At 40.1% G+C, this 143,291-nt stretch overlaps 8 protein-coding genes across 9 annotated transcripts; 5 read left to right on the top strand and 3 right to left on the bottom strand.

Moving 5' to 3' along the window:
* The first annotated feature begins 4,055 nt into the window (after positions 1-4,055).
* On the top strand, positions 4,056-9,602 carry LOC133442416 (dehydrogenase/reductase SDR family member 11-like). Its single transcript, XM_061720405.1, has 7 exons — positions 4,056-4,229; positions 6,371-6,580; positions 6,734-6,828; positions 8,728-8,857; positions 9,009-9,101; positions 9,186-9,251; positions 9,350-9,602. Exons 1-7 carry the CDS (start codon positions 4,098-4,100, stop codon positions 9,389-9,391), a joined length of 768 nt encoding a protein of 255 aa, XP_061576389.1. The 5' UTR covers positions 4,056-4,097; the 3' UTR covers positions 9,392-9,602.
* A 5,275-nt stretch (positions 9,603-14,877) lies between these two features.
* On the bottom strand, positions 14,878-19,381 carry proca1 (protein interacting with cyclin A1). Its single transcript, XM_061720404.1, has 4 exons — positions 18,840-19,381; positions 17,870-18,002; positions 16,807-16,941; positions 14,878-16,709 (listed from the first exon to the last, which is right to left on the bottom strand). Exons 1-4 carry the CDS (start codon positions 19,318-19,320, stop codon positions 15,044-15,046), a joined length of 2,415 nt encoding a protein of 804 aa, XP_061576388.1. The 5' UTR covers positions 19,321-19,381; the 3' UTR covers positions 14,878-15,043.
* Positions 19,382-23,707: 4,326 nt separating this feature from the next.
* LOC133442414 (P2X purinoceptor 7-like) lies at positions 23,708-25,265 on the top strand. The gene is made up of 3 exons (XM_061720403.1): positions 23,708-23,830; positions 24,473-24,516; positions 24,629-25,265. Exons 2-3 carry the CDS (start codon positions 24,511-24,513, stop codon positions 25,145-25,147), a joined length of 525 nt encoding a protein of 174 aa, XP_061576387.1. The 5' UTR covers positions 23,708-23,830; positions 24,473-24,510; the 3' UTR covers positions 25,148-25,265.
* A 6,579-nt stretch (positions 25,266-31,844) lies between these two features.
* Positions 31,845-34,979, top strand: zgc:174895 (uncharacterized protein LOC100126024 homolog). Its single transcript, XM_061719639.1, has 5 exons — positions 31,845-32,000; positions 32,129-32,222; positions 32,473-32,619; positions 34,268-34,363; positions 34,441-34,979. The coding sequence occupies exons 1-5, from the start codon at positions 31,878-31,880 to the stop codon at positions 34,581-34,583; spliced, it is 603 nt and encodes a 200-aa protein (XP_061575623.1). The 5' UTR covers positions 31,845-31,877; the 3' UTR covers positions 34,584-34,979.
* rab34a (RAB34, member RAS oncogene family a) lies at positions 34,628-43,366 on the bottom strand. Of its 2 annotated transcripts, none has more exons than XM_061719637.1 (11): positions 43,159-43,366; positions 40,325-40,422; positions 39,097-39,188; positions 38,945-39,013; positions 38,397-38,498; positions 37,735-37,799; positions 37,557-37,608; positions 37,382-37,463; positions 36,369-36,459; positions 35,607-35,714; positions 34,628-35,517 (listed from the first exon to the last, which is right to left on the bottom strand). In XM_061719637.1, the coding sequence occupies exons 2-11, from the start codon at positions 40,397-40,399 to the stop codon at positions 35,450-35,452; spliced, it is 804 nt and encodes a 267-aa protein (XP_061575621.1). In that variant the 5' UTR covers positions 40,400-40,422; positions 43,159-43,366; the 3' UTR covers positions 34,628-35,449. The 2 variants fall into 2 exon arrangements, with proteins under 2 accessions (XP_061575621.1, XP_061575622.1); XM_061719638.1 differs by having other exon boundaries at positions 38,945-39,010.
* Positions 43,367-47,834: 4,468 nt separating this feature from the next.
* Positions 47,835-61,528, bottom strand: tlcd1 (TLC domain containing 1). Its single transcript, XM_061719636.1, has 4 exons — positions 60,976-61,528; positions 57,694-57,776; positions 53,504-53,586; positions 47,835-52,008 (listed from the first exon to the last, which is right to left on the bottom strand). Exons 1-4 carry the CDS (start codon positions 61,179-61,181, stop codon positions 51,604-51,606), a joined length of 777 nt encoding a protein of 258 aa, XP_061575620.1. The 5' UTR covers positions 61,182-61,528; the 3' UTR covers positions 47,835-51,603.
* A 9,493-nt stretch (positions 61,529-71,021) lies between these two features.
* On the top strand, positions 71,022-83,728 carry nek8 (NIMA-related kinase 8). The gene is made up of 15 exons (XM_061720400.1): positions 71,022-71,087; positions 72,697-72,902; positions 73,320-73,552; positions 73,642-73,773; positions 74,209-74,417; positions 74,523-74,602; positions 74,690-74,874; positions 75,095-75,242; positions 75,720-75,796; positions 76,012-76,129; positions 76,240-76,390; positions 76,857-77,020; positions 77,228-77,380; positions 80,713-80,871; positions 82,073-83,728. The coding sequence occupies exons 1-15, from the start codon at positions 71,041-71,043 to the stop codon at positions 82,099-82,101; spliced, it is 2,091 nt and encodes a 696-aa protein (XP_061576384.1). The 5' UTR covers positions 71,022-71,040; the 3' UTR covers positions 82,102-83,728.
* A 684-nt stretch (positions 83,729-84,412) lies between these two features.
* traf4a (tnf receptor-associated factor 4a) lies at positions 84,413-131,944 on the top strand. Its single transcript, XM_061719635.1, has 7 exons — positions 84,413-84,903; positions 119,196-119,247; positions 123,971-124,075; positions 124,193-124,354; positions 125,969-126,130; positions 126,654-126,809; positions 129,099-131,944. Exons 1-7 carry the CDS (start codon positions 84,761-84,763, stop codon positions 129,729-129,731), a joined length of 1,413 nt encoding a protein of 470 aa, XP_061575619.1. The 5' UTR covers positions 84,413-84,760; the 3' UTR covers positions 129,732-131,944.
* Positions 131,945-143,291: the final 11,347 nt, after the last annotated feature.

The raw sequence follows: 143,291 nt of genomic DNA, 5'->3' as shown, positions 1-143,291 counted from the left end.
TTGGCACCTTTGTAGAGCCACAGGCAGATTGCGCAAATGCACAAACCACCAGGGGGCCCCACAGCTGAACGTTAAACCTCATATGAGGGGAACTGAAATGACCTGTTTGAAGGGATGTTGTTTAGGGTAACCACAATCATTTAGGCAACTCAACAACTGCTAAGTGCTCAGGTCATGTAAATGCAAACAAGCCCACATCATCACAACACCACTGCCATGCTTGACTGTATGAGATGTTCAATCTCCCAGGTACCTGGGTCATGTTTTCTTTACGAGGAATGAACATATCCAGGGAGATGTCATTCTTATTAACGCCAGGACATTAGTTTTTCGTTTTATATGGCAGCCTCGGACAGGTTTTAAGGATTAGCTCTGAAAATAGAATTGTTCTATTGCTGCTTATTAACTAATGATTTGTAAATTTAAATTCATGTTTTGTTTACATATTTTTCTATTGACCATTTTCTAGGGTGTACCCTAAGGCTCTATTTCCAAGCCACTTATTTGTATTTACAAGGTCTTGACCTGGGTGTCGTTGTTGATGGCATTTACAAATGCCTTGAGTCAAAAATAACACTAAAAGCAATTAACTTTACATTTTTGATTATCGCAAACTATTTCTCTTTCATCTCATGTAAAAGATGCAGGTTAGATTTTATTAACTTTTATTGCATTTCTAAAGGTAATTACTGAATCACATACTATGAAAATAAATTTAACACAGAACCCCATTTCATAAAAATTGTGATCCCATGCAAAAAAAGTATGTTAAAGATATAATGCAGCGCTCAATCGATTTAACTTTGACTACTTTTCACTTGTAGAACAGAATAAACCCAAAATACTTTTTTTTTTTTCGTGTCATCTTCATTTGATTTGTGAATGTACATCCATTTTTTTCACTTCAGGTCTGTGACCTACCCCAAAAAGGTTGATGGCAGTAAAACATTTGCCATTTTGAAATGTTACCATTTCTTCTTACAGGACTTGATATAAAGAAGTGTTTTAGTTGTTATTTTGTCTCATTTCTGGTAATTAAGGTATGCTACCGTATAGAGTTGTGTCTTTTGTTTGTTTTTTGTTTTCATGTTTCAGGGCAGTCCAGTACCCTCTTCTTCCTCAGAATTCCTGCCATCACAGAAGTGTAAATTACCTTTGGAGAGGGCACTGATGCAGCCCGATACCATCACAGATACGAGTCTGTGAACTTGGCTATAAACGTCTTTATTTAGGAGCACATGGCGGTCAGTTCTTCAAGAAAAGATCTGGAGTATTGACTGTCTGAATAGACTACATTCATTAGTTTACCATCATGCTTCTTTTTTGAACAGGCAGGTGGTAATATAGCCTTTAGAAGTTGATAAAAGGTTTCCCATCTCATGGTTGTATCAAGTAAGGATGATTGGCAGTTCGTGATGCAGTGCCATCCGTGGGATTGGAGATCACAAAATCACTGCACTTTTTATATTTCTGGACTATTTCTGGACTGAGATCTGCCACTGCAGTGTGGTGAGATCAATTCCCATTCATGGGCCTAGGAAAAGACAATAATATAAAAAAAAGAAAAAACTTTTTTTCTTTTATTCAAACTGTTCATTTAAAGGAGCCGTCTGTAAGAAATGTCCAAAACTGGTACTGCAGTCACTTTCAAAATATTGTTGAGCGGCTTGTACCCTCCCCCTCCTCCCCCCGACCAGAGGTTGCCAGGTTTTTCATCCAACACATTCGTAGCGGCTGCTGCGATAATTAGAGCCGAGCTGGCAACCCGGATGCCGAAACAATACGGACTTGGTGATTGGGAGATAGGTGGAGGGTGGAGCTTCAGGCCAAAACAAAAAATGACAACATAAACATCAGTTGAGGGCTGCAACTCCTCTTTTTAAACTGGAATATCCTGGCTTGAGTGCTGTTGTCAGTGACATAAGTATTTGAAATGAACATGATTTTTAAATGTCTGTTGACATATCGGGGTCATTTTATGATTCGTTTTATTATTGCTCTTACATACAGCTCCTTTAAGTGGATTATCTTCAGGCTTACCTGTGCAGTTGTTATTGTAAGTAACGTCTGACTGGTAACACCAGTCTACAATAAGAGTGAAATAAGTAATTGAAAAGAAACTGGAAATGAAAATGTCCAGTTAAATAATGATTTACCTTAAATATGATATTGTGAAGGTGTTTATAAACCCAAAAAGGTTTAATTTTATTTGAATTAAACTAATTAATAGATAAAATAAAACATGTGTGAGTAACATTGTGAAAGTTCTTTATATTTGTGCACGTCTGCCTACACTGAACGTCTGCGGAGCGTAATGTGGCGCAGGGTTTAAAGAGTGTGTTTTATAGCACATGTAGAGCCAGCTACCAGCCCCTCCCATGGTGCATGCTTTTCGCATAGTCCTGATTTGTGTGACCACTGATTTGCAGCAAACACTGATATCTCAGATGTGATGATTTTAAGAAAATGGTCCCTCTTTCCCTGGGGTTTTCTTCAAAACCACCAACTGGATTGATGCAGTTTTTACTTTTTGCTGGAGGAAAGATGAACAGATGAGCTACTGTCAAAGCATGCAGGGGTCATTCAGTTTAGGAGAGATTTTATCATTTCTGGAGCAGATTATCCACAAATATTCACCACTGGGGTTATTGAGTTCTTTATGGCTGTAACTGCTTATCACAACTTAATGACTGCATATTTACCTTCACACTGGGGTGAGGATGAAAGCCTAAGTAGTCACTAAAAACAACTGAAATATATATAATTTTTTTAAACAACATTTTTAAACATCATATGGGTATGAGTAAAAACATGGTCACTTGTGGAGGTAGTGTAAATGTGTAAAGACAGAATAATTTCTGTAGTAAATACCCTTCTAAAGGGGTGCTAAACTGACTTTATGACATGGCTAACCCAACTTGTGTGTTTAGAAGTTATCGCTTTTTAGTATAGTTTTGTAAACAGTTTATTTGAAATGAACTGAAGCTTTACCCAGGACAAGTTAAAGCTTCATACTTGGATTGTTTAGGAGCTATTTTGACTGGTATAATTACACAGATACTACATTTTCCTACATTATATTTCTAAGGTTTCCAAATGATTTTCATTTCATTTTTAAAATAAGCCTACATTTTAGATATCTTATATGATTATCAGTTATTGGAATTCAATTCATTCCCTTACACAATTAGTCCTGGACAAAATATTTGATTTAAGCAGTAGTTTATATTTATTAAATGACACATATAACTTACAACTAGATAACAAAAAATGCAGGATATTAATTGTGATCACTTACTTTGCAAAGAAATGTATACTCTTGTTTTGGAAAAATGATTCCCCTCCATCGTAGACTCACAGCATTTCTACCCTTACAAAAACTAACCTTGGAAAAATACAATCGTGGCCATCTTTTTCAAGAATTCTGGTTCCTATTCTCTGCTTTAGAGAACATCATTGTATGCTGAATGCTGTTTTATTGCTGTCATTTACTTTATGTATCTTATGTATCTGTAGGTCTTTGAGTTTTGATGCCCCTATTGTTATTTACTGTTGTTATTTTCCATATTTTTATTCACTTACTTATTTTTTTTCCCAGGTTATCTATTTTATTTATTTATTTTTTGTGTATGTTTTTGTGCTTTTTTTGGAGGGGAAAATATATATATATATATGATTATCAGTTTTAGGCATTTGAAAGCAGGAGTGTAACAAAGGGTAATTGAGTCTTTGAAAGGGGGTTTCTTGGGCTCATGTGGCAGATTATCAACTAAATAAGGAACCTTTTATTGTGGATGTCTGGAGTTAAAAGCCCAGAGCGCATCACTGATAAAGTCACGCAATTACCCCCGGGAAGTCTGATGATATTTTGATATCTTGCGATCACAGGGTAGTGGTCCTGCGCGTCAACAGCCTTCGTTTTTGATTTACGGAGCTTACGCCGTACCCTACGGCCTAGGCTGCGTCGATTTAACGCGGAACCATAATTCAGGCTATAGAAACGGGGTGGTCGCTCCTCCACCACGCCTCCATCAGCCTCCACACTCGTGAGGTTGCTGTCTCCGTGTGTCTCCGTGTGTCTCCGTGTGTGAGCAGTGATGGACCGCTGGAGGGGCAGAGTGGCTCTGGTGACCGGGGCATCGGTCGGCATCGGCGCGGCTGTGGCCGCAGAGCTGGTCCGCTGCGGGATGACGGTGGTCGGCTGCGCCCGAGACCTGGACAAATTACAGGTTTGACCCCAAGTTTACTCAACTTTCCTGAGAGTTTGTGCATAGGTAGAGAGGTTAAAGTAATGAGACAACATTGAAGGTGTAGTAACTCAACTTGGTCACAGAGTTTGTAGATGAGAAAGTAGGAAACGAGAAGTTTTACGAAGTTATTATTTCTAATGAATCTTAACCTAAGTTTATAGTTAATAAAGTTATAACTGGCGCTGTCCGGTTATTAATGGACTGATGAGAATCAGCTGCGTCAGTGTTATCTAACAAGTGTGTAAAACTTTTCGCCTGTAAACTTTACACTCACCACTCTTATGTTGTACAACATTTTTCTTTAAAAGTTAAAAAAAAATGCATTTCCAGTTCTTATTGTCTGCTTAAAATGTGATTTATAGGTCGTCAAAGAAAAATAAAAGCTTAGTGCCACAGTGACGGTAGTCTATGTCACTATTATTAATGTTCCGACTGTGATTTAATAAGTCAAACTCGTGTTTATGTTGTTGTAATAACTACTTTTACTTTTTGGACTTGTCTAAATGATATAAGTTGACAATCAAAGCATTTCTTTTCTTTAATGGGTGGTATTGGTTAAAGAAGAACACTGTAAAATCATAATTGCAGAGTAAAATGAAATATTAAATAGTGAAGAAGGTATTTAGTTAAAAACTTTTCAGAGATTAGATCTAGAACTAAACTACTAACATGTTAAACTGGAGTTATTTTGGTGCTAGAAATATAATTTTACCCTAATTTCTGCTCTCTGCTGTTATAAACTGACTTTCAAAGTTGTGCAGTCTATGTTGTAAAGCCTATTGGAAATACCTTTGAAATCTAACTCTTCGTTTTCGGCAGAGCTGTATCACATGACAGTCATCTGGAAAATTATTTTAATATTTCTTATAGCCACACAGTTTCTCTGTGATAAAGGGAATTATAAGTAGCCTTAGTTATACTGTAGCTTTGCACATGGATAGATAAATCATAGGTTGCTTCCAAAACAGAGGAATTGTGTAAGATGATGATGATGATGACATAACTGGGAATTTTGGGTTTCATAACACAGGAGGTTTGGCAACATATCTGGAGTCTGAAGCCATGATTTGCTTGGCCACAAGAGTGGCTCTCTTTCACTCTGGCTACATTACCATGGTAACCTATCCTGAATTTATAACCCACCAAAGAGAAGGCCGTGTTCAGAGTTTCAGATTAAAGCTACACAAATACGTTTTTTTTCTTTCTAATGTTAAATTGGCTCAATTTTATTGATTACTTTAAAAAAGTGTTATCTAGCCCTTGCGGCCTCCTGTTCCTGCTATTATTTTTTTCATTTATTTTTTGTTCATGCTATTAGAGAGAGAGAGAGAAAAAAATGTCGGTCATCTCTTGTGACAATACATACTGTACCACTGTACGATATGATGAAAAAACTTGCACAACTACACTGGACGTCATTGCAGAAGCAATTAAGAGACTCAAGAAAGTAATGATAGAAAAATGAACTAAAGCCTGACTAAACAAGTAAATATCAGACAAATTCATTTACATGCAAATATGATTTGCTAATACAATCACAGTCCAATCTTTGACCAGAAATGAATGTTGAAGTAAAACCTTTGGAGGGAAATGTCAAATATCCAGACTTACTGAGCTGCATGATGCATCTTTCCAATGTGTTTCTCTTCAGACAATGATGATGCATGGTTAAGGAATTATTATTAAAAATAATAGGCATAAAAAAAACACCCACTCTGATATAGAATATCATCTCCCAGGGAGTTTTTGATCCTTGTAGCTAGAGGTTAATCGGGGACATGGTCTCATAAATATTTAACACATTTAACAAACAAAGCAGCAATAAAGCCCACTGCAGTAAAATGGGCGTTGTTTGAAACTAATGGACTGAGAGACTAGATGAATGAACGAGGCTGATAGTCATTTACTTTTATTACTTTAAATGACTTTTGTGGGAAAAAAGAAAGAGAAAACTTCATTTGATAGTAGCTGATTCATTTTTGTTTTTGTCACTTGTGGATCTGTTTTAAACCATTCTTTAGAGTATATTGATAAATCTGCCAACACATTTTACATGAACTAGAACCTACTGTACATCAGCTTACCATATTTATAACGGCAGCATTGATCTTTTGTTCCAGAAACTGGCTGCAGAGTGTAAAAGTGCCGGCCACACCGGGGTCCTGGTACCCTTCAAGTGTGACCTGAGCAACGAGGAGGAGATCCAGTCCATGTTCTCAGCCATCAAAGCAGAGCACAAAGGTGTGGACGTGTGCATCAACAACGCTGGTCTGGCTCACCCAGACCCTCTGCTGAGTGGAAACACCAGCAGCTGGAAGAACATGCTGGACGTAAGAGCTCAGAGTTGTTGTAGCAAATCTGCCGTCTCATTGAGACCCAACTTCAGTTAGGAATAGTTATGTGTTGACTAACTATATAAGACAGTTTCTGTTAGTGTAAAGTTTGATTCTTCCAGATGTTTTCTTTACTGTTTACTCCTCTAGGTGAACGTTATCGCTTTGAGCATCTGCACGCGTGAGGCGTACCAGTCGATGAAGGAACGCAATGTCGACGACGGCCACATCATCAACATAAACAGGTGCAGTTTGATTTACTGCTCACAAGCAGTAGCAGTGAAGACTTAAAGAACGGCACTGTTAGGTTTATGATTTTTATTTTTTTTAATCTCTCATTGATTGGTCACATTCTAGATTTAAATAGCAATCATCATTTCTCACAACAGCGTGAGTCAACAGAGGTGGAGCTACTCACATCAGTGCTGGCTTTGTTCCAGTAAAAGTGAATCTAGACTTGTGTGGACTTGTGTGGCAGACTAATTATGTGAATGTGGGTTATAAAGTATAGTTCAGCGTTAAGATGCTGCAGAGAGTCAAGAGTCAAGTCTGTAGCTTTTTACTGAGTGTAGTGTTACTCTGATTACTGCAGTTACTCATAAGACATTAAACTCATATTATTGATTTGAGATGTTCGTCATCCACATAACTAAGAATGGAGCGGGCCACATCAACATGCACAACAATATGATATAAGCCTCCACAACAAACAATAGTTTCCTGTTTGCTCCAGTTGATCAAATGAATTAGGACTGATGTGATGAGAAAGCTTTCTTTGGTCCTTCTGTTATGAAGGAACCCTGTTAAGACTTCTTTTACTTCCCTTGCTGCACAAACTGCATTCATAAAGCATCAGTGAATTGATTTCTTTACTACTGGCCACTACCGGGGGTTGCAATGTTACTGAAATGGTGACTGCAGAGTGTATGATGTCATCAACAAAGAGTGCATTGTGCACATAAAGTACTAAGATAGATATAATCAGTTTATTTGCTGGGGAAATTTAGTTTGCAGCACAAGTCATCTGATATTTTGCACTTGCATAGCGTTTACCTTGTTCATAATCCGATCCATATAAATATTTGGGGATGTATAGATTCCATCAGTTTGATTGGTGTTGTTGTTGGTGTTGGTGTTGTCAGGACACTTTCAATGAAAGCATTTGGGGTTTTCGATAAAATGTAAAAGTTTCTTTAAAAACTATGTATTTTGAGGTGCCCAAGTGCTGTGATTATCAGTCCAGGAATCCCATTTCAGTTTATGGTCGAGCACCAAATCAAGATATTTGTAATGAGTCAGCGACTGGATCAGCTCTCCCTTGGTAAAATTGGATTGAAATGAGTTTTGTCTTCCTAAAATAAGCCAACATTTCCTTAGTCTGAGAGGTGTTGATGTTTAAATCTCTCTCTCTTCTTCTCCATCATGCAGGAGGCATCAAAACATGTGATGAAGTTTATCGGAAATAATTTTCTTTACATTTCCGCTTCTGTTGGACTTTGGGCTCCATGTAATCTTCCTTTATCAGAAATCTGAGTGTAGTTGGTCACAGATCTTTCAAGTTGGATCATTCAGTACAGTTGTTAAATCTGATGGGTTAAAAGCAGAAGACTAATTTCAGTGTGTTTCGTAAGATGTATACTGTCAAATAAAGATTAGTATTAATATTATTATGAATAATAATAATAATAATAATAATAATAATAATAATAATAATAATAATAATAATAATAATAATAATAATAATAATAATAATAATAATAATAATAATAATAATAATAATAATAATAATAATAAATGTAGCTTTTTCCAACAATGAGTGATTGCTAAGGTGAAACTTTATTTCCCCTTCAAAGACCTGGAAACAAGTTTTTCATGCTTTCATCCCCTCTTGATCAGACTGCTGCAGTGCACTGGTCAGTATGTAGGTTTAGACTGATCCACCCTGCAATGTTTGCAGAGTTCTGTTAAGCGGCACAAAAAAGCAAATTGATTTTGAGATTTTAATTGGTTGTAGAGCACTTTATTCAACTTTGTTGTTTTTCAATGTGCTGCATGATTAATTAATTGGTAAATCATGCAAATCAGTAAGTCATGTTGGTTCATGCGGACTTGGTTAGCACCCCGAACATCTGCTTGTGTTGCAGCATTTGTGGACATCGTGTGATTCCCAGCTCTGATATTCACTTCTACACGGCGACCAAGCATGCTGTGACGGCGCTGACCGAGGGCCTGAGGCAGGAGCTGCGGGAAGCCAAGACTCACATCCGAGCCACAGTGAGTCTCTGTCAGCGTGTGTCATTAAATTTAAAGCCAGGCTGATCAGTTTAATCACACCACATCACAAGCTCCATGTGCGCCGTCATTGATAAGCCAAGATCACATGCTGTTCATCCTCACGCTGACTCATGGTCCTCTCTGTCTGCAGTGTGTTTCCCCTGGTATAGTGGAAACAGAGTTTGCTCCCCGCCTTTACAGCAACAGTGCAGAAAAAGCCCATTTTCTATATTCTCAGTATAAGGTAAGATCTTACTTCTACTTTCCTTTAGTACTCTTTGTATTTACAAGGCTTTACAAGTATTTACGTGGTTCTCCTCTTTGACAGGTTCTGGAAGCAAAAGATGTCGCCGATGCTGTTACATACATCCTGAGTGCCCCTCCTCATGTGCAGGTATGTCATTTTCTTTTGTTTATTGTTGGATTTCACACATTTCTAAAGTTCGATTTTTTACTTTGAGTTAAATAATCTTTACATACCTTTTTTTCCAGATTGGAGACATTGTGATGCAATCTGTGGAGGATGTGTCGTAGTGCCGCGCCATGTGACGGCTGAATCAGTGCGCTGAAGGCTGTCCCGGCGGAGGGAATCCCGGACAGGTCACAAGTCTCAACTGAACTGACTTACAGTTGAATTAATTTACTGTCCTCGTTCCTCTTTATGTTGAGTTGTTCATCACATTTGTGGATTTTACAGACTGTAATCAATGATGCTGACAATAAAACGTTAGATTTCAAGATGAAATGTGTTTTGCTACGGCTATATTGTTAATATGGTGGGAATATGATCAGTAGCCACAAGGGACAACATTAAGTGATGTTAGGTAGAAAATGTAAAACTTATGAACCGTTGAAATACACACATTACTATATAAAAACTTATTTTTGAAAGGTCCCTTGGGTGCTCCTGTATGAGTCGTTGCATAAACTCTACCCCTGCCCTGTTGTGATTGGTGTGGTTCGTAGAAGGAAGGGTAGCAGACTTGTTTCATAAATTGTATACGGTTGACCAGGCTAATAAAGCCACCGTGATAAATAAATAAATTAAAGGGCTTCAACTGCAACACACACACACACACACACACCTCTCCAACTGCTTGTTAATGCACATTTCTAATCAGCCAATCACATGGCAGCAACTCTGCATTTAGGCATGTAGACATGGTCAAGACGATCTGCTGCAGTTCAAACCGAGCATCAGAACGGGGAAGAACGGTGATTTAAGTGACTTTGAACGTGGCATGGTTTTTGGTGCCAGACGGTCTGGTCTGTGTATTTCAGAAACTGCTGATCTACTGGGATTTTCACACACAACCATCTCTAGGGTTTGCAGAGAATGGTCTGAAATAGAGAAAATATCCAGTGAGCAGCAGTTCTGTGGGCGCAAATGCCTTGTTGATGCCAGAGGTCAGAGGAGAATGGCCGACAAATATGCAGCAACTGCGTGATACTATCATGTCAATATGGACCAAACTCTGTGAGGAATGTTTCCAGTACCTTGTTGAATCTCTGCCATGAAGGATTAAGGCAGTTCTGAAGGCAAAAGGGGGTCCAACCCGATACTAGCAAGGTGTACCTAATAAAGTGGCCAGTAAGTGTATGTGGGTGGGTGTTTTTCCTTGCATCAAGGAAACTGCACCCTGGCAACACTGCATTATGTTGGTGGCTTTTTTCAATATTAACATTTTTTTTAGTTCTTAAATCTGGTTTGATGTTGCCACTAAGACCACAAACTAAAATCACATTCATTTCCTTTAGTGTACAGCACTCGCAACATTTTAGTTAATGGATGTTGCAGGAGAGTTAGTAAACTTAACTGCAGTTTAATGATGCTATGCTGGGCTATCTGCCCAACATTTTTAACACCTTCTGTGAAATTTGCAGCCTTCCTGCTCCCTTAGGAAACTCATTAGGAATATTTCCAGATTCTTTCAACCTGGCATATTCCCCCGTCAATATCTTTCCTGTGGCTCCTTTGTTCATACATACATTATTCTGCACAGGACTAATACACAACTGTCAAAGAGATTCAGGAAACTTAAGTAGTTGCACTGTAAAGCTGCTGACATAATTACAGCCTGGAGAGTCATCCACATATTCTAATGAAATAAATTGGTTTGCCACAATGTTAGATGACATCTCTACACCTGATGATGAGCTGCTAAACCCACAAGAATCTGCAGTCCTGATGAAAGAGAAACCTATTTTAGTGTTTCTGTGTGCGTCTGCCTCTAGAGGACTGCCAGGAAAATTTCCAGTCCGCATGACGGCCAAAGTTAGCTGTAGATTGCCAACCACCTCCCACCACCTTTCTCATTTTGATGACCAGCCATTCATGCAGAACCTACGTTTGTATCCATGCCCAGCTTTAGACGATACACACCAGACTTTCTAAAGGACCGTATTGGCACCTGCTCGCACCCAAAGACAAAATCTGAGGCTAAAAAAATGTGGACAGTATTATTCCTGTTCCTCTGTTATGAATAAAACCTGATTATTGTGCTTGTGTGGAAGCAGAGAAACATGCTGCTGTTACATTTCCCGTCCTGGCCAGACGGGTGGTCCAGTCAGAAGCTGAGTGAAACCAACAACCTCCCTTTCAAGTGTTCCAGTTTACAAGAAGAAACACAAATCAAGGACTCACTGCATTAGCATCTGCTATTGCTATTGCTTGTAATGGCAACCCACTGCTGTCGTGACAGAGAAACTTACCCTCCAGTGTCTAAAGGCAAACACTTGCAGCCTAGAGAATTTCATTTTATAGTCTATGACCAGTGGCGTAACATCATGGTGGTGGACCCCGGTGTAAATATTATTTTTCTGCCCCCTCCACTGCCCTAAACAAAAGTGCACACCACATGTACTGGCCACACTCACCCTGCAAAGGCATGTAGGGGAAGTCTCCTCCTGGCCCCTGGCAGTCACGTAAATGTTGTTTCATTTATGGAGGTAGCGGGACGCTGGCTTTTTCCTCAGTTGCTCCAAAAAGCGTATCTAATTTAGTCATTTTTGCTTTATCATCATCCTGGCTCTTTTGTTCTTTTCTCTTCTGTGCGCCGCTTTTTTGTTTGGGCTTGCTAAACACAATGCTGTGCTATTTTTGTTGTTTCTTCTCTTTACCTTTTTTCTTGCTGAAAATTACCATCATGTCGTCACGTCATCAAGCACCTAACTTGACTGACAGGTAGCTAGTGAGGTGATTGGACTATTCCCTTCACAAAAACCTCCTTCATGGGCCCCTGCCGGCGTCTGGGCCTCGGTGCTGCACGAGTTGCACTGCCGGTATTTACGCCTGTGTCTATGACTATGACTCTAAAATGGAAATGGGGGATTTCAGTCTCTTGCCATCAACTACAGAGTTAAGTTCACTTTAAGAAGTTCTTCTGTCTGTGATTACCTCTGTAATGAAGTCCACTGTAGCTCAGCGAGCTAGCGTCATCCAATCACCAATGATGACCATCGCTGTTGCAGTGGGATATAGTGCCATAAAAAATATGCAGTTTGTTCAAGAGATGGTCAGGACAGGAGTCCAGAATGCTCTGGCTGGTTTTTGTCATTAACAGAATGGAGATGCAGATCCAAGAGATAGAAAATGTTTTCTAAAACATATCCCTTCAAATGAAATTGAAACTGATATTTTGACATAAAAATATCCCTGCTGTTACTTTAAGGATGCAACTTCAGTTATTCTACCCAAATTATGATGGGACCTTAAATAAAAATATCTGAAATTTTGACAATTAAATATTTCAAGGCAATTATATTAATCTTCATCAAAGTGTTTTAACGTAATATGAGCACATACATGAACCTAAAATTCACTTTTAAAAGTCATAGACAAAAATGAGAAATGGAAAATTCCTGCCATTTTCTCTTGCTGTGAGAAGCTACTTTATCATTATGTCTTACTGTGTTAGTCGTTCTGCCAGCTCAGCTTATGGTTGTGACCGAGTGCAAAGCTCCTTTAAAAATTTGGGAATCTTCCAAAAAGTATCTGGGAATTTAAGCTGTAGCATGAAAGTGTGCATTGTTGCTTTTCCCAAATTGTTTGCAGTGAGGAAATGCTGTGAATATGGCTAAGTTGGTTTTGTGAGGAGCGATGAAAGCCTAAAAAAGGAGGTATTAAATGCCTAAAACTCTAGCATATAAAATCATCTTATATGAGCATGTGAGAGTCAGCTGATCTCGAGGATTTCAGCCTTTGCACCAGCTATCCAAACCCCTTATATGTAAGAAGTGAAATAATGAGCCCTTAATAAGTGTTGAGAATGTGACCTTGTCTGAACCACTCGCATGGTAGGAAACCGGAGGATCAAAGTCTGCTGGAAACAAAAGAGCGCGGCAGGAACTCAGCATTTTCTTAACCTGTTTCTGCAACAGGAGCAAGTTGGAATCAAAACACTGATGTTCAGGCTCTACTTTCCCCTTTTGTAGAAGAGAGAGAGAGAGAGAGAGAGAGAGAGAGAGAGAGAGAGAGAGAGAGAGAGAGAGAGAGAGAGAGAGAGAGAGAGAGAGAGAGAGAGAGCTTTGATCCAAGTAAGCATGATGGTTGATTTATAATGTGCAAGCTAACTAAAAAAATGTATTTTATTATATATTATACATTTAAGGGTTGAATGGGAAGAGTACAGTGTTCATATTCAGTCTCTTATTGACAATTAGATCACAATTTCTACTACTCTCGTGCTATTGATGCTATGACTAGCAGATAACTAGCTTAGCCTTTATTAAAAACAAATGGCTGTGTCCAAAGTTTAAATAATGTAACAAAAAACAAACAAAAAAAGAATGAAAAAAAATTCTACAACCACAAACCCCACGTTTCATCAAAATTGTCTTTTTAAAGACAAAATGAGTGTCTAAACTAACAGCTACTGATTGTAGCTTTATAGTTAGCTCCTTTCATTCTGGAAGTTTCACGACAAAAAAAAACAAAACATTTTTTTAAATGGGCTAAATCTTTACCTTAAATAATCTGGATTTATTATGTCATTTGAAATGACATTTCTGATCTTATTAAATCAGTTAAAGTTTATTTTTGAATAACTTGAATTCAGGAGCCTTCAGTTCTTCTTTTTTCCTTTACTTTGTTCAGAGGAAACAGTTCACTTATCAAATAAGTGCTTGATGACTTTTTATAATTCATGGGGCACATTTTCTAGACTTTTTCTTTGCTGCCATAACATTTGATAGTGCAACATTTTTACCAGTGTTCCACCTAAGTGCAAAAGAAATAACATTTATATGTTGATATGATGCTTATGTGAGACCAGGCCAGGGTGTGACTAATCTACCCTGACCTCCCATGCACTTTAGGAGTTACAGTGAGATGTTCCCAAGCCTCTTGAGAAGTATCATCTTTCCAGCGAGTTCTGGGTCTGATCTGAGGCCTCTGGGAAGAATCGGATCAATGAAGTTGGTGAGGAGGCTGTTATGCACTTTGGTTTGATTTTCAAGTCTTACTTTTCTGAAATAATTGCTGTTTTCGATAAACCAGGGTGGATAGCTGGCTGTTGGGTAATTCTAAAGAGGTTTACTTATTTTTGTTATCTGGCTACTCAGTAGACTTCCTTACTCATATGTGCCATGCAATTCTAAACTATAAAAGCAGTAGTTTTCTTTAACCAAAGGAACCAATAAAGCGTATTTTGCTCTGATCCAATCTTAATTATTTGATCTCATCAGGTAATCAGGCTCATGGGAAGGGCTGTGCCTGTGTTGTTTATTGCATTTTTTCAGCAGCATCTTGTCTTCGCTAATTCTGGAAGTCACCCACAGAACTGGATACCCCCATTGGTGGATTTTATGACCTGCACCCGCACACAAATTCCCCCAGGGTAGTAAGTCAACCACCACGTGTATTTTCACTGTGCTATTATTGTTCAGTAATCTTTTACAACCCCCCACCCACTCAAAAACCCTCACCCTACCCCCAAAATGTCAAGCTGTTATTTACTACTAAACTACTAAAGCATGGAGAAATACATTCAAAATCAATCTGATATTTTATTACTGAGAGGCAAAACAAAGTATTTCAAATAATGATTCTCACATTACAATCAAATATAATTTAGTTTTAAAAAAAAGATTATTATTTTACTGTTCTGCATTTTCTTTGATCACGAGCCTTCAGCTATAGCTTGCTTGCTTTTCTACACTAGTCCTGCTACCTCTGCAGCACGTGGCTCATTTTTGCCTGTTAGAGTGCGCAGCTTTTCTCCTTTTCTTCCTGTTGTATTGTGCTTTTGCTTTCTCGATAGATAACTGAATACGACTGATGGTTGGTGCTGCATAGGTGGAAACCTGGGGCTCTTCAAGTCTAGCATCTTCAGTTGTGGCTGCATTGAAGAGCAAGGTTGCAGGTGTCTCTTTCTCTGTTTGTTTAGGGATGAATTCTGTGTTGTTAAGAGCTGCAGCTTTCTTACTCGTCTTCCTGTGCCGTCTGGTTGGCTGCCGGTGGAGTTTTGTCCTGACAGTAGGGGTGGCTGTCGTAAAAAGCCTCCATTCACTCTGAGTTTCCGGGTGGATCAGTGCCACTTGAGTGTCTGGAGTTGTGAGAATGGTGGACACATGTTCAGAGATGCTGGGAGAAAAACCTGCATTGTCACTTAAGGGAAAGAGAGCTGTTTTCCTCCTCCTGTTTCTCAGTCCTCTCTCTTTCAACCTTTGCCTTTTCAGGACACTGAAGGAGGAGCTTAGAGTCATATCTGGAATACTGTGTGAAAGCTGCCGCTCTGTGTTGGGTACCGGCGGTACGGTGGAAATCCCGGTGTGAGGGATCCCATTCAGGCCGTCCACAGAGGAATTTTGCCGCTGGTCAGCAGACACAGTGTGTGATGCACAATTAAGCTTCCTTCTTTTCTTCCTTCCCCCTCTGTCTGTTCTCTCTTTTGACCTATCCCTTTTGAGTTTTGGAATAATAGTGGGAGCAACTGGAGTGCTGACAACCAGTTGCTGTTCAGTGAAGCTATGCTGCTGAGACTGAGCCACTTGAGTTAAATATGCAGTGGTGGGAACAGAGACAACACTGAAGTTCTCTACTGCGTGCAGCTTTTCGGAAGAAGGGGAACGATTTTTCTCAATCTTCTTTCCTCTCCCCTTCCTTTGCCGTCTGGCACTTGTTTCTTGAGGAACAACAGTTGTTGTGGGGCTGGTTGACGGCGAAATCTTTCCTTTCAGCAGGTCAGTGTTCCACTCTTCTGGCTTCTTGTGAACGGTTGAAGGCGACTTTGTTGCAATCGTCTCCTTATCTATGGCTGGTTCATCTTTCATGACTTCATTGGAGGCCTCATCTTTTCCTCTGACCTCAAAGTCACGGTCTTCAACTCGGTTTGTGTTGATGATCGAGTGGTGGCGTCCTTTCGACTCACTGATAAAATTACTCAGCGCCAAGACTTCTTCTGCTTTGCTGCCAGCTGGTGAAACTGCAGCTCCATCTTCTGTTTTCACACCGCCTGCTGCTTTCTGCTTCCTCTTCCTCCCCTTTCCTTTTTCCTTATGCTTTTTGCTGGTTTTCTTCTTCTTCTTTCCTGCGTTTTTCCTTTTCTTCTTTTCTGAGGTTTCGGCTTCACCTTTATCAGAGTCTGCAGTGGAGCTTTGAGACGTGGAGACGGTAGCGAGCACCTTGATGAAGTCCTCGGCAGCAGTGACAACGTTTCTCAGCGAAGGCTCCTCGTGACCCAAAATCGTAGATTGAGTTGCACGCTCTTGGTTCTGCTCTTCATTGCTTTTCTTTGAGTCTTTGGAGTTAAGAGGAGCCACTGTGAGCTCATCAATGACATCAATACCTCCATAGTCATATGGCACAGAATCTCTGAGCACAGCAATGGGAAGCTTCTCATATTTTTTACACCTACAGGTGAGGGAACAAAGGGGAGGCAGTGTGAGTTGAATCCAAAAAGACACGCAAGTCAGCATGATGCATTCTTGAAATTTTAAGTGATACTCACAGGCCATACCAGTGCCGTTCAACACACTGCTCTTCATAGTCAAAATCAAAACAGGGAACACCCAGCACGTTGAAAAATGCCTGACCCATGACCCTGGAGGCTGTGTCGTTGACTTTCCTCAGACAACTTTTTAACCTGCAGAGGGAACCAAGGAGGCTTTCAAAAAGGGATACAGTTTGATTGAAGACAATTTGGAGAAGATCTGCAAAACATTACAGAAGCTGCAGGTGGATTTGAAATACAATATAATTTAAAGACATATACCATCCAGTATAGTGTTATTGTACTATTGTACTACTCTGTCTTTCCAAAACAAATCATCAAACTCAGTTCTTTTACATTTCAGGCTTCATCAAGTTTAAGATCTCTTTTATACAAAGTCGGATATAACCAATTGTTTCTGATGCAGTTCTCTATGTTGAAAGTGCCATTTCTGGACAACAAGATGCACAAATACACATCACTATATATATATATATATATATATATATATATATATATATATATATATATATATTCCTAATGTTTTCATATGGCTTCAATTCCAACAGAAGGTATAGCATATCAGAGATGTTTTTATTCTATGAACCGGGAAGGCCCCTCAGATCCTCTGGCTCTTCCTTTTTAGCTGTTCCACAGAGTAGAACTAAAACATTTGGTGATGCTGCTTTTAGCCACGATGCTCCAAAACTGTGGAACAGCCTGAGGATCTGAGAGGAGCTGGAAATGTGGACACTTTTAAACGTGGACTAAAAACTCATCTCTTTGGTCTGGCTTTTATGTAGCATCAAATTTTATAGTTTTATTCTGTTTAACAAGTATTTGTTTTATTTATGTATCTATTTCTTGTAATGTTTTTATTATCGTTATATTTTATTGTTGTGGACTGATTATATTTAGCCTTGTCAGTGTGCATTGGTCTCCCAGTTTTTTTTTATTTTTATTTTTTATTATGCTTATTTTTCAGTCAAAATGTATTTCGTGTACTTGGATGAAAGGTGCTATATAAATAGAATTTGATTGATTGATTGATATGTTTGTTTATCTTGCTGATAAAACTCACTCATTATCACAGTCACAGTGACAGAGGGCGTGCCACTTGAAGTTGGTGTATCCATAGTTGGAGGAGAAGGCGTGGATGACATGAGGACAGTGGTCATGAGTGCGGCAGCAGCTGTCAGTGTCCCCAAACTCTCCTAAAAAGAGCAGTCACTGTAAACCACACTGATACAAATATTGTGCTTGATATTAAAAAAAAAAATAAGTCAACTTTTTGCATGAGATTATTATGTAGATCAAGAAAAACTAGTCTTTGTATAAACTACTTAATTTTTTGTATGTAAATAATACATTTTGCAAGTACAGTCAACTTAATTGTGTTATGTTTACTTTATTTATTAAAATTAAGTTGACTTTACTTGCAAAGATTAAGTTGACTTTACTTGCAAATGAATTTTGTACATACTAAAAATTAAGTCGTTTATTCAAAGACTAGTCTTTCTTGATCTACATAAAAATCTCATGCGAAAAAGTTGCCTTACTTTTTTTAAAGTAGATCAAGAAAGATATTTTTACTGTGGTGTTCTACTTAAACAAATAAAGCATGTTTCATCTAAACGTTGGTCAATCTGCCCAATAGATTAAAATTGTTAAAGGAAAAGTCAATACAACAAGATCATTGTTTGTGTGTAAATGAAAAGATTGCCCCGGATTACATGCTTAGTACTGCTTGTTAAGGAAAACATGCACAATGTCTTGTTTTTTGAACAAATAAGGATTAAGTTCATGTAAAGCAACAAACTTCATTTTTAATTGTTAATATCACAGATTCAAATATGTTATATTTACTGTACATGCGCTTAGATTTATTTTTTCAGTGCAACCCTGTGGTCATTTGGCAAAGATTCATTTAAAACCTTAAGGCTGATTTATGGTTCCGCGATACACCAACGCAGAGCCTACGCCGTAGGCTACGCCGTCGCTTTAACGCGGAGCCATAATTCAGGCTTTACCTAATAAGCATTATTACTTACCTAGCTGGCTGTAGTCGTCTGCCATGTTCCCCGCCCCACACCACAGGGTTCCGGGGTAAGTAAAGCCTCTCTTGGATCGTTTTAGCCCCTTGTGCTCCTGCAGAAACTCCTGGCACACCAGCTTTGCCTCATCCATGCGCGTAAAGCGCGTCTCCAGCCGCCGGCGGCGCGCTGCGCGCTGCTCCCGCAGCCCCAGCCTGCACTCCTGCAGGAACGATCTCACCCGCTGCTGGTTCACTATGACCGAGCAGGTGACCAGTTTCCCGGCGGGGGTGACCACGGTGCGCACCACCTCGGCTCCATCGGACACCTGGTACAGGACATTCTCCCCGATGAGGGACATCTTGGCGCAGAAGGTGCCGTCGATCACGGAGAACATCTCCTGGCTCTCCTTCTCTGCGTCCAGAGCCTGGCTCAGGAAGTCTCCCCTGACCACATCCCTGTCCAGGTAGGACAGGAAGACAAAGAAGACCGACCACATGATTCAGCACCACGCGTAAAGGAGACAGCTCCCTCTCCTCGGGCTGGTCTGCTGCGCGCACGCAGCCCTGCCACTTTTAAGGACAATCTGGAGTGGTGCGATTCTTAATTCGATGAATGGCCACACTGGGAGGAGTCAGCAGGGTTAACCTCTTTCGCCTGGGCACCATCCGTCTCTCAATGACCCACTGTGAGCAGGTACAACAACCAATTCACTGTGGCACTAAGGTGAGGCAGCACAAGGAGAACCTTGGGTTAAAGGGGACCTATTATGGCACCTAATACCTATTTTAAACAGGCCTTGAATGTCTTAAAAACAAGCTTTTGATTGTTTTTGCTAAATAAATTAGAAATTCCGCCTCTGATCCATGTCTTTATCTTCCCATTCTCTAACCTCATTATCTATGCAGGATTCTGGGTGGGCGGGGCTTTGATAATGAGGCACTGTGCTGATTGGCTGCCTGAATGACGCGATACACCGCTACGAAAAAATGGCAGAAGCTCTGGCCGGTGGAGTTAGTTGTGGGCGTGGTTTCACGCATCGGAGGCCAACCTATGTAAATCGCATTTTGGTTACGTAATGAAAGGGAGCAGAATCTGAACGGCTCGTAGATCCACATCACACTGGACGGCTCATCCGGGCGGCTGTACAGACACTGCAGAATTTTGTTGCTTTCCTCCTTCTCTGAGTTGGCAGGCTGAGGGGAGACCACTTTATATATGTTAAAGCAAGAAAAAACATGTTTTTCATAAGAGGTCCCCTTTAATTTGTGGGCGATAAGAGATTGACCATCTAGTTTTCAAAGCAGAGATAGAAATGACCGATTGTTACCTCCCAACCCCCCCCAGCTCTCCCTCCCCACGAAGCGGAGATTTACTTTGGGAACATGGAGGAGGTTCGAGCTTGCGGTTTCCCATGGTAACAAGCATGGGGGGGACTGTGCCAACACAGGACTTTGGACATCTTTCAAACGCCACAAAACAGGCAGTGAATTGATGATGACCCAAATCCCGATGTTGGGACAAAACTCTTTCACTGAGGAATGTGGGAGAGGTTGGAGCTGTCTCACGCGAGCCTCAGTGAGGGCTGACTGACGAGTGTTTCATGTCCACACACCCATGCAGTTGGAATAAGCCACATATGTAGTCTAAACTGGTTCATCCATTAAGTCATGAATTCATTGTAAAAAATAAGGATTTTTTTAATAAAATAGAGAGCAAGTATTGAATATAATGTGAATATTAAACAAAAATCAATGTGTAGTTTCTTATATTTTACATATATCCTGTAAATGTATCGGTTTTTCGTTCAAAACTGTTGAAAAACCTTGAATATTCAAATTTGCACATAAGAAAAGATTGCTAAATTTGAGTTGTATTAATTTACTTGAAAAGAATTTATGATTATCAAGGATATTTTTTCCCTTATTCATCTGATTTCTATTAGTTCTTGTACGTATTTAATTTTATATTATAATATAATATATGCAATTGAAATTTTTCAGCACTTTTAATCATCAACTTTATCAGCACACATCAGACATTTTGTGGAGCTGTATCCCAAAGCGACTCATTTTGACAAGTTGATTCCAAAATACCATTTCTAGAATGATTCAGAGTGAAGGTTCCTATGTCCTTGAGAAAGTGACTTTTTCTTAGAAAGAAAGAAAATCCTGTTGTCAGGTTACATTTTTCTAATCAGCTCCTTGTTTTGTCACATGGCTGGTCTTACGCTGAGCTCAAGAGGAGGAGATCCAGCCTACTCAAGCCACTGAAATCGGATTGCTGGAAGGCGGAGAGAAATGATGTAAAATCACCAGAGGCAACATCCGACCACATCTAGGAGAAAAAAAGCTGTTTCCCATGAATTGAAGCGGTCACATCCAGAGGTATCTGGGGCAAGAAAACGGGGCTAGGGACAAACAATCCTGTTGTTGCTGTGGAGTTCAGTGATACTCTGCACATACAAAGAAAAAAAAGCCAGTTTCACTTATGTTTTCATCTATGAGGTGATTTTCCAGTCAACTGAGAAAAATTTAAAGTTTTTTGTTTTTTTCTCTCATTCTTTTTTTAACTCCGTGTAATCAATGAAATAATGTAAAATTTTATTAATTCACACATAATACAAAGATTTTATGACAAAACATTGCACTGACTCATGTAATGATGGAGTTTATTCATGGTGAGTTAGCATGTTTAAGAAGAAAAGCCTTAAAGATACACTATGTAGTTATACCTATCCAGATCAAATGTATATAATATGTGAAAAAGTAACCATAGTAACCACAAAGCAATGCCCCATATTGTATGTTTCAACCATAAACTGTATATTACAATAGATCAAGCAGGTCACATGACTACATGACCCATTGGCTTTTGAAGAGCGGTTATGAAGCCTGTTTTCTTCGTACCGGGTGCAGCGGAACTACCCTCACAAAAACATGCAACAGTCCTGGGCTATACATGCCCCCTCTGGCCAGTCAGGGCGCCAGATGGGGTGGGGAGGATCTGGCCGGAATAACGTGATCCTTCCACGCGCTACGTCCAGCCAGAGAAGCCCCACCCTGTCTGGTGAAAAGATGCGGCCTGCTCACTCCTCAGGTTAAGAAGGAGACCTGAGCTCAGTGCAGGAACTCCCGGGGTTGGTAGAGGGGAGCAATGCCCAGGACTGTCACTTCACAGTTCTCTACCTAAGTGACAGTAGAGCACTGGGTGATGAAAATGGTGAAAAAAATCAGGGCCAAAAATATTAAAAAAAAAAAAAAAAAAAGCTTTAGGCCTGGCCTGTGCGATAAACCGAAAACTTACCGTTACCAACATTCACTGCAATTGACCTATGTCAATTTTCCCATTTCAGTAAATTCTGTGTTTTGATAAAAAAAGAAAATGAACGTCTTATTGTCTGTTTTGTCTGTGTGCTGATTTTCATTCCCCTTCCAGACGGTGTACATTGTAATCGTGACTTCATCCATCCAGTCTGAACAAGAAGGGAACCACAAGAAAATGGCTGATGTTTCAAACGAAGAAGCAGCTGATAAAACCACAGACAAAATAACAGGGCTCTAAAGTAAGCATTGAGTGTGAGACTCACATTTCAACAAGTTCACACGCTCTCATGCCGCACACGGCATTTCTCATGCTGAGAAATTAACTTCAACGCACAGTAACTCCAATCAGAAAATAGAATCTTTAGTTGCTGGGTAAGGTCTGAGTTTCAGCTTCAAGCGTTCCATGAATGTGTAGCAGAGGCAACCTAAGTTACAACACACAACAAGTGCATTTATCATTATCGAGGTAAAACTGCCCAATTTATCATGATATTGATTTGAGCCTTTGTATAAACTACCAGTTATGAAATGATGATGGCTAGCCATTGGCTGAGCTGACTGTCAATCAAAAGGCTCATATTATAAATAAGTGTATTTCTTCATATACATCATATACATTCACCTAATGTGGGTCAGAAACATATTAGGTACTTAGGTGATTACAAACGGCTCAAATGGATGTTTAACTGGACAATTCTGTGTTAGAATTATTCAGATCAACATCAGTTGTTGCTTGTTGGACCAAAGTTTTCCTCTCTAGACTTTCAGGACATGTTTTTGACATGTAATAATAGGACAAAAACCATTTGTTTAAAGCAAGGACAATTGTCTGATCCTGTTTTGTTGTAATTAAAAATACATTTTTGAAAGTAAACATACAATTTTTTTAAATGATTGCAAATGATTATGATTAAAATGGCGATTAACATTTTTAATTGATTGTAGTTAAACATACAAGGGATTCTTTGCGAAAAATGAAAAATTAGAGTAAGAGTCCTTTGATTTGCACACAATCACAGATAGGTGAGCTGCTGAACAGCACCCTCTGGACAAGCTGAGGGGTCATTGTCAAACGGATGCTCTACAGACAGATGAAACAGATCATCTGCCATGCAGGGTTACAGTTTAATCATTATTTACGTAACACTTTCCTTGACAACATTTTTGACTTGGAGAGCTTACAAAAATCTAACTGAAATCTAGTGAAGATGAATATTCCTCCTTCTTAAATACTGTGTAATGGAAGAAGAGGCATCTAAATCTCTGAAAGGCGAGGTTTAGTTTTTAATCATGATCATAGGTTTCAGGCACATATAAAACCCTTCATTTTCTCCACAGTGTTCAGCTGTCAGTGGGAGGTGGGTTAATACCTGCAAAGATGTTACTTTTTTCCAAAATTCACAGTTTTGAAACAAAATGTCATTCTTGTGAATCGTGTAGATTTGAATAGTTTTAAAATATACATTTAATAAATGTTTCCAATGATTTTAGGTTTTGAATAATTTAAAGGAGCTTGCGGCTGCTTTTTAAAAATGAGACTCTCTATCGCCACCCTCACCACGGCGGCCGTTGGGGTACTGCAGCCAACAGTGAAGCCGGCACGGGAGCGCGCACAGACCCCTCACAGCACTGAGTTGTGATAGTGACGTGTGCAAAACCTCGTCAATCATGTCAAGCGACGAAGTAAGTAACTAACAATGTTCATTTTAGTCTAACTTTATTTCCTTGACAACATTAGGATATTTATTTAGCAAAATGACGGTTGTAATGTAAGTTTACCTTTCACTGGCCAAATGGTGAGTAAAACACTTCACGAGCCAATAAGCCTTATTGTTTTGTTACTGATGAGTGAAGCTTACTTTCCTCCTCTGGTTGTATTTTACGAGCATTTAGCTTTGTGTCTGCAGCCAAATTCAGACTTTGCTAATTGCCAACATAGTTAGTACAATGCTTGCTAAAAAGCTGATGAGTTATATAATGAGGTAAGTTTGCAGTAACCTGCAAACAAGTCACCTTTTGGGTACATTCATTTTTTTTGTCAACAGGCTAGGTAGTAGAAGTGAATGAAGAGGGTTTTAGTTTTGTCATCATGAAACAGCATCCAATGTGTGATGTCTCATTTATTGTGTCAAGTTACTGAGATAATTTGTGAAACCATTTCCATCATATGACAATATGAATGCTATCAATAGCACTGCACCATGACAACGTAAATACAAGAAAGAGAAAAATGTCAATGTTGAATCTGAATAAAAATTACATCAAATAAAGTCATAACATTCCTTTGCGGATAATACATATGTTCTTATTGTTCTTATGTTTCAGGATTTTGATTCAAGCTTCGAGCTGCCAGCTTAGCTGAGATGCAGGTTGGTTATAGCTATTATTTATAATAATCTTGTTATATGAATGAGTCTAGGAGCACACATACTTGAAATATTAATCTATCTCTGTAAATCTATTTCCTTGATCAATTTCTAGACGGCTTTACAGCATCTGAGCCAGGAGGAGAGGGATGTCCTCCTTCAGTCGGTGGTGACTCGTCTTCCAGGGGTGATGCTGGACATCCTCGAGTTCCGGCACCAGATACCAGGACCACATCATCCAGACACAGGGCAGCCTGCGTGGTGCACCTGCTTGAACTGCCGACGCATGCCAACACAGTTGGAAAACCTGTGCTGTCGGCAGGCTCCAGACCACTGTCTGAGCAGGAGTGCCCACCTGGAGCTGTACTGTCTGGATGAGGGTATGCTGCGTCTGGTGAGGATGACGTGGAACGACATCTTCGCTCTGGAGGACAGTCAAGAAGTGGGCAGTGACAATCGAGAGTTTCGGTTCGCTGCCTACCGGCAATTCACCATCTGGCAACATGGGCGCCTGGGAGGAGGCAACCGGAGACCAATACCAAGCTGTTGTGTCCTAAGAATCAGGGCTAAATTTCCCGACCCATTTGGGCAGTACACGGGATACAAGGAAGCCCCATTTAGGGTGGCTGACTAAAAGATAAAACAGTTATGTGCAATATATATTTTTTATTTTCATTATTTATTGGAAATGCACGTTGTTGAATTTTTTTTTTATTATTTATTTATATGTTCATAATAAAAAAATGTGTGGAAGATAATACTGTCTTGTCTTCTCCCTTTCTTGCTTCATGTAGCTGAGGCCTTTATGGAGAGAAGAGAACAGTAGCGTTAGAACATAACAAAAATGCCTCATAATCTAATCTGGTGATTGTTATTTTCAATAACCTTGGGATATCAGATATAAATAATTGCTTGGTGCAAATAATTTTACCATTAGAAATGGAAGTTCCTGACTTGAAAATGAATTAGCAGTGTATTACAAATGGTGATAGTGAGCAGAAGATTTCAAAGAGGTATTGTTTGACCTGAGCTCCACAACAACAACAATTATTTTCAGACAGGAACATGTGCATGGAGTGCTGCTTGGGTATTGCCAAAAAGTGTATCCCTCAGGTGCTCTTCATTTGGGGAGATCCATAAAATGTTGTAGACAGAAAACTGAGGCACTTCTGAGGGTAAGGTTAATTAAAATGCTTTTATTGGTGCATGGCTAATCTATTAAAAGCGTGTCTACGCGTTTCAGCCAAACTGGCCTTCGTCAGGACAGAAGTGAAAAAAGAAAGAAAGAAGAAGAAGTTTTCACTTCTGTCCTGACGAAGGCCAGTTTGGCTGAAACACGTAGACACGCTTTTAATAGATTAGCCATGCACCAATAAAAGCATTTTAATTAACCTTACCCTCAGAAGTGCCTCAGTTCTCTGTCTACAACAACAATTATTTGAAATGTGTGATGTAGGTGAACGACATACCTGTCCTCTGCGAACTTGGGTCTGGACCAGTTCTGCTGTTGGGGGGGGACAACTCCCGCAAGATTTCCAAGGCGCCTTGGGTCATCCTGTGACAGTTTGGCTCTCCTTGGGAGCCCCCCTCCATCCATACGTTTCCTCAGGATGCAACACTGCAGCTCAGGGATGTAGCTGTAGTCTTTTGCTACCTTTACCGCTTGGACACGGTAATTGCGTGACTTCTTGCTGTAGAGTCTCCTAAATCTAAAAGACAACAATATAAAGATTTACAACATGTCTCCCTCTCTCCCCTACCTTTGTTGGTAAATGGTTGTCAAACAATACTTCAACCAAATAATTTATGTACATTTTACAATTTATTACATTTTAATAAATCAGCACATTGGACAAGATATTCAGTATTATTCAGTTGTCCTGTACATCAATAAAATGTAAGACTTACGATAACTCATTATTCCGGTCAATGTAATCTGGTCGGTGATTGTGGTGGTTGTAATCTAAAGCAGCGAGAAGACACCTTGCTTCATAAACCGGAGGAGAGAAGGCAAACCTGTGTGTGCGTGGAGTGGGAGGAGACAACAGAAGTAATATAAGTCCAACCAAATAAATTCTTCCATCCTCTTGGGCATAAGGCTCGCTTGTCACATGTCTTTTCATTTGTATGGGACCAGGATAAATCAATAATTTCAAATCAGTAATTATAATAAAGACTGAATAAATCATCACAAAATCAAATTACCTTTTTCCAGCATACATCAAGATGCAGTTCTGGAAACTCTCCAGTTCTGAAGTTGACCTGTAATGTAAAACAAAGCTAAAACTTTAGAAGATTATTGTTAGAATTCCATCTTTTTATGATTTGTAATGTGTCAGGTTTCATACTGATACTATAGCTGTTCTGCTAATATAAAAAATCTTATTAATTTACTGTTGTATTGGAACCATTTACATCCAGTTCTATTCTGTAATCAAAAAAACAAAATATAAACATGAATGTGCAATAAAGTAGACATTGGAGATGAAAAGATGTGAAGATTTGTAGAATTTTTCAACTCACACACTGTTGAGCAAGTTGTTCGCTCGTTCCTCATCCAGTATAATAGCATCCACTGCAAGATCCATGGATTTGAAACTACAGACAACACATGTATGTTCATAAAGATTATTACTGGTATCGTTACTACAAAGCAAAAATGGAGCAAAATCCATCTCCCCTAAACTCACTCAACGAATACCACAAAGCTGCCCTGGATTATAAATAAAATAAATAAATAAATAAATAAATAAATAAATGTACTATAACATTTGTCATGAACACATTTACCTTTCTTCCAAAGGATCCAAAGCTTGGTCCTCACTCATTGCCTCCCTGTCAAGACAATGTCAAGAATGTAATCAGTGATGTTTGTGTAGTTGTCAAGTGTGGCTAAATACATGATTACTATGTGTAATGTAATATCAGCACTTTATGCTGTTTTAGTCATTTTTTTTCAATGTTTGTCTAACTAAAAACATACTCTCATACCCTCAGACACAGGTTCAATTGGAGATAACCGATGACAGAGTTTAGCAGCTTTTCCCTTGCTGGGTGTTGAGACTTTCCTCTCCATACTTCCCAGAGTAGCTGCTTCAGGGGGGTCCTTCTTCTTATATCTTAAAAAAAAACAACATTTTACACTCTTAGTCAGACCGCATATGTAAACAAGCTGGCTGTAACTAATGCTGCGTTCCATTTGTCCTCGGAAGTCAGAATTTCCCAGTTCCCAGTCGGAATTTTCAACTGGAACGCCCCTCGAAGTGGGATTTCCTACTGGGAAAGTGGGAGAGTCTTCACCACCCCCGAGTTACCATTCCAAGATGGCTGCCATTCCCAGTTCCCAGTTCCGATCTCCGAAGTAAATGGAACGCGGCATTAGCTACCTTTGTGTCTTTCATTTTCGGTCAGAACAAACATGGCTAAATACTTTTGCCTGCAAAAACAAAAACTATAATGATGATGATGATGATGAACCGAGTCTTGTGCAATACAAAATACGGAGAAAGACCGGAGAATGAATAGTGAATGAACGGAGCGATGAATAAATGAATGTATGGAAACTGAGCTTTTTGCCATTACGGTTGATATAGTGTGAGAGGCTTGGGGTTGATATGTGTAAGCGGCTAATGTTACTACAAAACAACAAACAAGTATGCTCCACAGCTGTGGACTAAGTTACTTCTTTGCGGCTAACGCTACTTAGCACGTTAGGCCACTCTGACTCCTTGGTAATCTCATGTGATTTTCAAATCAAGCTCTAAATATGACTTACAATGTTATCTTACCTGGTCAGTAGGAAATGAGCCATGTCAGCATCTGTTTTCAGTCCCAGTTCAAGTTGAAGCTGCCTCCATGACTCAAACGCATATCCAATGTTTACTCGTTTGCTTATCCGTGTTAACTCGTAATTTCTTTTCGACTCGCGACTTGTCTCTGATAAAGGCTTCGTTTTCTTCTTGGTAGCACTTTTTAGTGGGCTTTGAGTGGCGCTGGGTCGTTTGCCGGCTGTGGAAAAATCCATGTCTACCCAAACAGAAGTTTGGATCCACCGCGCTCGTCTTCTTCCTGAATCTAAGCCCAGCGCCGTCGAGAACGCGCATACAGCATCATGTTACGTCACATCCGCAGCCCAGCGCGGGAAAATCGGGACCGACTTGCAGCACATTTTGAAAAAAAAAAAAACAGCCCCAAGCTCCTTTAAAGAACCTTTTTCTACTCACAGAGACTCGTCATTATCGATCAGTTTATGATGACAAGAAGATAATTGCAAGATATGTAACATTGTTTAAAAGACAAAATAATTGTAATTTGGCAACTTTGACTTTCCCACTTTGAAATGAAGCTGCAGCGATCTCAACTAGCAGGTTAACATGATGATGAAGTTAGTTTCTGATTCACCCTGAAGGACCGTTCCTCTGCATTTTTGACCAGAGAAGCCTCAGACCAGGTCCAGGTCAAAAACCATAATACTTAAACAGCCCAAACTTTAAGTAACTTAACTTTAAGATGGTAAAGGACATTTAAAACACAGTTTCGGAATTATGAAACCTTTATTCTATTTGTAAAAATTTAAAATAGGTCCACTTCAATGACTATCTAGTTAGTCCAACACTGTCACCTCTTCCAGCCCTTCTGAGTTTGAAGGTCTCACCCTGACCGGTGGTCAGCCCACATGCAGACAAACAACACAAACACACTTGTCAACTTTAGATCACCTGCTGACCTGACGTGCATGTTCTTGCTCTGTGGAGAAAGCTTTGATTCCCTGATAAACCCACACAGGTGGAGGTAGCGCATGGAAACGCCACAAAGAAAAGACCCCGGCTGGAATTCAAACCTTCTCGCTGTGAGGCCGCAGTGTTCGCCACAGGACCTGCTGCCCCCACATGAACTACACTGTGGGAAAGTCGAAGTGCTGCTGGCAGAAAGTTCAAGCTCAGCTTGAACTCTGTTTCATAAAACTGGGATGAAATTTCAGATCTAGGTTTACTTAACAACACCGAGAACATCTCCATTCTGAGAACTGTGACTTATACTGTGAACACAGTGAGATCATAGGTCTGCTGCCGTGATCCAAACCTCTGATGAGCAATATCTCCAATAGTAACCTGAGGTATAAATGAAGGAGGGACAGACATCCCACTCAGTGTTTAGTGAACAGATGCAGGAAAGAATAAAGTCCCACATCTTTTGTACCACCTTTGAAATCCAGTTGCAGTCATTTTGGATTTTGAAAAGTGGGATAAAAAAAAAAGTTCAAATTCATGTTTCTACATGAATTACAAATAATTCCTGATGTGTCGTCCTGAAAGACTGAGTTTCCCAGGATGCTTCACTTTGTTCATAACGGCAACGTGACAAAGAGACTTGTGTTCAACAGCTCTGTAAAATATGTTCTTTATTCACTAATTATGAAATAAGCTTTTGTGGTAATACATCAAAGAGCTTCTCAGTGCTGGACTTGTGCAGGAGTGATGGTTTGTTCCAATGAAATAGGATATTGTTTCTTTAATATTTTCACATCAAATATTTTTTACAGATCTCAAAATAATGTCAATAATGTGCATTTACAAAGTATTGGATCTGACGATCCTGCGGTGGACTGGCAACCTTGGCTTCTGGTGGCCGGGTGACCCTTAATAGGAATGGATGGATGGATGGATGGATGAACCTGGAGGAACAGTTAACAGCATTAACAGACATCTTTGCTTGAGTGCTTAAAATACTGATTTAAAACAGAAATAATAATAGTAGTATAATATAGTATAGTACTTCAAATTATACTCCGTGGTGAGGGACCAAGCCCGTTAAGCACGAGGACACGAAGATTTTAAAGAAAAAGAGGGTTTTATTACGAAAATAACAAGATGGGCCCTTAAAAGAGGTAAAAAATAAAGCAACTAAACAATAACAGCCAACACACTGAAACAAAACCAAACTGACCTAACTTGAACAAACAAGCAAGGAACTTAAATACTGGCAGATCAGACCAATGACACACAGGGGTAAAACACTAAACATTGTTAACAAATAACCTACACAAAAAATCTAAACAAACAGTGAGGATGTAAGTTACTCTAACTTCATTCTTAAATACAAAATTGATTAATTTAACTAAAGTTATTGTGAATATTTACACAAATAACCCATTATTTCCCCCCATGATTTACCTACCCTTGGTACAGTCCCAATCGCCTTATTTTCTGGCAGCTGCATCCTGGAGTCTCCAACCATAGATATATATAAAGCCTTTATATATATATATACAGTATATATATATATATATATATATATATATATATATATATATATATATATATATATATATATATATATATATATATATATATATATATATATATATATATATATATATATATGTCTCCAACATCCCCTCAGCCATGGCCCACGCCATCAATAGCTGTGGGGCTGCAGGTGCGGCCATCACATCCGCACATAAGCTTTAATTGCATCTAAAACCCGTTCCAGCTGCATTTTTGCATCATCAATAAGAAATAATTATCTCACTGATTTGCTCCAGAAAGAGAAAAGATAAAGTGGAATAGATTGTTTTTATGCTTCAAAATCATGAAAGGCCTTTCATTTCCATCTCCTGATATTACATCAGAAACTATGTTAGCATTAAACTATCTATGCAGTTCACTTAGTCTTGTGTTTGGTAGTCCTCGAGGGCCGCTGTCTTGCATATTTCAGATGTTTCCCAGCACCAACGCAGCTGGATCAATTGAATTGATCACCATTATCTTGTCACCAAGGTCAGCATCAGTGACCCATTCATGTTCATCAAGTAAGTTAAAGCAGGAAAACATCTAAAACATGCAGGGCAGCGGCCCTCAAGGGTCGGAACCGAGAAACGGTGAGTTAGCCTGATCATCCACTTTTGTTCTCATACAAGAACAAAAGTACTATGCTTTGGTAAAATATGACGCAGGATTGGCTGCAAAACATTAAATAAAATTATCTCAACATGACTTTCAACTGATGGTGTACAGGGTTTAAATCAATTAAAATGAAAAAGGATCATTTCTGTAAAGGTTGTAGACCTTTGAACACAAATGGAAGACAACAACAAAGTGCTGGATGCCACAAATACTATGGAATTGCTGAGCATTTGGTTGACTATGCCGTGACATGTTGAGTAAATATCTATATGACTTGACGAGAAATCCCTCAGAATTGCAGAGAGAGTCCGTATCGGAGTCCAGATTTCTCAACAGCCCCCTCCCACTGAGCATTCACCCCTTCGTCTGCAACCTGATATAGGTGAGTCTCTCATTCACTGTCCAGTTGCTTCTCCAGCGTTTCTCTCTCTAACCTCACAGACCAGTGCTGCACTTCAAATGGACGCGTTGGCCGTTCCAGCCGACAGACCAAAGGGATGGTACCTTTCCCTCATGGCCCCCAACACAAAAGGACCAACGTTTGCCTGGCTGGACCCATCCAGACTCTACTGCAACTCCCAAGTATGATGAGGGAAATCAGTAGTTACGAGGAGGCTGTCGGTACTGTTTAATTAAAGCAGTTAAACCTAATCTGCAGCTGCACAATAACGTGCACACTTTGCATGCTGTTTGACCTCTTTGCTCTGCAGGCTCTTGCTGACTGCGTGAAAGATATTCTGAGTCCGTTCCACAGCGACACCATTGACCTGGTTGCTGGTATAGATGCAATGGGATTCATTCTTGGTGAGAAAACAAAGTAGTTTATGTGGAGACAGAACACAGGAATCACAGTTCAATCTAATTTTATTTAAAGAGGCCGTTGCTTGTGCACGGGTTAAGAAATGAAACCCCTGAAACTTGTATTCTAAATTTAGATATTACTCTCCTGAGCTCTCATACGTGGCATGACAGCCGGATTCATGGGAAGATGAACCACGTTATCCAGACAGTTTTGTGCAGGTGTGAATGAACGTGTGTATCTGTTTGTTTTCAGGGGCATCTGTTGCCACCACTCTTGGAAAAGGTTTCTTGGCCATCCGTAAAGCGGGTCATTTGTGTGTCATGACCGAAAGTGAGAACTACACGGACTACACAGGCAGACAAAAGAGTATGGAAGTCAGGCTGGATGTGCTAAAACCAGGTTAATCTTCCTTTTTCTCTTTTTTATCCAAATTACATAATAGCTTCTGAATGTTTGGGTAGCAGGATGGGGGGAAATCATATTGCTGGAAACAATATCATGTATTTTTTTCTGTGTAAAACAATCAGTCCAGTAGCTCATTGAAACAACATTCACAATGGACACCTGTTTTTAATTTAGTAAACTAAATAAAACATGAAGTTTATTCGAACATTTAAAATGAAGGTTTGAGGACTTTGGCTGACGATTTCACTGATTGCAGGGAAGAAGCGAGGTCAATTCTTCTCGTGGATCTTTTTTTTGTTTTGTTTTTCTCTCTATTGACAATTGAAACCCCATATCGTCCCTTTAAATCTTCCCAAAGAAATTCATTGACAAAATCAGCAGGACCCTGAGCGCGTCAGAAGCCAAATAAAGTTAAAGAGCACGTTCACGCGCTCTCGGGTCGATTTCCTGTGACACAGCACCCCCTGGTGGTGGTAAGGGGAAATACAGAAGCGAGGGGAGAAGAAAAAGCAGCATCAGTCTTTCTGTGGGAACATAAGCATTAGCAAGATTCTTATACAAATGATTGTGTGTACTGACAGAGTCAGTACAGACAAACACAATATAATTCTGTGATAGCTGCTTGTTTTCGTGCTTAAAGCCACTCTATGTATCATAGATCTATCCGTCCCCGTGTGGTCTGAAGTGGTGTTGGCACATGGAGTGGCTTTGAGTACTTTACATTTCACATCTGTTCACATTTAGGCTTTTTACTTTTCTTCAGGGGGTTTTTCATCCCCTTTTCTTTTAGCATGTAAACTTTTCTTGAAACTACTTGGAAATACCTGGTTTGTTATCCAGGTTTTTCTTTAACTGTAATGTACAACATACATTACTGCAATACTGCTTATTCACAACACTGAATCTTGTTCACACATTCTAGTAAAATCAAAAAGGAAATGAAAAAAAGTTTAAATGACCTAAATGTGGGCTCTTTAAAGATACAATCCAGCTCCTGCTTTCTTCAGCTCTTTATAAGAGTTGGAGTTAAAGTCAGCATGGTCCCACACTAATGAGAATTAGGTTAAAAACTCTTTCACAACTCCATTGCACTCCTCGTAAAATGTTGCACATGCAGGTTTAACAATGTGCCGACTATTGGCAGCATATGTGTTGTCAAAATTTCCAATCACTGAAGTTGAGGTGTGTTAGCTAATAGTGGCCGTATAGAGCTATTAAAACTGTACTTTCAGTTTCAACTTGTTTTTTGGGGTTTTGTTTTCCTTTTATAAAGGGTACAAAGTAGACTGTAATGGACATGCTTGCAGCTGTGGTGGATTCCTTGGACATAGGAGGTCACCAGATCCATCTCTAGCCCTGTCATGCAGGACACTGAAGCCCACAGACACCAGTGGGTCAGAAAGCAGGATTCTCATAGAGCAGGTCCAAAGTCAGGACAACAGAGGAGGCTGTATGAGGTGGGTGGCTGGGGATTAAAAAAACAAAACCCTCCAGCAACCACAATCAGGGTGGGGAGGGTAAGCACCTGCCTGGGCTGGTTGGGGGTTTCAGATGTCAGAAAGAGGGAGATGAGTCCAGAGATCTTCCAGCGGCTCTCTGAAAAGTGACCACGATTCAGTTTAACGCGTCTGTCCTGCTGCAGGTGTGAAGGTGCTGTTGGTGGACCAGTGGATAGAGACCGGCGGCACGATGAAGGCTGCCATCCAGCTGGTGGAGAGGCTGGGAGCCGCAGTCGTAGGTACGCGAGCGCCAGAAACGTCCTGACTGTGTAACTTAAAAGATGCAAGTGAGGCCCTTTTGCTGTGTTGGCTGCAGGCGTAGCAGCCGTCGCCATCGAGAACACAGAAGGAGGGAAGTGGATTAAAGAAAACTACAAGTTCTCTCACTGCATACCTGAAGAGCTGCAGCGCCAGATCGATGGGAAGCATCTGGACTCCTTCAAAAGTTTTAACCAGTAAACATGTTTCCCCTGGAGCTCAAGAAAAAGACGAGCAGAGACGTCTTATAAAATGGACATGAACACTTTAATTTGCAGATATGCTGTAAATCTTCAATGAAACAATTAATATAATGGCGATTTAATCGTACCTATTTTTAATATGTGAAATTGTTTTTCTGCTTTGTAATATATTACTAAAAAAATAAACCACAAGACCCTTCACTTACAATCCGTGGTAAATGTTCCCACACACAACCACAATGAAACAAATTGGGTCCCTGGTTTGATTGTAAACAGAGCGTACCATCAAGTATCGTTACAAAACTAGTTTCAGTCAGAGTGAAAATAAACCGTCACTGTTTTCTTGCCTTTGCAAGCCACTCGTGAAGAGAATAAGTCACAACTTGATAACATATGAGGGTTAAAATTACGTAGGGCTGCAATTTAACAGCCATAATACAGAGTAAAACAGTTATTCAACACAAATACATGAATGTGATGAAAAGTACTGGTTGTAAAAATCACTGCAGCAGCAAAACTAAGGTTTAAACCAAGATCTAAGCAAAGCAAGAAGCCAGTTATTCTTTGGTATCTTGGCAGTGCCATAATACTAATTTGGTGTGTAAGTCATGAGTCACTGAGTTACTTAGGGCAAGTTAAACCGAGCGACACCACAGGAATCCACACTTATCCCAAGGAGGAAAACTCCTGAGGACAGGAAAAACTGACTTTTAATGTGGTAGGGAAAGAGAAGTTATTAGACTCCTCCTCCTCCAACCACAGAAATCTTTGCAGCGCAGCTGGACAGCATCCACGGCAATCCTCCACTGAGAAAAGTCTCAGTTGCAGTCTGTGTGTTTGACTTTAAAACCTCTGCTTCCATCCTTACTGACAGCAGCTGGACTGTTTCTTCTTTGATGCAGCGGACAGGTTGTTTGAAGTGCTGCTGATTCCTGAAAAGGATGTACAGCCGTCTGTTAGACTGGTGACATCTGACATATAAGTTGGGTTTTTTGTGTCCAGAGAGGGTTTGGATACTCACTGACGACGTCTCCAATTTGTCTTGTTCCACTTTTCTCCAACTCAGCGAGAACGTTGATCTCAAATGCCAATGAGGCAACTCGAAAAAAAAACTCCTTCACGTTTTCCCCTGCAGGAGGAGTCGTAGGTCCGTTACTGACAGCTCAAAATAATAAATCCCACAGCTTTGCTAATACACAAAAGTATTTTAAATGCCTCAATTTTGCTCAGTTATACCCATAAAAACTGAGCATGCTTTGTATGTACATATCTGATCTAAAAAATGTTTCTCCATCTCTAAACTTGGTCAACAATCTGTCCCTGGAAGTCAGTTGTGGTTGCTGCTGAACAAAAATCTAACAGTCATTTGTTATTAACATGGCAACAGCGTTTAATTTTGTTTTAGTTCACAAATTTTAGAGCAGGCTGCAAAAGATTTTCCAACTCGTATACTCACATGCTGTAAGCCAAAAGACATACAGCACACTGCGAACTCTGCTATGGATAGTTTACATATTTGGTCCAAGTCATATGATGCTTTAATGTGCACTGAGCTACGGCTGGGCATGTGGCTCGCAACAGTAACAATTATTTAGCATTTGAAGACAGAAAAGGATGCATGTTGGAGAAAGATGTTTTGAATCCTCCGGATTCCTGTACTTTAACATGCTTCCTCAGCGGTCTGACAGAAGATCATTTCCTGTGACAATGATTGATCATCTTTGCAGGCCTTTCGGTCTTTACAGGATTTAAATGTTTACTGCATTTAAATCTTAAAACCCACCTGTCAGCGATGAAACGGCCCAATACTCAGCATGGATCTCATTTGCTAATCTGAGGGCGTCTTGTTCAATCCGGGAATACTGAGCAGGAGACTGTCAAGAGAAAATAAACAAATAAATAATTAGGATCAATAATTAAGAGAATAGTCATTCTTTTTGTGCAACTGACAGGTGATCTGTTCTTTAAAGTACTAGAATAAAAATGTTTCAACTGCTTGTTTTCTCCAAACAGTAGCCTCATAGTAAAAAGGAATATGAATTTGTAAAAACCCTTAATTTCTGGAACGGGACATTTTTCTTTGCTTGTTTTTCTTTTCTTCCATTTATGACTGTTTTATGGCATCTTTGGTGATGTCATATGCTTCAGTAAGTTGTGTTTTGTGCCTTTAAAGAATTCAAAATCACCACAGTAAAGTTTAGGAATGCAGCTTTTCATATGTGCAACCTTGTAATTTAATTATAAGAGGCTGTGAACTTGTGAACAGAAAAGTCTAACATCTATTGGTTCAATTTTAATGTGAGAAAAATTTGCAAATGCTGCAGTGTTTTTTTTTAATTTACTTTACATATATTTTTTTTTATTGCATTTTACTGAATTTCTTTAAAATCTTCTGGTCTCCTGACTGGACAAAACCCATTACAATGAGAAGAATTACATGCCGGGTTCAGGGAAAATACCATAATAAATATGACAGAAGTAGAAAAATCATTAACTTCTTACTTTAACCGGAAAGTAAAAGAAAAACTGAATAAAATCACTCCAAACTTCACAAAGTAGAAAAGTAGGTCAAATGGTGCCGAGTGGATCATGTAAGTAAAGTCCCCATCTTCATCATTTATTCAATCACAAATGCTTGGAGGGTTTGTGAAAGAGGGGGAACATTCCTGAGGTTTGACCCGGGACACAAACTCTCTGTGCTCCTGGAACAAGCCCAAAGAAAATTCACATCCAACTCCAGTAAAAACAGGATCACATATCTGCAGGCATGTCCACTTTCCACGGCAGAGGACCTACACTCAGGTCTTTCTTTGTTCCAACTAGAAACAGCTGAACAGCGGTGGGGTCGTTCTCCCTCAAGGCGTCCTCCAGCCACTGCCTGTAGTCATGGAAACGCAGCATTAAAACACTGGCGGCAAGAAACATTAAAAACCAGGAAACGAAAGAATATGTTACTGATCAACATGCTTACCTTACATGACCCAAAGAGGCAATGTCATTAACGTCAAACGCGATTATCACCACTGAAGAAAAAGAAAAGTGTTTTAGTGTGTCAGCAGCTGGAACACAGATTCCAGTCTCGGACTTTTCTCCTCCTCTGGCATTTTGCTCCTTTTCAAACAAAGCTGGTAATGGAAAACACAACTTACCCTGAGCTCCTCTGTAGTAGGTAGACGCGATGCACTTGAACCGCTCTTGACCAGCCGTGTCCCACCTGCAACAGAGAGGTCGAGGAGCAGCGTCACGTCACATGCCGTTACCTAGCCCTACATCCGCCTAAATGTCTGGAATCAAGAAGCCAATTTTTGTTTAGATTTAGAGGTGTCAAAGTCTGGAATAGTTGGTACCATATTGCAAACAATTGTAGGTCCCTATCCACTTTCAAAAGTCGCTCAAGAGAGCATTTAATTCAACAATGTAGTCAAGAAAGCTCTTAATGTTCTTTTGCACTTCATATTCTGTGTTGCCATTTGTTCAGCTTAATACTCATATTTTCATGATCATGTATACAGTAATTTTTTTATCTTTTTTTTATTTTATTTTTTATTATTTTATTTTCATTCATGTTCTACATGCAATTTTTATGATTTATTTTTATTTTTATGATTTTGTATCCTCATAAGTATTTTGTTAAATGTTATTAGGTGGGGGCTCCTCATAAGCCTACTGGCTTGCTCGCTCCTCCCTGCACAGTTTCTTTTAACTGAACTTACTTGTGTAATGTTATTTTTTTATGTTATGTGCTAAATAAAACTAAACTAAACATGCACTTCCTTTTACTCCGTGACACAGAAATCCAGGTCTGACTTACAGCTGGAGGCTGAAGGGAACGCCCAGAATCTCGAAGCGCTCCATCTCAAAGTCGACACCGATCGTTGCTTTGTAGTTCTTATCAAAGGCATCTTTGCAAAATCTGAAACAACAAAAGGATTGTAACTGCTGTGCAGTGGTTACATCGAAGAAACAGGTCATTTGTTACAAACTGAGGAAGTTTACTGTTCAGGTCGGCATCATTTTGGCTAAAAAGGCTACAGTTTAAAGTCATAACTTTTGAAAAAGCAACCAGCACACTGATCTGAAGGAGGAAATCTGTTAAACGGGATCATAAAAATGCACTGATTTTATGTTTCATGAGAAAAGGCTTATTGAGGGAAAGAATGAACAAACCGTTTTCATGCAATAAGATCAAAGTTAAAGATGTTCTGACAGGCTCCTCTTCCCTAATTTACTTAACATCCATTATCAGGAGCTGTTACTAACGTGTAGATTGTGTTTTCTCGACGGTTCACCCTCAGTTATTTATTCCCAGAGTTACACTTCACCCTGCTTCCACATGTGTGAAAGACTGTGTTGCTTTACCTGTTAATCATGCACGTTTTGCCCACAGCCAGATCCCCCACCACGATGACCTTGGAGATTTTAAATCTACTGGCAAGGACAAAAGAAAGAGCTGATCATTATGAGCTACAAAAAGCAGTCAACACAAAACAACTGCAGGTTTAGGTGTTCACCCCACGGTGCCGGTCCGCTGCTGCTGACACGCAGTCTTCACTTTGTTGCTGAAATCCTCCTTAGTGTGGACAGCCGCCTCTTTCCTAAAAGACTAAAGAGAGTTTATTTATTGTCATTTTAACACAGATGTCGAAGGGAGGAATGCTTCAGAGCATATTGTCAAAAAAACCTAATAAGTAACGAAAGTATAGCTTAAAAAATTAAGAAAAACCAGAAAGAGAAAAAACCCTCCCAACTACATTCCACCAAAAATTGCAATTGACTTCTTATTGCACAAATTAAGTTACACAGAGCATAAACCATGAGAAATGTACATTTTAGAAGCAGTTAAGGCTTGTACAGCCCTGGAATAAAAGATGTTCATCTTAGTTTTTATGGTTCTGCCTCGTCTGCCTGATGGCAGCAGATCAGAGCGTGACCAGCGTGAGAGGGGTGTTATGGGTAATATCGTTGTGTGTCTACTGAGGCAGATGGGACTACAGTCCCACCGAAGTTTGGGGAGGGGCAGCCAATGCTTTTCTGGGTTGTCTTAAAAGGAGCTTGAGGCCGGATTGTGGCAAGATTTATGGAAAAAATCTGTATACATTTTAAGTTTTCTAGTAATAATGTCAGATGAAGCGTTCCAAACCCAAAAGAATGAGCCCTCTAGTGTATCTCTCCTTTGCCTTGAACAGGCTGTTGCTGCAAAATGTGCTGCAATTCGGTCCCGAATTTCCCGCGCTGGGCTGCGGATGTGACGTCACATGACGCTGCATGTGCGTTCTCCCCGTTCTCCCGTGCCGGCTTCACTGTTGGCCGCAGTACCCCCAACGGCCGTCGTGGTGAAGGGTGGCGCTAGAGAGTCTCATTTCTTAAAAGGAGCCTCAAGCTCCTTTAACGATCCTCTTAAAGGGCAGTCTATTGTGCCACCGTGCAGCTAGGAAACCAAACACAGACGCAGCAGGCCAGCATGTCCTCCATGGAGCGGCAGCAGAAAGACGGAGGAAAGTTCATGTGGGATGTAGTTCTCCCTGAGGACTCACGAGAAAAAACCCACACCTGAACTGCAATTCACCATGTTTACTGGGGACTGATTGTTTTCCTCTGTTCTAAGTCGCTTTGAATACAAGCCTCTGCTAAATGCAATGTTTTGTTTTTCCTTAAATCCACCACCTATGAAGGCAAATTTGAGGAACTGTGTAAAAGCTTTTAGAAGAGCAGCCAGGGGATCGTGCTGACTGGCTTTACCTGAGGGAGCTGAGCGATGACGCGGTCCCGCCGAACCGGAGGGAGGACGCTCATGGCTGAAATTCTGACGGACATGAAGCCTCGTGGGAAAACACTCTCTAGACAAACAGAAAGAGAGAAAATGAAACATCAACAATGTACCATTTTAACCAGTCTAGATTGTTACTTCATGACATTTAAAATTACTACGTTAGTTTTGCAGTCCAGTCAGGAGAAAAGGACCATGAATCAAACTCGGATTCAACTCTGATCAAGAAAAACTTTTTCAATAGTCCAAATTAATCTGTATAACATGCAGCATCTCTCCATTTGAATCCAGTTACTCTAGTTTCAGTGGAGTTATCAAATATTATTTCATGTTATTGTGCGCCATCTGGACGTCAGTCTCGGGTAACCAGGCTCAAAGCGTTCATGGGAATGTTAACTGTGATGAAATCGTTTTCCTGCCTGCAAGCGTTCATGTCCTTTGTGGCTGGAACGGGATAAAGAAATAGGAATCCACAATAGGGCTGTTCGATTAATCGATTTTAAATCGTAATCGCGATTATGTAATTAGAACGATGTTAAAACGTGAAAATCGTAAAATCGATTTTTCACTTTTTTTTTTTTTTTACCTTGTCTGCACACATATTAATGATTGATACCATATTAATGATTGATGGAAATACCTCTCAATACCTGCGACAAGTGCCCCATCGGAGAGGCTCTTTAGTGTAGGAGGGGGCGTTGTAACATGCCACCGGGCATCCCTCAAGCCAGATGCGGTAGACCGGCTCGTGTTCCTTGCAAAAAACTTGCAAATGTGAATAGCAAATGTAATGACTGACATTACACACCTCTACCTCCTTCATGGGTTGCATTATTATTAAGCATGCAAAGACCCAGTTTAGTTTAATTAGAAAATGTCTTGTTTTATTTAATTGGAAATATAACTTACTGTATGTTTGCAAGTGCTGATTTGCTGATTTTTTTTTTCAGAGATAAAACTTTATATTTTATTATATTTTTTAAAACTTTTTTTCAACTTATTTGACAGAGTTTTGCACTTTATTATGGGGCAAATGTTCAATAAAAAAACAGCATATTTGAAATCATTTCTTTGCCTTTTGTCAATTCACAAAATAATCGTAATCGTAATCGAAAATCGGATTTTGAGAGAAAAAAAAAAATCGAGATTTTATTTTTGGGCAAAATCGAACAGCCCTAATCCACAACAAAGATTAAAATATGCATGTGACTCATATTAAACAACTATATTTGCTTAAAATTATTTTGTTAGGCACTTGTGAAAACATGTAAAAAAAATGATAAGAAGCTTTCAAGTGAATAATTCATTTGCGGAGAAAAAAAAATCATTTCAGCCATTTGTAGTCACGATCTCATTCTTTTGGTCACTATCCACAGTTCATGTCCAGTGGGGTTGTGGTTCCTCTTTTCAAGAAGAGGGGCTGAAGTGGGTGTTTGAATTATGCCGACAGCCTCCCTGGTAGGGTCTATGCAGGGATACTAGAGTTCATCAATCGATTAACCTCAGGTTAAGGAAGAACTATGGGGATTGGCACTCACCCATTTGTAATGTTGGCAGTGACAAAAATAGTTTTGGTGCCCCACCATGTCCACTGGGAACTGGGTTTCTCCTCTGGCACTCTGCATGGGATTTGTTCATGCTGAGTGCCAGTAAGAAAGTTAGTTCCTATTCCTTCATAACTGAGCCAGCACTGGAACTTTTACTAGTCTTTTTGAAACACAACTGAAAAATTTGAACTAAACACCAGAAAGAAATCAAGTTCTATATTGACGCACACATGCGCGCACACACACACACAGTGTTTTTGTTTTCCTTTTTGTCGGCTTTGGGCCTAAATCATCACTATGTTTAGTTATACAGTACATGGAAGAAGGGTTTTCCTCTGTTACATTTCAATTTAATCAGTAATGACTCATATTTAATTCATCAACCGTTTGTTAATCTTTAGAACCCTATCTAGACACACTTTTCATAGATGTTTTGCATTTTATGAGCTACTGTCATATTGCCAGACTGACGGACTGAGAAACACAAGTTTTTCAACTCTGTAGAAACCTTCAAGGAGTATTCAATTTTATTATTTTGTTACAACTGCACTTAATAACTTGAATTAATACCCTTGTATCTAGTACTCTGGACAATTAAGACTGAAAAAATACCATATTTTGTTGTTAATATGATTTACACACACACACACACACACACACGGTTATTATGTCTATATTTATGTATATATATATATATATATATATATATATATATATATAAAATGTCTATATTTGGTTATTATATTATGTTATTATGTCTTTGTTTCAGACTTCTGGATGTTTTTCATATCCCCAGGTCACCAGAACATAGACGGCCCCGGCCAGCCTGTTTCCCTTGGCTTCTGACTGAGAAATAGACGCAGCCGGACGGATGCACCGTTTCCATCACAGACATTAAACGGAGCCGGACGGCTGTAAAGGCTGATTTATGGTTCCGCGTTACACCAACGCAGAACCTACGTCGATTTAACGCAGAACCATAAATCACCCTTGATGAGCGGCGCCCCTCGCCGCCTCTTTAATCCCATTGTTCATCAAAGCTGCCGCTGCACAACCGCTCTAATGTATCCGCTTCTCCAACGTAACCTACAACTGAACCTGGGACATTGTGACTGTTTAAACTGTACTTTGCATCCAACCGACAGCAAAATACTTAAGTTAAACAAACAAAAAGAAGCGCTGCGATCTGTGCAGGATAAACTTTGAAAAAGGAAAAGAAGAAAAAAAAGCGGTGTGTTGTAGCAACAGGAACGCCATACCTTGAGACTCCGTTTTGGTCCACTCGTCTTCTCCCTTCTGCGTTTATTCTTCCTCACAAAAACGATTGTTTTTAGGACAGTCTTGTAACGGTTGGGTCCATTGTGAAGTGTGTAGGTGTAAACATGTTGTGGAGATGGTCTGTCTCCGCGGAAGTTGAGGATCCGACACGCAGCAGCTGCTGACTCAGATCCCTGGATTCAGTCTTTCCTCCCACATTTTCCTGCTCGCTCTGTCCCCTGCTGGAGGACACGAGCATCTATCCATCTATTTATCTATATTATTATTATATTATATTATACTGAGCAGTGCTGTTTCCAGCCTTTTCTGGGCCCCTGGTGGCGTCAATTCAGTCTTACTAAGGTATGGCAAGGTTACGAGTCACAGAACTGAACTAGAGTATCAATCAACACGTCCAGCAAATACTCATCACAGAAGTCTGCTATGGAGCTTATCTGTGTGGTCAAGAAAATTGGAACTTTTTCAAATGCAGTCTCGCTCACTGCAAAAACTCAAAATCTTACCAGGAATATTTGTCTTATTTCTAGTTAAAATGTCAAATTTTTAGTCAAAAAATCTCATTACACTTAAAACAAGAGCCATCACCAGAAAAATAACTTGTTATTTTACCATGTTCACCTGTTTCAAGTAAATTTTCACTTGAAATAAGTAGAAAAATCTGCCAGTGGAACAAGATTTATCTTCTCATTACAAGCAAAAAAATATTGTTCCACTGGCAGATTTTTCCACTTATTTTAAGTGGAAATCTACTTGAAACAGGTGAAAATGGTTGTTTTTGAGTCTTGTCTTAAATGTAATGTTTTTACAAAAAATTAGACATTTTAACTAGAAATAAGACAAATATTCTTTTTAAGATTTTGACTTTTTGCAGTGTTTAATAACTAGTGAAATCGATCATGTTGTTCTGATTTGCATTTGTAGTTATTCTATATGTATTAAGTAATAGAATAATCAATACAAATAGACACAGAGTAATTCCATAAATGTATTAAAAAAAACAAACATTTACATTTTCCCTTGAAGCCAAGGTGTGGCGGCTGCCATACCTTGGCATACTGAATTGACGCCCCTGGGGCCCCATGCAAAATTATGTTTAATGCAACACTAATATCTGTGAAAATGTATCACTCTGTTACACTTAAACAAGAAAACAGGTTAGATTTGTGAATCTAGATAGGTAGATACTTTATTAATCCCAAAGGAAATTTAGGGCATCCTGTAGCTGAAAAAAAAACTTTGAAAAACACTTAACAGTAGACAGCTGGCTCACAACTCACAGACATTCGTCTTGAATTGAATCAAATTGAGTCAAATTGACTCTGAAATTAATTTAGACTTATCTGTTTAAAAATAAATATATTTCTTTGGTTTCTTAAAAAAAAAAATATTTGCACTATTTTGACCTTCAGAAAAATATCACTTTGGACATTATTTTAAGGGTGACAATATGTCATAAACAGATTTATGGACACAAAAAGAGCACCTTTCATCAAAGAGCAATCAAATGGGACTTCAATCCTGCAGGAATATATACAAAATCTAAAAACAGATATGGCTGCTAAAACAAGTTGACAAAGTTTTGCAGATCACAATGCAACCAAGACAGATACTGCTCGCCACCAGGCACCAGCTCAAAAGTGATCATTTTGAATCTTGTGCTTGGTAGCTCCATTATCTGAGGCAAACTCTAAACACTAGTGGCGACTAAAGTTGGCTACTAAAACTTCACAAGTGAATCTACACAAATGCCATATGTTTGTAAGACATTCTTAATGTAACGGTTATTTTGAAATCATTACCTTACAGGGGCAAGCCACAGTTTAACATCGCAGTTCAGTTTTGCTTATTTCCTGTGCCTTTTAATGTTTAACTAATCACTTGAACAGTCTTAGATAGCTAAAAATGAATACAGGCGATTAACTGAGGTCTGCATGGCTCTGCACATTTTAAGAGGCAGTTCTGCTTCTGATCAAAAGTCTTTGGCCCTCCCTAAGTCCTGTCTTGTTATGATACAAACAGAAGATACAGGAGTCTGGCTCTCTTACACCTAAATATAATGAAATATGAATTAATATATCTGCATGACACACTTTCCTTCAAAAGGCTTAAAGCTTTGTTCTCACTAAATACTGACTTTTCCTTGTTGAGTCATTTTTTTCCTGAATATTGTGTGGTTTTATTTTGTGTACATATATTATCTTGAGGTTGAGAATGTTTTAAATGTATTTTATTACATTTTATATGAGTATTTATTTTAATCTAGACATTAGACATTAGACATTAGACATTAACTGGCTAACAGATTAATCGCTTGCCTCTAAATATTGCCTCTGTATTTTTTGTTTGTATCTTCATAAACTGGAAAATAAATATGGATGCTCATTTAAATTTTGATAAAACCTAAAGACAAGGTTGCCTAAGATTAGGATTGTTTATGGCCATTCCATAGTATTGCATTTAGTGCCCCATTCAATTATAATATAATATAATATACTACAACATAATATAATATAAAATTAAAAAAACTGCATGCAGTATGAGTGTCTCCACTAGGTGGACATAGTTGTCAATGAATAGTCGATACTTATTTATACAACTTTTTTCAGTATTTGTCTACAGGTAGAATAATATATATGTTACCAAATTTTGGGTAACTTTGTTTTAAAACACAAAGTGGAGATACAGCATATACAATAAATAAACAATAGAAAAATAGGAATTTTTACATGTATTTTTTACATTATTTATTTACTTGTATCAAGGACAAAGGCAAAAGCCCAACAGGATACCTGTGATCTCAGTCCCACAGGCAACACTGCATCGGGAGCTGTGAGCTGATATAACCACCTGGGCAAGGGATCACTGTGGGAAACCTTTGCAAATCCTTACAATATGGATCTACATTCACAAATGCCACTCAAAACGGCCATATTATGCTTTTACATGCTTTCTTACTATAATACAATGTTTTGAATCATCTTCTCACACATAACCGCCTCAGGAAATAAAGTGCACAGAATCAGTTTCTTGAATGCACAAGAAGCAAAAGATTCACTGATCTCAGGTTGGATCTGTGTTGCATAAAATAGAGTGGTATTTCCTCGTAAGTTCATGATCTCCAGGAAGTGCACATTTCTACAGGAATTCGACCAATCAGACATTTGAAGATGGTTGCTGAAAGTGGCGTCATCCCCTTTTTTTCCTGAAGTCCCTTTCCTTGTAATTGTCCTTGTCCCTCTGACATAATTACAGCCTCTGGAAGTTATGCTGCAGAGCTGCTGTAGAGGAATGGAAGATTAAATTAAGGTCTCTGGGAATTAGCACAATAGGACCACTTTAAATCTTGACTGTGCAATGAAAGAAGTCCAGATGTGGCACTCACATGTCTGAATAACCTTAACATACGGTCCTACCCTGTCTGTTATAGTGAATATGCATCAGGGGGAACAACAACATTGCACAGTCGTAAAAGCTTTACTGTCCCAAGTCTTCTTGGAATGTGTTGCATGCCTGAAATACAAAAATGGAAAGATACACACCAGCTGTGTACATAGTTGTCAAAAAAAAGTTACTCTGGGTCAATGGACTGCTCAAGGGTTAAGGCAGTGGTTCCCAAACATTTTTTGCCAGGCCCCCTTTTTGTACATAACAGAATTTTCGAGCCCCACCCCAACACAGCCACACACATCTTTTGCATTCAAATGCGACTGCAATTTATTTCATATATTGAACATACAGGACTGTCTCAGAAAATTAGAATATTGTGATCAAGTTCTTTATTTTCTGTAATGCAATTAAAAAAAAAAAAAAATGTCATACATTCTAGATTCATTACAAATCAACTGAAATATTGCAAGCCTTTTATTATTTTAATATTGCTGATTACGGTTTACAGTTTAAGATTAAGATTCCCAGAATATTCAAATTTTTTGAGATAGGATATTTGAGTTTTCTTAAGCTGTAAACCATGATCAGCAATATTAAAATAATAAAAGGCTTGCAATATTTCAGTTGATTTGTAATGAATCCAGAATGTGTGACATTTTTTCTAATTGCATTACAGAAAATAAAATATTATTTATTATTCAAATATTCAAATTTTCTGAGACAGTCCTGTATGTGCGAAAAAACTGTCCATCTCTGTAAAAATAGATTTCAACCTGACCAGCTCACAGATTGAAACAACAACAATACAAACAGGAGCCAAAATCTGAACATTTGCAAAAATTACACCTTTAATCCCCACATCTTTTCAGTGATGTGAGTGGGCTTGCTTCATGTTACAGATCCTCTCAAACCGGTTGCAGGTGAGAGATATCCACATGCATCTACCAGCAGTAGGTCCCCGGTTAGATTCCTGAAGCAGCAGGTCCCCGGTTAGATTCCCGCCGGCCAGACCATTACTTCATGTCATTCCCCTTCTCTCTTCCCCCTATTTCCTGTCTCTCTCTCACTGCACATATGTATTGAAGGCAAAATCTTAATTTAAAAAAAAAAAAATGAATCTACCTTCCAGCCTCGCCGCCGACTGCAATAGCGCCGCGCCCCCCAGTTTGGGAACCACTGGGTTAAGGTAACAAACTAGTAGATATGGCTATAGCAATAACAGATCTACAAAAAAGATAAAACAAAGAAACGTATACCCTTATGACTCCTGTGATTTTAAATATTTTTTATTCATGGTCTCACTCAATGATCTGATATACGGGGCTCCTACAAAACACTTTAATACAATATATATTTTACATTGTTGTGAGCATAGTCAAATGAATTAATGTTTGTTTCAAATGATTTTATACTTAACAAGTATACATCTAAAAGTGTTGACACATTATCTTTTTTCAAAAGGCACTGTGGTAAAGGCACTGTAACAGGCCAGATCCATGTCAGCTCTGTTTTCAGCTTAGATTTTTACTTGGCATCGGCTGAAATAAAACATGAAATATACTTGTAATTAGGTTTTATCAATGCCATCATCAGCCCTTAAAGCCACCCTATGTATCAATTTCTGCCCACTTGGGGTTATATAGCACTACTGTGTTGACAAAACAGCCACCCACAATACTGTGCTAACGAGGAGGGACGGTCCGGCATGTCTTGTAATACCACTTTATCCCACTGGAGGTGCACTTTGTTGCCTGTTATGCCAGAGGCTGACACGTGAATGTTTCTCACGATATTCTGCCCCCATGTGATCAGAATCTCTCTTCATAGGAGTGGCTTTAAAACTTATATCAGGAAATATCAGGAAAAGTTCAAGAATGGTCAAGATGTTTCAAAAATATATATATATATACACAAGGGGGAACACACTTGAGGACATTTACAAAATGCTACACATCCATTATTATGAATACTGCAGGAAGTGGAGACAGGTCTCAATCTGATTCAACATCTTAAAAAATGTATCAATTTTGTCAAAGTTTCTCTTTTTTTTTGGAAACAAGCAAATAAGAAACACAGTGTCCAACCACTTATGATTGTGCTGCTGCCTGAAGGTTTTATCAGAGTTCCTGATGAGCAGCTATCGGTTGGCAGAAAGATCCAGCTACATCTCCATTAGACTCAGATCCCAACAGATTTAATAGAATTACCATTAGAGCTCAATAAATGATGCTGTAATGTAGTTTTAGGAGTACCATTGGTACCAGTTCTGTCACAGTCAAGCATCTCATCAGCCACTAAGAGCAGGCTTCACAGAGACAAGGGGAAAGGGGCATTTCTACATACAAGCATACGTACTGTATCTACATATTAAAATCTGAGTCTCAGGTCAAAGATTTTCAACATAAAAGGGGAAAGTGGTCAAGGTTTAAGATTCCTCAGGTAAAACCATTCATCCCCATGCAGATGTTATAAATGGAAACATGTTGTACACTAAGGTTATTTTATAAAACGTTGCAATTTCACATCTATGTATTTTAATATTTATTACATGTGTTTTGATGGACAAGCTAAACAGTTTTACACTGCCAAAATACGTTTTTAAAGATAGCTTTAACACCTTTATTATTCTAGCTTTAGGCTATTCTACGCGAGTAACCAGCTAACATAGCAAGGAAACGCCAACACGACTGAAAAAAGAGAAACATAAATGTTAATATGAAAATCTACCACTTGCACCCACCACCAAAGCTCACTCAACATATTATAAAGCTATCTCTTCTGTGAAAAAGGGTCAATTGTTCTTTCTTTTGTACAAAAGTAGCTACAGTGTATTTGCTAGCTAAGGTAATAGCTGCTAGCTGGATTGGTACATCAGGGTTAACAACTTTTATCCCAGGGAGACTGAAGTGAGAATTAATTCATATGGTCAAATCATTTATATTAGGATGAAAAACCTTGAGAGGTACAAATGTGAAAAAAATTAGTTCTAGTATTATTAAACAAATTTCATGCTCTTTTAAACTAACTAACCAACTAAAACACCTGCAGTTGTCTGGATTAGGTGAGTGTCATCAGTGAAAGCTCAGAACATCCTGGTGCATCAGTACAGGAAATTATTATTGGGAGGAAGGTTTTGTTCATATTTAATAGTCTCTTATAAAAACACGCCTCATAAGGTTGCAGAAAACGAAATCCTGGTCAAATTTTAACAGTTAATTTAGATAAATGAAATAACCTCACAAATCATCACTATATGATTTGCACAATTAAACCATTTTCAACAATGACAAACTAAAAATATACTGTCAATAGTTAGACCACCTCTCAAGTCTGATAACTGCAAAGGTTAATAAAAGGTAGCTGTTAAAGTGAGTAAGCAGCTCCATGTAGGCAGAGACGAGGAGCTGCAGTTGCCAGAGCATTCTCTGTAGGCTATCTCATATTTAACATGCCTAATGTTGTCTGTCAGTTTGTGGTTTATACCATTGAACAGAGCTAACAGGGCATCACTTCCTATTTCCTTTGTGGGCAATTTTTGTGGTTGTTGCTTAACTGCTAGGACATGAAAGTAAAATATTTCCTAACCTATGGGTTATTGAAGCTTGACTTCCTTTTTAAAGCAACAGAAAAATGTTGCGGGTTAAATAAAATCATTGCCACGCCTCATGTCTATAACCTAAAGCCATAGTTTTCCAGTTCACTTGGAATGTTGTTTTACCATAACAAAGTTTCTCATAGTACAGCTTGACACAGCCAAGTACAGGTAATAGGCATCTCGGTTTCCTCTACAAGTAGTGCCACGTCGACATAGATGCAACATAAACAACAAAACACAGACGCTACAGGAGGAATGCTTTTCTTCAGTCTCAACGTGATTGTTTACCATAGCAAGAAGACAAATGTGTGTTCATGGATTTACGTTACTGTTTCAAGAAACATCCTTAGAAAAATGAAACAGCTGCTACTGGTAGCTTTTCTTGTCTTTAAAAAAAATGATCTTTCATATTCTGTGATTTTTGATCAAACTTGTCCTCGGTGTATATGTTACTGTTAAGTTTTGATTCATATCGACCGAATTAGTACCAAAAAAAGAGTGCCATTTATCAGTTATGTAGAATTACTTGGTGTGGGAAAAGCAGAAGAACCTAGTTGTACCATACCATGGAACGGTAAAACACTACTACTGACGTTTAGGAGAAATACTTTAACACCAACCCTCTCCTGTACAAAGCCAAAGCTAACAAAAGTCATTAACACCACTCACATTGCAATAACTATTTCACAAGTCAAATTATGTAAATTTGATGACATTTAGGATTAACACAAATACATTGATTTCCCAAAGTGTTAAACTATTACCACTGCAATCCTGAACCTTAAATTAGGTATACACGATATACTGTAATTCACATTTTCCTCTACATTTAATTTGGGAGTCATATAAAAAGTCCTGTAATAGCCATTTAGTGAGTTTATCTCAAACGGCCTGTTTTCTCCATTGACTTCAGATCCAACTTCAACTGACGATGTAAAAAGGCAATAATCTCTACACCTGCTGATTATATGCAAACTGTCCACAGTCCACAGTCTCATTCTGTGGATGTTTCAAAAGTACATTGTAGCTTCAAAGCCAGTTCTACCTTCGGCCTTACGGTAAATCGGATATTATGTGATCCTGTCCTCAGGAAGCATACTAAATACATTTCATGACAATCTTTTAATGTTGTGATACTGAAAATCACTATCAAATATCTAAAAAGTTCTATATTAAACTGTTTTAAATGTAGTAAGTTTCATTGAGAATTAACTCGTTAGTTGAAATGGTGACATATTTAGCAGTAAGAAAAGTAGTTTCTGACATGGCTGAATGTTGTTCCACAAAGTACTTTTAGGGCAGTCGTTTTTTTGGCAGTGAGATGCAACAACAGGATCTGTTGTCTGTAGGAATGATGTTAGTTATGATCTGGAAAAAGACAAAATATGTAAACTCCCACCTTAAATAAAAAGTATAAATACAGTCCTGTGAGCAAATTCTACTGTCATTCACTGAGAAACCTCTTGGAATTGTTGTTATACGTCCCATTCTGTCCCGCGAAGATCTTACTCCGGGGGAAGAAGTCGGCACGGAGCAAACGGTAGAAATAAATAAGGATCATCACGTTCATGGCGATCATGGTGATGAGAAAGTACCCGCCGTGGTCCAGCCAGGAGTAGTTGTTGGTGATGTAATAGGTGAGGTAGAACTGAGTGCTCAGACGAAACACGATGTAGGTGAAGAGGTTGGCCAGCTTGTTGATGTGGTACATGGGGGACGACTGAGCGCCCGCCAGCTTCAGCATCAGCCTCATGTGCAGGGTGACGCTGTTGACCTCCACGAAGAGGGCGACCACAGCACCGGCTACGTACAGCTGAGTGTACAGGGCGTACAGGAAACTGCAGACCACCTGGGGACACACACACAAATATTTAATAAACAAGACTATGTCAAGGGGGTGGTATATGAGGACCCAGATGTAGGAGTTCCAAAAACAATGACTTATTTAAACTAAAAACGCTCCAATGCAGGATCCAAAATCAAAACAAGAGCCCAAACTTGACAAAACCAGAAAAACATGACATGGCACATGGAGGACAAAACAGTACTGACCAGCAGGGGGAAGGGGAAAGACCAGATATACACAAGGGTTAACGAGACACAGGTGCAGACGATCAGGGCAGATGGGGAACAGGAAGGTCAAACAAGAACTCAAAAAGACACATATCGGCTTCAAAATAAAACAGGAAATGACAAAACCGTGACAGATTATTTAATTATGGATTTGTTCATTCTTTTGAAATCTGATTTAGTAATATTTTGATTTCACCATTACCTTAATTATTATTCCAATTAAAATCTGGTTCTCCCTAGCGACAGTATACAAAAATGATTAACAGTTTAGAGATTTTCTCTTTGAATACTACATATTTTTGTAGTAAATAACAAATATACAAAATAGTTTTAGCTTTTCAAATATGCCAAACATTGTTGCACTGAAAATAAAACCTTGTTATTACATGAACATCTGAGAGGTTCATTCTGGATTTGATTTCATGGGCCTCCAGAGACAAACAGCTTTGTTCAGATATCTTTAAGAGTGAATTTAAAGGAAGAACCTTGTCATGTTGAAGTCGCACACAATACGTGTTTTAAGCTGTAACACACCTGTTCTACTGTACATGCATGTGTTGTAGTTGTAGTCCCCCCTCACACACACACACACACACACACACACACACACACACACACACACACACACACACACACACACACACACACACACACACACACACACAGTGTTTTTGTTTTCCTTTTCCTCTGCTTTGGGCCTAAATCATCACTATGTTTAGTTATACAGTACATGGAAGGAAGGGTTTTCCTCTGGTACATTTCAATTTAATCAGTAATGACTCATATTTAATTCATCAACCGTTTGTTAATCTTTAGAACCCTATCTAGACACACTTTTCATAGATGTTTTGCATTTTATGAGCTACTGTCATATTGCCAGACTGACGGACTGAGAAACACAAGTTTTTCAACTCTGTAGAAACCTTCAAGGAGTATTCCATTTTATTATTTTGTTACAACTGCACTTAATAACTTGAATTAATACCCTTGTATCTAGTACTCTGGACAATTAAGACTGAAAAACACCATATTTTGTTGTTAATATGATTTTCATTAAAACCGATTTAATGGTATATAATGCATTGAAAAACGATAAATACGACTAATATTCAAGCAAATATTGGGATGTTATATACACAACGCACAGATCACCCTGATGTTACCTTCCTTTACTAACTGGCTGGGCTGCTCATTGTCAGTTACGTTATCTAAACCAGAAATGCAACCTGGATCGAGTTAAAAGAGAAGCATGCTCAAGCATGTTGTCTTACCAACGCGTGGTGGAGTAGGAATTCCCATGATCCTCTCGCGTGCCCCGTCAGGATTATATCACCGGCATCTTGCACAAAGTATCCTGTGAAGGATAGAACATATTTGAAAATGACTTTTGTAAAAGTCCTGTTACTTTAGAGGGCAAATAAAATAAATGTTTGAGGCTAAAAACAACCTGAGGTTGTTTAGATGGTAAAACCTAGATGGAAATTTTAGTTTGGGATCAAAACAACACAAATCAAAGCAGTTTTAAGTTACAATGGATTACATGTTTGCAGCAAAATGGCAATCAATATTATTTACACCAAATTAAATTGACATATTAAGCCTCCGATAACACTTAAAGACTGCATCCAACTCAAGGGATAGTGTGACAAACCGAGGTAATTTCAACTTTAAAAGTGCATAAAAGGACTGTACAGACATCTTCGTCCGGTTTTCCTCCGTTTGTGTCTGTTGACAGTAGTTTGTACCCTAGAAATCTAGACGTACTGCTAGCAAATGTAGATTTGCTTTGCGGGTACGTCTAGCTAGCATCTGTTGGAGCTCAGTAACTATGTCCAAAAGTCTTAGGGAGCCAATCAAATCACTCTATCCTTGTAGAGAGAATCTCTGGCCGGACTTAAAGGGAAAGTTCGGTTTTTTACAACCTGGACCTTATTTCTGGCATTTTTTATGGTTGTATACTCACCCAGAGGTGTTTGGTGTCATTTGGAGTCCTTCGGAAGATATTAGGAGTTTTTTGCGAGCCGCTTCTCCATATAACGGTAGTGAACGGGGCACCGCGGGACACAGACGATGCAGCGTCTAAATAACACATGATTGCCGCGAAACTCTTCATTTCTTTTATGAATCACTAGATCTGCTTCCAGGACCTGTTGTAACATTGTGGCGCTGTCTGTGTAATAAATAAATCCGTTTGTAAACAAGACCTCTGAACTCATGACGTCATCTCTGTGCGCGCATCGCAGACACAGCTCCGTGTACAGCTGGAGTTCACTACTGTTAGTTTACTGTTAGTTATTTGAAACATGTCTGAATATTTGTCAAATTCTGAGGTTGTGGACGACGACTTTGAATATGATGGACGTCCTTACCGTTTTGAGCCGGAGTATACGGCTGAAGAGCTCACTGAACGGAGGACAGAGTGCGCGCACAGAGATGACGTCATGAGTTCAGAGGTCTTGTTTACAAACGGATTTATTTAATACACACAAAGCCCCGCAATGTTACAACAGGTCCTGGAAGCAGATCTAGTGATTCATAAAAGAAATGAAGAGTTTCGCGGCAATCATGTGTTATTTAGACGCTGCATCGTCTGTGTCCCGCTGTGCCCTATGCGCTACCGTTATATGGAGAAGCGGCTCGCAAAAAACTCCTAATATCTTCCGAAGGACTCCAAATGACACCAAACACCTCTGGGTGAGTATACAACCATAAAAAATGCCAGAAATAAGGTCCAGGTTGTAAAAAACCAAACTTTCCCTTTAACACGGTGACAAGAGAGCGGCAACAGTGTAGATGGCTGCAGCTCAAGATTAGCAGACATTTGAATCGGTTTTGGCATCAACAGGTAAAGACTTCGACTTTTTATTTGTTAAACTGTTAAACTGTACAGAAGACGAGATTCCTTTGCAATGTAGATGTAATTGTTGTGTTGCAGACAGGCTGTGGTAAAAGTTTAATTTACTCTTCAACACAACACACATTCCCGTCACTCTGAACACCTTGTATGTGGCTCTGATTAGTCGTAGCGCTAACCAACCACTGCAAAGGCAGTTTGATGAGCAGCCATTGGTGGAAAGGCGTCATGAATCAACATTATACCCTACATCTTTCTAGATGTTTGTCTGATCTGTCAGACTATTTAATTCATAATTTTTGAGTCTTTTCAGAGGCTTAAAATGCCGATTTCTGACATAGCTCCACTTGCCTGATCTGTTAATATTAATTATCATTTTTCTGCAAACACATATCTGTTCTCAGTGCTTTATCTGTTGTCGTCCTGGTCCCTAATGGAAGTGTACACTTGTTACCATCATTAAAAGACCTAAGACCTAAGGTTATTTTAACTCCAAAATATTCTTTTAACAGCGTGAATGAGTCAGGGCCAATTGTCAGGCTGCTGCTAAGATTCATATTCAGGCAATGCAATCCTTAGACTAGTCATTTATATTCTTTTAATATGAAGGGTCATAACAAATAGGCAAATTACATCAGAGTCTTCGTTTCAACATGCTTTTACATAAAAAAGGACATCAGGTTCTGGGTGACAAACATCAACAAGACCATTCAGGCTGTCGTCAGTGAAAGGTGCAGAAGCCAGAATCTGTGATGTGCAAATGTGTCTTCAACACAGGGGTGTATGATGGACTGTCAGAGAGGCATATGCTAACATCAGGGTGACGCCTTTTCCCAGAAGGCCTTTGGTTATTTTAGCATGACAATGTGAGACCTCATTCTGCATGACTTACAGCGGAGGAGCTTCATAGACAGAGTGACTGGCCTGTCTACAGTCCACATCTGTCTCCTACTAAAAACTTGTGATCCACCATGAAAAGGATAACCAGACTGTTGGGCTACTAAAATCTTGTATTCAACAAGAACAGACACAGATTCCTCTTGCAAAAGTATAACAATTAGTATCCCCACTTCATAAGTAAGTTTTTAAAAAAAACATCCTTTTTCTGTAAAGATTACAGATTTGTACAGATTTACCTCTGATTGTATCCCTTGCTGCAGTGAAAATATCATTTCTCAACCAACTTAAATCAGAGTAGCAGTCCTGTTCTCTTGCAGTTCATTAAATCTCTGGTGTCATCTGACAGGAGACATGACGTGCAACTGTCAACTGACTGTCATCAATTAAATTCATGTAAATGACAGCAGAGTGCTACAATATAATGACATGTACGTTTACAGTCAAGAAACTGGCTGACTGCATGCTCCACCTGGCGTGCAGGAGATATCAGATAACAGGTTGTCATTACAGTTTAATTTAACCGTATTTTAACAATAGGGAGTCAACAAACTGGACAAAATTCTGCTTTTTACATCAGTTAATGTCTGTTTTAATGCGTCAACTAATGCTACCTCACAAACTAGTGTATGATAATTACATTTTTAAAAAAGAAAGAAGGGCACAGCTAGAGAGATGAAAATAATTTCTATACCATTAAATCGTTTTTTTGACCCCCATAATTACAGTTTTGGTTTCACATAGCGTTATGGAGGTCAACTGTTAGATATATATACGTTTTACAGCACAGAGTGGCATTTCTGGGTTATCCAGGGACACGAGGAATCAGGGCTTGTTGAACTCAAGCTGACAGCAGGATGAACTTTCCTTTTTTTTTATTTTTAAGAAGATGCCATCTCAACAGTTTTCAACAGTTACTAAACTGTGTCAACCCGATTCCGCTGGAGTTATTCAACCGACTAAGAGTCCTTTTGTACCTCGGTATGACTGGCATGCTGACTGTAGTAAGAAACACAACCGGCCGCTATGTTAAGATACGTGACCTCCAGTTCTGCTGTGGCAGCCTTAATTCGGGCTGGTGGCTTTTTGCAGTTGTTAAGGCTGATTTCTAACAACTCCTAGTAACACAAACAACAACCCTGCTCCTACCAAAAAAAAATACATACAACAGAGCTCAACCTGACAACTCCGGCCACGAGGGAGTGTTTTTGGTAGCTATGGCAATTGAGAGGAGCAACCCATTCTACTTTTCTGAAAAGCAGGTGAGAGGGGACCGTTGGGTGTCAAGCAACCCAGGAGGGGGCAGTTTTACAGGTCTGGGATAATAGGAGGAGGGGCAGGAAGTGCTTCAGTTTAATTCCTCTCCCATGTCAACACTTCACTCATTAAACTGGTGGTGCAGCAGCTTTTCTCTCCTGATAGATAATTAATCTGCCAGTGTTGTGATTTTTCTGACCAAATGACTGCTTGAACTCTGACTTTTTAAAGCTGAAATGCAAAGCATCTTTAGTTTCATCTTATCAAATCTGAAAGTTAGTTGCTTTTACTTTTACTTACTATGTTTGACGACTGAGCTGTAGGTCACAGGTTTTCAAACACAAAACAAATTCATTTGTCAAGAAAATGAAAGGAACATTAAAAGATAAGAAGAATAACGTAACTGAAATGCACTTGTGTAATTGACCCATTAATGAAAAAGCCTTTACTGACCTGTGGAGACGCAGACAAGCAGGTAGGACAGCGACGTGTGGTACGAGTGGATGTTGCTCAGCGTCTCTGGCCAAACCACCACACTAGAGAGAAAGAGACATGTGTTATTGTTAAAGTATTCATAATCATAATTAAACTAAATCAAAGAGAAAAAAGTTTAGAGACAAAAAACAGTAATACTTTGATTCTATCGCAGGCAGTTTGATCCAAAGACATTTCATGCTTTTTTTCTTGTAAACTCAATTCCAGCTCTTAATATCCATTCATTTTTTGCATTCCAGAGTTTTGCAGTTTTGCCATTCCTTCTCACAAGATGTTCTGGGATTGAGGGTAACAAGTAATATACTGTTTCACATGTTCATTTAATCCTGAATACACCTATATTTTCTAGGCTGGAGCTTATCCCAGCTGTCAGTGGGTGAGAGGCAGGGTACAGGATGGGTTGCTAGTCCATCACTGGTCCCAAGGTGTCCAACAGGATTGAGAATGACTGTGTTGCATATTTATTTATTCATGTTTTTATCAATAAAAATGTTTTGGCAGTGCAACTTGAATTGCACTGCCAAGGAACAAGATACACAACATTGATACATGTGTGAACGAGTTGTCAGACCCTGATGAACAACCCCTGCTCAGATTTCTGCTTTGTGCAAGCTGCTTTCCAAGCTGAGGGGCTGCACTCTACAAATCAGAAATCTAAAAATTCACACAAACAGTTTCACAGGGACTGTGTGGACGTTTGGCTAATTAACAAGGTGCTGCATTATCTAAACTTATCTAGTTAGGCTCACTTGATAGAGTAAATCAAATACAAATGACTGCACTTCCAAATGCATTCTGTGGATTAATGTCATTGAATCCGTGTCAGTGGGGTTTTATACATTATATCTGTTTTTAATGAGTACTGCTATATTGTCTGGACATGATTTTAGATTCTTGTCTTGCAAAAATTACATAATAATCCTTGAGACACAGGGTGTATGCTCGTTCAAAGTAACAACGTTTTTCTAAGGATCTTTAAAATTATGTTTTAAGACACATTTTGTACAAAATAGATTTTTTTTCTCCCCCAGACTCCATGAAAGCAGCTAGATGAAAAACTTAATAAGTAACGGTGGGATGGGGGTTGGGGTTTATCTCAATTAGATTACTGTTAGCCTTCAATTTAGTTTTAAATTACCTGTAAATTCCAAATAGGGTTTACAATTGTTCATGTCATGTATGAGAAGTCAGCTATATATATATATATAAATACTCCAAGCAGTATATGTTATACAACAGAATGCAGAACACGTTATATACTGACAGATAACAGGGATCAGAGTATATGAGTGAAAGAAGTAGTTTTATTCAGTTATCAACATTTCTCTAGCTGTGTGTGTGTGTGTGTGTGTGTGTGTGTGTGTGTGTGTGTGTGTGTGTGTGTGTGTGTGTGTGTGTGTGTGTGTGTGTGTGTGTGTGTGTGTGTGTGTGTGTGAGGGGGGACTACAACTACAACACATGCATGTACAGTAGAACAGGTGTGTTACAGCTTAAAACACGTATTGTGTGCGACTTCAACATGACAAGGTTCTTCCTTTAAATTCACTCTTAAAGATATCTGAACAAAGCTGTTTGTCTCTGGAGGCCCATGAAATCAAATCCAGAATGAACCTCTCAGATGTTAATTAGGTTTTATTTTCAGTGCAACAATGTTTGGCGTATTTGAAAAGCTAAAACGATTTTGTATATTTGTTATTTACTACAAAAATATGTAGTATTCAAAGAGAAAATCTCTAAATTGTTAATCATTTTTTTATACTGTCGCTATGGAGAACCAGATTTTAATTGGAATAATAATTAAGGTAATGGTGAAATAAAAATATTACTAAATCAGATTTCAAAAGAATGAATGAATCCATAATTAAATAATCTGTCACGGTTTTGTCACTTCCTGTTTTATTTTGAAGCCGATATGTGTCTTTTTGAGTTCTTTTTTGAGCTTCCAGTTCCCCATCTGCCCTGATTGTCTGCACCTGTGTCTCGTTAACCCTTGTGTATATCTGGTCTTGTCTTTCCCCTTCTCCCTGCTGGTCCGTACTGTTTTGTCCTCCATGTGCCATGTCATGTTTTTCTGGTTTTGTCAAGTTTGGGCTCTTGTTTTGATTTTGGATCCTGCATTGCAGCGTTTTTAGTTTAAATAAGTCATTGTTTTTGGAACTCCTACATCTGGGTCCTCATATATCACCCCCTTGACATAGGCTTGTTTATTAAATATTTCTTATGGGCTATTTTAATGATTATTACAACAAAAAGAATGATCCAATAATGAATGAATTATTCATCAAATAATGCTATTTTAAAATATCCTTTTCAAAACGAGAAAAAAAGAACTGTTGCAGGCTTGAATCAGAGTATGATGGAATGTAAGTATATTAACAAATCAAATGAAGATGAAGAAACATGACATAAAATAGCTTGACTTCATACTTTTTCTTAACTTCCCATATTGCATTTTTTTTCTGATGACAAGTCAAAAAACCCCTCTTTTAGCAATGTCAAAATGTGTTCTGTGAGTCTAATATTAACAATGTTATTCTTTTTTGCTGAGAGGTGGATCTGTGAAAGGTAGTTTTAATTTAATAATTTAATTGATTTCCCTGCTTGTATAAACAAATTATTGCTAATAAGTTATACATTCCTAACTAGACGTAAGACATACTTTGAATATGAAATAGCTTGCCTCTGTCACACCTACAATGACTCATTCATTTATAATTCAAACTTTCCTACATTCACAGCAGCACGAGGATTAAAACAGTGTAAAAGTATGTGCTTTGCTCCCACTTCTTAACGTTAAGATGAGTCATGAACCCCGCCCCGCCCCCTAAAAGACTTTTCAAACGCTTCACAATAAAGCCATCAGGTTTTTCCTGTTTCCTGCATCAGCAGTCTGCCAGTGACCCAGGCTCCTGGTTGAGATTAGGACAGAGAAAGGGCGCGACAGACAGAGAGAAATCCTAAAAAGTCTGAGTCTGAAAATAAACTCAACAGCACAAAAAGCAATAAAAACCCTTGTGCTCTTTGCAGGATGTCCCTCCCCGCTTGAGAATGCCATTGTGTCCCCCCGTCTAAAACATGCCCTTCTTCTCCTGACTGCCACAGGCTGCCACTGCTCCACACACACACTCCCACACACCGCTCATCATGTGGCCGCTGAATAGACAATGATGTCCCAGTGTGGATGGAGGGGCAAAAGATAGAGCCAGAAGTAAAAAAAACCTCCATGGTGGAGGGACTCACCAGGTCAGGGCCCAGGCCCCGGTCAGCAGCGAGTGCACCATGGACACGGAGAGGTTCCTCCACTTCCAGAGGCGGAAGGCGTCCTGCTCCACCAGCCTGGGCACCGGCAGCCTCTGCAGCAGCTGGTGCGCCACCCTGAAGAGCAGGGAGCACACCAGGACCGAGGGGCCCGGGTGGCTCTTCAGCACGGGGAGCAAAGCCTCCATCCTGCCGTCTCTGGGAGCCTCTCTGCGTCCTCTTTCACAACTGGAAACTTTTCCACACTTTTTGCAGCCGCTCCTTAACCCCAGCGATGGACGGATACGCGCGCCGCGATGGGAGCGTTCTTGTCCTGTTGCGCACGGATCCTGCAGGGAGAGAAGACGCGCCTGCAGCTGCAGTTGATCCCCCCACTCTTTTTTTTCTTTCTTTTTCTTTCTCTCTCTCCTTTAAATCAGCGGAAATGTGATGCTCGACTGCCGCTTGTTTTCCCTCTCACATCGTCGACGCCCGGAGTCTCGAGGGGAGGTCTCGGAGGGAACTCCCAGGACGGATCATTCCAGTGCGGCGGGGGTTTTGCTGCGTTCCATTTGTCCTCGGAAGTGGGGATTTCCGAGTTCCCAGTCGGATTTTTCAACTGGAACGCCCCTCGAACTGGGATTTCCCACTGGGAAAGTGGGAGAGTCTTCACCACCCCCGAGTTCACATTCCAAGATGGCTGCCCCGGTTGTAAACAGTAGAAGAGAGCTCTGTAAAAATTCGTAGCACTTCTTTCTAGTTTTGGTCACACTAAATCAGTCGTATACAAGTATTGTTCGGCATATATATGCTGCTATAGTGTAATTTACATTTTTCATGTGGTATATGCAAACTACAAACTTGTTTACCTACTTTGTAACTGGAACGCTGATAACTCGGCTGTGACGTCAATCCCAGTTCCGAGTTCCAACTTCCGAGGTAAATGGAACGCAGCATTTGTCTTTACGCAAGAGCCTCGTTGCGCCGTGCGCCGCTTGTCTGTTTAATCGACGCAGAGCCTACGCCGTAGGGTTACGTAGGGTTACGGCGTAAGGTCTGCGTTGGTGTGGTCCATAAATCAGCCTTGACGCAGCACAGAAACAACAAGAGGGGCAGGGACTGCGATCCTGTTACGCAAGGAACTAAATACCGACGCTAGGGCCGCTGAAACGGGATTTTGGGATAGGCAGAGAAATAAAAAAAAAAAGATTTCGGGGGCTACTTCTTTTTATTTATCTGTTTGTTCACTTATTTATTCATTTATTCGTGATAGAGCCGCTCTATCATGCAATGATCTGTGCGTAAAGGGCAATTTTCTTCATTTCCTCAACAGATAAAGTTAACAGCTTAAAGTTAAAAACAATATTGACACTAAGCAATCCAATGGCAATAAAAATTGAGGAAAAAAACGGTTCTCGTCGCTTTGTTTTGTCTTTTCATAAATTACTTAGACTGCAATCTCACCTGTTGCTTAAGATTGTAAGCCATGGTTTTCTTTTGTTCAGACAAGGATCCGACAAGGATTTTCGGATCCTTGTCTAAACAAAAGAAAACCAAAAAGCTTATCAACACTGAAGACATAATGAACACAATACAAAGCTTACGATTGTGTATCAAAAGCCCAGTTTCAGTTTGTCAGAATTGTCCTTAAGTGTAAAAAAAAAAGTGGAAGTGCTGTCTACAGGAAGTAGTATATAACTGCTCATGTAACCATGCACGTTTCTGACACGTTTGCATCAGGAAACATGCTGTTTTTTCTCAACTGTCTCCCCAAACGCAACGTGTCTGATTGCGTTATATCACAAGAGCAGACCACGAGGGGGCAGCAAAGACACGTGAAAACAGCGTCTCATGTGACCCCAACAGTTCCCCTTTTTCTGGTGATATAAGTTAGTTCCTCACCACACCACAAGGGGGTCTCTTTCCCCCAAACTGCCTAAAAGACCCACCTACAAGAGAGTGCTGCTGTCACACGTGTTAGAAAGCTACTAAACAAGGCTGCAGTGGCTTTATATTTATCTATAAAAGGCACCAAGCACCTCTTTTTTTAGTGGCCAAAAGTGATCTGTTACACAAATCTGTGTCAGTCAATGCTCTTTATATCTTTTTCAAATTCGTGGGACTTCATGTATCTGCAGTACTCGAGATGAGGGGGGATGAGGGGGGATGAGGGGGGATGGCATCCCCCCTGAAATAAAAACGGTCCAAATCATCCCCCCTGTAAAACTGCCATCCCCCCTTTCCATTCCCTATGTCATTTCATCAATGAATGGTTTTACTGCTATTTCAACATTTAGAGTCATCACCAGAAAAATAACACCAGAAAGATATGTTCTTTGACAATTTTTACCTGTTTCAAGTAAATTTTCACTTGAAATAAGTAGATTTTTCTACTTATTTTAAGTGAAAATCTACTTGAAACAGGTGAAAATTGTTGTTTTTTTCAGTGATGAGTCTTGTTTTAAGTGTAATGGGATTTTTTTTACTAAAATGAGACATTTTAACTAGAACTAAGACAAATATTCTTGTTAAGATTTTGAGTTTTTGCAGTGATCCATTTTACTTATCCTGTGAAGGACAGAGTCATATTGATAAGTTCAGATAACTGTTTTTTATTGTTGTGTTTTGATGTATTTGATGTAAGCCCAGTGGATATTTAAAGCTTACAGAAGGCTGCATTTAACTGCTGCTATGTCATTCCTGCAGTATTTCTGCAGCTGTTTTGGTCACTGCTATTATTTGTAATATATTATATTATTTGTATTCAGCACAAATTATCTGTCCCCATATGATAAAATCCACCATCCCCCCCTGATTTTTTTACAACTCGAGTACTGTGTATCTGTCACAGAGCCCAGGTCTCTCTGTAACACAATACCCTGCAGGTATAGGTGTTATTTAAACTGCTTACAGTTTTTTTCGATTGCTTACACACTAAAATTAAAAGTAGTACACTATTAGCAAAACCTTACACTCAAGAAGCAAAACATCAGCCCATATTTGCACAACTATAAGCACATTGTCAACCTCACACTTGTTGCAAAACTCTACACACAGTGATTTTCAAAACACTAAACACACTAAACGTACATTAGACACAAAAATCTATCATAAAGTCACTTCTTTGCAATACCAAAGCACTGACTGTCAAATTAGCACACCGTCCAACCAGTTGGTTCAACACAGTCATCAGGTGTGCAAACACTTGTTTGCTTAAATGTAGACACACCAATCAGGTGTATCTACACTATAGAAAGCAGCAGGTGAGCTCATTCGTCTCCAAGCACAAGAGTCAGAGAAAGACTACAGTTTTTCTCGATTGCTTTGACACATTTTGCACATCATGGGTCAACTTTATCTAATGCTCACACCTTCTTTGCACAGCAAGAGTCCTCTCTGGCGAATCGGTTAACTATTTCTCATTGCTTTCACACAATTTTCTTTGACTTTTACTGTAATAAACTTTTCAAAACAGTTAACACACTTCTCACAAAGAGACACAAAACATAACTGATTTACCATGGCAACACATTGCAGACACTTTGTAGCAGCCAATTGGAACTGCTCTCTCAATTCTAAAAATGATCAGCACCTGTGTGAACTCTCTTTGCAAAACAAAGCAAGTAGTCCTCAACCTATCAAAGAGGTCAATAGCTTGAAGTTGACACCAAGCATGGATCGAGGAGGACGTGGACGAGAACATGTGGCCTGATCGTCAGGCCCTTGTCGACAATGCATAATTTTCCTGTATTTTTATTTTTTTCATATTTACAGGGTTTCATTTCATTGTGTTTCATTTACAGTACTTTCTTTGAGAATTGACCTTTGTTGTACTGCAGATTGAACCCTGTCATTTTGATTGCTTACAGTACGTGCATATGACAAGTACTGCAATAAATATTTTTCTGTCAGAATCTTGACATTTTGTACACAGTAGAACAAATGTAAATCAATGGCAATACAAAAACAGATCTACAATATTTTACTGTATACACATTTTCTGATTTTACTGTAAATACTCTGTGACAGTATATTTCTAAGTTATATAACTAAGTTAGAGTGCTCAATACAAAACCCAAATTGTAGTATGTTGTCAGTTGTAAAATAGTCAATACTATGAAGGTGTTGAACAAAAGTTGATATTGATAGCTGTGGTTTCAATTTTGTTATCCATCGTTACAGTAAATAAATGAGAAAACACACATGTTCAATTGAGAAAAAATTCTAGGTTTTGATGGAAAAGTTTGGTTTTGATGGATGTGTGAGAAGTTTTGAGAAAGTGGCGTCATTCTGCAAACATCATAAAGTGTTTTGGTTATTTCAGATTCTGTTAAGGGCTTTGTGTGAGCTGTTTTGAAAAAGTAAACTGTGAATGGAAAAATGGGCCAAAACAATCAAGAAAAACTGTATATTTGTACTTTGTTGATAGTAGCCTACTCTAATCATAGGGACGTAGAAGTGCTAAAAGTGTTTTAGGTTTATCACAGCAGAGTGTAACTCGTGCAAACAGAGTATAGTAATGTGAAACGTGTTTGTTTCATATGGTAACAAAGTGTGGTTTTTAAAAAGAAGTGTAAAGTTTTTACAAGCGTGTTTAATTTTGCAAAGGATCTGTAGTGTTTTGCTAATTTGGTGTGTTGTTGTGCTAATTGTGTGTAGTGTTTTGAAACCACGGGCCCTGTTTTGAAAATCATGCTTAGGCAATCAAGAAAAACTGTAAGACCTGAGAAGGTGTGTCACCATTACATGATCTGTTTGACATGGTAATCTCTGTATTTGTCTCAGGGTTGGATCATATAAATGTCAGGGTGGGGTTTCTTTCCCCAAGGGAGCTAAAAGACAGAAAAACAAGAAGTTAATTGATCTCCAGTGAGTACATAACAAGGGGGAGACTGGCTTTCACCCACACAGATTTTGAAATTCTTCATTGATTAGCCGGCGTCTGTACTGGGTTTGTTCTTGTGTGCTTTTATAAATGTTGGATGGGGTTAAAACCACCCTAGCCCCATTGTTAGCTGGTAAGGAGAAAAAGCACAAGGGTAGCTGACTAGACTCAAACATAACGAGATAGCAGTGAGTAGTGAGCCAGAGATCCCAGTACAAACAATCATTTTTATACACTTTTTTCACATACAAATTTGAAATGAATTGGGTTTGTCCGTATGCCTCAAAACTGTTTCACTGCATATTTTTTGTTCCCCAACAAAAGTTTACACACCCCATCAATGAGTGAATGAACTTGAGTTGTTTTAACCCTAGAATGGTCCTTTGAGGTCTTGTGAAGCTGAAAAGAGGAAAGTCCTGGGTTGTCTTTCTACCTTAACTCTGCATTCTTACACCCACCCTTTTTTTAACAATAGTTTTCATTAATTTTGAACTGTTACAGAAGATAACTCTTTTCATCATCATCCAATCCTCTTCTGGCATAATTTGATGCTGGTAAAGTTGCTCTCGGCTTAAATCTTACATTTTCACCTATTTCTGAAGCCTTGTTTCTCACGGCTCCTCACTCAGCTGCTCTGGTTAAAGTAGAAGACGTTGTCACATTTAGAAGAAAAGGAGACCAGGGATTAGTGGAGGATTTACTAGAGGATGACTAACAATGTAAAAACAAACCTGTTGAATCAACTTAATGAAGCAGATAACTACTGATGATGACATTTGCAGCTCCACGGGCCATTGCACAACTTATCCATTGTATCCTGTGAGTAATGACAACTCTTGATTGAAAGGACATGTATTTAATACAGAAAACAAGAATTAACTAACAATGTGACAGTTACACCACAAAGACAAGCCAATACATTTTTCTCATATAAGAAAAAGTACAATAACTTTTCAGCCTTTGCTTGTTAATATTATTTAAATGTATTTTTTTTCTCATATAAAATGTTTTAATATAAAATGTGAATATTGGTATCTAAGGAAAAAAAAATATATAAGAAGTATTTCTCTCAGTGATGAAATAACCTTCCTCGCCCACATCTTCCTGTGATGAGACTTGAGACATCTCAAAGGTTAAAAACAGATCTTCATGCCTGAAGATTAACACCAGTTTCACTGTCTGCCAGGATGCATTCTTGGACACTGAGTGTCTAAAACAATCTGCTGCTGACAGAGAGCCAAATATGTCACCGAGCTGGTCCGAGGACTGTCACATGCACCCCAAGGCTTCCTGAAGTGCTCCTTTGTTGAGATATTATATCCCTGAGAAAGAGCGAACGATCACGCCACTATCTAACCCCCCTCCACCTAAAATCTTTAAAAAAAAAAAAAGCTGCAACTTGTACGGGAAAGGTTCAATTACATGCAGACAATTGTTTGTGGTGATATGTCATTATTTCAGATTGATGATGATAGTGGAGGTATGCACTTCAATGTAGCACAGAAGATGCTTTGTCATGGCACAAAGTATTTATTATCCTCATTATGGCATAAAGAGGAAGTAGTACTGGTTGGGCCCCTTCCTTATCTCAGATGAGGGGAAGGCGCTTCATAATCACGGTGTCTGGGTGTAAGACTACAGAACCTGAAGCACAAGCTTGAGACCCTGAAGTAATCACGTGTGTGCCACTGGCTCATTCCACCTTAACACTCCTCTTCTCTTTTCCCATCAATTCACTTGTTGATGCACACAATTGGATATCTGGGTTCACAGAGGACAGGTTTTGTGAAATGAAAACATAGAAAATATACTTTTAATCACAGGAACTTGCTTCATAGCCTTAAATTTAGCAAATCAGAAGGAGAATTAGGTTGCATATGATTGTCTGAATATTTGCAGCCTGGTAAAAAATATGTTTTGGGTTTGCATTGCTAGATTTTACAACCGGGACAACTGTTTGGGGAACATATTTATTTGTACCACATCAAGTAAAATAATATAAAGTGAAAAATGTAGGTATAATTAGAGGCATGAACTTTGGATAGTGGCTAATGGCCAATGGCAAGCCATCATCACTTTTCATCACTCAGCGCTCAGCACTGTATTCACTTGTGAATCACAGCCTGAGCTGTGAATAAAGACCCGACAGAGCTTAGTCACTCATTTTAAAGAAAACGCTTAGAAGGAGACCTGAGCTCAGTGTAGGGCCCTCCCTGGGTTGGCAGAGGAGAGCAATGCCCAGGACTGTTACTTAGGTATGAGCACTGGGTGATGAAATGGGTAAAAAATCGGGGATAAAAAAAAATATTAAAAAAAAAAAAAAAAAAAGAAAACGCTTTGACTGGCTGTGACCCGCAAGGGTCAGGGGACAAAGCTTAGTTAAGAGCTGGCAGCTTTGCAGTGGAGCTCTACTAGTCCTTGTTTCAACTCTGGTAGCAGTTATTTTAGAGCTGAGTTTGGGAGCTACATTTGAAATGAGGGTGCTGGGGCAGATTTGAATGTAATATTCATTGCATCAGAGTTTAGCATAAGCTGTCAGCCAAACTAAAAGAGCTAAGACTGACATTCATGGGCCCTGCGATGGATTGGCGACCTGTCCAGGGTGAACCCCTGCCTCTCGCTTGAAAATCAGCTGGGAAAGGCTCCAGCAGACCCCCGTGACCCTGCAAAGGATAAAGCGGGTATGGAAAATGGATAGATGGATGGATGGATGACATTGGTGGACATATTTCAGCTGGTTTTCCAGGGCTGTTTGTTTTGCCCATTTGCAACATGGCACTGTGCAGTGTGCGGAAAAAGAAGTTTCAAAAATAGCCTACAGAAAACCTATGGTTTTACAGGGAGTTTGTAACAGTCTATTAAAACAGAGGTTTTCAATTCCGGTCCTTGGGGCCCCCCTGCCCTGCATGTTTTAGATGTTGCCTTGCATCAACACAACTGATTCTAATTAATGGTCCTCATTAGCTTGTCATCAAGGTCTGTACAATTCTGTTGATGACACAGCTCCTTGTATCACGGTGTGCTGAAGCAGGGTAGTGTCTCAAACATGCAGGACAGGGGGTCCCGAGCACCAGAATTGAAAACCTCTATTAAAGCATCATAAGTATATTTGTTTGAGCTATACACACAACAGTTTATAATGCTTTTATATACAAACTGTGTTCCTTGCTATATCAAACAGAGAGACTTGAAGAAAAAGAATACGCCTATACTTTTTTTTACACGATTAAGCGCATCTGGTATCTGCGATTTGAATATTCTGTCCATAGACATATATACATAGACGCCTCATCGACCACTGGGGCGCGAGAAATACGGCCCCCATCTTGGTCCGGTCATCCTACCCATACGACAGCATGAGAGAGAACAGTATTGAAGATGCCAGAGCACTGTGCCGCATATTCCTGTAATCGGCGAACAATTACTTGGGGAACACATTGAGGAGACACAGTTTGGCATCGACAACAACTTTTCCAACTTGTTGTCATTGGTTGTGTCAGTGTTTCTAAAAATAAGGCTACACCATATATGTATATATATATAGATTTATATATGGAGATGTTTATGGATATCTGCAATGGACTGGCGACCTTTCCAGGGTGAACCCCTGCCTCTCGCCTGAAAATTAGCTGGGATAGGCTCCAGCAGACCCCCGTGACCAGTACTCGAGTTGTAAAAAAAAATCAGGGGGGATGGTGGGTTTTATCATATGGGGACAGATAATTTGTGCTGATTACAAATAATATAATATATTATAAATAATAGCACTGACCAAAACACCTGCAGAAATACTGCAGGAATGACATAGCAGCAGTTAAATGCAGCCTTCTGTAAGCTTTAAATATCCACTGGGCTTACATCAAATACATCAAAACACAAAAATAAAGAACAGTTTTCTGAACTTATCAATATGACTCCGTCCTTCACAGGATAAGTAAAATGGATCACTGCAAAAACTCAAAATCTTAACAAGAATATTTGTCTTATTTCTAGTTAAAATGTCTCATTTTAGTAAAAAAATCTCATTACATTTAAAACAAGACTCATCGCTGGAAAAACAATGTTCACCTGTTTCAAGTAGATTTTCACTTAAAATTAGAAAAATTTGCCAGTGGAACAAGATTTTTTTGCTTGTAATGAGAAGATAAATCTTGTCCCACTGGCAGATTTTCCTACTTATTTCAAGTGAAAATTTACTCAAAACAGGTGAAAATTGTCAAATAAGTTATTTTTCTGGTGTTATTTTTCTGGCGATGACTCTAAATGTTGAAATAGCAGTAAAACCACATTCATTGATGAAATTACATAAGGGATGGAAAGGAGGGATGGCAGTTTTACAGGGGGGATGATTTTGACCGTTTTTATTTCAGGGGGGGGATGCCATCCCCCTCATCCCCCCTCAACTCCAGTACTGCCCGTGACCCTGCAAAGGATAAAGGGGGTATAGATAATGGATGGATGGATGTTTATGGATACATATATATATATATATATATATATATATATATATATATATATATATATATATATATATATATATATATATATATATATATATATATATATATATATATATATATATATATATATATATATATATATATATATATATGTATTATTGTTTCTTCATGTTATTAAAATAGCTGAGTTTTACACAATCTGCCTCTGCTTCTCTATCATATAGTTGTGTTTTTGTGTGTGTATTATATAGCCTAGGCCTACATATCATAGCCTACTCACATACCAGAATATTATATTACTTTTAAGCCTACTATGAATATTAAAATACGCCGGATCATGTATGTATGTATGTGCATGTATCATGCCTAAATGTATGACGTTTGCAGAAAAAAAACGTATTTCTGATTAAATGCGCTGACACTGAGTGGAGCGGGTGCCCGCACCAAGATGGCTGCCTCACGGCTCGTCAGCGCCAATAGGCAGCAGCGGTCGATGGTCGAGGCGTCTATGTATATATTTCTATGACCAGCTCGGCCATATATATACATAAACTCAGCTATTTTAATAATATGAAGAAACAATAATAAACATATATTCATATATCCATATATATCTATGTATATATGTCTATGATTCTGTCTGTATGTTTTGTCCCTACTGGGTTGCCATAGTGTCATGGCCGGGTTGCCTGGAAACGGCGGAAGCGTTTGGGCGCAGCAGCGATGGAGAAGTATGAAAAAATCAAAGTTGTCGGGAGAGGAGCTTTCGGGTAAACTCTGTTTTTAACCCGTGACGTATTGTTTCTATTACAGGCTGTTGTTTATTTGAAGATGCGGTGCTTTCAACAACGAAGTAATAACAATAGGAAACGACAAAGTCTGAGTTTTCCCCGTCCAAATGTAACGGAATGTTGTCGGAAGAAGACAGCTGCGTTGACGCATCTGGAGAGGAGACAGAGCACACACGTAGTCATGCGAAAAGTTATTTTAAAAGACTACCGAGGAAGAGCTATTACTTTTTAATGACTAAACAGCTTGGGGTTTCTAAAATGTAAACACTACTTTTCACAATTTTCTTTTGAAAAGCAGTTTTGCCAGAAAGTAATGCAGACCACAGATGATGTTGCTCTGCTCAGGGACAACAGTGAGTTAAGCATGTTAGTGCAACGCAGTGTCAAAGCTCCATTAGAATGACAGTTTGCAACATTTCGACATATGTCTGGTTGAGGTGACAACATTTGAAATTCTGTTCAGTAGTCATTAAACTGAGTATTTACCTTCTTTCTACAAGAAGAAATAATAACGTAATGGGGTTTTTTTTTTTAATTCAGCTCTTTAATTTGAAACACATAGTTTCAAATTCACATAGTTATATCGTACCAATTAACTTGTGGCATTTTGAAAGTCAAAGTAATATGTCATAGTAGAATAAATAGAAGAATCACATTCATTTTACACAGACTTTACTGGGAAACAGGATTGCAAAAGGTGCTTCTTGAAAATGGAGCTAATTTTGTTATGAAATTTAAAAAAGTTAACCTGGCCTCAGAAATTGCCTTGAATTTGTGCTTAATTTGAATTGATGCCTCTCTAAAATGTAGTATATTAGACTTGTAAATCTTTAAACAGAAAGCATTCATCTACCATTTCTTCCTTTCACTTTTCTGTGTTGCATGCACAGCTCCATGATCTCCTCAAGTATATATTATACATTATACATTATACATATATTAGCTGATTCTCATGGGTTCACCTAGGCTTTCTCTTACGACATGTGATGTAATCACAGACCATCAGGAACAAAAAAAAAACAACAAATTATATTCAGAATGTGTACAGTACTTCGTGACAAAATGTTAGTAAACATCAATATTTAACAGCGCACATTCACTAATTACATCTGTACAGTCGCACAACTTGCTGCATCAGTAATTCACTTTATTTGTGTTATGCCAACTTACAACAAAGTCACATTAAGGTGCTTTACACAGAAAACAACTTCAATACAGTCCAATTAAGGACAGTCCAAATCAGTCAAATTATTCTGGTTCAATTTGTTGTAATTCAGTTAATTGAATTCATTCCACTAGAGTCAATTTTCAAAATTAATTTAACAGCAATTTATAAAACCGATCACCTAAGGACCAGAGTGGATCAAATCTTCACTTTGGCCGAATCCTCCAAGTATTTTACATAACTCTCTTCTCTGTTTTCCTTTTTTTTGTCTTTCCTCAGACTCTATGTAATGCATCTCTGTCAGTTAAGGAGTCAGTCCCAAAGCTCTTTAAGCTTGACAGTACCAAGCCTGAACTGCCACAAATCATTGTCTCGTGTTAGCCAAAATGTGTCTCATTTTTCTTCCTTTTCTTTGCTTGTCAGGATTGTTCACCTGTGCCGCAGGCGCAACGACGGAGCTTTCGTCATCCTTAAGGAGATCCCGGTGGAGCAGATGTCACGGGATGAACGCCTGGCAGCCCAGAATGAGTGTCAGGTGCTGAAACTGCTCAACCATCCAAATATCATAGAGTACTATGAGAACTTCCTAGAGGACAAGGCCCTCATGATAGCGATGGAGTATGCACCAGGTAATCTTGTATCTCATTACACCACTCTCTTTTATCCGTTGTGCAGTGGTTTACTTTTCCCAAGCTTTTGTATTGTACAGCTCAATACCTTTTATTTTTCCCACACCAGCCCTGAGAAGACAACTTAAGAATATCTTAATATTTTTGTGAGGATGGTGTTTTGAAGGACCATGCAATCATTTAATTATACCCTAAAATCATCAGCCTAAAATAATCAGATTATATTCCTTTACTGACCATATTTTAGGGTAAGAACAGCTCTGGATAGTAGATTTTATAATATCTATGATTGATTGAGTGTATATAGATATTGGTTTAGCCTCAATCATGTTTCTTGACATTTAGGTAAAACACTGCTGTAGAGTGGAGAGTTTATTTTCAGGTTCTGAATTCTGAGAAATCGTTTTCTCTCTGCAGGTGGAACCCTGGCTGACTATATACAGAAGCGCTGTAATTCCCTCCTGGACGAGGACACCATTCTTCACTTTTTTGTGCAGATCTTGCTTGCTCTGTATCATGTGCACAACAAACTAATTCTGCACCGTGACCTCAAGACTCAGAACATCCTTCTCGACAAGCACCAGATGATTGTCAAAATCGGGGACTTCGGCATCTCCAAAATCCTCGTCAGCAAGAGCAAAGCTTACACTGTGAGCTGATTCGTCCCTTCTTTGGAATGTTAAATAACCTATTGACATAATTTGCCATCTTGATCATAGATTGTGCTTTCATTGTGCAGGTGGTTGGGACTCCTTGCTACATCTCCCCAGAGCTGTGTGAGGGGAAGCCATATAACCAGAAGAGTGATATCTGGGCTTTGGGCTGTGTGTTGTACGAGCTGGCGAGCCTCAAGAGAGCCTTCGAAGCCGCTGTACTAAAATGCTATTTTTACTTTTATTTGGAATTTCATGATAATGGTGCATTAGTTTTAGCTTTTACTACAGTTTAGGTACATTCAAGAAGGATACTGAATGTATAACACTGACACTCTTAATGTGCCGAAAAGATATAAAACCTCCTAACAGACAACAAAGTATTGTCACCATGGGATATTTTTACCATATCTCAGGATATTTTATGAAAATACTATAATGTGTCATGAAAACATGAAAGTTTGCTGTTGGGCTTCTTTATTTTCTCACAAATAAAATATCAAATTTATCTTCACTATTACTAAGTCGACGGTAGTTTACCAATGTGAGAATCTTAGACTTGGCAAGGAGTTTGAAGAGAGAATTGTTGATTTTTCTTCTTTTTTTTTTTTTACATGGTTTTCAATGCCTTACACTCTTTGTTTCCCTTTCAGAATCTTCCTGCCCTTGTTCTCAAGATCATGAGCGGTACCTTTGCTCCAATCTCAGACCGCTACAGCCCAGAACTCCGACAGCTGATCCTCAACATGCTCAACCTGGATCCATCCAAACGGCCTCAGCTCAATGAAATAATGGCTTTGCCTATATGCATCAGGCCCTTGCTTAATCTCTACACCGACATAGGCAACGTGAAAATGCGCAGGTGAGGCTTCAATGCACAAATAATGATTATTTGATCTTTTAAATATTGCTTGCATTGGTTTGTGAAAAGGATTCATTATGTTTTGTCCCCCTTTGAATTTTCCAGGATTGAGAAACCACTTTCTACTGTGCAGCTTGGTGCTCAAGGTAGAGCAGGAGGAAGGGTTCCTACCAACAGGTCCAGGGGTAACACAACATAATATTATCATTTGACACCAGGTGTTGCTCATTAGCCAAAACATTAACTAGTTTCCACTTCTTGCGTTGAAACAGATGGATCAGTCGGTTTAGGATCGGGAAAGATGCATCCCCTCCCACTGTCCTTGGTGTACACATGGGGAAGCGGCATTACAGCCCCACTCCGTCTGCCCATGCTCAACACCGAAGTGCTTCAGGTGTCTCTTGGCCGTACTCAAAAGATGGGAGTCACCAAGTCGGGCCGTCTGATCACATGGGAGGTGAGTTTGAGCCCTTACATTTTTAGAATTTTATACGACCTCAGTGATAAAGATATATGTATAAATGGCAATATTTGTGGTAGTACTTGTTGTCTCACAGATAGTGTTCTCACATGGCATGTCAGTTGGAGTCTCTTAGTATAGAATTGATAGGTATTCTGTGTGCTATGTGATCCAGTGTTATATGTGTCAGGCTGATGGATGATTGTATGTTGGATAGGCTCCATCGGTGGTGTCTGGTGAGGCCAGTCTTCCTGGTGTGGTGGAACAGATGCAGCCGTTGTTCATTTCTCGCTTCCTCGAGGGTCAGTCTGGAGTCACCATTAAGTCTGTGTCCTGTGGCGATCTCTTTACTACCTGCATGACAGGTTTGTTTCTCTTTGTGTATATCAGAACGGTCGCGGCCATGCCTTGTTAGTCCAATTATGGGTTCTGCTAGAGAAAATCTGTTTTTATTTTCTGCTTATGCTCACACACTGCAACCCTTTGCTCTGAGACACAGAGGAAGAGTGTTCATAAAGTTTGGTTGAATTTTTTTTTCCCGATCATGTAAAACCACTTTTAAATAAGCTCTCTGTGTTTGGCTGGCAGTTTGTAAACTTTTTGGTTTGAGCTCAAACTGTAGGGCCCTGTGGGTTCCTGTCATCAGCCCATGTAGCACTGCAAAGCAGATAACACAGGATTAGAGACCCTTCCTCTCAGCTCAGTTACCTCTCCTTCATCACTTCTCACTGCACTGACACAGATTAGCGTTTCCTAGATACAGAGGTCTACACAACAATACAGCTACACTCATCAACTAATACTCCTATTAATCCTCATTTTTTGTGTTTTTAAATTTTCAGATAGGGGCATTATCATGACATTTGGAAGCGGTAGCAATGGCTGCCTGGGACATGGCAACTTTAATGATGTAACTCAGGTATGTGTAAAGATGTCATACGTCATGCTATCCATCAGTTCTGCAGAGAATAATGCCCGTCTCTACTATATATATTTTTAAGCTTATTCAATATGCATTAACACCAGGTTACTCGGACACAACACTCATGCACCTTTTCGACGAAAATGACTAACTATATTAATTACGTTTCTTTCTTTTTTTTTTTTACTTTTTTACTCTGTCTGTATTTACAGCCCAAGATTGTGGAGGCTCTCCTAGGGTATGAGCTGATACAGGTGTCCTGTGGAGCTTCCCACGTTCTAGCTGTGACCAATGAAAGAGAAGTATTTGCATGGGGAAGAGGAGACAATGGTATAGCACTAGAAACGTTTTTTAATGTTGTTGTTGTTTTGTGTGTTTTTAAATTGATTTATAGCAGCAGCCTTTAATCGCAACTTGTCTTTTGGCTCTCTGTCTGAAAGGTCGCCTCGGGTTAGGCACCCAAGACACCCACAATTCTCCACAGCAGGTGTGTTTACCCGAGGAATTTGAGGCCCAGAAGGTGGTGTGTGGCGTCGACTGTTCCATGATTATCAGCACCCACTGCAGGATTGTGGCATGTGGAAACAACAGGTAATTATTCTGTTTCTCTGCCTATAAACATGACAAATGTAAGCTGCGTCTTTGTATTTAATGGAAAGATGCTGGTACTGTTTGTTCTTTAAAGTATGAAGAAATTGTACTTCCTATTGGATTATGCTTAAACCACGTGCATGCGAGATGGTGATAGATTAAAGGTTTATAGATAGTTTTATGGTGCACAACCTGTGAGACAGCATTCTCAAAAAGGACACTGTGCCTGCACTCAGTGTTAATCTCTCTCCTGGCAGAGAGGATGTAGATCTGTTTGTTAGTAGGAAATAGTAGGCACTACAGCTCTGTTTAAATCTGCAAGATGCAGATTTCTTACATACATAGGGACAAAAGTTAAATTCAAGGACAAACATCAGTTTACTCTTTGTATTTATACAAAAGCTTTGTTTGTATTGTGTGATACAGCGTAAGAGCATTTGGATTTTGTTGTTTTGTTTTTGGTCAGGTTCAATAAGCTTGGCTTGGATAGGATTACAGCAGGAGAGGAACCAAATCCTGTAAATCAATTGGAAGAAGCTCATTCTTATACTCAAGTCCAATCAGCACCACTCAGCACTGAGAAGATTGTTTACGTTGACATCGGAACGGCTCATTCTGTTGCTGTTACAGGTGAAGAAGTCTGACACTGTATTATTCCATCAAACATTAGTAGCATGTTTATTTGTAGCTATCGTCCCCAAAAATGCTACAAAGTGGCGAAAGATCACTGTGTCAAAGTCTTGATATTTAGACTTTAGGAATGAAACGTCAGTTAGCAACTTGTGTAACTCTGACATACTATTTTTTGTTAACATCTTCTGTGTATTTGCTTTCCAGAAGCGGGTCAGTGTTTTACCTTTGGCAGCAACCAGCATGGTCAGATGGGTTGCAGCTCACGGCGGAGCAGCCGTGTACCGTACCCGGTGCCCGGTCTGCAGAGCATCACAATGGCTGCCTGTGGCGACGCCTTCACCCTGGCTGTTGGATCTGGTCAGTAAAGTCTTGATCCTTTTTGTCTTTGCCTGAACCTTTGCTCATATGCAATGCGGTTTATTTTTTCATCTAATACAAAGTGGAAAAATGTTATGTACAAGCACATACTTAGCTGCAAACAATAAACTGCAAAGTGTGGAAAAAAAAAGCATAATCCGTAAGAGCTAGCATGGCCAACATCAGCAGTCCACAAAGTTGTAAAAGATGTGCTACTGATCATGAGTTACTGTGTATTGAAAAAACAACATCCAACTCCCTCCTCAAAGCCACCGAACATTCAAGAATGATGTGATCTTACATGAAGCCCACTGACAGTGAAATGTGTGATGCAAAGAAATGAAATGAAGGAAATCACTTAGATGAAACGCAAATACATTCAGATTGTATCCTTAGACGATACAACAATAACCTGTGTAGTTTTACCATAGGTCTGAAGGGCTTCAAACGTGATTTGGTTGTCAGGAAGCTGCTGTTGGAGGCAGTGACTTCTTTTTCAATTATCCTAACTGGTGCACTTAGGAAAACTTCCAAAAGTTAACAAGCAGCTAAAATTTCTTCCAAAAGCCCTGCTCTATTTAGATGGCAACTAATAAGCACGTATGGGTGTTTGGAAGGGAAGCATGTCAGTACAGTGGGTGGCTCTGCCTTTGGAGATAGCAGAAGTATCCTTCTATGAAAAAACGCACCAGGGGTCAGCTGGAGAAAACATTTCATAGAAATCTTTAGGTTACCTTCTCTAAACGAGAAAAGGAATCTGTAATACTGAGGCAATTAAAGACAAATTCTAGGATTGATCAATCTGAGCTCTATCTTCTCCTGTGTTTTATTGTAGTATTGATGGACATGTAAACATTTGGCCCCCTACTGTGGGTAAACGTCATAACAGAAAACCTCCAAACAGCTGCAAAGAAATAGACTGCGTGTCTAAAAAAAGGTTAGCACCTGGCTTTAACTAAGTCAATGACAAGGAGCCTCCCACTGGTAAAGGACTGCTGGGATTAATATGTTACAGCTGGCAAAAAGTTATTTATCTCTGAATGAGTAGCATTTCATTCCTTCAACAAGCCTGAAGGAAAACACATCCTGTGCACATGGAAACGATGAATGAAGGGCCAAATTATTATTCTGTGTCAAACAAGGAAAACAACTAAGATTGTTGAAACTACTAAACTTGGTGTAAGAAGTGAAGACAAATAAATATGGTCTATGAAAAATTGGGAATTTGAATGGAGATCAGTTAAATGTTTGGTGCAACCTAACAGAAGAAATTCAACAGTAGAACTCAAGATCTAAGAGGGAAAATTTCAGTGATGTCAAGAGAAATGTGGTGACACCTGCAAGCTTGTTCAGAGCAACATATTCAGCTCACATGTAAGCTTCTACATTGTTCATCCAAATACATACACCCAGCTCATTGTTCCATTTAAAATGATAAAATTATTGTCGTCCCCCTCGGCTTTGCTGTTGCTACATGTCTTCCTACCTCTGATGCTGAGAAAGTACCTCCCCAGTTATTTGGACAAGAAAGTGGGTTTATTCCAGCAAATGCAGCTGAGCCAGTTCATGCAGGATCTGAGGGTGAGCAGTTTAGTTGAGTCCCCAGTGGCTCAGCTCATGAATTACTTCAGTGCTTAAAGTGGATGGCCCGTCTTAAGTCCAATTTGTATCCTGTCTTAATTGTGAAGACCTTTTTCAATAACGTCCATCTTTCACTTTTAACATTTCTCGATTTGTCCACTTCCCAGTGATGTCACATCCCTCTGAACTGTAGTAGCCCTAGCTTTATTAAATGAGTAAGCAAGGCAAGGCAAGGCAAGGCAAGGCAAGGCAAGGCAAGGCAAGGCAAGGCAAGGCAAGGCAAGGCAAGTTTATTTCTATAGCACAATTCAACAACAAGGTGATTCAAAGTGCAAAGCATCATCCTCTGCTGAGACATCATCGGCCCTTTGAACTTGTATCTCCTCACTCATTTGCTGCCGTTTCTAATGCTGCTCAAAACCTGCTTCCCTCTATTCTGAAAACTCTGGGTTGCTGGTCGTCCTATGCTTAAAGCTAAGATACACTTCACAAAACAACATCTTGGCTATAAGAAGCTAATGAGTTATCATTTTTTTTCTCCTACAGTCCAAAAAATATGCATATTAGCTTGATTAGTGATTCTAAATTTACCACACGGTGATGCCACGGACGCACGGATGGAAAGACTGACGGACGGATGGCTGGATGGATGGATGGATGGATGGATGGATGGATGGATGGATGGATGGATGGATGGATGGATGGATGGATGGATGGATGGATGGATGGCAGCCCCATTGAGAGTCTAGACCTTAACACTGTTAAAATCTTTGGGATGTGCGGGGAAGGACTTAATGCAGGGTTCCTCCCATCATCAATACAAGATCTGGGTGAAAAATGAATGCATTCTATGGAATTAAATATATGTTTTGTTGCACTTATTACAATCTTATCAAGCTGAATGTGTGACATAATCAACACTAAAGGTGGTCTAATAAAGTGTTAGAGAGGACTTTTTTTGACCATCGATGTATAACAGTTTAAAAATCAGTACCAAAGTAGAAGTACTCATGTGTACAACATCAAAGATCTTTTTTAAAGAGGGACCTTATATTTATGTTTCACTACTTCTCCTATCCATTCTTATTTGTGAAGGCGAGGCAATATGATGTTTATAAAAGGAAAAATCACCTCATTCCTTATCACATTTTCCCATTTATTTTAGAAACCATTTTCAATTTCATCAGTGTTTTACATCCAAATATTAAAGTTGATTGAGCCCAGGTTAAAATAAATCTTGAGACTGTTTTGTTTGTCTACTCCAAGAAAAAGACAATTTATTAAGACGGACTCATAATCAAATTTCAGGTTTTCATTAAATGTGAACTGAAATTTTTGAGCCAATGGCTATATGGATCACGTGGTATGCTTACACTTAAGATAACTGAGTAAACATATTAAAGCCTTGGCATGCTTCTTTGTACATGTATACGTTGACAGATAGATAACAGATGTGTGTGTTTTGTCCTCTCTGTCTGTGTTGGTGGGTTTTATTCTTACAGCTGAGTGTAAAAAGGCAGAATGTTGTATTGTAGCAGCGATTGAACCCCTGGAGAGAAGGTAACAGGGCCTGTTGAATCTTGTGTAAGACAGGCTTTGTTTTGCTCAGACTTCCTACACGTAGAACCACAATGCTGCGACTGCTGGAGAGGCCGAGCTGTCACTAAGATGTCTGTGGATTAATGCCTCCAGGGGGTCTTGCTCTGAATCCTGTGACCAGCTCCTTCTTCTGTTTTTTTCTTTTTTTCCAGAAGGGGAGGTGTATACGTGGGGAAAGGGGGCCCGCGGCCGCCTCGGAAGGAAAGAGGAGGATTGTGGGATACCGAAGGTGGTGCTGCTCGACGAGAGTCACCCATTCACAGTGACATCGGTGGCTTGCTGTCATGGCAACACTCTGCTGGCAGTGAAACGTAATATTTTGCTCATTAACCTCTATTAGCGAACACTCTGAGATGCTGGGACGTGTTGAAATCCAACTAATCCCCAGATGAAAGTCCAGCTAAACTTGAGACAAGCGTCTTTTTATTATTATGTCGGCAGAAATGCACATAAACATTAAAACACATGAAGACATGATGCATTCAAGCATTCACTCAATAAGAATATTGCTATCTGTATGTTAAAAGTGATTCTTTAGCGCAATAGTTGTGGCTGTTGATGTGACCAGTAAGTAAGCAATGATGCTGCAACATCCTCCCAAAAAACAGTGTATTAAAATCCAAATTGAAAAAAGCTGCAGAATTAGAGAAAATTACCCTGCATCAGAATTTAATAAGTAACAGAGATGTTGGTAATCCTTACTGCGGTGTGCAGAGCTGCTGTTTAAATGCGTCTTTCATCTCAGCCCTGAGAAGCATTCATGAAGCTCTGCAAGAGATTTAGGTTGCTGTTCAAACATTTCTACCTTGGAACAGTTACATGAGCATCCAATTCTTTTCCTTTCTTTCTTTCTTTTGCTACAGGCAGGATGAATAGAAAGTGTTGTTTTTCCATGTTAGATCAACAAAGTACAGGACTGTCTCAGAAAATTAGAATATTGTGATAAAGTCCTTTATTTTCTGTAATGCAAAAATGTCATACATTCTGGATTCATTACAAATCATCTGAAATATTGCAAGCCTTTTATTATTTTAATATTGCTGATCATGGCTTACAGCTTAAGAAAACTCAAATATCCTATCTAAAAAAATGAGAATATTCTGGGAATCTTAATCTTAAACTGTAAACCATAATCAGCAATATTAAAATAATAAAAGGCTTGCAATATTTTAGTTGATTTGTAATGAATCCAGAATGTATGACATTTTTGTTTTTGTAATTGCATTACAGAAAATAAAGAACTTTATCACAATATTCTAATTTTCTGAGACAGTCCTGTATTTTCAGTGACTTACACTATGCATCTCTCTCTCTATCTATCTATCTATCTATCTATCTATCTATATATATATATGTGTATATATATATATATATATATATATATATATATATATATATATATATATATATATATATATATATATATATATATATTAGTTGATCAATAAATTGACTGCTTCTAGTTTTACTGATATCCCTCTCTTTTTCCCTCTGTTTCTTCTTTGTTTTCAGCTCTATGTGAGGAACTTGTCCCAAGATAATTTTCTCCTAAAAACCCCTTCAGCTGTCTCCTGGAGCTGGACGGGGGTCTGCCGAGGAAGACGTCTTCTTCCCAGAGACCCAGCACCGCAACAGCTAAACAGTTTCCTTTTATTCTGCAGCTGCAGCTTCAGAGTTTTTCCCTCGGTCCTGCTCGCCATCTGGCCGATCTTTCTTTTTCTTCATGGACGAATGTTTGTTTCAGTTGGTGGCCTGATAACAGAGAGGGTCACAACCTGTGTGAGGCAGCAGGTGTGTCTCACCACAGGCTTGTTCAAGGAATGTTGCAGCGCTGATACTGAAGCTGGATTACAAGCAGTCGTTAGACAGCTCTCATGTGGGGAGCTATTGTCCTCCCTCACGTGCAGCGTCCGCTCCATAAACCATGAAAAGAGCCTAAAAGTCAGACTGGTTTCAGCTGTTTTAAGATACTGGTGAATGAGTCAAGAAGAATGAAGCCACTTGGGCGTTCATCAGTCAGATGACGTGAGCACATTAATCTTGATCACACCGTCAGTGGTCACTTTGTGCTTTATTGGATTACTTTTACAATACAGGAGTACTCAAACCAGATTACAAGGGCTGTTGGAGGTCAAACTGACCTGTGGCGGAAGTCACTGCTTTCTGCAGATTTAACAGTCATCTGTTTACCCTGATCTGAGCACAGCATGACCTGCTATCAAGAAAAAAAACACTGCTTTGGCTTCATTGTACAAACTTTTGAGAAGCTGAAGAGAAAGGATTTACTTATTCAAATATATTGTATAAATGAAGTGATTGTATATTTGGCTGCAAAGGAAATAAATCACACCCACGGGTGACCAATGCTCAGCAGTGAGGCCAGGATGAAGAACACTGGGCTCTATGGATCAGAAGATATTTTAAGTAGAGTAAGTCTTTGTCTTCATCATCAGGACACAATGAGCTTGAAACACTCGTCCTGTATACACCCAATAAAAACTGATAAGAGGCAAACAGAAAGGAAGAAAAACAACCCCAAAGCCACAGCGGTGCGATGAATGTGCTTCTGTTTATTGTGGCATGCTTTAGGTAGTTTTAATAATAGATTATTACTCTGGCAACAACGTGTAGAAACTATACATTACAGGTAAAAGTGCATCAGGTGAAAAAATAAATGCATAATGGAGACTAAGTTCAAAAATGGAAATAAAATGCAAAGCTAAGAATAAACACATGACAGAGGTGTGAAATCTCTGTAATACGTGCATATTTTTCTGTTTTAATTTGAAGTCACATGACATTTTGTTGCAAAATACTCCCGAGAAGATTGATGTCCACAGGTGCAACATAACACTGATGCTCATAAAAACATGCAGCGCGAGCAAAACAAAGAGCTACACCTGTGTAAGTCGGCTTTGCTGAATATTGAGGTGGAATCAGGTCTCCGATCTTCTGTATCATCTTAAAGAAATTATAATAAGAAATAAGGACATTTCTCAATGACAGTATTTCCTTCACATCATCTTCACTGCCCCCTGTATCCCCACATTATGTTTTATTTGAAACTGAGATCAACATTTGATGTCCTTATTATAACCAGTGATATAAATGTATTTATTCTTTGTTTTTTTAGCCTGTTTTCCAGAGTGGTAGGTTCATCTCCTTCATTGCAGACACCTTTTGTGAGGATGTGGCTCTGCTGCCTTTGTTGTCCTTTCTGGTGATGTAATGGTGATGTAATCCCGTGACAGTGCAGCAGGTGAAAAATGATCCTGATGTGTGGATGAGCGCTTCACCGCCACGGCTCCAAAGGATGACGGAGAAAACGTGGAAAGCAGGGTACACGCCATCGTGTTTATTCGCTTTATTATAACAAGGACCATAATATTAATGTCATATTTCCGTGCGCTGCTCCACCACCAGAGGGCGCCACTCACCCTCCGTACACCTCTCTGAGCTCTGCTTTCATTTATCTGACTGAAATCTTTACTTGAAATCCATCCTCAGTTCATTTTTATGTGTTACTCTCGATTATTTTTCCAGTTTACACTTTAATCGAAAGAAATAAAAGGCAGAAATCGCATGTCACACGTGAGAACAGCGCACGTCTCATTAGAGGCCAACTGCAGATGGGCTATAAGCCCAATTAAAGGTCCATAAAGGGAGATCAGAGAGATAAAATGGTGTGAAAGGAGCGTCTCTTAGCTCCTTAACTCCTCCCATCTGGCCTGGAAGAGGAGGAGGAGGGAGAAGAGGAGGTGGAGGAGAGGAGAGGAGAGGAGAGGAGAGGAGGAGGAGCTCTGTGCACCTAAACAGACTGAGAGCTTTTACATTGTAGTCAGTGTGTGAGTCCAGCAGCAGAGAGGCCAGACAGACAGCAGGCTCTGCTCGTGCAACATCCACACACTGCAGGGGGGGGAGGCTCGGTTCTGCAGCCGTCTTTGTTTGCATCTGTCCCCGGGGCTGCAGGAGGAGACATCTGCGGAGGACTCGCCTCCTGGAGGGTTAAGGGAGGCTGGATGTGAACCCAAGCATCGGCTCCGATCGGCAGCCTTAACACCGCTCCGTACGTGTGCAGGAAGGGACGGAGAGGGGACGGAGAGAGGGGGCGGAGAGGACGTTTCCACCTTCCACCTGCAGCCACAGACCCGAGGAGACCCGGAGGAGACCCGGAGGAGAGCCCGAGCATCAGCAGCAGCCATGCCCGGCTTTGATTACAAGTTCCTGGAGAAGCCCAAGCGCCGCTTCCAGTGTCCGCTGTGCAGCAAGGCGATGCGGGAGCCCGTCCAGGTGTCCACCTGTGGACACCGCTTCTGTGACACCTGTCTCCAGGAATTCCTCAGGTACGGACGGTTGCTGCGTGTGCGTGTGTGTGTCTGCATGTGTGCATGTTTTCGTCTGTGAGTCCGCTGATACCGGACACTGCAGCGCTTGCTCGGCGGTTTCGGTTGAGTGTGAGGCTTGAATTATGGTTCCGCGTTACACCGACGCAGAGCTTACGCCGTAGGCTCTGCGTCGGTGTAACGCGGGACCATAAATCAGCCTTCAGTAAATAGAGGACGTGTAGGTGTGTCCTGCTCACCTTTACATTTGTGTCAGGCTTTTGTTGCCGCTGCTGAACGAGCAACAGCACAGCGTGATCGAGGCCTGCTGGCACACAGCAGGCTGATGTGAGCTTGCTTCCTTCCTTTTTTTTTTTTAATTTTCAGGAGTGCTTTTTGCTCTAAATGTGCAGTCTGCGTGGAAACAACCAGACAATGAAGGGCCTTCTGACGCCTTGCCTTCTCTTTCTTTTTATTCCTGTTATGATGTAGGGGCCTGAGGCGGTTTAGAGGCCATACATCTCACGTTCAGGTGGTTGTGTCCTGCAGAGGGGCCTCTCGTCTCCTCATCCTCACTGTTTCTGCTACAGGGCGTCTAGTTGCTGTGTCTGTAGGGTTGCCACCTTTCAGAAATAGAAATAAGGGACGCCCTGATTTCAGCAGCGCAGGAGCCAAAAGAAAAAAGCCCCCAAACTTCTAAACTGAATAAAAATGTGTTTATTTTTATATAAAATTTTTATATAAAAAGACAAAATGCTTTGATTTAAAGTTTAAAGTGCTTTAATAGCATTGAACTTTCATGACTGTACAGACAGACAACCATACTAGCAACTGAAATATCCTCCTATGCTACTGTATGTCCACATCAGCCCAAATGTATAGCCTACAGGTGAAGAATATGGTGTAAAAGTTAATTTATTTCAATAATTCAACTAGAATATGGTGTAAAAGTTAATTTATTTTAATAATTCAACTAGAATATGGTGTAAAAGTTAACTTATTTCAATAATTCAACTAGAATATGGTGTAAAGGTTAATTTATTTCAATAATTCAACTAGACTATGGTGTAAAAGTTAATTTATTTCAATAATTCAACTAGAATATGGTGTAAAAGTTAATTTATTTCAATAATTCAACTAGAATATGGTGTAAAGGTTCATTTATTTCAATAATTCAACTAGAATATGGTGTAAAAGTTAATTTATTTCAATAATTCAACTAGAATATGGTGTAAAAGTTAATGAAAATACGGTACAAATCACGTCCCGTATTAGTTCAATACGGGACGCAACATTTTTGTCTCAAATAAAGGACAATTCCGTATTTTACGGGACGGGTGGCAACACTATGTGTCTGTGCGTGTTGGGAGTCTGACCTGAGTCTAGGATTAGACAGAATCCTTCACGGGTGTCAGTCAGGGCCCCCAGGGGCCCTCCAGGGAACCTTTCACTTGGAGGTCACCACTTTGAGACACCTCCTCACCTCCTAATCTCCTCAACACTGGAGTCTGTGTTAAAAGTTCCTACAAAGATGGTCTTTGTTTTTGTTTTTTTACGATGACAGTGGCTCTAATTGTCACTCCAGATTTTGAGGATTAGTGTTGTATCTACAGAAAATCTGGAGATGACTGAGCTGCCCTTTGCTCACCTGCATCAGGAACATGTTAGAAGCATCGCCTCGTTTAGCCATCCATCTCTTCTGTAGATGCAGCTCTTGTGACTCATGTTGTCAGTGTTAATCTAGAGGCTTTAGCCAAGTAAATCATATGGCTGTCGTCGGCTCAGTTGGAGGAGGTGGATGTTCTGTCTTCACCACTTGTCAAGGTAATTCTTAAGGACAAATGGACCCTTTAATAAAAAGTTGAAAGATTTCTAAAATCATGTTTTGTGATTTGTGGGTCGTAACCTCAGGCTACAATAATGATCATTTCTGATGTTAAATATCCAAATAAATTAAACTAGCTGTCTATGAAAGTAAAAAAAACTTATATTAAAAGCACAACTTGTGTTAATAATCTAGCAAATGATCAGCTCTTTGTTTTGAGTTATCTGTGGTTTAATCATTTACGTACAGTTACTTTTCAAGTATCATCATCATCATCATCATCGGTATCATCTGGTTCACAAATGATCCAAAACTGAAACGACTGCTTTCAATGAACCGCCACCTTTTTCATATCGAGCTAAATGATCTTGTCTTATTTGAATTGTGTCACAAAGGTTTAACGTAAAAGCAGTTGAATAATGCAGAAAAGCTTCTATATTACAGCTGCGGTCCTCTAAGTTTGCTAACTCGGTCATACAAACATTTATTCAACGTGTTTATCTTGTGTTTTTCAGAGCTGTAACCTTACCTGTCTGAGATTTATCACCGTCAGAAGACCTGGTTGCGTTGTCTGGGCTTGTTTTTGTGTTTATTTGCTCCCTGCTTGAAAACTGACCGTTTGATGGGTGAAGATGTCAGTCGTTTGATTCATCCTTCCTGTCGGACAGGAAGATTGGTTGCTTTTCTGTGTCTTAAATGACAGTGAGTGAGATAAATAAGGGTTTTATACTGAAAACACAGAATTTGAAGATGCTCTGGCACTGATGATCAGGATCAACTGATCAAAAATAACCATTAATGGCAGAAAATGCAGGTTGGAGGGAGTTTAAAAAAAGAAAAAACCTTATTCATAAGTGAATGAAAGTGGATCCCCTGGACTCTCACGCAGCCTTGTGTGGATGTTTGGGGCTCCACATGGCACGCTGCCGGACTCTGATGCCAGTACAGCAGGCGTCACTGATTGTACTGACAGATACATTTAAACGAAAAATGATTTTTGTTGTCAATAAAGATCACAAATGGCTTCAGATACAAAAGGTCTTGCAGCTCTTGTAAAGTGAAATGTTACTTTTATGACTTAAAAAAGACTCTACGAGTTATAAAAACGCTTCACTTTCTTAATTTCCTTTTTTTTTTTTTTTTTTTTTTTTTTTCCAGTTTCTTCATTTTCAATCCTCTTAGTCTGACTGTTCTGCATGAAACAACTAATAAACTCTAAACGCCCTGGAAGAGATCCTAAACTGTTTTTCAGTTTGACTAGAGGAAGGATGAAGGCTTACAACCAAATAGGATTTTCATAGAAGTCTTATACTTGCTTTTTTTTTCTCTCTTATTTCTCTTATTATCACCTTGTCTGGTTTCCTGCGTCAGTGAAAGTCTGCTGCTGCAGACCGGAGAGGTGGAGTGATGCTGTGAATACATTAAGCTGGTCGTGAGTTCCTGGTTTGCAGCATTTTGAGTCACCAGGAAGCTCCTCTGGCTTACTAAACAGAAGTAAATTGCATTTGGTTGAAAAGCAGAAAGGGATGAACAAAGAGAGCGAGGGAGGAAGAGCGCTCTCTGCTGATCAATGAGTTTGGCCCAACTCTTTGTCTGCCTCATCCCGCCCGCCTCCGTGCTCCTCCTCCTTCAGTGTACGGTCCTGTACTCCCACGCGTTCGTTGAATTTCCAGTTTCATAACTTACTAAAGATTTTTGAGCTGATTTATCTTTGCGCCGATGTGTTGCAAGAATGCCACAGCAGATGAGCACAGCGCTGATGACGGAGCTGCGATCTGACCTGCGGCCTCAAAACTACTTACTATTGCTTTACTGGCAATCGCTGGGAGCGGGATTAGGATTGCTAAACCAATGCAAACTCGGCAATCAAAACTCCTTATTAATGACTTACCAACACCTCTTACTGCAACCACGGTTGAGTCTTTTCTTAAAGACTTCTTTCCACCTGGGACTCAGACTAAAGGCCTGTTATTGAACGCTTCTGAGTGTAGATAAATGCAGGTTAAGTGGGTATAATAGCAGTTAATCACCTTGATGATCTCTGAATAATAGTTAAACTATTAAAATGACACCACCTAACCAACAGTTTCACCATCTAATAAAGCTCAACGTTAAATTACCAGTAAATGATGTATTAGTGAGGGATAACATATTTTTAAACTATATGAGATCTGTGTGACGTGTCCAAACAAACTGAAAGACTGATCAGACTGGAGGATAATCGTAAAGGATTACACCGTCTCACACTGAGATATTATATCATGTCAGTTGTTTCTTTAAAAAAACAATAAGAAAAGATTTCCTGCTTGACTTCACAGGTGGATTCAAACGCAGATGAACATTAACGTCAGCAGCAGACTACGTTCCAGCGGCTCTTCCGCCCTCGTGGACGCCGACTGCTCCTGTCAACATCCTCACCTCTTTAATTAACAAAGTGTGCCAGGCCAGGTCATCCGGCACCAGTGTCTTTTGTGATCAGAGTTCACGTTTATTGAAGCTGACAGTAGTTAGCTAATGCGTCGCCTATTGTGCAACTACGCTGATCCTCTTTCCTAGTAATCATGGAGGGCTGTGTCACATCCAGCCCGGGCACGCCGTTCCCCCCCCCCCCCCCAACGGCCCACTTTCAGGGGCGGCTCTCCCAATCCTAGTGCTCTGTTGCAGCCACGCCTGCGAGGATGCTACGGCACGCCATTCCTGCCGTGCTGATCGCCCTTTCTTAATAAGTCAGTGTCACTTCCAGTGAGTCACACGTAATTATTACTTCTGTTTTCATAACTGTTTCTCGGTACGAACCCAAAACGGAAAGAGAAACAAATAGTTTTCTACTGTGCTGCCATGACAGGTGTCATAAGAAGTAAAAGAGTATTAAATGTTCGTCATTTGTTTCAACAGCAGCCTCCGTTATAAGAACATTAAATCTTAAACTTTTCTTTTGGTCACAATAAAGATGGAAAACATATTGAACCTTGAAAGTGAGACATTTTAATGTTTCACAAATACTATCAGCTCATTTTGCACCTTCTCTGAAAAAAGTTGGCTCATGGGTAAGAAAAGGATTGAAGAGTAAGAGAACACACCTGGAGGAGCATTTTGCGTCTGTTACAGTGAACTGGCAACGTTCAGTGACATGATTGTGTTTTAAAAAGAGTTTCTTAGAGGAGCAGAGTTTCTCAAAAGCAGTGATGGGCAGATGTTTACCAGTTTGTGAAAAACTACATCTGGTAATTGTGAAAGAATTTCAGAAATAACGTTCCTAGGTGTACGACTTTGAATATATAATCATCTACTGTGTGTACATAAGGCTTGTTGTGGAGTAAATGATTTTTGAAGATATAATGTCGTAATATCTTCATAAAATCCACAGACTCTGGAGAAATGTCTGTACAAAAGGAACAAGGCTAAAAATGATCACCAGCTACCTTGTTATTGCTGTTCAGCTCAAAAAGGCTGCTTTTCTGATGGTATTGGGGGGGGTAGTTGTTCCTGAAATTACTAGGTGTATATATGGGTTTTATCTAGGAAATATCCTTCCGTCTTTCAGCAACACGATGATAAACCATAAACTGCGGGAGTGTGGTTGCTGCACAAGCCTGCCGGCAGTTCAGACCCATCACCAGTAGAAAGCATGTATTTAACACATCATATAATGAAAAATTCTGCAAAGAAAGCCATGACAGTCGATCAGCTTGACTGGTATACCAGACAAGAATGGGACAACATTCCTCTCACAAATCTTAGGCAACAGTTTCCCTTGGTTGACAGTCGCATGAGGACTGTTGCCAAAAGAAGGCGGGATGCTAGACAGCGGTGAGCATCACCCTGTCATGTTGCAGGAAGTTCCCTCTCTCTTTATGCTACAGAAAATACATGTTTATTTATACTGAACATATTATCCCAACTTTTTTTTTTAAAACATTAGCTTTAGGGCTGTGTCAGGAGGAGGGTTGCCACCCGTCTCGTAAAATACGGAATTGTTCTTTATTTGAGAAAAAATGTTGCGTCCCGTATTGAACTAATACGGGACACGATTTGTACCGTATTTTCATTAATTTTTACACCATATTCTAGTTGAATTATTGAAATAAATGAACCTTTACCCCATATTCTAGTTGAATTATTGAAATAAATTAACTTTTACACCATATTCTAGTTGAATTATTGAAATAATTTAACTTTTACACCATATTCTAGTTGAATTATTGAAATAAAATAACTTTTACACCATATTCTAGTTGAATTATTGAAACAAATGAACTTTTACACCATATTCTAGTTGAATTATTGAAACAAATGAACTTTTACACCATATTCTAGTTGAATTATTGAAATAAATTAACTTTTACACCATATTCTAGTTGAATTATTGAAATAAATTCACTTTTACACCATATTCTAGTTGAATTATTGAAATAAATTAATTTTTACACCATATTCTTTACACCACTTCACCTGTATGTATATTCTACATCTTGGCTGATGTGGACATACATAACATAGGAGGATATTTCAGTTGCTAGTATGGTTGTCTGTCTGTACAGTCATGCAAGTTCAATGCTATTAAAGCACTTTAAACTTTAAATCAAAGCATTTAGTTTTTTCATATAAAATAAACACATTTTATTCAGTTTAGAAGTTTTGGGGCTTTTTTTTTGGCTCCTGCGCTGCTGAAATCAGGGCGTCCCTTATTTCTATTTCTGAAAGGTGGCGACCCTAGTCAGGAGTGATATGCTGCTTGTCGCTGCAAGACCAGGAGAGTTTAAGTGAATACAAAGGGTTAATCCTGTAATTTTGCATCAAAGAGCCCAGAGAGAAGGCACTCAAGGAAACACATGAATTGCTCTTGCTTTCCCGTGTCAGAGCGCCTCTGTTAGCATGTGATGCTAATGGGCTGTGCTTCCGCTCACGGAGGAATGTGCAGCAGCAGCAGTCCTGCAGGCCGGCCCCGCTCCGAGGGAGAGTCATGGGGTAGATAGATGCAGGGCCTGCCCCGCGGCTACAACACTGCAATCAAATATGAGTCACATGCTTCAGCAGGTCAGTGTGTGCTGATCAGGGCAGGCCTTTGTTTTACCTACTCTGCCTCCCTAATAAAGGCCAATCAATACACGAGCCCCAGTGTGACAGCGGTGCCTCTGTGGGGATGATGCAGTGCAGCTCCGCAGCCTTGACAGGGATGTAATTGGTTTGTTCAGCTCGGGATCCTCTTCCTAGAGGCCTCCATGCAGCCGTACAGTCAGCGACTACTGACGTCCCCAGAGTCACGAGGAGCTCCGAAAGTGGGCTAATGTGAGAATTTCTCAAGGGTCGATTATTCACTGTCTGAAAGCCAGGCCGACGATTTCTTTTTTTTTTTTTTCGTATAAACTGCCCATGATTCGTGTTAACTTGGACACTTCCTCTGAGTGCAGCACAACATTACCCCCCCCATCCACTGATGAGGGTGATACTTCTCCTGCTCTCCTACACGTTTAATGTCCGCTGCACAACCATCGCAGCTGGAAGTGATTCAGCTCAACTTCTCTTCCACCTGCACCCATCTGTTTTTGCAGAAGTTAAATGGGAGAAATAATTGATAAGTTACCTTTTTGATATACCAGCCGTAAGGAAAAAAAAAGATCCTACTCGTGAGAATGAGCAGAAAATGTGCTTTGAAGCAAGTTCAATTCAAGATATTTTGCTTGCAAAACTTCTTTAACGATTAAAGTCGTTGCACATTTTGTTTTAAAATGCCAAATGAAAAACAGTTTTAGCTCTAAGATCTAACAGATCTGTTTGAAATCAGCCATGATGCACATTTTAACAGTCAGTCAGGACTTTTTTTTTAAACCATTAAAAACTGCTCACTTGAAGTTGTTTTTTGGTGCATAAAAGGAATAAAGTGGGATTTCTCTCTTTCTTGTTAAGAGCCGGACAAGAAAAACTGATCCTTCATGTGGAGTTATAAGGTTTCTTGGCCACAAACAAAGGCTGAAAAAAAGGAGGGGAGACTTTGTGGATCTCAGCGTAGCCCAGCAAGTCTCTCAGGAAGCTTCTTAAAGGGCTAAATGGAGCTGTTTTACATTAGAGCTCAACGTTGTGTATAAGTCAGCCACTTGAGGCAGCTGGGGCTTTGTATCTCTGTGGGTATCTGTATCTAAATGGGCGCAAAGCCACGGATGGCTTGATGAATGACTGCGCTCTCACTGCCTCCCTGTTCCTCCAGTCCCATCACAGAGACGTTCACAGTCCCCCCACAGGTGTCCAAAGGGCCGCAGATGGACCCTGGTTCCAGATCCGGAGGGTTTCGGGGGGCTCCTCAGTGCTCCGGCCTCCTCTGAGCCACAGAGAGGGCTTGTGTTAAGCTGAGTCCATTCTGTATTTGTGGGATGTGTGAAGGCCTCTCAGAGGCCGCTGCAGCTGACACGCACGGGTTGGCAGAGCTGAAGACAGCCCAGTAAATCATCAATGCAGAATAAGAGCTGCTCGCCCCGAGGAGAAGGCCACATGCTGAGATAAGAGGAGCTGCAGAAAAGAGTCACACTTGTCTGAGAAAAAGAACAGTCGCCCCTCTTTGGAAAACCCTGAAAGTACCTGGAAAGTCAGGAAACAAATGCGGCCCCCCTCACTTTTTTTCTCTTAAGTTACCAAATCTTCCTGAACTTTGCACGTTATGGCACTGCTGGACTTTGAAACGATGATTAAACGAGGAACAACTGGTCTTTAAATGCTTACATTTGGCATGTTTGCTCCCTGAAATTACAGAAATTGATTTGAGCCGCTGAAAGAAGTTGGACTAAAGTATGACTGTGAACTACAACTCGTATCATTTCGTTTACTTTTAGGGGTCGAGCTGCAGCCCGTGTGTCCTTTTTCATGTTCTTCATGTTTTATTCATCATTTTGTGTGTGGGGTGTCAAAAAAATGACACTTCCTTGAGTTTTTCGCTTAGTCAGTTTTGTTTCGTATAAAACCCCAAAACAGCCGTCTTATAATGTGAGAAAGTTTGCAAAATGTGACCCAAAACAAACAACAGGAAAGAGCCTCACATCAGTCTCTAATAGTGCACGGAAATGGATGTTTATAGCAATTATCCGTGTTTAGACATGGGAACTAAAGCTGCAGCCTTTTATTGAAGATGGAGCATAAAGAGAATAGTAGAGTGTTCTTCCTAACACCTCCTCAGACCAGATGGGATGTTCGTTTAAATACCCCGATTCTTGTGTAAACACATTTCTTTTGGTTCAAGGCAAAGAAAAGTCAAAGAGTGCAGAAAAGTGAGGATTTAATTTTTCTCCTGCGTAAGAAAAACCAAAAGATATTTGCAGAAGAAACCCGGCTGATCTGGAAGACTTCCCCACAGACTCCCAGAGAGATGTTTGCCGGCCCGTTTCAGGATCAGACGATCATCTCCTGAGAGGAAGCAGAGGGGCTTTACACATGCAGCTGTGATGACGGCATCGCTGGGAGAAGGCGCCCTGACCGTTTCACACAGCTGCAGAGGCCCCAAAACCCAGAAAAAAAAAAATGTCATGACCAGATTTGCTTTGTGACAGCTGTGTGGATGTGAAGGAACGAGAGCAGGCGCTGGAGGGGCGATGGCGGCGCGCTGCAGAGTCTGATTTTCATCTTCTCATCGTGGCATTCAGTCTCTTTCAGAGTTGCTTTCAGATGGCATCATCTTCAGGAGGTTTTTTTTTTGTTTCTTAGTGACAAGCATCTCCTGCATGTCTCCTCCCTTCTTCCTCCCTTTAGTAGATTCACAAGCAGAGCATCCAAGAGACGGACAGGGCGTCCCGAGTGTCCTCACAGGACCACGCCGGGCCGTGTCACCGCTGTTGTAGCACGTCAGAGTTAAGATTAAAGTTGTTTGGAGAAGGCGACTCAACCTCCTCACCTGAATGACTTTGATCTACTGCAGCTTGACTTCTCTTATCCAAAAACCCACATTTCACTATTTTTCTGGCTCGTTTTCAGTTTAAAGTTCAGTTTTTGATTACTTTGATCATTGAAGGCTATTCTCAGGATGCAGTCAGTTTCTTAAAGGAACTCCCCTTAAAGGAGCTTGAGGCCGGATTGAGGCAGGATTTATGAAAAAAATTAGTACACGTTTTAAGTTTTCTAGTAATAATGTCAGATGAAGCGTTCCAAACCCAAAAGAATGAGCCCTCTAGTGTATCTCTCCTTTGCCTTGAACAGGCTGTGTGCTGCAAAATGTGCTGCAATTCGGTCCCAAATTTCCCGCGCTGGGCTGTGGATGTGACGTCACATGACGCTGCATGTGCGTTCTCCCCGTTCTCCCGAGCCGGCTTCACTGTTGGCTGCAGTACCCCCGATGACCGTCGTGGTGAAGGGTGGCGCTAGAGAGTCTCATTTCTTAAAAGGAGCCTCATGCTCCTTTAAAGCAGGGATAACCACCTCCAGTGCTCCAGGCTGCTGTCCTGCAGGTTTTTAGATGCTGCTTTGCTTCCAATGAATGGATCATCATTAAGGTCTGCACAGGTCTGTTAATGACTCATTTATCTGGAGCAGATGTGTTGAAGCAGGGAAACATCTAAAGCAAGCTGGATAGCAGCCCTGGAGGACCGGAACTGGACATCCCTGACTTAAAAGGCGGGGTGAGAGATGTTACGTGATTGGTGACAGCTGTTGTCATCATTCTTAACACTTACCTCCGTCTTGTTAGTGTGTTCCCATTAAAGTCAGCAATTTCTGAGTTCCTAGTTGGAGGTTTCAACACATCAGAACTGACACGCACTCTGATTTCACTGCCCGACTCGGCTGCTACCCTCCTCAGCAAAGTCATTTTATCGTTTATTGTAGTTCTGCCTTATTTATGCACATTAAGTCAGACACATGCATAGACCTATTCTCTCTTTTTTCAGATGTTTTGCTACGCTGTTTTTTTACGCCGACTCAAACTCGGTCAGTTCGGGCGTGACATCATTCCCGGTTCTGACCGCCAAACGTTGGATAAATGGACGTACATCCAAGCTGTGGTGGGAAGAATATGCAATGACGAGTGTTGACCTAGAAGAGCTAAATTATAAATCATAAATCCGATCTGCTTCCCTGTTTCTAATGATTGCAAAAAACTGCATTTTTAAACTGAAACGGCGTCTGCAGTGGATTTAAAATGTCCATTTTCCAGAGTCTCTGGAGGTCTGTGGATGTTGGGTGTAACCCGTGAAACAAGTTTCACATTTTTAAATGATAACGGTAATGTGGACGGGGCGAAGGTCTCTGCATTTGATATTTGCTACTTTCTTTTGTCCAAACACATAGTTAATTTTAAGGATAGATCCTTTTCATACTAAAGTGATCTATTAAGACAGTGACTCACATTACTGTCCAGGGTTGGCTTCTCGTTGTCTGGCTGTACGCGGTAAACAAAGCAGCTCCTCTTGCTGTCAGAGGATGGAAACTCTACCCATCCAAGGTGAGCTGGAAGTAGGGCTGGGCGATATGGACCAAAAGTCATATCTCGATATTTTCTAGCTGAATGGCGATACTCGATATATATCTCGATATTTTTTCTGTGCCATAATTGGGGTTTCCCCCAAAGCATTATAGCATAGCATCTCTGTTAGCTTCATTTTTTTCTGAGGCAAACCCTTAAAAAAACAGTCAGTTTTAATACAAAGCCTCGTGCCAAATGTCACACAGGTTCCTTTATTAACAGAGGTCTGCACAATATCAAAATGTATAAAACAAATGAAATAAAAATAAACTGCCTGCATATATAGAATAAAAATGCTTCTTGAATAAAATAAAACAAATATCCCTTTCCTGCATAACAATTAAATTAAAATACACTGTAATTAATACAATGTAGACAGTAACAGGCAGACTTTTCCACTGAGGTTGACAGTTGTGCAAATAACAAAACATTTGTGCAAATCTCAAATAAAACATTCAAGTCAATTTGTCACCAAATAAGCTCATAATAAATTCAAACATTTTTTTTTTAAATCGATATAAACGATATTGTCTCGTACCATATCGCATTTGAAAATATATCAATATATATTAAAATCTCGATATATCGCCCAGCCCTAGCTGGAAGGCTGGGTCACAGCGTCTTGTCCGGTGTCCAACTCTCCACTTGGCCGGGACACAGAGGCCCGGACCGTCCAGCGTCCCACACCGGCCAGCTCTACATGTAAAGGCTGGCAACAATAGCGGCGTCTAGGTGCTTCTGCAGCTTCATTTATATCAGAACTGAAGGGTACTCTTTGATTAAAAGAGCGGGGGAAAAAAAGAGCAACACTTCACAGAAAATGTGTCTTTGCTCTTCTTCAGATTGGTTTTAGTGAGAGTGTATCAGCTTGTGTCGCTGGTAGTGGCTCTTTGATCAAATTGGTCCTTGAGTGGTTCATTCAGTATGTTTTTGTAAGTGGCTGTCCTTTTCAGAAACACTTTCCTACATTAACTTTCTAGTTTTTATTTTTTGACTAAGAAACCATCCGGCCTATCACGTTTACAGAAACATAATAAGCTTTTGTGGTAACCCACAGAAGAGATGGGCAGAGCTGTGAAATTGCTCCTAAAAGCCATTTAGCTTGTAGTAATCTGTGTCTGGTAAACCGTCAGCGCTAGAAGAGTCAGGTATGGACATGCCTTGACTTTGTCCTGCTCTATAGAGCTCCTTTTTTAAATGAATCTGGCAGCCTTTTGGGCCCAAACAAAGGCGTGAAACATTCCAGCTATGCAGCGAAGCACCTTGCCCTCCGTTCAGCCAGCATGCTGGGACCGAGCCGCCGGGCCCGGCCCTGCTGCCGCTGGCCCGCGGCCAATTGGCCCGGATCTGGAAAACACGGCTAGTGCTTACACATGCTTGGGTATGCTTGCTATGTGAGGCCGCCACGGATAAAGGTGTGGCTATCATAACACATGCGCGCTCTCTGCCCGTTCCCACTGCACCGCGTCACAACGTGTGAGCCGAGGCTTGTAATGAGAGCCGGAGGTTGCGCTGCCAGCGGCCGGGTTTCCAGGCTCAGCTGCAGATACTGTTCAGCCCTCAGCCCGCCTTACATCTGCTCTCTGCTGTACCCATTCACTCCTCCCAGCAGAATATGTTGGTTTTGCTGCACAGGTCACTGAACAGATTCGATGTGCATGCCGTAGTAGTGCACATGTTTAAACTCCCACACAGATTATTCCAGATTATTGAAGCTACAAAACAGGAAATTGCAGGTAAACGGGGCAGTCGGACACCAACGCTCAGTATTCTTTGTTTATTACAGAGTAGGGCTGGGCGATATGGAAAGTCATATCTCGATATTTTCTAGCTAAATGGCGATATTCGATATATATCGATATTTTTTCTGTGCCATAATTGGAGTTTCCCCCAAAGCATTATAGCATAGCATCTCTGTTAGCTTCATTTTTTTCTGACGCAAACCCTTAAAAAACTGTCAGTTTTAATACAAAGCCTCGTGCCAAATGTCACACAGGTTCCTTTATTAACAGAGGTCTGCACAATATCAAAATGTATAAAACAAATAAACTGCCTGCATATATAGAATAAAAATGCTTCTTGGATAAAATAAAATAAATATCCCTTTCCTGCATAACAATTAAATTAAAATACACTGTGCAATTAATACAATGTAGACAGTAACAGGCAGACGTTTCCACTGAGGTTGACAGTTGTGCAAATAACAAAACATTTGTGCAAATCTCAAATAAAACATTCAAGTCAATTTGTCACAAAATAAGCTATATTAAAATCTTTTTTTTTTAAATCGATATAAACGATATTGTCTCGTACCATATCGCGTTTGAAAATATATCGATATATATTAAAATCTCGATGTATTGCCCAGCCCTATTACAGAGGCATTTGGAAGCAACTTACAAAACACCTCCTTCCTTGTGTGTGTTTGTCTTATGTCAGGTCTTTTTTTTTTAATTTGGTAACTCTCATTGGACCAAGTGGTGATGATCAGTAGCTTCTCACATTAAAAGACTCACAGCAGTCACCGTTCACCATGCTGCAGTGGAAATGTCCCGTTGTTTCATTGAGATCCCAGTTTCCCAGTCGATGGCTGCGTGTAGTTCCTCCTCTCAGAAATCACTTTGATGATGCAAATACTTCTTCGATTCGTCATTCAGCTTGATTTTCAGTTGTGACGGCAGGAAATGTCTTGTTACTCGTGTTGGAAGTGAAGCTCATGCGTACTTTTCCAATTAGCGTCAGACTTTGATGTTGGTGTCGACTTGGCGCTCCCGCCTGTGGTTGTCTTGCTGCCCCGGTGGTTTTTTGGAGAGGTGACGGGGAGGCATGTGAGGAATCCGTGTCCTCCGAGCTCTGCAGCTGGACCAGAGAGTGTGGAAAAAGGGCGCGCAGCCCCGCTGCCGAGGCACCTGTCCTCAGTGAAAGGTTCCTCTGTGGAGGCCGACAGGTGTCGGAAGAGCAGTTGAGCCCTTCGCTTGAAGCGAGCGCTCTGAATTATAGTCATTCATCCGATGGGGCCTCAGTCAATGGTAAGGTTATTGCCCAGTTGCCTTTCCACTGGCCCTTTCTTTTCTTGTTGTTGTGAAGGCTTCCTTCCTGCCAAGGTTCCTCCATCCTCCTCCTCTTCAGCTGCTGTGTTTACTGTGGCGACCCTTTAACCAAACCGCTCAATGACTCCCTTGTGTTGTGCTTCAGGATCTGCCGTACAGTTCATTTTCTGATTTGTCAACACAGCGTCAGTGCTCCCCCAGCCCCCGCCGAGCCGCAGATGCCATGAAAGGGCAGCGCAGGAAGCAGCTCGGTCAGGTGCACCTCCGGATGGATCGGTGACCTTGTTCAGGATGAAGGAGGACTTGTTTTAGGGACTTTCTCTGCAAAACAATTACGGGAATAAGAAGGCACTTCCTTTGGCGACCGGTGAATGTTTTCACTTTTTTCTTCAACCGGCGATCGAATGTCTTAATTCAGAGCTTAGAGACAAGGTCCTACTTGATGACAAGTCAAGCTGCTAGTTTTTAATCAAATCAACACGTGAGTGTTTACAACAGCCCTCCAGGAATACCTTCACACACTTACTGTAGAAAGCACCTTAAAGAAGCACAGACCTTCTTTTGTTTCCCAGTCAGAAGAGAAGAAGAGAAGCTTATAATTTAACTGGCCAAAACTGAGAGCCTTTTTCTTTTTTTTTTGTATTAAAGAGAAAGGCTTTATCATTTTGAGAGATGGCTGACATGTCTATTTGTTGATAATTACTCCCATTGTTCTCTTATGCAGCAGTTGAAAACCGTTGTCATTTATCTCATTGTTGCGCTCGGCAACAGGGGCATGTTGCAGGATTCACGCTAAAGCGACAATACAGCCGAGGCGTCTCTGAACAAAGGAGGCGATCCGACGTCAGCCGCTCGCCTCCTCGCTGAACAAAGAAGCTGCATCCACAAAGCAGGGAATTGGACAACGGCAGGAGGCGCAGCTCGGAGCCGAGATGCAGTCAGTCACAGGAGGCCGTGTGCTTCCCCGGGGTGGGAAGGGGTGGTGGGGGTCCCTGCATTGTTTATGGACTTCATCACCTAGTCATCGCAGGTTGAGACTGATCAGGAACTCCCGGAGCCTCAACAAGTCTGAGGTGCGATTACACCAGCTGATAACGCAGGCAGAGGGCAGGATTTGTTTATTGCTGTGAATTCGTCCTCACATACGTGTGCACGCTCACCGTCGGCCTCACACACTTAAAACAAGCCCTCACCTTCCTTCTCGGTTACCATGGACACCGAAGCCACATAGCGAAAAGCCGTGCCTGCTAGGGATGTGCACACCTCTGAGATATGAATCAGCTCACTGACAGGTCAGGGAAAAAATGAGACTCAAAGCCGGAAGTTTAGGTTGAAAAACAGTTAATTTATTCTTTCCTCAGAAAATATGTGATGAATACGACGGAGTATTAGGGCCAAACAAAAAAACAAAAAAAGGAAATTACGAGAATAAAGTCATAATGTAATGAGAATAAAGTCGTAAAATTATGAGAATAAAGTCATAATATTACGAGAATAAAGTTGTAATATATTATAAATATATAAATGTAACTTCACAAAATGCTCAATATTCTTCATTTAAGACAGGGAGAAGACTGCTCTTCCTGTTAGAGTTCTCATAAATTACCACTTTATTTTCATAATATTATGACTTTATTCTCATAAATTACCACTTTATTCATTACGACTTTATTCTCGGAATTTTACGACTTTATTCTCGGAATTTTACGACTTTATTCTCATAATATTACGACTTTATTGTATTACGACTTTATTCTCGCAAATTACGACTTTATTCTCGTAATGTTACGACTTTATTCTCGCAACGTTACGACTTTATTCTCGCAACGTTACGACTTTATTCTCGCAACGTTACGACTTTATTCTCGCAACGTTACGACTTTATTCTCGTAATGTTACGACTTTATTCTCGTAATATTACGACTTTATTCTCATAATATTATGACTTTATTCTATTACGACTTTATTCTCACAACATTATGACTTTATTCTCGTAATTTTACGACTTTATTCTCATTATATTATGACTTTATTCTCGTAATTTCCAATTTTTTTTGTCTTAGTTTGGCCCTAATACTCCCTCGTAGATGAAGGTGTTAAGTATCATGAGGAGAAAAGTTCAGGCTGAGGCAGAAAAGTTAAGTGGGTTTTTTTTACTGCCTGAGAGGAACTCAAATGACTCCTGACACGTCAGACTCACGGCTGCGCCAATAAAGCTGAATCACGGCGAGGCAGGTCACACGCTCCGACGCCGGAAAATCCCACACATCACCCTCTGCAGTCTTCTTGGGTTTGTTGTGACCTCAGAGACTATGCAGAAAACACGGCCCAACAACACATTTCCTTATCAGTTTAACACCTTTAGTCAGTGAGGCTGAGTCACTGACTGGATGGAGGAAAATGACTTGACGTCTCAGTGAACCCGCAGGCCTGGACTTTTCATCCCGGGCTCATTAGTGGATGTGTCACAGGGGGCATCTCTCATTTTTCCAAAGGTGTTCTTGTGGGATCGGACCAAAATAACTCCCTCACACAGGAAGGCTGATAATGGTTTACCCACACCTGCTATCTCTCTCTCACACACACACAGAGCAGGTCTGCTCAGTCCGTGTGTGTGCGGCACTTATCTATGAAGGACAAGAAACACAGATAGTTTGTTAATGATGCCACAACTGCTCTTTCCGGTGTTTCAAGCAATTTGATCATGGCCAGACATGGACCTGCCGTGCACAGTGCCCCCCCCACGCACACAGGGAGACTCACAGCTGGGGATGTTAATTCAGGACATGTGCTTCAAACCCGGTTCATGCAGACTTTTATTTCAACTTCTACTACCTCTTCATGCTTCGTTTAAACATTTTTTTTTTCTACTTTCAGTAAATCAAACCCTTCAGGTTTTATGTGGTGGACTTGGAACGTATTCTCAATTCAAAGATGGGTTCCACTTAGGGATGGGTGGTATGGACTAAAAAATGTATCACGATAATTTCTGGCATTTATCCCGATAACGATAAAAATGACGATAAAAAAATACCAATTCAACTCTACCTTTGTAACTATAAATCTATCTCGCTCTCAGATCCGCCATGTTTGTTACACAAAAACGTATCAACGGGAATTCTTTCTTTCTTTCTTTCTTTCTTTCTTTCTTTCTTTCTTTCTTTCTTTCTTTCTTTCTTTCTTTCTTTCTTTCTTTCTTTCTTTCTTTCTTTCTTTCTTTCTTTCTTTCTTTCTTTCTTTCTTTCTTTCTTTCTTTCTTTCTTTCTTTCTTTCTTTCTTTCTTTCTTTCTTTCTTTCTTTCTTTCTTTCTTTCTTTCTTTCTTTCTTTCTTTCTTTCTTTCTGGCTCATTTCTTTCTTTCTTTCTTTCTTTCTCTCTTTCTTTCTTTCTTTCTTTCTGGCTCATTTCTTTCTTTCTTTCTTTCTGGCTCATTTCTTTCTTTCTTTCTTTCTGGCTCATTTCTTTCTTTCTTTCTTTCTGGCTCATTTCTTTCTTTCTTTCTTTCTGGCTCATTTCTTTCTTTCTTTCTTTCTGGCTCATTTCTTTCTTTCTTTCTTTCTGGCTCATTTCTTTCTTTCTTTCTGGCTCATTTCTTTCTTTCTGGCTCATTCCTTCCTTCCTTCCTTCCTTTACGTACGTAACGCAGAACCATAAATTCGACTTTACACAAAAACATCATCAACGGGAATTTATCGTTTTTACCGTGAGATGACAAATTCTTACCGTGGGGAATTTTTTTGACGGTATATCGTGAACGGTAAAATATCGCCCATTCCTAGTTCCACTATGAGAAAAAAAAGTAAACTTAAAAACAGAAAGAGTTGCATTTATAGTTGATAGTTAAATTTAATATTAATTTAAAAAAATAATCCCCCTATTTCATCTGCAAGTTGGAATGACTGTGGGCTACAGCAGTTTTCAACAATTTTTTCTAACTAAATCTTCCTGCTTCCAGGGGTCGGCTGATCAGCCTAAGTCACGTACTAAACCCCATAATGCAATGGGCCAAACCTTAGTCAATCTGTCAAAGCAGTCATGTGACCCATTTCTGCTCTTGCCGTAGCACAGTTGTCTTTCTGGTGGAATTATGGTCCGTACTCCCGACCAGTGTGCGGTTCATCCTGCGTGCTACATCGTAGGTGCAGTAGTTGATGACGCTTGCATGTTGTTGTTCCACTCCCTTCTCCAGTGGACAGGGTGAGCAGGTGGAGATTAATGACGAGACCTGTTGTCCATAAGAAGTATTATCTGAAACGCCCCCCTGCTGCGACGGCTCCCTGGAGACGGGCTGAAATGTAGAAACACAGCGCCTGTGGATCATCCTCTTTCAGACACCAATACAAGAAGTAACTGTGGTTCGTATCTCACCGTGGCTGCAGGGTCCGTGTTGTGGTTTTTTCCATCTCAGCTTGTTCGGAACCAACTCCGCTCGCCATATTTACAAATGAGTGTCAGTCAGTGTGCAGTAAAAGTACAGTTTTAATTTAAGGGTGATGAGAGCTGTCTGTCTTTTGGATACACGGCAGATCTGGCCTGATTTAAATACAACGATCTTCTTTGTTTACTCCGGGCGCTGGTAGCGAGAGCCGACTCCAACCAAAGCAAACCTCCTCCGACTCATCTCGCTGTAACATCATTTATGCAGACAGCGGCAGCTTCTCTTCTTCTGCTGCCACGAGCTTGTGTCTCTATAGTTGCTAAATGGTTAACTCTTTACTCTAAGTACCTTTTGATGGATGTATTCTGGACGCCAAAGCCTGAACTAAAGCCTGAATGCTCCCTCTTGAATTCTGGCCTGTGTGAACGAGATCTTGGCAGTTCTTGAACTCATAAAACAAACCTAACAGAGAGCAAAAGGAGGTCATCACACAGGAATAAGTGGCCTCATTCATAGCCGTCCCTGACATCCTTTTTTTAAATTTTAATTGTTTCAAAAGACCTTGTGGAATTTAGAGTATCATATAGACGCTTCATTAAAACTCTCCGGTCATGGCCGACTGGAGTTTCCTTTTTTAATATCAGGTCTCGATGCTGGGAAATGATATGGCCTTGTATTTAAATCCTAAATTAAACCATTGATAATGTGTTGGACTGAATTCACATGCGGTAGTCTGACTAATCGGAGAAAGTGTGTTCAAAGTAAAAATGTTTTATGACAGAGAATATGCTTATCTATGGATTTACTGGGGATTAACCCTTAAACCTCCCCCGCGAGCATCTGTCGGATGTTCGGACCATCCACAATGCACGAGCTCAGTCAGGAGATACCGGATAGGTTGAGATAGACCAGAGGATTTATACCATTTTTGGCTTAATGTGAAGCTAACAATGCAGGGACGAGCTGGGGAAACGGGGGGGCGCATGTAAACGGCTAGCGTGGCTTCGTGCAAAGGTATTTGTGGATTTGTGGATTAAACCGACAACATGTTAAGTGGCTGGTTAGAAAGCGCCAGTAAGCGTCGGTAAGCAGATGAGCCAAAGTAGCAGTTTTAACCCCGTTTCTGGTCTTCTATCTCTGCTAGCTTCGTTTAGTAGTAAGAAAATGCCGTCTTAGCTCCGTCCCATGTAATTAAGAATTCACATCCTTTTATCTTTCACCCAAACTTAGCTGTCTGTTGTTTGCAGTCTGTGTGCTGAGCTACCTGTCAGCTTCTTGGAGCCATGACATGTTCAGATACATGTTTGAACTCCATTTTCAAACGGATTCTTAGAGCTTGAAGCTGATAAGAAGCAAAAATGGTTCACATTCAGACAAAAGGACGAGAAATAACCTCAAACTGAACACCTGCAGGTTAGAAAGTGCCTTCTTCAGTCTTACTCTGTGTTACTGCAGACATCATCCTCCCTGAAAGTGCACAGCATCCCTTCACTTTTATTTTAGCAGACAGCCTGCACAATAGCTGGAAGCCCACCTCTGCCTCCAAACCTAATTTGCATTTATGATGCAACTTCCCCCTGCTCTTCTGTGATTGTGAGTGTAATAGGTGATTCATTAATGCTTCTTGAAGGAGAATCGAGGCGATGCTGTGCATGCTGTTACCTCTCCGACACCATATGCATGCAGGTGTTGAGCTCCTCTCTCTTCCGTAGGCGATGCAATGCCCTGGCAATGTCAGATCCCCTCATTTCCTCGAAGGCGTTTGTGAGCTTAGTGTTGCAGAGCTGCGTCTCCTTCCACGCCAGCCCCCATCGCTGCAGAAAGTTCTTTCAAACAGAAGTCTGCTCTCTGACGTGGAACTAAAATTAGCCCCGGCCATCTGTGATTAAAACAGCCAAAATGTACATGTGCACAAGAAAAACTTTTATGGCATGTAAGTGCTTCCATTTGCCGCTAAAGAGCAGCTCTCTCATGCTCATTTTCGGCATTTGAGTCGGCACATTTGTGTGAAAGTGAGTAGTAAAATGGAGAGTGTGCTGTTTCACACCTATTTCAGCCTTGACAGCGGCTTTTAGCACTCCTTCGCAGACCAGTAAGTCCTTCTCACATGTGCGACATGTTAAAGCTTAGAACTTTCATTGATCTCCAGATGCAGTCCTCCAGCCACCCGGCCCCTCCAGAAACCACCTTTTTTAACCAGATCAGACGCAAAGCATCTCCTTTCAAGCTCTCCTTTCCTTTCATGTGCTCACTGCAGGCCCTTGGCTGTGCGGATACACCTCCGCTACAGCGGTCTCTCCTTTTTTCAAACTCAAAATCGGTGCTGGACCAGTGCTGGATCAGCGCTAGAGCCAAGTCCATAAAGGTTCTACGAGGAACTGGCTTGCTTTTCCACTGGCTGCAGAGGCATAACCCCATGTCATTTGTTTTGTCACCAATGCGCAAGTAGGGAGTCCACAAAAGGGGCGCAAAACCTAAATATTGCACAGAAAAATGGAAATGTCTCTAATTTGAAAAAACTGCCAAACATTGCAAAAACCTTGTTGATTCCAAGAGGTGGTTTTACAGTCATGGTGAAAATCCAGTTTAGCTCATTTCCACGTCTCTGTAGTTCTGGATGTGACATGATTAGTCAATGAAAAGTCATCAAAATCTAGTTTCCAGCTGTTTTTGGACGCATTAATACAATTCAGTGGTGCTATAACTCTATTTTAAACAACAGTGGTAATGGAAATTATAATAATTTGTCAAAGACTAAACAATTTTTTTGTCCTTCCTCAAAGTCGAGATCTTCTTTTTTAATGTTTTAACTTCTTGACACCCACCTATATTCTGTAATTTTGCCTATTTAGCGTACCCAACTTGAAAAGCTTATAACACAATAACTACAAATCCTAGATGGATGTATCATACTTCATTGGAAAGCTGACTTCAAGTCAAGGAAAGAAATGAGAGACTGTAAGCACTGAGTTACTGTGAAATATACTGGAAAGATCTTGAAAAGCTGAAAGAAGCTTGGAAAGAAGAAAGCAAACTGAGGCAAACCTGTCAACAGGAGCTCAATTACCAAATGATTGCAAAGTTGCAACAATCCTTCGGGACAGACATACAGAAGAAGACAAGATATCTACACATCTGCATGTTATCCTGCCGTGAGATACAAAACTTGACAATGGGGTTACAAGAAGAGACTCACCTCCGGACTAAGAGAAAAGGACGAGTGGATACAAAGTCTTAATATTAAGGTGGGCAAGCTCACTGCACAGTTAGAAGATTATAATTAAAAAAAAAATGGATGGATCAATCACCTGAGACAAATAGGGATAAAGTACCACAAGCTCCGTCACCCAGTTTTGGAAATGAGCAGGAATCCCAAGACAACTCTCCCCGATCAGAAACTGATGGGGAGATTTCCAACCTGAGAAAGGAGTTGGAGATTATAAAAAACAGGCTACCGTACACGTATAGTTTTCTTCTACATAAGGAAAGAAAAGAGAAATTGTCTGCATAGAAATACTGTCAAATAATCAGGGAAGATCTTGAAAAGTTTAAAGGTACTTTGAATGAAAAAATCATATTTAGACAAACCTGCGAAACAGGACCTCAGAGACTATAAAGACATGACTGCAGATTTGCAACAGTTCATCAGCAAAGGGGTGAAAATATGCAGAGCTGTCATACTTTGATGAGATAAGAAACTTGACAGTGGGATTACAAGAAAAGAAGCATGGTGTGTCTGAACTCACCTCCAAACTAAGAGAAAAGAACAAGCTGATAGTAAGTCTTGATCTTAAGGTGGCAGAGCTCACCGCACAGTTATCTGAGCTACAAACATAAGCTACAGATACAATAGGACAATAAATGCTTTGAATTTTGAATCTTGACTCTTCAATTTTAAATTGAAAATGAATGACAACGTTTTGGTATGTGTACTTTGTCTAAGACTCTTGTTCCAAGTCCCGGTCCACAGCCGAGCATTTCTGTTTAAACGTTGCACAATTTAAAGGCAGTGTTTGAGAATATTTTTTATTAGATTTTTGATACTTGGAAAAAAATAAGTGGGGAACTATTTTATTTATTTATATTTAATTTTATGTCTCAGGACATAAACTCAGGACTCAGGACATTAAGTTTGAAGTAATGTTATTTATTTTTATTGGAAAAATTTAACAAACAGTTTACTAGTTGTTTACTAGTTATTAAGTGATCTGTCTTGTTTTCGATTGTATATTTATAATTGGGCTTTAATTAAGCAAAAGTATGTTGTATCTGGTTACTCGATTAATCGATTTATATTCGATAGAATAATCGATTACCAAAATATTCAATAGCCGCAGCCCTATCTGGATGATTAAATTCACAATATTAATCACAAACATTACCTAATATCCATACGTTACACATTCATTTTTGCCAGAAAACTCTAAAGTCTTAAATATGGCAAAAAACAATTTGTTAACATGACAACTCTAAGGGGAGTTATTTTTGTGGTACTATGTCAGGAGAACTCTCATAACAAAGTAACTGAAGTTTCAGGCTGTTCTGAACACTGGTTTTTCAACATTTTTCGTTTTGTTTGTCTATTTGCAACTTCCTTGCTGGTCAACTGGCTAGTACAGCTTACGTTTGTTGGTGCTGCCACAGGCAGGCTGCTAGAAGTTGGCTGCTAGGAGTGTCATGAACAGCTTCCATAAGATAAATAAGGGTTTCTTATCTTATGGAGGTAAAAATATAATGTAATTGCGTCCCCCTCGAGCCAAGTCAAGCTAACAAACTGCTGCCGCAAGCTTTATGGAAGAGTGTGGCATAATGCTTTTCACCGTTTCCAAAATGCTTAACAACCTCGTATTGCATAACTTTCCAAACGTGAGTAAGGATGAAGTCCTGGCTTGATGGTATAAATTAATATAGCTATCACGTCAGCGAAGCTGAACTGACAAAACAGCGAGAGCTGGATTAGCAGCTCCTGTTGTAAAACCTTCCCCTCCCTGAAATAAACTCGATGTCACAGGCCAATCAAGCTGATGGAGGGAGACGGTGCGGGGGGATTATAACTGGTTGTAAGCGCCGTCTCCCTTCCTCTCATACTTGAGGGTGGATTACAGCCCCTCGCAGGCTTGCCGTCATCCTGGAAATGGCTTCTCCTCCTCGCTCTGACCCTCCATATTCACTGACACTTTCTTCCTCATCTGTCTTTTGTTTTAGTTTTTTGTTTTTTTTGCACCCAGCTTGCCACCCCCCCACGCACCCGCAGGTGGCTTTTAATCTACGGGTTGCCATCATGACTGCGTGTCTAAGCTGCACCTCTGGCAACATTATGAGTCATCATCGTCTAATTGCTCACAAATCCAAACTGACTGATTTTCACTTTTCAAAGAGCATATTTCTGTCCAGGAAATGTAGGTCTGCCTTCAGGAGAGAACATGATGCAGGAGTGTGAAAATATAGATGGTTTTCCAAACCGTGGGCCTTGCTATTAATGGAATGCATCACATTTGTTTTATTGCATACCTGACACGGTATTTGTGAGTGTACATGTTGCGTAGTCGTTTTCTTTAACGATTTCTGTGCAGTATGATAAAGAAATGCAGAAATTCACAGCGCTATCCTCGAAAAAAAGTCTTTTTTTTTTTTTTTTGTTGCGTCAGAATTTAAATAGGCAACGTGTGAGTCTCTGTTGGTCTTTTGCTGTTCGATACTGCAAAGCTGACATTTGAGGGAAACTGAGATTTTGCTAACGCTGTGTGCATTTGCTCACAGATGGCTCGTGCTCACAAATGTCAACACGGTGAGGTGAACTGCACAGAGAAACAAATATCATTACATAAGCGGTGACGACATGAGCAGCGTTGGCCCCAGGTGTCCCGATCTGCAACGTTTTTGTGGTCAGATTATTGGATTTGTGTAGGAAAGAACAATATCCCAGCAGCATTAGAATCCTCAGGCTTTTGTTCACCTTCCGTAGGCGGTGTCGATACTGCTCGTAGTAAAACCTTCCTTTTAATGCTTTTTCTATCTTGGTCCACGTTTGGTCTCAGTGAGGGTGTTACATGGGGTGCAGGAGACGAGTCCAGGGAATGAGGCCAGACATCCACCCACACACATACTCTCTCACACACACATTCACACTCACGTCGTAGTGCTTTTTCTTCTGCTGGAATGATTTTTCTTTCATGCTTTGGCAAACCATCCCAACGAAAATAGTATTTATCTGGGTTTTTTTTTTCCTGAATAAGAAAGCATAAAATTGAGAGCTTCAACTTATACAACAGTTAAATTTACATGTACGCATGCAGCGTATGGTTCAGTTTTCCGCCTTTTTTCTCTCTTTTTTTTTTTCTTTTCAGGATTATCTGACACAGAGTCAGATGAGATTTATTTCTGTCATGGTGATGAACATGACCTGCAGACTGCCACCCATTGTTACTTTATATGAAGCGGCTGTCGGAGCTTGTTAGTGACGAGCACAGCGAGTCCGATGGGATTTTAAAGGTGTTATATTCTGGACAGACGCGGACTTTAACCTCCTACCACGCTCCGTGTAGGCTCCCGACATGTGGCAATAAGTGCCCTCATTTTAACACATTAATGCTATATAATATTTAGGAATATATCCCATGTCTTTTAATATTATATTTAATATTCTTTGATTAGTGCTTTTGTATTAAAATATCAAAATAAGTATTAAATTCCCTCCCTGTTGAAATGTTTTAATAGTTTAAGTAGTTTAAGATTTACAAAGTGAGGAAAGAACAGATGAGTAGGCTTTTGCTAAATGATGGATTTTTTTTCTTTCCTTTTTTTTAATCAATCAAATCCAAACCCAGAAGTCTGCTTGTAACTATTATGAGATATCATATAGATTGGATGGGCTTATTTTAGACTCTTCAGTCTACATCAATTAAAAGAAAAAGACAACATTACAGCTCATTTCTCACTTTGAGAATCTGCAGCAACGAATTGTTTGTAATTATAGGTTGAGTACATTAGCTATTGGTAGGTTTATGTTAAGTATTTGGAATAAATACATTACATACCTCAAGCTTATCAGCTTTGCCTTTCTGTCAAGAGTTTGCGCCACAAACGTTGCATGAGTTTATACAGAATATAATCTCCAAGAAACCACAGGTGTAGACAGCTTATCTAGTAGGTATTAAGTCCCACACAAGTGGCTGTCACAGCATCTTTCTGTGCTCAAGTCCCAAACAGAAAGCCTGCAAAGAAAGCATCACTCCACCTGTGGGCAGGTGTGTCATCACACTCTGTGAAAGTTGATGCTGCTGCACCTCCCCTTTTCAGACAAATGAAAGAGCTGCAGAAGAGCCTGGCTTAAAGCCAAATGTGGCTGAAGTCGATCAGGTTGCACAAGTGGAAACACAACCCAGCTTTAGTGCCGTCATTCCTGCTGCTGAAGGGACTCTTCAGTCCATTTAAGAAGCGATGAGTGGAGTTTGTTTAGAGTAAACCTAGTGGGCTTTTCAGGCCATTATAGCTGCTGTTTGTGAAAACCTGACACCGTTTTGCAGTGCAGTATCAGCGCTAAAACCTTTAGGTTTTGGTTGTGTAGTGTGCAGAAACATGCCACTATTAACTTGTTTAGTCAGAATGCAGCAGGGATGCCTGTACATGGCTTCTTGATGGTCTCATTCGGAAGAATATTAAAACAAAGTGTGGTTTGTGGTCAGACAGCTTCAAAGACAGCTGGAAAAACATTAAAAATCAACTGTTAAATCTTTGGAATAACTTAACTTTTTATTTGTGAAGTTTCCGTCCTTAAAGTTGCAGCTGTCCAAAGTCAACAGTTTACCCTGAGTTCAACAAATAAATCCAGTGTGTATTCAGACACATAGGAGGCAACAAATGTCAGGATACCATAAATACTGCAGTGGATTTGGGACCTGGTCTCAGAGGTGGGTCAGTAAACTTTAAAGGGCAACATTATTGGTACATTAAAGAGCACCTTTGTTATAGTTGGCACCACTTCCTGCTATTTTAATAAACCGTCTGTGGTGTATTTTCCTCAGAACCCCACAGAGTCTTGCTGGAAGCAGACCTGCTAAACATGTCTTTACATCTCTGTGCATAGTAGGAGCCTGTAGGGGGAGGAGTCAGACACTTGACTCCACCCACTCCATTAGAACGATATGCTTCTTTAGAAATCCTTTTTGCTCTTGTTGTTGTTTTGTACGGAGCCCCTCTGGTGACATTTGAAAAAAGTAAAATAATGCGTGGCCACGCATTAATAACTCGTGGCCACGAGTTAAAGGAGCTTGAGGCTCCTTTTAAGAAATGAGACTCTCTAGCGCCACCCTTCACCACGACGGCCGTTGGGGGTACTGCAACCAACAGTGAAGCCGGCACGGGAGAACGGGGAGAACGCACATGCAGCGTCATGTGACGTCACATCCGCAGGACAGCGCGGGAAATTCGGGACCAAATTGCAGCACATTTTGCAGCACACAGCCTGTTCAAGGCAAAGGAGAGATACACTAGAGGGCTCATTCTTTTGGGTTTGGAACGCTTCATCTGACATTATTACTAGAAAACTTAAAACGTATACGGATTTTTTTCATAAATCTTGCCACAATCCAGCCTCAAGCTCCTTTAATATCTCGTGGCCACAAGATAATCAATGCGTGGCCACAAGATAATCAATGCGTGGCCACGAGTTATTAATGCGTGGCCACGCATTATTTTATTTTTTTCAAATGTCACATGTTATTACTACACTCACCATGACAATACTCTTGCTCTTTAATATTTAGACTATCATTACCGTTATTAATGATGAATAACCATCCCACCAAGGAAGTTGCATCCACGAAGTCCAGACAGTAGGTTATAATGCCATCCACGAGTAAAATAATGCGTGGCCACGAGTTATTAATGCGTGGCCACGCATTATTTTATTTTTTTCAAATGTCACCAGAGGGGCTCTGTAGTTTTGTTTGTTTTTTAAAGGTTTTTCACTTGTCAGGAACAGCAAATGCAACCTAATGTGAAGTTATGCATAGATGGAGATGGAGGAGTGGGATCAGTCATTGTTTGGGTTTATGATGTCACACAACCCTGCACATGTCAGCTGCTTGTTCAATTATATATTTTCCAACTTAGAAAACTCCCCCCAAAAAAGGTACGTTTTCAAGTTGGTGGTCACAACACATTCTCTTAAATGCTTAGATCAAGTTAAAAAGAATCATATTATTTCACCTTTAAATCTTTGAAGAAATTGAAAGGTATCCTGTATCTGCGTAATTGAGCTAAAATAAAAAAAGAGTAAAGACTAACTGTTTAATTTAAGTAATGGGCATTATTTTTTACTGAGATCCAACAAAGCCGAAATGCTCACATGCCCAGATTATTTCCATTATCGATTTAATTCGCCTAGTAAGACATCATACGCTCCAGTGTCTCTAAGAAATCCACACTCATTATTGTTTGAAATGGGAGGCTCAGACAAAGGAAATCCTGGCTTCTCACACACATTCACTGAAAACCAGATGCATTTGAGGGATCACTGTAATTGTATCTGAGATAAAACAGAAGTCCTGTTTTCTCTGAACTTCTTGAGAGGGTGCGCAGAGTTTGGTTTCAGCTGGGAGACACTAAAGCCTGCTGCCAGGGCGCTGGGGAAATTTAGGCTTTTGTTTGTGTAAATTAAAACGAATCCTAGTTGTAACTTGAAAAGAGAAAAAGGTTTAACACGGGGATAAACATAAAAGCCGGCAATGAGCTCCTGTGGGAGACGAGCAGGCAGTTCAGTCAGGGTTCCCGACGCCGTCTTTAGTCAATGAAAGGAGTGTGTTGAGCATGTCGATGTGCTGCACTCCTGCACTCGTCAGGACTCTCTTGGTGTTGGCTTTGTTGTGTTTAAGGAGGTGCGTTGTTGGATGGGAGTCTTTCTGTTTGTCCATGGGGCAGGTTTCAAGGTTAGCATGTGGTCAGGGTTTGTGAAACGGGCTGTCACCAACAGATCCTCTGTGTGTGGTCAGCCCCCCACCCCACCCTGCACCGGTGAGATTAAACCTGAGGGATTTGTACATCTCCACGTCGGCCGGTCAAGAACTGTACGCAGAGTGGGGATGGGCGGTATGGACTAAAAAATGTATCACGATATTTTCCGGCATTTATCCCGATAACGATTAAAAAATACCAATTCAACTCCATCTTTTTAACTATAAATCTATCTCGCTCTCAGATCCGCCATGTTTGTTACACAAAAACATCATCAATGGGAATTTATCCTTCTTTCTTTCTTTCTTTCTTTCAGGCTCATTTCCTTCCTTCCTTCCTACCTTCTTTCCTCCTGCTCTCTCCTTCCCTCTTCCCTTCCTCTTTTCTCCCTTCCTTCCTTCCTCCTTTCCTTGTTTTCTCCCTTCCTTCTCCCCTTTTCTTCCTTCCTTCCTTCCTTCCTTCCTTCCTTCTTTCTTTTTTCCCTTCCTTCCTTCTTTCCTTCCTTCCTTCCTTCCTTCCTTCCTTCCTTCCTTCCTTCCTTCCTTCCTTCCTTCCTTCCTTCCTTCCTTCCTTCCTTCCTTCCTTCCTTCCTTCCTTCCTTCTTTTTTCCCTTCCTTCCTTCTTTCCTCCTGCTCCTTCCTTCCTTCCTTCCTTCCTTCCTTCCTTCCTTCCTTCCTTCCTTCCTTCCTTCCTTCTTTTTTCCCTTCCTTCCTTCTTTCCTCCTGCTCCTTCCTTCCTTCCTTCCTTCCTTCTTTTTTCCCTTCCTTCCTTCTTTCCTCCTGCTCCTTCCTTCCTTCCTTCCTTCCTTCCTTCCTTCCTTCCCGTACGTTGTGGATTTAACGCACAACCATAAATCATTTTTACACAAAAACTTTATCAAAGGGAATTTATCGTTTTTACCGCGAGATGATAAATTCTTATCGTGAGGAATTTTTTGGACGGTTTATCGTGAACGGTAAAATATCGCCCATTCCTAACGCAGAGTGATGAAGCCTGTTGTGACGGCTGCCCTCGCGGTATCAGCTGGGTGAATGGACAGCTGGGTAATCTAGGCCTGAAAAGAAGATTTGTTGATGGGGGAAGAGAGAGGGCAATTAGAGGGGAGGGGGATTGATGATTTGAGGTGGAAGTGGGTCACACTAGTGGGTGGCAGTTCACCTGCAGAAGGGTGACTGCATTTTTCTTCACATGCTAACACAATATAATAATGGCTGGCGGTGAATTTGCTATGATTCAAACATGACTGTCTGCAGCAGAGCAGCTGCAGGGACGGAGAGAGGTGATGAAATTTTAATGAGTGGTTGTATTATATTGTATGTTGGCCAGTCATAAGAGCTCTGCTCCTCTGTGACAGCCCTTCACCAAACAATTATTTACGCATTTTTTCCCAAGATGCTCATTTGTTAACCCGTGTGCTGGGGCCACGTTAAAAAATGACATGAATGTAGTAGTCCCACGTGTGGAGATGTATATAAAGGAACTTTTCTTTTGTGTGACGATCACCATCTCATGAAACTTATTTTTTGAATTAATCCTTAATCCTAAAAGATGAATTGTAATATGATAACGAAGTTAAATTCTGACTAAGTTAAATGCTGAAATGTCAGAGGTGAGATTGCTCAGTTTTCCACAGCCTGAAGGCAGATGCCACCAAACTCCTCGGTTTGTCAGGCTGTTTAAAAAACCTTTCAAAATAGTTTTTTAATGATTAAATAAGAGATTAAATCCAGATGCATTTATTGACAATTAAACCCTTTTAATAAACCAATGGATTCTTAATAAAAAAAATCAGATTTATTTGTCTATCTTTTCTAATAGAGCGCTTTTCTCAAACAATAAAACAGATGTTAACAAGCGTTTTCAACCATTTTAATCACTCTGCGAGGAATAACTAATTCAAAATACTCAGTGACAGAACTGACAATATGATTTTTATCTGGCAGTTTTGTGTTCACCGCATTAATTTAGTGCATTACAATGCAAACGCTGGCTAATATTCATGATAGCCTGAATATTAATACCAGCAACGCCTGCTGTGTCCCAGAAAACTACCATATAGTAGAATAGTCAATAAATAATCTCCTTTAGTCATGATATCATAATCATTCCAACTAGGACATCCCTTAGATAAGAACAACCATAGACACTTGGTGTGTGTACGCACTAAACTGTGTTAGCATAACGTTTCTAACTCTGTATTAATATTAATTTGTTCACATTTGTTTTTATGTGTTAGTTGGAAAACACTGACAAGAAACATTCACAAAATATCCACCTTGTCGAAGTATTCAGCTAAAGCTTCAAAGTTTAGATGGAAGGGAAGTTTGTTATTTGTTGAGATCAATGAACTGGAAATATTACAGAAGTTTTAAAAAAAATGTAAAAAAAAAATCTGTATTGACTTTCCAATTAATGTACTTCAGACCCCTAGACACTTAAAACTCCCTATTTTATTAAATATCTTCAACACAGAAGTCCTGGCAGCCACTCAGCAGTTCTCCAGGCCATGCTTCTGTCCCTTTCAGGTATTTTTCATATTATCTCTAATAGTTACATGCAGTGCAGATATGTGATAGAGGGATGTATTTATTAAAAAAACAACATATTTTAAGAAAATATATGTTTATTTTATACTAATATTTTCCTATTCAATGGTTATAACATGGTTCACAGGATTCTTCACACCCTGATTGGCCAGATTCTATTTTGGACTATTATTTAAATTATCATTCAAACACAACTGTCACCAAACTGTTTTTTTTTGTTTGTTGGCTTTGGAATTGGATACATTTTTGGTGTTTTTTTGTTAACGAATTTCTGGGAATACTTTTAGGAAAAGCTGAAGACTAAAATAATCAGCCCATTTAATAATTTGTCTGCTTTAGAAAGCGCCCACCGGTCAGAGCAATTATTGGACGAAGGACAACGATTCCACGTCTAGGTTACTGTCATAGTGACGCAGCGCGTTTTAACTCCAAAAGTCCTGCTCTATTTCCAGTGCTGGAGCTGGTCATGTGAATGCGTGGCTGCGGGAACTTCTCAGGGACCAGGGAAGGAATTATGTTGACAGTCTGTGACGAGGCTCTTTTCGCTTGTCTGCTTCTCTACGTGTCAGATGTAAGGTCCGAGCTGGACGGGGCCTGGGGCTCGTCCCCTGCCTGCGCTTACATCACTCCCATCCAGAGCGGAGAAGCTGTCGCTTCCTATCTCCTCTTTATGGTTGTGGGACAGCCAGCGTTCTTTGTAGTGATTTCTGGGTGATGGCGATGGGTACTGTAGATGATTTCACACATGAGATGCTGACTTGGCTCTGTCAGCCCCTAATCGATCCACCCTCTTTTATGGCCCGTTGTGGCTTGTAAATTGGTCTCCAGTTCCCTGCTGACACAGTAACCCTAATGGAGGAGAATTACTGCTGTCTCGTCATGCATTAACCTCCCTCCTCCAGCCCTCTTTTCATCAACCCTCCCTCACTCTCAGGCCTGACCTCTGCTCCCATCCCCCTCTTCTGTTCACTCGTTTCACAGCTGGGCAGACGGAGCGATGTGAACATGCTCTCTGGTACCGTCACGTGTCCCTTCGCCTCTAGGAACTGCGCTCAGGTGACTAATCCCAATCAAATTAAAGCACTGAAAGGCAAGCGCTTGCTGCTTGTGCACGGTTGTCCCTAAATTAGTTTAAATATAATAAAGGCTTGGTCTCGGTTCTGAGGGGCTTCACGCAGGAGGTCCGATTGAACCTCAGGTCCTCTAACCCACACTCATTGCATTTGTGCAAAATTGTTAAGTAATTAGTCCTGAAACTAGAGATTATTTTCATCTGAAACATGTTTAAATGCAACTCATCAAAATGGCTCTCATAGCTTTCCAGAAACAACAAACATATTTGAATGTCACGATTGCCTGTCGGGTTTCGCACAAATACAGTTTCATTTTAAAATGTGCAATTTTGGTTATGCCTTCCGCTCGTACATGGAAGAATGTTTACGTCGGTGTCTGCACTACAACATTTTTTCTAATCTGTTTCAGTCTGTAAACGGTAAGGCTGTAGTCTGGAGTGATTTAACAAAGCCAAAAGTCTCTAGAAATGACATTTACTCCCTGATTTTCTGCCCTCAGTCACCACTTATCCTTCTGTGATTATCCAGGCTGATCTTTACTGAAAGATGACAACAACAAGCCAGTCAAATACCTAGTTTTCACTTGTTTCTGTGCTTTTGTGTCTGGACGTCCGCTCAATCCTGTGAAAACCTTCATATTCACTTTCTTAATTTGCAAATAGATAGATACCTCTATTTGTCACTGTATCAGGACACAATGAAATGACAACTGCCCAGTCTAGTAGTATTTAAAAAAAAAAAAAGACAAAGAGACTAACATACAGTCACATGACGAAGCCACACAATGTACAACACACGGACACAATAATGTCCTTCCTGCTGTTTTTTTTAAGCATTATTAGCCCCATGAGATGAAAAATTTCAGCCTGTGAAATGAATTTTAGAGATGATGTATATGCAGTGCTAGCATTCAATGCTAGCTAGTGCAGTCGAAATAACTAGCAGGGGTTTGAAAAGGCAACTTTTTGCAGCACAGAGTTGAAACACTTGTGAACACGGATCAGTTTTGTTTTGAAAAATCTTTTTAAAATGTAACTTCAGTTGTGCAGGCATAGCCTCAGTGTGATCCAGCAACAAGAGCGAAGCTCCAGAGAACCAACACTATCAACAATTCAAGAGACAAATCACTGATTGCATCTTATTCTTCTTTAGTTTCTTTCAGAGTAAAAGCCTTGATGCCGTGTAGCAGCTCGTATGTACTGGCTTTTGTATTCATTATTTACAAGTGTGAATATTTCATGGTTACATCATGGTTGGGATTTAGGGATGAAGTTGTCCAAATGAGCTGTAGCAATCACTCTTAACGTTCTGAGATTGATTTCTCTTTAGTGCTGCAAAATCTACACAGGGTGCCATTGTAAGTGAAGCACGGTTGAAGACTTATTTTTGGGGTAAATTAAAGAAAATCTTGTCTTATGGTTGCACCATCAGGTCTATAATCGGCTTTTCCTGAGGAGGAGCCTCTAGAATGAAGTCAATGTTTACTGTGCTTTATGCATAGAGGAAAAAGGCTTTTGAAATAGACACTTGATCTAAACTGGAGTACAAAGAAACATATAGCCAAGAAGCGGCAAAAGAAGCTATAAAGCCAAGTCCACAATTACCTCTTTATATTTTATAGATTACAGACCAGGCCCCAAGCTTTAGTTTTGCGTGCTGCAGTTACATAAATCCATGTAGACATATCCTCTGAGAGGGAGAGGATAAAAGAGCGAGTGTCATTACAGTCAGAGGCTCACAGATCTGGCTTCATTGTGCCATGCAAGTGTGTGTTTGTATGTTATACAGCATGATGAATTGGGGAACTTCTCTGATTTAAGATTGAGTTTGAACAATAAACCCAAAAACAGCGCAGTGGTGCTCTTAAGGACGTACCGTCAGAGATTAAAGACTCTTCCTTGACGGAGTTGTCAGTTGAATCTGTATGATTGGGTAATGGTGGCTTTTCCTCTTTGAGATGACTCAAAACTTGTCTTATCTGCTTTCATCTTTTATTCTGAGTGGTCACAAATGATAACAAAGTTGTTTTTTTCTTCTGCTTTGTTGCAGTGAGGGTGTCTTCAAGTGTCCAGAAGATCAGCTGCCACTAGACTATGCCAAGGTACAACCAACACTCTGACAAAGCACACAAAACATTAATAAACAACTGTCTGCATATATCAATGGTTAGTGCCTTCGATTTGCAAAATATATGCGTCTTAATCTTGCAGCAGATGTGCACATTTGTACATAGAGGTGTGTGAAAGTGAATATGTCCTTCACCAGTCCTCTCTGACAGACGGATCAAATTTACTTTATTAAGATATGAAACCCTGATTCTGCCAGAAAGAGACTAAAACCACCGATGTGAATCATGAAAGGACATGACAGGACAGAGAAAGACACAAGACAGTGATGGGTGTGGTGTGTGCAGTGTGGTGACTGTGTGTTGTGATGCGAGTGAATATGTGGTGGATTACAAAAAGGGCAAACCGGAAACATGACACAAATACATATAATTGAAGTTCATGAAACAAGGGGCAAGTGAAGGGCAAACTCAAAGCAAAGGCTACAAAAATAAAGACATTTCAGCAGGTCTCTGAAAGTGCTCTTTAAATTAAACTATTAACAGGATAATAGTGGATAACGGCTCTAACACGCAGCTGCCAGGGTTGCTAGTTTTGATGCAGGTTGTGAATTTGCAGATGTAAGTTGTGCACACGGTACTGAGGACTATCCCAGCCCAAACTCCATCCATCTAATCACACATTTGCCACTTACAGGAGGCAGTGATTCACTTCAGGTTGTGATAATCAAGTGTCCCATTAACAATGTTATCATGCTACAGTTGACTGATTTAAAGATAGACTTGGCTTGCTGGGAGAAAACTAACACCAGCTCAGAAGTATAACTTTAAAGAGGTCTCTTGTTGCCGCAAAAAGATAATTTTGGTAAAAGTCCAGGGAAAATGAACTTGCTTATCTGGGAATTTGTGACCTCAGTAATTATTTTAGTAATACATTCATGCTCTCAGTCGCTTGTCTCATGTCTTATTTTATACAGCACAATATTCATATTGTGAACCTCTTTTAAAATAGACAGTTAGGCAAAGTCCATGTTAAAACAGATCTCAATTCAGTTCAATTTTATTCAATAACGTTTATTCATTCCTATAGGAAATGCAGACCTCTAGTTATTAATCAAAATAACAAGTTAGATGTCAGAGCAAGAAATAAAGAGCATGATGGTTTGGAAGTTAATATTTAAAAAAAACAAAAATAGATAGTTTTTTTTGCCTTGCCAAATATGTTTTTGAAAAAAAGCCGTTAACATGCAGGTGCTGGCAATTAAAAATAAAGTAGGGCACACTGGTCTAGCCAAGGAAAAATGCAAATCAGCGCAGAGATAGGCAGCACCCATTAAATCCAGATATAGTTGGGATGTAGGATGGAAACTGACATACTTTAACCCATTAAGACCCCAGGAACCATCTTAAAATGGGAAATGTTGGCTCTTTTTAATAGTTTATTCAAGAGAACAGCTGTTTGATATGGTCGCTTTGAATTTATAAAAGCCAGATATTTATATCAGTGCATACTGAAAACCATGAAGGCTGTAAATCTTGTCTTAACCCAGAGTTGGAGGTTGCACTTCATTTCATTACGCAGGATCATTTATTAACACCACTGCACTAAATCTCTCCCCATCCACACGAAGAAATGCATTTCAGCTGCACTCTAAATACAGCTAATCAGATTGTGCTCAGGGGAGGAGATAAAGACGAGCTGTAGTAAGAGTCGGAGCTCTCTCACGTGTGATATGCACATTTCAAAGTCATACGCTGCAACACAAGGATAAGAGACAGCGGAGGATCATCTCTCTTTTTCTGTGAACTGACTGATATTTCTCCTCCTATGCACTCTCCTAGCTTAGGCCGCTTTAGTCTTTACGGCTTAAACCGCACAAGTAATGACCTTTTGCTGGGCCGGACATGATAGTGTACACAATTCTTGTTCCAATGCATAGGAGAAAACTAACGTTAAAGATTTAAAATGAGACAGAAAAATGATCATATGTCCTAAAGGCTTCTGGATGTTTATCCCAGCGTGTTGTTCAAATATTTTAATGCGCTGCTGCAACAAGCTGATGCTGTCAAACACCGTGGATAAGGTCATTTCAGCGAGGAGGGAAATGAAAGGGGGAAATGTTTACGTTGGGAGGTTAACTGGAGCTGCTGCAGGATCACCGGGACGGCGGTGCGAGTCTGCACGCTGTGCTGGGAGCGGCGCAGGCGCCTGTAATAGCAGGGACTCCCCATGGGATGGATGTGCTCATGGGCACACCTGTCAGACGCTGTTATTTACCAAGGCTCTCACAAGCTCCCAGTCGCCTGCAAATTACCACATCCTGGTGGTCTCCTGTCACGGTTATTGTGAGCGCTCGCTGCTCGCTGTCCTTCCAAAACGTGCACAAACACAGCCCCGCTTGCACGAAACAACAGTGGTGCAGTCATTAAAGGATTGTTCTGCTGCTGCTGCTGCTGCAGGAGCAGCGAAGGCCAGGAATTGCTGCAGCAGACAGAATAAACCCCCAAGTTGGAGCTCTGAAGAGCTTAACCCCCCCCTCCCCACGTCTGCCAGGGACTAAGTTATTAAAAGGTCATTATTGCTGTCTCCCTGCACATTCCAAGACTGGAACAATGAGTGTTTCAGTTTGCTGTGAGATATTTCTTTTTCTGTCTCTCTCTTTTGTCTCCCTCGTTGTTTTGTGCAAGTGAAGAGCGTCAGTTGTACATCTGCACTTCACAGCTTTTGACACATTTAACGGGCAGCTTCGAGACACTCTCGGAGGCTTCTCTCTCCTTAAGAAGTCGCTGAAAAACTGAATCATCTTCGTGTTTTTTACTGAAGGTGATTTTTTCCAGTTGAATTCATAACCCGAAGTCAGTCGCTTCCCGAGTTTCAGTCACATGCACGACGGTGCAGTCCAGCTGCTCCTGAGCTGTGATTTGTTTAGAGGGCTGTTGTGACATTTTGAGGAAGTGGCTTTTCTTGTTTGACCAGCGTTCTGCTTGTGTGACAACATGGGGGGATGGAGGCTGAGCGCAGAGCTGTAAATCCTTAGGACAGCGACCTGATGGGGAGGATTTGGGGTGTTTGGGCAGAAAACTGACTCATCCGCACCGCTCAGTGACCGAGCATAAATAAATCTTCCTCTATGCTCCGCGTCTCTCTCTAAGGTCCCATAAACCCATAAACTCACTCATTATCACTGCAGAGGTTGGCTCCACTCACCACGCTGCAGTTTGATGAGGGTTTCTTCCTCGAAAATATGAATTTATTTCTTCTTTCAGTCCTGCCCCCAAGTCGGTTTGACAGAGTAACCGAACAATTTAAAATGTAAAAAAAAAAATTATTTGGTTAAAATAATATTTAAAAAAAACTAATATATTTTAACAATGTACCTTTTACATTTATACTTTGAAATTGAACCGGTTTGTGGGTTTAGATGCAGCCTGTGAGATAAAATTGATCAGAATCTTTTCACTCATTTATCACCACATTCATGTGGGTTCAACGAGAACCAGTCAATCTGAACGGGTCCAAAGCTGCCTGCTTTTGGGAACAAAGGCTCTTTATTAGTGTTTAAACTTTATGCTCTATTGACACTGACATTCAGCCAACTCCCCAAAGAGAGTTAAAGCTGCTTGATTTATGAAGCACTCCTTTTTATCAATTAAAACAGTTCTCGAAAATGTGACCAAGAGAACAAGAGCAGGAAATGGTCACGTTGTTATCGTAATTCCTGGATGAATACATATTTTATATGTGAGGAAGGAGGGCAGTGCATGTGAGACTGAACCAAACTAACTCCAGTTATAACATGTTCATTGTAATGAAGATGTGCAGTGAGGCGGCTCGTTCTTCTGCTTCTTTTAACAGTTTTGAAAATGCAGATTTATGCCACTCAGGAAAAAAAAAGTGTGTATATGTGTGTGTGTGTGTGTGTGTGTGTGTGTGTGTGTGTGTGTGTGTATATATATATATACCGTATTTTCTGGACTATAAGCCGCACCTGCATATAAGCCGCATCCGCTCTATTTAAAAAAAAAAAAAAAAGATATGCAAGCCGCAGATATTTATGTTGTTAGATTAGATATTTACTACATGTACAGAAGGATTTTGAACTGTAAATGATGTACATGTTTGTACCTAAATAGATCTTTCCTAACAGTGTCTTTTAACACGGCAGCAACTTTGCTGATTAAAACTGGACAGAACCAAGAGAAAATAACCAGTATTTATTTATCTATTTATCTGTTTGAAATCTGCTTCTACCTACTTCTATCTGCTAAAGAAGAAGTAGCGTATTCTTCTTTGCATTTATTTTGTCTTCGTTTTGATTCTAATTCCGGTTAGAGCGCCCCGAGCGGTGGAAGAAAAATCCACAGAATAGCCGCACCTTTGTATAAGCCGCATGGTTGAAAACCTATGGAAAAAGTAGCGGCTTATAGTCCAGAAAATACGGTATATTGTGTGTATGTATGTATGTATGTATGTATGTATGTATGTATGTATGTATATAATATAAAAAAGCTCATCCTGTACACATTTATTTATTTATTTGGTAGGTAGCGATTCTTTAAAAGGGAGCTGAATATTTTTTGTGAATGAGCAGTGACGCGTATGAAAACATGAGGTTTATGAAAGCCGACGGCTACAGATGACTTTGTTATGCCTTCAGCTTTAACACTCTGCATATTTCAGGTATTAATCATTGGAGCTTGATCATTAAAGGATAATATAATCGTTAACTTCATACCTGTCCTGCCAACCCGTCCTCAGATCTACCCGGACCCGGAGCTGGAGCAGCAGATCCTGTCGCTGCCCATCCGCTGCATCCACAGCGAGGAGGGCTGTCGCTGGACCGGCCAGATGAAGCAGCTGCAGGTGAGAGTGCTCCTCACCTCCCTCTCACACTCCCCCACCTCCCTCCCCCCCCTGCTCCTCACACGGCCTCGCCACCCAAACGTGCGGGTGCTTAACATGTCACGGTGTCTCCCTCAGGGCCACTTCTCCACCTGCGCCTTCAACGTGATTCCCTGCCCGAATCGCTGCTCTGTCAAGCTGACGCGCCGCGACTTGCCCGACCACCTGCAGCACGATTGCCCGAAGCGCAAGGTCAAGTGCGAGTTTTGCGGCAGCGAGTTCACCGGCGAAGCCTTCGAGGTAAATACTCCCAACCGGTTTCTCTCATTTTCTTTTCACAGCCCAGCATGAGCTCGGCGTAAACAAGCAGGTACCACGGGTCATGATTTCCACGGTTACATTAAAAGGCGTCTTTGTGGGAAAGCAGCAGGAAAAGTGAATGTCTGCGTGTCAGGGAGTGTTTGGAAATGAGACGTGTGTTGGCATAAGGAAGGGACCTCTGACTGCGTCTTTCATGCCGAGTGTTTTCCCCGGCGAGGGAGCTGAGGTGGCTCCTCTGTCGTCCCTAACCCTCCCCTGTTTACTCTGGACGTCCCTCCGCACACACACATAGGACCATTTAATCCACGTTAGATTTAACTACATTCCTTTCAAGCGATTCTTACCTTATGAACCTGGTTATGAAAGCTAAAGCACCACTCTGTCCTATTCAGGTATAATGACCTTTAAGCAGTGGTGGACAGTAACGGAGTAAATTTACTTGAGTACTGTACTTAAGTACATATCCAGAGGATTTGTACTTTACTTGAGTATTACATTTCTTTGGTACTTATTACTCTTACTTGAATACATTTCCAAGACAAATATTTTTACTTTTACTCGAGTAAATTTCTAGGAAGGCTGAAAAGTACTCGTTACTTTCAGGTCTGCTCTTTTTTCTTCTTCCCTAAAATCCTATTGGACACAAGCTGTTTTTGTCAAAGGAGGAGACCTATCACAGTGCACGCTCTCCACTGGGATGTACGTAAAGCGGAAATACGTCAAGCCTCCTCAAAACGATACCGCCAAAGTAGCCTGCGTTTGTCAAGACAGAGCCGCAACAAGTCAAGACAGAGCCGCAACAATGGCTACGCCTGCGTCAGGAGAAGAAAGACAATCCGCTGAGTCGTCTGAGTCTGATAATGAGCCGGACTCGGAGCAGGGACTTTCACAAAATCCTTGGCCGTATCTTAACTCAATGTTTGAGTTCGATCGAGTAAAAAACGAGGGCACAGACAAACCACAGACATTTATTTTCAAATGTTTATTGTGTCTGCCGAAGCAGAACTACCTCTCTGCTTTGAAATTTACTCTTGCTCTTACTCTTACTTTTACTTAAAGTACATTTAAAAGCATTTAATTTTGGATACTTAAGTATCTTTAAAAGCAAGTACTTTTCTACTCTTACTCGAGTAATATTTTGACTGAGCTACTTTTACTTGTAACGGAGTAAATTTTGACCAGTAGTATTTGTACTCTTACTCAAGTACTGGGGTCGAGTACTCCGTCCACCTCTGCCTTTAAGTTAGGTTAGGTAACCTTAGTTTAGGTTTTGGATATACAGTAATTTGGACATCCTCTGCTGAGCAGCTTCAGATAATATGATCAGTGTTCTTGTGAGAGACGTTTCAGCAGCACGGGATGAATTAAAAAGCATATATTTTGGTGTTTGAAGTCACTGCTTTTGTTCTCTGGTATTTTCTACCAAAACATGTGACAGACTTTTTCTTAAAGCATCATGAAATTGTGTGAATTTGTATAAAAATGACATGACATGTCTCCTTTTAATGTGAGATCCAGACTTGTTTCCTACCAAACTGTGTCGTAACAAAACACATTTTTCACCCATGTACTTTTTTTTTGTGTCTTCTTCAGAACCACCAGGGTGTGTGTCCTCAGGAGAGCGTTTACTGCGAGAACAAGTGTGGGGCGAGGATGATGCGTCGACTGCTGTCCCAGCACAGCCTGGCCGAGTGTCCCAAACGAACGCAACCTTGCAAGTACTGCGGCAAAGAGTTCGTCTTTGACACAATCCAGGTTAGTTTCAGCAGCCAGAGGCTCTTCTTTCCCCAAACCACCTGCCTCTCACGCGGCGCTTAGACATTTCTTTCAGCAAAGTAAGACGGGACAAAGAATAAGCTTTTGTTGCTGCAGGATGCTGCCGTTCATGGCATCTGTGGCAGCTGGATATTAAACGTGAGCTGCTATTAAACAATGTAGGCTATAACGTGAAGGCACCTGCTGCTGCACACATCTGGCCGGAGTGTAAGCAGTCATGTACTGGGCCAAGATGTGATGTCAAAACACCGGCCACAGATATTCCCACAATCTGTTGCCAGCAGCTTATAACCAAGAATTTTCTGTTCGTAAAATGAGGAGAAAAAGGGAGAATGGTTAAGAATCAGAAAGTATTTCTTCTAGAGACACCATTATTTATTATCTTTATTTCTGGGCTTTTTCTGTGGTCTTTTTTGCACTTTCAAGGCCTTTTTTTTTTTTTTTTTTTATCCTGCAACCCTGCTGCGTTGTCTGTTCTTATCAATCATCCTGTCCTCCCCAGAACCACCAGTACCACTGCCCTCGCTTTCCTGTCCAGTGCCCAAACCAGTGCGGCACCCCCAACATCGCCCGCGAGGACCTGGCCAACCACGTTAAGGACAACTGCGGCAGCGCACTCGTCCTCTGTCCCTTCAAAGAAGCCGGCTGCAAACACAGAGTAAGGCTGAACTGTGTCCTTTTATCTCCCAATTTCTCGTCCTCTGGAGGAGTTTTTTTCCTCTAAAAATATGTGTTGGTTGTTTTGTAAAGTTGTTGGTCTCTTTTTTTTTTAGTCATATTGTGCTGGTGTTCAACGGTGGGATTTATTTTATTTCTCCAGTTTTCAAACAAAGTGCTGCATCTGTAGGGCATATTTTAATGAGAGAAACACTTCTACTTTCTGACAGCATATTTTGATCTATTTTTTAAAAGGCGCATCAATTTGTGCAAGAGTGGACACTTGAGGAAGAGCTGCAGATGAGCATCACACTGCGTGTGTGCTGTCAGCTCAGTGCTCTGTTTAGACTCGCAGCATCCGGAAAGCTGGATGTGTTTTATTGACCGATGACAAGTGAGAAAACACATCCCCTGAGTTATGACTAACTTTAACATTACAAGCGGCCACATATTTATCATATTTGATGGTTTATTCAAGTGAAAGTATGTGCTGATATTTAGAGACTTTTAAGGACCTTCTGTTGGAGTTTTTCATAAATCCTTCATAACAACTTTATTGACTTGGTTTCTCCACATCCAGTCCTGGTTTTTCTCATTTTATTCGCTGCTAGGTTTTAAGGAATACAATAAAATATAAAATTTTAATAAATAAAAAAGACCAAACCTCATCAAAGGGCGCTTTGATGAGGTTTGGTCTTTTTTATTTCGGTTCTGGGTTCAATTATCTCTCAAATCTTTTGTTTTTCAAAAGATAAATGCTTGATTAATTTAAGGGGGTATAGTGATATCTAATGAATCATGTTTTTAGTTGATTTTAATTTTAAAAAATCCATATTTTTAGCACAGATATTCAATTTAATTCAAAAATACTTAATTAATCCCCAAAGGGAAATTAGACAGACAGACAGACAGACAGACAGACATGCTCTGCTCCACCTGAAAGTTGGGTTTCTACATTAAGCAGCTGCTTCATGTGCTCCACTCTTCGTCTGCACCCAGTTGTTGATTATGAAATGATCCTGTAAGAATTTGTTCAGCCAATAAAATACCAAGCACAAAGCAAGATGCTGAGCAACAAAACTGCTTCCTTGTGACCGTGAAACTTCATCAAACTTTGTACATCAAAGCAATTGAGCCAATTTATCCAGAATCTGTAAAACCAGTTAAAATTCCTGGTTGGGATGAATGCATGTTGACTACTAATCTATGGGGGCTCTGTTGAACAAGATCACTTCAAATCAATACAAAAACTAACACTGAAAATTGGAGGGGAGTTCTGTCAGCGCACAAAGGAAAGCTCAGTGTGAGGACCTAAAACTACAGATCAGAGTGCAAGCATGAAAACCAAAAACAATGCCTCCAAAAAGAAAACCAAAAACAGGTTATGTACAGTATAGGGCTGTTCGATTAATCGATTTTAAATCGTAATCGCGATTATGTAATTAGAACGATGTTAAAACGTGAAAATCGTAAAATCGATTTTTCCCTTTTTTTTTTTTTTTTTTTTTTTTTTTTACCTTGTCTGCACACATATTAATGATTGATACCATATTAATGATTGATGGAAATACCTCTCAATACCTGCGACAAGTGCCCCATGGGAGAGGCTCTTTAGTGTAGGAGGGGGCGTTGTAACATGCCACCGGGCATCCCTCAATCCAGATGCGATAGACCGGCTCGTGTTCCTTGCAAAAAACTTGCAAATCTGAATAGCAAATGTAATGACTGACATTACACACCTCTACCTCCTTCATGGGTTGCATTATTATTTAGCATGCAAAGACCCAGTTTAGTTTAATTAGAAAATGTCTTGTTTTATTTAATTGGAAATATAACTTACTGTATGTTTGCAAGTGCTGATTTGCTGATTTTTTTTTTTTCAGAGATAAAACTTTATATTTTATTATATTTTTTAAAACTTTTTTTCAACTTATTTCACAGAGTTTTGCACTTTATTCATTCATTTTTGGTTTAATAAGAGCAAAGTTTGCACTTAAAGCCCAATGGGGCAAATGTTCAATAAAAAAACAGCATATTTTAAATCATTTCTTTGCCTTTTGTCAATTCACAAAATAATCGTAATCGAAAATCGGATTTTGAGAGAAAAAAAATCGAGATTTTATTTTTGGGCAAAATCGAACAGCCCTAGTACAGTATATGTTTCATAGATGGCAAATTAGTTTAAAAGTGAAATATAAAAGTTAGAGAAGAACAAGAACTCCTGTAGTTGTGATATCACGTAAGCCCCCTCCCTATGTAAGCTAAACATATCTCTGTTTCCTCTCTGCAGTGCCCCAAACTGGCTATCGGCCGTCACCTGGAAGACACCACCAAGTCTCACCTGACCATGATGTGTAACCTCGTGGGTCGCCAGCGGCAGGAGATCATGGAGCTGCGGAGGGAGATGGAGGAGCTGTCGGTCAGCCACGACGGCGTTCTCATCTGGAAACTCAACGACTATTCCCGCAAACTCCAGGAGGCCAAACTTCGAAGCAACCACGAGTTCTTCAGCCCTCCCTTTTACACTCACCGCTACGGCTACAAGCTACAGGTGTCGGCCTTCCTGAACGGCAACGGCAGCGGCGAGGGCTCCCACCTCTCCGTCTACATCCGCGTGCTGCCCGGAGAGTACGACAACCTACTGGAGTGGCCCTTCTCCTACAAGGTGACGTTCTCCATCCTGGACCAGAGCGACCCGTCGCTTTCCAAACCCCAACACATCACAGAGACCTTCAATCCCGACCCCAACTGGAAGAACTTCCAAAAGCCCAGCAGCACCCGCAACTCGCTGGACGAGAGCACCCTGGGTTTCGGCTACCCCAAGTTCATCTCGCACGAGGAAATCAAGAAGAGGAACTACATCCGGGACAACTGCATCTTCATCAAGGCTTCTATAGAGATTCCCCAGAAGATCATGGCTTAAGATCTGACGTTTGTCTTCTGTCGGGATGGAGAAGGATGGGTTAAAAGCTGGAACTGATACTTTCAACCTTGAAAACTTCTACACATTGACCCTTTAGATACTTTCTTCCCTTGCAGCCTGTTGACCACAGAGCTGGACGCGGATGGTTCTGGCTGTACGAGCTGACTCGGAGGACCTTGATGTATCACAGAGGAAAAAGTGTTTGGTCAGAGGGACCATCACTCTCTGGTTTTTATCATTTTGTTTTCTATTCGTTTGCTGACCTTTTTATTACATTCTACAACAAAAAAGCCTTGGAAATCAAACAGTGCCTAGAGAGTTTATCTTAAGTTATACATTTGTTGTTTTATCCGCAGTACAGATGTAAAAGATTATGGAAAAGATATAGAAGATAACAGTGAAGGGCTTTGCCGCACTTAGGAGTGAAAAGAGAGAAAGGTAGAAGCTGTTTAGACTCGAGCTGAAGCCCAACTGCCTTTTGTTTACACGCTCATACAGTATATTGATCCCTCGACAAACACTCAGAACTCCTCGTGAGGTTTACCTAAAGACGAACAAATTCATCAATGTTTTCAAGTGAGAAACCTGCAGCACAAATGTTGGTGTTTAGATGTGTTAATGGACTAGTTTCATTTTGATAGTTATTACCATGCTGTAATGAAACAACAGCTAGCTAATGGTTTGCTTGTTTTGGCATAAGTGAAAGACTGAAAGTGAGTAGAAACGACCTTCATGAGCAAAATCCTCCTACTATCGTAACAAGAGTTGCTTTTTTTTTATCCACACATTCAACTTTAGACAAAGACAACATACTACTTGCGCTCGATTTTGATCTGTATTCTAAGCTAAGCTAACCAATTATCAGTGATAAAGCTTTTCATTTTCTTTTCTTTGCAAACCAGAGAAATAACAAACAACAAAAAAAAATAAAACTGAAGCTGCTTGTCATTTAAATTTGACCTGAAAACATTGATGTGGCAGATGTGCTGCCTGTGACTCGTGTCCGTAAGCGGTTGGACCCGGTCGTAGGTAACTTCTGCAGTGCTTTGATGAACCGATCACACACTTAGACACCAGAACAGTCTTCATGTCTATCGTGGAGTCCCACAATAAGAAAACATAAAGCACCTTTCGCCGGTCTCCGGACGAGCAGAGCAGACAAAGAGGCCAGTTGTTGAAGTACACATGCATTTAATTGTGAAGGAAAAGCCATGTGGCCTTTTTATACAGTATGTCTTCGCATGAGGGTTTTATGGGTGAGCAGGGCGACGAACACGTGCATGCTTCATGTGCTACCACCTGGATCACATTTTTGTACTGTAAGCTGTATTCTTGAAATCCTCTCCCATTAATGACAATATTGTGTCTTTTTTCTGAACCTTTTTCGAAAGTTGGCAAATTGTCAAAAAGAATAGTTTTTCAGTTTTGTTTTTTATATACATTAAATGTGAACAATATTGGGATGATAACCTATAAAGACATTGGACATCTGGACCAAGTGTATCGTTCAACGTGACCTGGGAATAAATGGTGTTTGGAGGCTGACATAATCTCTGCACACGTGTGGGCGTCTTGGGACTGGCTGCACCTACGGTATGTTGCCATGGTCACTGGTGGATCTCCAGCCCGTCACACAATGTAAGGACGGCGAACAGCCCTGTGGTGCACACCCGTCACAGCACCGGCGCAGGCACAGAGGACTTTGATGATACAGTTCAGTCGTGATGTATGTGAATACTAATGTAAAAATGCAGAAGCACATTCTGTCTTTTTATTATTACACGTGGGAAAGCTCCTGCTATCTTGTCATAATACCAGCTGATATTTTACAGTGATTCGAAGAAGCAAGAAAATACAACTTTTTGTAAGATTATGTATTTTTAAAGTACTTAGCTGTTTTATACAAACTGTTTTTGTTGGAAAAGCTGGGGGTGACTGAGGATTTTCAGACCCTTTTTTGTCTCCTGGACATTTGGATAATTTGTTTGTCCGTGTGGTTTGAATCTCTCATATTCTGTCTGTATTATTTCCTCTTAAAAGTATTTATTTTAAAGAGCCATCTGGTGGGTTTGCACTGATGGCAGAAATGTTTTAATATGTTGATTGATGAGTGCTTGTCAATTTCTTATCTGAAATAAAATACCATATATTATAGATGTTTGCATTTTGCAAAGGAAAATTATTAAAAAAAACAAAACAAAACATTGCTAATATTACAGTGGTATATTTGTCTCTTTGGTAAAGAACTCTTCCCCATCCATGCAAATAAAAGCCAGTGATGTACACTTACATGCTACCTCGGAGCCTGATGAGAGAAAAGGTCCTGATCGTGAATCTATCTATCCTGATGGTTTTTATAAAACAAACCATAAGGTGCATCCTCTTGGTATGCAGTATATGGTTACGTCCAAGGGACAACTCCTGGTTTTTCTTGAATAAAGCCAGAGTTTGGTTCTCTGCTGTCCAACTTTACAGCAGAAATAAACATATTTACAGTGTGATACGAAAAAAAACAAGATTTTGCTGTCTACAACAATTTTTCACGTCCATAACAACTAGATTTCACGTCTATTACAACTGTACAGGATTTGAATTGTTATTTAAAGCCACAAATGTATGCATAATAATGGGCTTGTTTTTTTGGCTACCTGTCATCATTCTAGGTTTTAGTGTTTAGCATTTTTGGTAAACCTGACTTCTGATCTGTGGGTGGAAACCTAACAAATAGGCCGTTGTGAAGCGTACCAACAGACTGTTCAGACCGACTCTGAATTGGCCCCAAAGGGTCTGGGGACGATGCTTAGCGAAGCACCAGGCAGCAGCTACCTTGACTCACAGTCACGGGCTCCTAGCAGAGCTAACCGGGGGACGACCTCCGGCCCACTGGCTGTTAGCCCTGGCAGCAGCTGTGAAAGTTCCTCCAGCTAGGACCCCCCCCGGCTGGCTTGGACCCTTCCTGATTGAAAAAAAGTGGACCACGGCCAATGGCCAACTAGCTACCTTTGAATACACCCATTGAAGCGCGGCCCTGGTGGACACGTTGGCAGCCAGGCTGGGGTCAATGCAGAGCGTTGGCTAGTTGAGGGTCCCACTGGAGCTCAGTTGGAGCTTGTTGCAGCTTTGAAGGTATCTGTTTCAAATGTTGTTTTGGGAGGAACATCTGAAATGACTTGAGGCTGGATGGACAGATTCAGTCTGAATGAATTGAAGGTAACATTAGTAAACATCACAATTACGGTTGCCACCTTTCAGAAATAGAAATAAGGGACGCCCTGATTTCAGCAGCGCAGGAGCCAAAAAAAAGCCCCTAAACTTCTAAACTGAATAAAAATGTGTTTATTTTATATGAAAAAACCAAATGCTTTGATTTAAAGTTTAAAGTGCTTTAATAGCATTGAACTTGCATGACTGTACAGACAGACAACCATACTAGCAACTGGAATAGCCTCCTATGCTACGTATGTCCACATCAGCCCAGATGTATAGCCTGCAGGTGAAGAATATGGTGTAAAAGTTAATTTATTTCAATAATTCAACTAGAATATGGTGTAAAGGTTAATTTATTTCAATAATTCAACTAGAATATGGTGTAAAGGTTAATTTATTTCAATAATTCAACCAGAATATGGTGTAAAAGTAAATTTATTTCAATAATTCAACTAGAATATGGTGTAAAAGTTACCTCTTTCAATAATTCAACTAGAATTTGGTGTAAAGGTTAATTTATTTCAATAATTCAACTAGAATATGGTGTAAAAGTTAATGAAAATATGGTACAAATCGCGTCCCGTATTAGTTCAATACGGGACGCAACATTTTTTTCTCAAATAAAGGACAATTCCGTATTTTACGGGACGGGTGGCAACCCTAAACATAACTCCTGAAAAAACAAGACGTATCAAAACATGTCTTTGCACAAGCAGATTGCCGCACGATTCTCACATGGTCTTGAACATTGCCCATGTTGATGGAAATGCATCTGACAGTTTTCCAGCTTCTCTCTGTTTAATGGTTATTTATTGGAAAGAGCATGCTGCAACCAACCTGTGACTAACGGTAGCTGTCACCATGCCAAAGTCACAGTGCAGTCCAGCTGTTCTCCTGAAGGCTGGGTGTTGGGCCCTGCTCCACTCAGTCATACATAATCTTTCAAAAAGGAGTGGCTGCAATAAATTTCCCGAGCAATGAAGACCTGCGTCGCATGGGTGACGACATGCAGTGATAATATTACTATAATAGTTTATGGTTTAAATGCTGGTGATTAAATCACAGATGCCATTCCCTTTATGCTCTTTTCGATTACCTCTCTGTAAGCTTGTTCAGTGGCTTAATGGGAGTTTAATGCGAATTCAATATGATTTCATTTAGTATGAATTTGGGCCGTGTAATGTTTACATTGTCTCTGAGAATTACAGTAGCTGCTGGCAACCGCTGCACATATAACTCGCACTACTTAAAACACCATTAAATAATTGATGAAATATATTATCAATATTAATACTTAATGAAACTGAAAGGCTATTAAAGCTTCTCTCGCTTTCTGTCCCATTTTTCTGCTCATAATTCTTCAAAGCCAGTTGCAATGAACCATCAGTGCATCATGCAACACGTTGCGCTGGTTGGTGTTACGTTTATGAGAGCAAACGTGATGTCATTTACACCTCATCAGCAACTCCGGGACGCAGATCGGGGGTCACTTTCACTCGGTCTGTCGCTCCTCTGCTAATCTTCTGAGGAGGGAGAGAAGTGAAACAGCAGAGGAAGTGAGGGAGACATGAGCACTTTTGAAATCCCTCCAGGAGTTTACATTAGCTTTCGGTCTGGATAACATTCATTGCAGCAGGGTCTAGAGAAGAAAAACACAGCTTTTAGATAACAAAGTCTCTCAGAGGTTTTAGAAACAAAACAAGATATTTGTATCTGTGAAATGTACCCATGAAACACACTGTTGATGTCCCCTGAAAAGGAGAGCGGGCCTGTTTTTTTCTTATTTGGAAGCGTCACAAATGAGGGCTGCACTCCTCAATAATCTGGAAAGTGAATAGGTAGATATCTATATGATTCAATATGAGATCCTCAGAGTTTCCTGGCATGGGGTGCAAAACCAACAACCCTGCACTGCTTCAGGGCGACCCAGAATCAAAATAGTAACGGCTAATTACATGTTCGTGAGTTCCACGATTCCCATGCAGAGCAGAGTCACGTGCAGCTCAGAGTACAGCGCTGCCCTTTGGCTGCGCTCTTTCCAGTGACCCTCGCTAGGTTATTGATTAACAGGTACAGTCACGTTACCATACACAGAGGACGCACATAAACGTTGCTGGTGTGGGACGGGTGCACCTAACCTTTGGTCAACAAGCTGAAAGACAGATGCCAGTGAGGTTAAAGAAGGAGGAGGAGGAGGAGGAGGAGGCAGTGAAGACAGCCGAAGAGCCCAGCCCTTGAGGCTTTCCTCACCCATAAAAAAACAAAACATCAAAGAGGAGCTGTGGTTTGTGTTGCGGTGCCATGCTGTCGTGCCGCGTATTGAGTTTAACAGTCGTGCCACACAGTGCTGAGCTGAACCAGGGTGGTACATGAGTGAGACGGTGACCTGGCGGCTAAAAACTCCCGGTGTGGCTCAACACCCGGGTTTCATCATCATCATGAGGCAGGAAAATCATAAATCTGATAAGAAGTTGAGAGTATGAGATTTCTCTGCTGACTGGAAAATAGTTGATGGAAAGAAAAAAAAAATCCTAACTTACTCATTGCACTTATGAAGTTATAATATGAATAAAAATACACAAAACTACTAAGTTTGCCTCTATATGAACATTTTTGTTCAATTGATTTAAGGCAAGGCAAGATATTCCTATAGCACAATTCAAGTGTTTTAGAGACATTAAAACATAAATAAAAGGCATGATAAAAAAAAAATAATAATCTAAAAAGAATATTTAAAATCAGTAGTTCAAATATGATTAAGACTTAAAAAGTAATCAATGGATTTTTTTAAATGATCAGATGTAAGTGTGCAGTTTAAGCTGTTTCTTTAGATCTTTAATTGGAAAACACTGTAATTCAAACTTTTTCACAACAGTGAAAAAATGAATTTACAAATAATTCTTTTTTCTGATAAAATCTGTTACATCCCTCAATTCAAATTTCAAACTGAATTAAAACTTCACAATTTTCAGTGGTAGTAGATTGCTTATGCGACTTGCTGTAATCTGGAATCTCAATGTTGTTCACACTACGCGACAGACAACTCAATGTGACAATGATTAAAAAAACAACTCTGTCTGATAGCCCAAACCTTGTCTTCTCCCTCAGTATAATACGTGTCATTTCTATGGTTTTGAAGAGAAGTGACACGTGAAATGATGCAAAACTGTGCACACAAGAGGATTTGAAAATGAAAATGAGTGGGAACTGAGCGGTGAAAGCTACATATATGCAAAACAGCGTATTCATAACACGAAGGAAAAGGGAATAGATGGTCTCTTTGTTGAATGTTGTGCAGAATCTCCCTCTTCCTTTACAGGTGTCGCTTCCTCATAGTGACATCACTGCATACCCTGCTCTCTTATTGGCTGTAGCTCTGCTGTGTCTTCACCAACAGCTCCAGGTGCTCAGCATGCTAGATATCTGTCCACCATCAACAATGACTTTCCAATGTGTCAGTGAGCCTTTGCGCTCACCTCCAGTCAAGGGTTTTTCAGAGGGAGTTCAGTGATTGTAATGTGAAGGCAGAGTCATTCGTGAACAGATTTATTTGATTTATTCGGGGGTGATATTCATGTGACAACTCTGTCCATGCTAAAGCTGAATTGACTGAACCTCAGCAATAATACAAATGTTACTGTATTTCATGAGCAACTATCACTTTGAGTTGAACAATTTAATGAGCTTCATATATCTACTCCAAATGAGTATTCGAAGCTCTTGGGTTACGGATGCAGATGACATGGACCTATGAACCACAAATGTTAAAGATTCAGTTTCAGTTTTGACAGAAATTGGACAGAAGCAGGAATCACTGATGGGCATCTATAACAGAAGGACTAAACGAAAGGGACAACAAATAGCCTCAGACATCACACACTCACTCTACAGTCAGTATAAGCTCCTCCCTTCAGGTCACAGATACAGATCACTACAATTCAGGACAAACAGAGCCATGTCAAGCTTCGTGCCCTCATCAATCAAACTCATAAACAGCTGATCTTACCTATTCATTTTTGTACCCGCTTCTATGCATATTTTTTAAAAATCATTGTATTTATCACGCACTTAACTGGGGACTTATATTTTGTATCTCTTTTTCTTTCATATTTTATCTATGCTATGGTTTTACAGCATCTAAGTCCAGCAGTATTTGTGATTGCCCAATGTATGTTGCTTTATATTGATTGTTTGGTTTGTTTCTGTACTGTCCTGTTGCATATGTTATCTGTACACGCACTGATGCTGATGCTTTTCCACAAATGAAGTTCCTAACAGATAAATAAAGTTATTTATTATTATTATTATTATTATTTAATATAAAGGGATATATAATGATTTTTAGGAAGTGTTGTGTAGCTCTCATGATCTGCCATCCAAACTATCAGCTAAAACTCCACACAGTAACTTTAGACTCCTATAGTCATTTTGGTCCCCTCTTGCAACTGCTGTCTTTCAACAATGATGGTCAACAATGGCTATAAGAGGAACTAGCTCACAGAGCTGCAGTGGACGTCATGGTAGAGGCGACTAAGAGACCCAAGACAGTAATGATGGAAGACGTGAGGAAGAGAAAATGACTAAGTGACTGAGCAATATTTAAAAAACGAGCGGAAAAGTCGTACAGCGTTATAAAAGTTACTTTATTTCTACACCTACATGGGGACTGTCTTGAGTTAAAATTAGCAAAATGTCCTTCATGTTGCCGCAAAAGCCTGTGTTACCTTTCTGATAACAACCATATGGATTATTTATCATACAAAAAGAAGAAAAAACCTCAGCTCTGTATTGATCGCTGCTCTTCTTCTGATGCATATCTGTGCTGCAACTCACTGACAGAGTCCACCTTTTTTTAAACTAGCTGAGCAAGACCCGTAGCAGCGGCCTTGGGTTAGTCAGGTTAGTCAGACCAGTGGCCACCTGCCAGCATTATGCTGCCAAGCATGGATCTATTACTGGCCTTGATTACTGGAAGAACACGCAAGAGACTCCAGGGAGGAACCTGGATGAATGCTCACCCACACATGTCTGATTGATAATAATAAATGTTATACAAGTACAATATGAAGCTCTGTGCAGCATAGCGTTGGTAAAGTGGTACATTTACAGTTATGTTTAAAAAACACACAGTAAAGTCACACACATCTAATAGCCCCAGATGTGTCATAATGTCATAAAGTTTCCAGAATTCCAGGTTGCAGTAAATCAGACAAAACCTTGCAAATAAGATTGCATATTATTCACTTTAAATTAAAAAAAAGAAAAGGCAAAAATCGTCTTTAGTAACCTTTTACTTCTTAAACTTTTGTAAACAAATCATATGAAGCGATCATGAAATGGGATTCATTTCTATAGATAAACCCTCTTCAACATCCATCCATCCATCCATCCATCCATCCATCCATCCATCCATCCATCCATCCATCCATCCATCCATCCATCCATCCATCCATCCATCCATCCATCCATCCATCCATCCATCCATCCATCCATCCATCCATCCATCCATCCATCCATCCATCCATCCATTTTCTTCCAATTAGGTTTTATTTTTACTTTTCTTATTCCTGTAGCAGGCAAGCCAAAGTTGTCATATTGTAAGTCTCAGGGGCCACAGAGCGGTAATTTAGTTTCCTCTTGACAAAAACGTGGTCTGGTGTGAACTCTACTTGTAACATCAGGGTTTTGAGTTTTGTTTAGGATTTCTTAATTCTCTTTTTTCTGGTTCTTTAAGTTTTTACTGTCATTTTATTTCTATTCACGTGTCTTTTTAGCCTCATGTTTATTCCGCATTTGTTGAATTTGCAGTTTTCAATTCAAAAGATTATTTCCCTCGAGTGTAATGTTGTACTAATACACGTCTGTTGCCACCTGTTTCTCTTCAATGAATTGCCCTGTTCCTTCTTCATTTGTCAGCTTGTCTGGCCACTCTGTCCTTTGTGTTCCCATCCTCTTTTTTTCAGGTATTCGCAGATTCTTGTTTGGACTTTCTTTTAGGGTATGTTCATGCTTCTTGTTTGGTGTCCTTTGGTGGGCAGAAGCAGTTTAACCCAGTTTCACTTTTTTTATTCTTTAATTCATCCGACAAACAGATTCCTGAGAAAAGACATATGAATAAGGCGTTAACATTTTTTCCTATTTTATTCTTATTTGACTTGCCATGTGTCTTCCACCGTGTCTTAAGCTCGATAATCTTGAATGAATTGGACATTTACCCAAATAAACTCAAAATAGGTTTGTAGCTTCCTGCGGAACCCTTGTGTTCACAAAAAAGTAATTTGTTTATTAAATTAACTCTTTCCCATGCCATATAAGGTCACTCTAAAAACAAGAAAACAAACTATAAGAGCTGTAAATGTGGGAGTTTCCTGTTTTCTTTAGATATGGTAGGAATACGAGATCTGGAGAAGAAAAAGTTCATATAAAAATACAAAAGGTTTTCAGTCAATGATCAAGATACCTGAAGAGGTTCACATCACGTTATGTATTTTTAACTCTATTCATGTCAAAAACACTCACTGGTAACCTCTTTGAGGTTCAACCCCCTCAAACCACAAAACCTCTGTATACACTAAACATCACCATGAAAGAGGAAGATACTTATTAAAATGCCAAATTCTTCTGAGAGGTTTTGTTCACAGAAATAAAAAAGCAAAAATAACTTGAAAGAAATTTAGGACAGCTTCTGATGTCATTGGATTTCTGGAAACCATGTATGATCGTGTCATTCGTGCATGGGTTTTGTCCCGAATGGTATCCTCTGATTACTTTTATTATTTCAGAATTCAGAATATTTATATGAAAAAGAAAAACTTTTCCAATATCGGATTTTTAACGTTATGTTAATTTTACAAATATGAAGAGATTTACATCACAAATAATTTTTTTATATTCACTCTGATCTAAATGAGTCAACATTTGAAGTGCATCAAAACATTTTATAAAAGTTGTCCAAAGACAAGAAGGAATATTGTTCAAAGTTTGTATGAACGTGTTTTTGATCCACTTCAAATGTTGACTACTGCAGTTCAGAGTGTGCAGGAGCCAGTATACCACAGGTAGTCTTCACAGGTAGAAGGTGGGACGACATCCTGGACAGCTCATTGCATGATGGGACTTTTCCTTTCAAATGTAAAACAATCAGCAAGAATCACCCATGAACACGGACACAGGTAAGTCAAGATACAAATGAAACAGTTTCTTTGGTGTTTAAACAAGTGCAACTCCGTGGACAAACAACCATACACACATATGAGCAATTTCAAATCACTAATTAACCCGAAATACATGTTCTGGACTTTGGGATGAAGCTGGAAAGAAAACACATGCAAATTTCCCACTGAAAGCCTCCTGCAGAGATTTGAACCAGGAATGCTCTTGCTGTGAGTCAACAGTGCATAATCCACCCTCTAATGCAGATAGTATAAAAAATGAAAAAATGTTGCTGCGCTCTGCAGATAATCTCAATGCACTGCCTTTACCTTTTAAGTAATAGTTTCCTGTGCCTGCAAGCGTACAACCCATAATCTGGCTGTACTGTAAATGCCCACATGGCAGATACATGTGCAGAGAAAAAAAAACACGTTAAATATTCCTGACTCTAGACTAAAATAGAAATTTTATGGTTTGGCCTATTTTTGTGTTGCCTTTTCTGCTGCATGTGTTTTAAAAGATGACCGCTGCAGGAGATCGCAGCTTACTAAAAATAACACAAAGTTATTTCCAAACATGACAAAGCTGTTTACTTAAACGTCCTGTCATCATGGCACTCCTTCTCCACAGATAAAACATTAGCCTTTAAAAGACATTTAGACTTGTGTACAGTAATTATATGATTTCCAGTAGTAACTTCTTGAAGATCATTATCTTGGTATGTAATACTGTATCTGTGTTCAGTCATAAAGATGCTGGTTAGTGTTCATAAGTGTCACATGAGTCACTGTAGAAAGCTGCTTCACCTTTCATACCTCACAAACAGTTTAATAAACTTGAGTAGGAATTTTTTCTGTCTGCATAAAGCTGCTATATAGCTTTTGCAATGTGGTAAAAAGTAAGAGCAAGTTGACTCATTTCAGAAAGTATTAGACATGGTTGAACAAAGTCTGCAGGAGGCAGAGTTGTGGGGTTCAGTCACTGGTGTAAAACGAGTATATGGTTTGTGATGGACCGACGACCTGTCCAGGGGGTACCTTTCATGGGTAATGAGCCTGGATAGGCTCCAGAAGACCCCTGTGACCCTGTATACATGCCTCCATCTAACAGACAGCCGGCATACATTATGAACACCTGCGGTGATTAAAATGCATCATCAAAATAGCAGTCATGGTTCTGATCACGTATTCAGGTCTGTTTATGTGATCTGCAGTCAGACTCTCCCACTTGCCCTGCTGTCTGATCACCTGCTCATCCCCTCACCTGTTCCCACATGCCTCCTCAGTTTCCATCAGTATGTATACCAGCAGCTCACATATTTCACATATTACATTTCTATGTCAAGTATAGTCAAACAATATGTTTGAATTTTATTTACAGTAATTTATTTCTTTTATATATTTGATTTTTAACACAAGTTGTTGTTTTTATTTAAGTGTGCTGGGCCAAAAAACAAACACCGAGCTGCAGTTCATCTTCCCAGCAGTGATACTTATAGAGCATTGCTCTGCAGTTGCAATGTTGCGCGACTAGGCCAGTTTAATCCCATTACTACCACTTTCATAATCACCTAGATATCTGGATTAAATTTCCTGTGTCAACAGCGATTAAACTGGGAGAGCAATGGGATTGCTGAAGCATCCAGATGGGCGGATGGGACTGGAAGTGATCAGTAATAGTATAAGTATAGATTATATAGTTCACCACTGGCTTGGGGTGCTACTCAACCTGACACTTTGCCAATACATGCCATTAAATGGAAGACGTAAATCAAATCCATGATAAGACACTTTCTTTTTTCTTTTTTTTTTGTGTCCCAATCATGGAGGGGGAAAAAAAGAGGGAAAATGTTGACCAGATGGCCCGGCCAAGATTATCCTTTAAACATGGCTTCCCATTCCCTTCTGAGCTCCTGATGGTATGTAGTTGTTTCAAAGACATGGACGAGTAAACACTCTCTGCTCTATATTTACACGTTTCTTTATTGGGTATCTGCCTGTGTGGGTGTGTTTGTTCCCATGTACAGATGTGTGGTCAGGGAAGGGTTACTCAAACAAGTGTGGATCGTTTTTTTGACCCTGCTGCTTTGAATCACACGGCACCACCCACTCTTGTCTTGAGCTGTATTCCCACATCTGTGCTGTGGCTCAAATATCACCGCTTCCCCCCACGAGCATCTGCTGCATAAACCCTCAGATTGTCTCATGTCAGACCCATTTGCAACACCACCCTCAGTCTCAGAGATAACCTCACCTCCTCATGTGATATCCTGACACTTTGAGAGAAAAAAAAACAGGATGCAGTCTGTTGAATGCGCACGCACACACACATATACACACACACACACACACACTCCCGTCCTCTGAGTTACCTCGAATTAACCAGCAGGAAAAGCCGGTTTCGGTGCACCGGAGGGTGTTATTCTGTCTGTCTTATGGCGACAGACTGTGAGGACTGTCAGTGAGCAGAGGTAGAGTGGTGCGGTTGCCACGGCGAATGTGCTCTGTTACCCCCCCCAGCTGGCCTCTGATTGGCCACAGCCACAACTGGGGGAAGGAGATTCTGCCAATTGGAAACAATTGATGTTTTGTTGCCGGGCCAAACTGTCCTGACAGGAAGCTAATGTTTATTGGCAATAAGATCAGTCCTCAGGTTTGGAAAGGTTGCATTTATATAAATATAAACAAAAAAAGGTAGTTTGTGCTGGAGTTTTAACAGGTGTAAAGAAAAGAAAATATTATCCGATGCCAGTGGTGGGAAAAAGACTGATGTATCCATGTAGTACAAGAAAATGTAAAAGTACACATCAGGATTTACTAATAATGATTAATTATATCTGGTGGCCTCTCTGATAATCACCTCTCTTGTTTTGTGTAACTCATTTCTTTCTTCTGTCTCTTCTGCCGTATTCACTGTGTGATTTTGATCTGTGACAGGTGAAAGATGGCCGTCATGTTGAAATCTTTTGTTGTCGCTCCAAATCCAAATCGGCTGTCCTGCGTCGTACAGTGAGAGCAGTCCAACGACAGGCGCTTCAAAGGTCTGTGATCAAAGATTAACAGAGAAAAACTTCAGTGTCAAAACTACGACAGCCTCATCCACTGACGATCTAATTAAAATGCAACAGGAAATGATGTGTAAATAAATGTGACGTGCCTCTTCTCAGGTTACAAAATGTGGAAGCATTGTCTGTCATTCCCT

This window comes from Cololabis saira, chromosome 4, assembly GCF_033807715.1.
Source record: "Cololabis saira isolate AMF1-May2022 chromosome 4, fColSai1.1, whole genome shotgun sequence".
Lineage (NCBI taxonomy): Eukaryota > Metazoa > Chordata > Actinopteri > Beloniformes > Belonidae > Cololabis > Cololabis saira.
The sequence above is the reverse complement of the archived record's forward strand: the minus strand, read 5'-3'. Positions and strand labels throughout refer to the sequence as shown.

What these genes read in the sequence shown, in the direction of transcription:
- proca1 (XM_061720404.1), bottom strand. Translation starts at nt 19,320, where the DNA reads ATGTGGTCGGTCTTCTTTGTCTTCCTGTCCTACCTGGACAGGGATGTG. An exon ending in CACTGTGACTGTGATAATGA is followed by an intron (nt 16,942 to 17,869) that starts GTGAGTTTTATC and finishes TTCCCTCTGCAG; the next exon opens with GTTAAAAAGTTGTCTGAGGA. An exon ending in GAACGGCACTGGTATGGCCT is followed by an intron (nt 16,710 to 16,806) that starts GTGAGTATCACT and finishes CCTCACCTGTAG; the next exon opens with GTGTAAAAAATATGAGAAGC.
- traf4a (XM_061719635.1), top strand. Translation starts at nt 84,761, where the DNA reads ATGCCCGGCTTTGATTACAAGTTCCTGGAGAAGCCCAAGCGCCGCTTC. An exon ending in TGTCTCCAGGAATTCCTCAG is followed by an intron (nt 84,904 to 119,195) that starts GTACGGACGGTT and finishes GCTTTGTTGCAG; the next exon opens with TGAGGGTGTCTTCAAGTGTC. An exon ending in AAGCCGGCTGCAAACACAGA is followed by an intron (nt 126,810 to 129,098) that starts GTAAGGCTGAAC and finishes TCCTCTCTGCAG; the next exon opens with TGCCCCAAACTGGCTATCGG.
- LOC133442416 (XM_061720405.1), top strand. Translation starts at nt 4,098, where the DNA reads ATGGACCGCTGGAGGGGCAGAGTGGCTCTGGTGACCGGGGCATCGGTC. An exon ending in GCTGGAAGAACATGCTGGAC is followed by an intron (nt 6,581 to 6,733) that starts GTAAGAGCTCAG and finishes TTACTCCTCTAG; the next exon opens with GTGAACGTTATCGCTTTGAG. An exon ending in AGACTCACATCCGAGCCACA is followed by an intron (nt 8,858 to 9,008) that starts GTGAGTCTCTGT and finishes CTCTGTCTGCAG; the next exon opens with TGTGTTTCCCCTGGTATAGT.
- rab34a (XM_061719637.1), bottom strand. Translation starts at nt 40,399, where the DNA reads ATGTCCGTCAGAATTTCAGCCATGAGCGTCCTCCCTCCGGTTCGGCGG. An exon ending in TCATCGCTCAGCTCCCTCAG is followed by an intron (nt 39,189 to 40,324) that starts GTAAAGCCAGTC and finishes AACTCTCTTTAG; the next exon opens with TCTTTTAGGAAAGAGGCGGC. An exon ending in GTTCCCTTCAGCCTCCAGCT is followed by an intron (nt 37,800 to 38,396) that starts GTAAGTCAGACC and finishes TCTCTGTTGCAG; the next exon opens with GTGGGACACGGCTGGTCAAG.
- tlcd1 (XM_061719636.1), bottom strand. Translation starts at nt 61,181, where the DNA reads ATGGAGGCTTTGCTCCCCGTGCTGAAGAGCCACCCGGGCCCCTCGGTC. An exon ending in GCTTGTCTGCGTCTCCACAG is followed by an intron (nt 53,587 to 57,693) that starts GTCAGTAAAGGC and finishes TATCCTTCACAG; the next exon opens with GATACTTTGTGCAAGATGCC. An exon ending in TCCTACTCCACCACGCGTTG is followed by an intron (nt 52,009 to 53,503) that starts GTAAGACAACAT and finishes GTGTGTCCCCAG; the next exon opens with GTGGTCTGCAGTTTCCTGTA.
- zgc:174895 (XM_061719639.1), top strand. Translation starts at nt 31,878, where the DNA reads ATGGACGCGTTGGCCGTTCCAGCCGACAGACCAAAGGGATGGTACCTT. An exon ending in GACTCTACTGCAACTCCCAA is followed by an intron (nt 32,001 to 32,128) that starts GTATGATGAGGG and finishes TTTGCTCTGCAG; the next exon opens with GCTCTTGCTGACTGCGTGAA. An exon ending in TGCAATGGGATTCATTCTTG is followed by an intron (nt 32,223 to 32,472) that starts GTGAGAAAACAA and finishes GTTTGTTTTCAG; the next exon opens with GGGCATCTGTTGCCACCACT.
- nek8 (XM_061720400.1), top strand. Translation starts at nt 71,041, where the DNA reads ATGGAGAAGTATGAAAAAATCAAAGTTGTCGGGAGAGGAGCTTTCGG. An exon ending in AGAGAGCCTTCGAAGCCGCT is followed by an intron (nt 73,774 to 74,208) that starts GTACTAAAATGC and finishes TTTCCCTTTCAG; the next exon opens with AATCTTCCTGCCCTTGTTCT. An exon ending in GTGGCATGTGGAAACAACAG is followed by an intron (nt 76,391 to 76,856) that starts GTAATTATTCTG and finishes GTTTTTGGTCAG; the next exon opens with GTTCAATAAGCTTGGCTTGG.